Raw genomic sequence first — 112,903 nt, 5'->3', positions numbered from 1 at the left:
ACCCTGAATACTTCATTCTACAAATATTTACTGAGCGCCTTCTAGGTGCTGGGGCTTTTTCTGGGTGCTGGGGAATTGAGGAAGGCAGACAATGGTTGTATCTTTGTGTTTGGCCTGCCAGATATTCTGTCAGGAGAGGGAGGGAGGGAATTAATCTGCTTGCAGAGGCTCAACACTCTTGAAAGAATATCTTAGAAACATTTAGGTGTGTTCAGAGGAAGGGGGATTTAGAGATTATCTTGTGGAAATACCTAGAGGGGCCAGACAAATAATATGCATAAATGAAATGGGACAGGTGGGAACTGCCATTAAATGAAGAGCAGCAGCCAATTAAAAAAAAAAAATTTTAATGTTTATTATATTGTTGAGAGAGACAATGTGTGTGTGCAAGCAGGGGAGGGGCAGAGAGGAAGACACAGAATCTGAAGCAGGCTCCAGCCTCCGAGCTGTCAGCACAGAGCCCGATGCAGGACTCGAACCCATGAACTGTGAGATCATGACCTGAGCCAGAAATCAGACGCTCAACTGAATGAACCACCCAGGAGCCCCAAGCAGCGTCCAATTTAAAGGCCACTCCCTCCCAATTATCTCAGGCTAGAATTTTCTTCTCTCTCTCTCTCTCTCTCTCTCTCTCTCTCTCCATCAGCACACACACCCCTTTTCCTCAGGTCACCAAACAGAAAGCACTGCTCTCAGAAAAGTGGATTCAGAGAACCAGAGACAGGGCATCATCATCTTCAGGTGCTATTATCAGAGGAGGGATGAGGTGGGCAGCTGTGCCTTCCTCCGTGTCATTTGCGAATGTGAGAAGCTTGTGAGATGTGGGAGTCTCTGAGGCCAGAGTTTTCAAGGGAATTCAGATTTGGATTTTGCAAAAGAAACCAGAAATACGAAATTTCATGGGAAATCTCCCAACTTTAGAAGGTTGCCTGTGACTGAAATTTTTGTCAATGCTACGGAGGGCCAATCCAAGCTCAGCGGGGAGCTAAATTTGCCTCCTTGCCCCATAGTTTACTCTCTAACCTAATTCCATCCTCTAATTTCATGGACCAAAGAACAGACTCGGAGAGGGGTGCCTGGCTGGCTCAGCTGAAGAGCGTGAAATTCTTAATCTAGGGATTGTGAGTTTGAGCCACACGTTGGGTGTAGAGAGGACTTAAATAAAAAAAAATTGGGGGCACCTGGGTGGCTCTGTCGGTTAAGCGGCCTGCTCTTGATGGCAGCTTATGTCAGGATCTCATGGTTGGGAGATAGAACCCCATGATGGGCTCCGCGCTGGGCACAGAGCCTGCTAGAGATTCTCTCTCTCTCCTCTCTCTGGCTCTCGCTCTCGTTCTCTGCCTGTTCCCCCACTTACATGTGCATGCATGTACAAGCTTGCTCTCTCTCTCTCTCTCAAAAAAAAAAACAAAAAAACACTTAAATAGACTCAGAGAAGCGAATGACTTGCCCAACATCCATATTCTCTCCCTGTAGTAGGAAAATGGCTGGGAAAAGTGGAGGAGAGGTGTGACAGCTACCAGACGGCTCTTGTCAACTTTAAACACGCGGGGCTTGAAAGGGAGCCGTGCTGCTTGGCAACGTTGGTGTTGAGACAATTCAGAGTGCGCTTTATCCTAACAATGAACGTAGTGCCTAATGTGGAAGATGATGATTATCGCCGAGGGGCCAGGGAGGCAACAAAACGCGCTCCTCTCCGGGCTCCGTGGTGGTAAGCTGGAACACCACCGCCTGCGGGAGGCCAGCTGCGGGTTAAGGTCGGGAAATTCCGGGTAAGTCAGACATTGTATTATTTCACAAACCTAATAAGGGAAGCGCATGTTGACTATTAAGTGAAGAAAAAACACGGGAAACGCAGTGAGCTTGGGGGTGTGGAGGAGGAGCTCGCATGAACGAGGACACGAAGGCGGCTGGGGCTTCCAATTCTGGGGGCATTTCAAATGCGGGCCTTTCGTGGAAACGGGAACTAAAAATATTTTGGTACCATTTGAGAAAGTCCCATGTCCTCGATTGTCGACTCCACACGGCTGATTCTTGTGTCTTGACGTTCCGAGGGGAGAGCCAAGGGCTGACGTCAGCCTCCGGCTTCATGAAGTCTTGTTCACCTCCCATTTATTCTGTTGGGGCAGAGTGGGTGTCTACACGTTCACTGTCACATTCCCGGTGAGGCCTCAGGCACTCACAAGACCCTCCGTGACTGCGTGTTTCGTTGGGCTGAAGTGACTTCGCTGGAATGGAAAAGTGAGAAGCCATTGGAAGGGACCTTAGGGCTAGATCTCATCGTGTGCACCCACTCCCACCCCTGCGAGCGTGACAACGCTCCTTCCTGTCACACGGCCGCTCCCATCAGCGATGGGACACGCTATGTACTGTTGCCATGGCTGGCCAGCAGCCAGATCCAACTGCTCGAGACCCTCCCCAGATGATGACGCCTCACTCCAAACTAGATTGTCATGATGTTCTTGGCCAAAAGCCCATACTTTTATCATGAGACTTCATGTGATTCATGGGTTGTAATAAAACCGTAATAAGTATTAATAACACATGCCATCTAATCAATTGGCATTCTCCCACAAAGAGCTCAAACTCTTCTTATTTCTTACTGTGATATCTTTGTACTTACGGAGGCACGTCAATAAATCTCTCTACATAAGGGGAAAAACAAGAAGTTTCCAGGCAACAGTGTGAGTTAGCTCTGCTAGGTCAGAAGAGCAACGGGGCTTGGCAATTCTATTGTTTATTTTTATTTTTAATTTTATTTTTAAGTAAGTTCCGCCCACACCCAACGTGCGATTCAAGCTCATCGAGGGTCAACACAGTCTCCTGACTGAGCCCACCAGGCACCCTGTGATCTTGGAGCTTTTAGATCAATGGTCACTGAGATTACTCCAGAATGGAGTTTACTTTCTCAATGCATGCTCTCGCGCCATCCAAAAATGAAAGTTTCTGACCTAAGTCCGGGCCTTGCACACCTTGAACACTTTGGGTCCTTTTATCCATTCATCCAATAATTGAGTTCCTACCGTGCACCGGGCACCATGCAAGTTAACAGAGACACGGGATGAGCACCATGGACGTGATTCTTGTTTGCACTGAGCTGTTACTTCAGAGCCAAACAAAATGAAAACAAATGGCCTCGGAAGCCCTCGGGGAGATGACATTTAAGCTGAGGTCTTTGCAAAAAAAAAAAAAAAAGTTGCAGCGCTTTCCAGGCAGGAGGAAGGGACACTGTAATAGACCTCTGCCTCCTTGGCTTGGTGCTGAGAAGAAAACCCAGCCATGGCCACAGCTATAGCAAGCAGGAGATGGGGTGCCAGATGACGTAGAGGGGCGCGGCACTCTCGCCGGTCATGCTCAGAGGAGCCCAGATTTTGTTTTAGGGCGTTGGGAGCCACGGAAGAGTTTTCAGCTGCGAGGCAATGCGATCTACTTTAAGTTTTGAGAAAAATGTTCTTGGTGTTGTAATGGGAATGGACCGCAGGGGGCTGAGAGCAGACACAAGGACATGGATTAGGAGGACACTGTGGGAGAGAAGACCAGACGGCTGGCTGCATCAGGCTGTTGGCCCTGCAGATGGAAAAACAGTGAGGCAGATTTGGAGTTCTACTTTGATGAGGTAATTGACAGGACCTGCGGATGGATTGATGTGGGAGGTGAGGGATGAGTCAGGTTTCCGGCTTGATGAATGGAATGCATGGCATCCCAATCTAATAAGACCATAACTAGAGCTGGTCCACTTAAGGAGGAAGACAAGGAAAAGGAGCAGCTGGTCCTGTCTATTGGGGTGCCTTCCCCTTTTCCAACTGCCCTTGGGTCCCCCTCCAGTACTCATGCATGGCTCTCAATTTTTAGGGTGCTGAGACACTTGGAAAGTTTATTCAATACTGGTTTCTAGAATATTCTAGTACATAGAATATTACTAGAGCAAAGCACTTAGAGCAGATACAGAGCAGAATGGTGAATGTGGCCATGTCTGCTGATAAGAACTATGTATCCACTCCTTTCAACTAACCTGCAGAATGTTGGTTGGAAACACTTTTAAAGCAACTGGCAAGCAGTTTGCTGGTGGACTTATGGCTCCTTTTTGTATGCTTTTTCTTTTTTTAAAGGAGATTTTTTTGTTTGTTTTTCTTTTTACTTTATGTTTTTCTATTCTTCGTACTTCACTGAAATAGAGTAGAACCAATGACAATTATTCATATTCCTAGAAACTCTACCAGTGGTTCTTCCAGTGGTTGGGATGAATTGTACTTTTTTTTTTTTTTTAAGTAGGCTCCACACCCAGTATGGGGCTTGATTGAACTCATGACCCTGAGATCAAGAGTTGCATGCTCTACCAACAGAGCCAGCCAGACGTCCCTGAATTGTACTTTTTTTTAACGTTTACTTATTTATTTTGAGGGAGACAGAAAGTGCAAGTGGGGGAGGGACAGAGAATCCCAAGCAGGCTCCACGCTGTCAGCACAGAGCCTGGCGCACTGCTCGATCTCATAAACGATGAAATCATGACCTGGGCCAGAATAAAGAGTCAGATGCTTAACCAACTGAGCCACCCAGCTGCCCCTGAACTGTACTTCTGTAACTTAATGATGTTATCATAGCATCATCTCTAACCACAAGAACTAAGTAATATGGATGTGCAAATATGTGTCTCTGCTCAAAGCATTCATGTGCTTATGAATAAAAGTGAAGCAGAAATGTGCTAATTAATCCATTCAGAAGATCGACACAGAGGGTCAAAAGGGGGCAAATCAGCCCCAGACAAAGCTAGCTGGGTTTTCTTTTTCGTTGTGTGGCTTTTGTTTTTGCAAATAAGTGTCATCAGTCTCCTCTGTGTTTCTGTTGTTAGCAGGTGGCCTGTCCAGCCGGAACCATGCGTCCCTCCAAGTGACTTACAGAAGCTGGGTGGCCCTGCTATGAGCCACAGGGACAGTTTCCGCTCTGCCGCTCTGTCTCCCTTCTCTGAATGGTGATCACACTTCTGTGACCCCTCTGGCACGCACTACATCCTACTTAGCACTCAGCTCTGCCTCTTTCTTATCTGCCCTGCTAGACATTGCGGACATTCCCCGAGATCCAGGCCTTGCCCTTCTCCTCTGGTTTCATCTCGGCTTGCTTGCATTGAAGATTTTCAAGCCATATCTCTAACTTTTACCTTTCCCCTCGGCCCCTGACCTGAATTTCCAACAGCCTGCTGGGCATTTCACTCCCAGCGCAAGCTCCACGTGTCTAACATTGAAGAATTCACCAGCTGCCAGCTCTTCTCTCTCTGTTAATGATCACCATCCTCCTGGCTGGAGACACACAGGCTCCTCACGTGTCTTCCACTCCATATCTCATCAGGCACTTTGTCCTATTGATTTTTCTCTGTTCTCCTGAAAATGACTTATTTACTCTCTGCCAAATACACCTTGCACTTTCCCTCTGCTGATATTATAACCTGTAGTTGCACCTACCAAGACGGCCCTCCTACCTGCTTAGTGAAAGGCTCCAAGAAGGAGTTCCAGCCCCACGTGTAAAGTCCAGCCTTCACCTGGGCGGGTTGTCTGCCAAACATTCCACTTCGGCGCTCTCCTAGCAAGTGCTGACGTCCTTTTTCTGAACGATCAGGCGGTCATGCGTCTTGTCTTTGTGAGACTGTGAGGGTGTGGTGCAGGTGTTCTTGAAGTCTTTCATTGTTATTAAGCTTCTCTTGGTTCATGAATACTTACATTTCTTTTTTTTTTTTAATTTTTTAATGTTTATTTATTTGGGGAAGACAGAGAGACAGAGTGCAAGCAGGGGAGGGGCAGAGAGAGAGAGGGAGGCACAGAGTCTGAAGCAGGCTCCAGTCTCCAAGCTGTCAGCACAGAGCCCGACGTGGGGTTCAAACCCACGAAGCGTGGGATCATGACCTGGGACGAAGTCAGACGCTTAACCAACTGAGCCACCCAGGCACCCCTTTTTCTAGTATTTATTTATTTATTTACTTAATTTTTTTTTAATGTTTATTTATTTTTGAGACAGAGAGAGACAGAACATGAACAGGGGAGGGGCAGAGAGAGAGGGAGACACAGAATCTGAAACAGGCTCCAGGCTCCAAGCTGTCGGCACAGAGCCCGACGCGGGGCTCGAACTCACTGACCGCGAGATCATGCCCTGAGCCGAAGTCGGACGCTTAACCGACTGAGCCACCCAGGCGCCCCATAGTGTTATTTATTTTTGAGAGAGAGAGAGACAGAGCATGAGTATGGGAGGGGCAAAGAGAGGGAGACACAGAATCCGAAGCAGGCTCCAGGCTCTGAGCTGTCAGCACAGAGCCTGACACGGCTCGAACTCTTGAACTGTAAGATCATGACTTGAGCCGAAGTCGGATGCTCAACCAACTGAGCCACCCAGGCACCCCTACCTTTCAATTGCATTGTAAATTCCTTGAAGACAGGAACCTCATCTTAAAACACTTTGCACTGGGGGCCCCCGAGTGGCTCAGTTAGTTAAGTGTCCAACTTGGGCTCAGGTTATGATCTTGTGGTTAGTGAGTTTGAGCCCCACGTCAGGCTCTGCACTGACAGTGCGGAGCCTGCTTGGGATTCTCTCTCTCTCTCTCTCTCTCTCTCTCTCTCTCTCTCTCTCAAAATAAATAAACTTAAAAAAAGAACACTTTGCACTGTGCATAGTGTCTATACACACTCGACCCTCAAAACAACTGGCTGATGTGTTCGCACTGGATTTGTCTGATGATAGAAACAAAGGAGAAACACACTGTGGTTGAGTTTCCAATTTAGTTGTTCATTGAATAGGCCCATCAAACAAAAATAATTTCTAATATATTGCTCACGGTATGTTTCCCCCCCCTTGAGTAATTAAAGAGAACAAAATAGCATGATAAAAACCGGGGAGGGGCGCGGGGGAGAGAAAGACTTCTGATAGATATGTTTGTAAAAACGTATCCCTTCCTACAATTGTCGGGTACGTACAAGATCTGCGGGCATTGTGAATGTATACTTTCTCTTGGTAAAGTGATGCTGCACGATAAGCACGACACCCCAGTGGCTACAACAGTAAAGCTTTATTTTTGTGTATGCGTGAGTGGGTTGGCTGGGCAGGCCTGATCTGAGCTGTTCTCAGTGGGCTCCCTAGTGCACCTGCAGCCTGCCATGGGGATGGTAGCAGTTTCCCTGATCTTAGCTTGGCTCTCCCGGTGTCTGCGGCCTTGGCTGGGGTGGCCGAGCTGACTGGGCTCGGGCCCTGTGTTCTCCCATCTTCCTGCAGGCTAGCCCGGGCTTGTTCTTCCAGCGAGGCAGGGTTCTAAGAGACAGCCGGGTGGAGGCATGGCCCCTTAAGGCTCAGAAGTGGCTCGCCACTATTCGTCTTTCCCACTGGCTGAAATAACGAACAGACTGGCCCCGATTCAAGGGGTGAGGCAACAGGCCCCACTTCTTGATGGGAAGATACAAATTCACACCACAAAGGATATGGAAACCCAGGTGGAGAGAGTCCCAGCTGTTTTTGTATCCAGTCTACTCCAGATTTACACCAGGTTTCACATACCAACGGCGCTGTTACCTAGTTGCACAATGTTGCACAATTCGTTTCACCGCTCTGTAGGGGCCCAGGGCAGGCTGCCCCAAGATGAGTCGCTAGGGTGTAAAGATTATTTTGAGCTGAAGGCAGTTGAGAGCCTACAAGCTCAAGAGAAACTTTTGCCCCTCTGTTAACTACGTAGAAGAATCTAAACTGGAGGGGGGTGTCTATCCCAGAATAGGGGTTACTGGCAGAGGTAAATTTTATCTAAGTGACCATCTGCATGGCAGGGCAAACGTCTAAATGCCAAACATCTGTTCTTCTTATTTCCCTGTGAATCACATTCCTTTCCCCTTCTCCCTCGTTCAAGAAGACAAAGATACCTCAATTTGCCTGACTGGCTTCAGAATTTCCACGTCTGTGTGGATTCCCCACTAAGTATGTTATTAAATTTGATTTTCTCTTGTTAACCCGTCTCATGTCAATCTGAGTCTTAGTCCAGCCAGAAGGACTGAGCAGGAGGAGGGATTCCTGTTCCCCAAGAATTCTGAGCCACCTTCCTGCACTTGGAAAATGGGTGCTGTGAGAATGAACGAACTATATTTGTCTAGAACACTAGAGGAGTTCCGTAAATCCATCATGCTCACCCTCCAGCCATTCAGGGGTGGGAAAGAGGGGTACACCAGCTATGAACATGAACGGAAATTGAATAATTTTATTTAAGTTTAATTTGGAGAACCAAAATGCTAAAACCAACACATACTTCAGAAAAAAAAATGATATAGAAGTTTGAACACTAATTTACAAGATTTTTGAATAAATGAACTGGGAAACAAAGCTCAATGTTATTAAAATCAGTAGGGGCCAGAGTACCCGGGTGGCTCAGTTGGATCAGGTCACGATCTCACGATTCGTAGGTTCGAGCCCCGCGTCAGGCTCTGTGCTGACAGCTTGGAGCCTAGAGCCTGCTTCAGATTCTGTGTCTCCCTCTCTCTCTGCTCCTGCCTGCTTGTGCTCTGTCTTGCTCTCTCTCAAAAGAAATAAACATTTAAAAAAATTTTTTTTAAATCAGTAGGGCCTGTGTGCTACTTTAACGGGAGCAAGAAAGGGTAGGTCATGAAGTCTGTGGGTCAGGCCATGGTGAATTTCTCATCTCTTTTTTTCCATACTCCACTCTGGTTGGTTGCTAAAACCAGTAGCTTTTTCTCTCTGTCCCATTCTTCACGGAAATATGCATTTCCATTACAGATGTGTTCCCCAAAGGAGTTTTAGCTTGGTCAGAGAACTCTCAAAACTGCACACACAGTAGCTCAGAGCCGGGGAAACCATTGGCCTCAGGGAAAAAAGTACCTGGTTAGGTCTGAGGCTATCGTGATCCTGACCATGGTTGCTGACTTTGTTCGGAGTAAATGCTTCGTAAATAGTAATTGGATGAATCTACCAGAGGAACAAAAGCAGAGGTGAACAACCAAGGTGACATAGCTACAATCACTCATTCTGCAAAGATTTCTTAAAATTCCTGCTTTGTTAGCATTGGGAGAATTGCAAAGGAGACAGAGAGGGTCCCTGCCACCAAAGAGCTTATGCTTTATGTGGAAAAGGGAGGAGTGTTTGTATGTGATTTTCAGCTAACATTTATTTTAATTTTCCCCCCAGCTTTACTGAGATACGATTGACAAATAAAAACTGATCTAGGGTACACAATGTGATGATTTGATATATGCATACATTATGACATTATTACCATAATCAAGCTAAGAAAGCATCCATCACATCACGTAGTTACTTGTGTGTGTGGTGAGAGCACTTAAGGTCTACTCATTCAGCAAATTCCAATATATAATAGAGCACTATTAACTATAGTCATCACGCTGTACATTGGATTCCCAGAACCTACTCATAAGTAAAAGCTTATATCCTTTGGCCAACATTTGCCATTTCTTCCACCACCGAGAATGGCAACGGCCATACGACTCTCTGCTTCTGTGAGTTTGACTATTTTAGATTCTACGTGTAAGATTGTACAATAATTGTCTTTCTGTGTCTGGCTTATTTCACATAGCATAATGTCCTTCTGGTTCATCCACGTTGTTCCAAATGGCAGGATTTCCTTTTTTATGGCTGAATAATATTCCATTTTATAAAAAGGTACCACATTTTCTCTACCCGTTCTCATCAACAGATAGGTTGTTTCCATATCTTCTTATTGTAAATAATTCCACGAACATTTGCCAAATACTTACTATGTGTCAGCAACCGTGCCAGGCAATTCAGGAGTTACGTGTCTCACTTAACCCTCACAGCGGTCCTACAAGGAAGGTGTTGTTATATAATTTTATAGACGAAGAATCTGGAGTTTTGAGTTGTTATGGAACTTCCTCAAGGCCCCCCAGCCAGCGAAAGGTGGAGCTGGCTTTGAACTCAGATCTACCTAATAGCAGAGCCTGAATTCTTGATTACTCTGGGTTAGATGGAAAGGCTTTGATATGTTTGTTTTATCTTTTAAAATTTTTATCTCATTTATTTTTATTATGACCATTTTCAAACAGAAGAAGTTGACAAATTATACATACACTGCTCCTCGATTCTAGATTAACATTTTACTACATTGTTTTAGCACTGACTATCCATCTCTCCCTCCCTCCATCCAACCATCAACCTATTTTTTTTTCTTTTTTTGATGCCTTTCAAAGGAGGTTACAAACATCAGTAGAAGCTAGGATTTGAACTGAGCCTGGAAGGATGTTATCAAGTCTATAAAGCCAGAAGAGATAGAGGAAGCAAAAGTCCATGTATGGGGAAAAGTGTGGGTGAATGAACAGGGGCAGGAATGTGCATGATGACTTCATAGAACAAGAAGGAGGCAATGACAGAGGGTGACGGGGCGGGGGGGGACAATGATAATGAAGGATGGGTAGGAAGGCTGGGTGGAAGAGAACTTGGGCAAACGAACAGAGGAGTTCCACTTCAACGAGAGTAAATAGGGGAAACAGGAACAGCCAGAGTTTCCAGTAGGTCATAAGCAGTATCGGGAGGGGTCGGTGTCCAGAAGGGCAGGAGTAAGGGAACACTAACCTAATGGAAGGCTACTAGTTGTAGCAAACTACGCATAAGGGAACCTGAGTCTGGAGAGCAGTGGGAATAGATAGGGAGAGAACAAAAATCACCAAGAAAATGTAATATAAGAAATCTGTTTTATTGTTGCTTAAATTCAAAAGCAATATTTTCTAGGATAGAATAATGTAGAACAACACAATCTAAATTAATTTTTTCTAAAAATGTTTTTCAACTGTGATCTTTGGAAAACACGTCCATTGACAGAGCTCATGGGTGAGCGGATACCCACGTCCTCCAGATGTTGACCTAGTCAGGCTCTGTGCCGGCTGCTTCCTGTACATCGTCTCCTGGAATCCTCACAGACCCGCAGGGGAAGGCATTGACGCTCCTCCCAGAATTCCTCTAACCCCATGGTGCCAACAGGAGGCAATTTTGCCCGTGCCCAGGGGACATTTGGCAATGTCTGCAGACAATAGCAATGGTCATGACCAGGGAGGTTACTACCGGCATCTGATGGGTAGAGACCAGGGCTGCTTCCGAACATCCTTCAATGCACAGGGCAGCCTCGCAATGAAGAATTATCAGGTCCAAAATCTAATTAGTGTGGAGAGTGAGAGTCTAACCTAATTAGCACAGAGGTTAAGATAAGTAGCAGCTCAAGTCATAATTTTTGAAAGGTACTGTTGGTCTAATTTTGTTGATGAGAAACACAAGGCTTAAGAGGGTTAAGAAATTTCCTAAGTTCACACTGCCAATGGGTGGCAAAAACCAGGGTGTTTACTTAGGTCTTTTGATTCCAAATTCAATGTCTTTCAGTCATACCATGACTCCATGAAGAAGAAAAAGGGGTTAAAATCATTCCATGGCTTCAAGTCACGGGACATGAGAGAATTTTAGCGCCAAAGACCAGGGCGGTGACGTCAACGAGAAGAAAACAGAAAGTCTGGGGGCAACTAATGACAGAGTGTACCTAATAAGTCCAGTTGCTGACAGGTCAACGCTGGAAGTGACGGGGTGGGGAGAAGTTAAGTGACAACGTCCCCTGGGGATCTGGCAAGAAGACCCAGAGGTCAGAACCGGAAATTTACTGCCTTGAACAGGCAGCTGTTAGCTACAGGCATGACAAGAGGGGCTTGGGAGATGGGTTAAGTAAAGAGAGCAGAGGAATTGGGACTGAATTCTAAGACAATGCCGTAAGAAAAGAAGTGCAGGAAAAGGAACCAAGGAAGACAATAAAGAAAGTGGAATCCGAAAGCTGCCCACAGGATGTGATTTTATTAAAGAAGGCCCAAGAATAGGAGTTCGAGAAGGTGGTGTTTCTTGGTGTGCTGGGAAGAATTTCCCTGTATCCCATTCCATGTATAATTTGTATAACTAATTGGTATAACTGACAGCAGATAATACTTGTTTCTTTTTTATGCTGTTTGTAATTATTCTTAGAATCTGTGTTAGCCCTGAAAATAAACTTTCAACTTTCATTTAGGCAAAAGCCTCAGACTGCCAGCCCCAACCCCCAAGCTTCTGGTAGCTTCCAGTCTGACGTGGACACCCCAAATATTACTTATCTGGAGCCAATGTTCTCATTTCTCTCTGCTGAGTCCACACATCCTTGTTTGACCAAATAACAGGAACAAACAATTCTTTCCATAATGGATGTACCCTAAGGTGTCACGCTTCTGAGAATCTCCACTGAAAATTGATTCCCCTGAACTATGGCACGGTATGATTTTTGTTAACACACTTGTTACTTATTGGACACAAACGGTAGGGGTTGGAGCAAATATGCCGAGCCCCGGGGCTAGAATAGTACAGGTAGTGCCCAGCTCTGAGCAGGGGGGAAGAGGGGAGGGGAGGGGAGGGGAGGGGTTGGAGCGCAGCTATAAATGGTAGCCGTGGTACCAGAGCAGCTGACCACACCAGCAAAAAGTTATTGACTAATAAGGATGTAACTGTTGTACTATGTGCCCCCCCTGCAACAACTTTTTTTTTTTTTTTTACTGTAAAATGACTATTAATGCTTATACTGATTAAGATTTTTTTGCACGTTGGGGCGCCTGGGTGGCCCAGTCGGTTAAGCGTCCGACTTCAGCCAGGTCACGATCTCGCGGTCCGTGAGTTCGAGCCCCGCGTCAGGCTCTGGGCTGATGGCTCGGAGCCTGGAGCCTGTTTCCGATTCTGTGTCTCCCTCTCTCTCTGCCCCTCCCCCGTTCATGCTCTGTCTCTCTCTGTCCCAAAAATAAAAATTAAAAAAAAATGTTGAAAAAAAAAATTAAAAAAAAAAAAAGATTTTTTTGCACGTTTACTATATGCAGGAATTGTGTTCAGCACATCGTATGGATTACCCCATTGTGACCCTCACGAGGACTCAGTAATCTTGGTTTAATTATCAACCCCTCCACCCACCGTAGGCCAGATGAGGTTCTGACAAGGATTTGGGACAGCTGGAATACCGGGGCTCACTCCCTCCTCAAAATCCTGCTGCACACTGAAACTTTGTGTGCTGAGGAAAAGCTTGATATGCTGTCCGGTGTTCGTGTGGAGCGCTTGAAACTTGGTTAGTGCAACAGACTGACACTCAAACACAAGCACACACGCACGAGACCTCTGAATTTTAGCTAAAAATGTAATTACATTTTAATTACGTTTGTATTAATGCATTTCAATTACATTTTAATCAAAATTACGCAATGTGGTAAATAGCCACATTTCAGAGCCGTATGGACCGTGCAAATGCAGAACATTCCTACCCTGGAAGAACGTTCTATTAGGTAGCACTGTTTAGGAAAAAATGCTGCCTTTTTCCTTTCCTCCCTGGTTGGATTCCAGGGCAAGCACACAGGTCTTTCTCCTCCCCTTCCTTCCCCAGCTACTCCAAACCCCCAGCCTCTGAGAAAGGAGATTCCTTTCCTCTTTCCATCTTCCCTTCTTCCACACGGCCCATCTGCATGGCCTCAGCCCTGCGTAGGCAGATGGGCGTGACCTTTCCAAATCAGGCCCTGCGTGCAGCATTACCCTCCACCTCATCAACAATCTGCAATTACTCAACTTGCAAAAGACGGAAATCATTCTGCCAGAGCTACCATCGGGCAGACTTAATCTGAACATTCCAAGAATCAAAAACAAACCCAAACACACAGCATTTAATGAAATAAACAAAATACATGCTTTGGGCTTTGCTAGAGCCTCTCTGTAAGTGATGACTTTGGTTAGAGGGAAGCCTGTGAGGTTTGTTTCTATTCTCCAAAACTTTTTATAAGAACTGGTCGTCCTACATTACTTAAATGGAGAATGGGCCTTATTTGCCACTGAAAACAATGTTCTGAAATGCAAAAGCCCTCAAGCCTTGAACCTAAAGACCTTCACAGATCAGAGCTCAGGGCGCTCCAGCGCTCTACGTTTAGAAGTCCATTTTCAATGCTAATGAATTCTTTTACGAGCCATATTTTCTAATTCTTACCTGTGTTTTAGACATAGATTCGCTAATCATTACTTAGAAGAAACCCAGAGGTTTTTGCAGTGAAAATGGGACGTCAGTTCAGATTTATAAAGAGCAGGTGATTGCGGGAAGGAGAAGAAACAAAACAGCCAGAGGGGTAAAATGAGGAAGGACCTGACTTAGCCTGTTTTTTAAATATCCTAAAGTACCGTGTGGCTACTGCTCAGTAACTTTGCAGTCCCCTTCTCAAATTTTCCAAAAAGTCCAACTCTTTCTGAAACTTCCTGAAACCGACTAAATGACCTAGGGATGCTTGTGAAGATGGAGATTACGATTTAGAGGTGCCGGGGTTGGGCCGGAGATTTTGCATTTCTAGCAAGCTCCCAGATGACAACGATGTTGTTGAGTAGCAACGGTGTAGAGCCCAAGAAGCTGGAATCAGACTGGCAGCTGGAACCTGCTTCTGCCCGAGTGAGTTCCAGAAAGGTTAGCCTAGAATCTGCCTTACGTGGGGGTACCTCTGAGCAAGCTCGGGAAGCTGCTTCTTCAGGCCTTTGAGACGGCCGCCTTCAAGGCGAAGTTTGAGGACCTGGGCGAACCGCAACATAATCAACATCAGTAACGTCTACTGGGGACGAGTTACACACGGGGCACCTGCACCTCCTTCGTTCGGTCCTCTAGGCAAACACAGGAAGTGGACCCTATTATTATTATTCTGTTTCACAGGTGAAGAAACTTGAGGCTCAGAGACTTAAGTTAACTTGCGCAAGGTCACAAGCTTTTCAGGAGACTTGAATCCAGGTCCACGTAACTCCAAGAGACAAGGCCCCGAATGGCCTCAGTTTCCGGTGCTGTGAAATGGGAAGCGCTGGCCGGCAGAATACAGATCCGTGCCAGATGGTCTAAGGGAGCCCTCGATTTTCCCCTGGAGATCCTGCTCGCTGACGCTGCAGGGAAAAGTTCTGTTTGAGAACACCGGGCCCCCTCTGCTTGCCTAGGTCAGGGGCCCGCAAGGCTGCTAAGGGTCACGGCGGACCCCGGGGAGGGTAGGGCAGTCCTGGAGCGAGCTGGCTCGGAACACAGCGGGCCGACCCGTTACATAACCGCCAGGCGTCCCTCCGCCCCCGCGCCCCTCACCCCGCGCCAAGCCGCGGCGCGCAGAGCGGGTCGCAGTGATAAAACCCCTCTCGCCCGCCCGACAGAGTCCGCGGCGGAGCTGGCGCGGCGGGGGCTGAACCTGCCCGTGCGCTTCGGCACGCGGGCGCTGGGCTCTTCCCGGCCGCGCTCTCCTCCTCCCGCGCTGCCCGCGGGGCCCCCGGCCCCAGCCCCGCCGGCGCCTCCGCCCCGAGCACTCCCCGCCCCTCCTCGGAAGCGCGGACCGCGGCGGCTGGGGCCCGGGACGGGGGCCACGGCGCAGGGCCACGGCCGGGTGGGTGCGCCCCGGAGGCATGTCCGCGCGCCGCGGCCCGGGATACAGCGGTCCACGCGAGGTGAGGACGCGGCGGGGCCGGGCGGAAGGGGGTTCGCGCGCCCTGGGCGGGCTGCGGGGCGCCGGGGTCGGCCCCGCTGGGCTGCACCGGGCGCACCCTCCCGCCGGCGGCTCTGGCGCCCGGAGCCCCCTCGGCTCTTCTTCTCCCAGTTCCCCGGCGGCGCGGGGCTCAGTCGACCCAGGCATCCTGCGCGGCGGGGCTCTCGGGCTGCGCTTGGTGGAGCTGGCGGAGGGCGCTCCGTCGGCTGCCGCGGCCCCCCGCGCCCAGCCTCGCTCCGGGAGCCCCCACCCCAACCCGGGTCCCTCGGGACGCCTGCAGGGTTAGGAGACGGACGTGTGCCCGCTCGTCGTGTCGGTGTCGGTGTCGGGCCAGCGCTCCGGCAGTTTCTGGGCAGGTGGCTGGAGAGGAAGCGGCTTTGATCTCCATCTCCTGTGCTTTCCAAAGGCGGACTGCCCGATGTAGTAGAGACCGTTTTTCGGCTGGATTCGGTTTTCAGTGTCTTTTTTTAAATCTTCGTCTGCCCCGGGTAATAATATTTATTCCTCGTGGGCGGTGTACTAACAACACACCAGCCTCAGTTGATTGAATTTAATTTTTCAGCTGTTTCTTGTCCTCAAGGAAAGTAGTGCGGACTCAGGGTCAAGTGTTGGCAAGCACAATTTTAAAGCACGATCCCAGTAAAACCTGGGGCGATTTGGTTAGTCTTCTGTCTTCACAGCCCAGCTTTCTGACCATCTTATAACTTTTTTTTTTTTTAATGTTGAGACGGATGGAACCTACTAGAACACTGGTTAAACCATTCCATTCTGATGGGCTTCCATTTGTGCAACTTAACTTGTTTCTTGGCTGAGAGCGGGGTACTCTGAAGGCGCAGCCAGCTTAACCCAGGAAGAAAAGACTTCAGGCCTGACAAAGTTAGAAATACACTGTCTCCATAGGTATCTGAGGTCACTAGCTTTTAAAATCATCAACCGACCCTGCAGAGTTTGTCTCGCCCCTCCCCCCCCACAGTGTCACGCCCGACTGGGCTCATGGTGTCTGACCCTTCCAAGGTGCTCAATGTATGTTTGTTAAAGAAAACAAACGATTAAATAAGGAGTAATTAAGTGACTGGGATTTCCTCACCTAATCACAGGATCTTGGAAATTGCTAAGGGTTTTAGAGATCATCTCTTCAAACCCTTCTCCTTGCAGGCCAGGAAGCTCAGATTCTGGTGGTCAAGGATTGGCTAAACTCCTACTGGTAACTGGTGATGGAACCAAGCCCACAATCCAGGCCTTCTCCTTCCCAGTTCCTTCGACTTTCAAAGCGTATTGCCGCTAGGCATTTTGAACTACAATGATAATACCGGAATCACTTATGATCATATCATTTTCCTCTTCTTATTTATTTATTTAACTGGTGTGATTTTGAAATAAACGAGAGGTTGATTTAGTCAAATTGTATTTGGGGTACAATTTTAAAAAATGTGAACCCTTAATTTAAAATAATATTTACATTCTACCTGAACAGCGATGAATATGCAGATATGCCCTAGGTGAACATCCAGAAAAGAAAAGCAATCAAAACAGGTGGACTGAATTTACCATTTCTCCCTGGAACGTCTTCTGATTCTCAGCTCCTGATGGCGATGATTGGTTAGAGTAAAAGGTGTAACGTATGATATTGGAGCCAACTTGAGGATCATTTGTGTGTTATAAGGAACACCACGACCATATTGTAGAGCTGAGACGGGAACTTTAAGCTGACTTATTTAGCGTTTTATGCATTGCACATTTTTTTATGTTTTTCAGTTTAGTTGAATTTAACAGATATTTACCTGCTGCATTATATAATGCCTACTATGTGCCTGGTATATTCTGGGCATTTGGGATAGATCAGTGAACACAACAAAGAAAGTTGTTCCTGCGGAGCTCAAGTTACAATTCATTCATGAGAATTTTTTCCAGATTTTGTTTGGCAGCTAGAAGAGAATTTCAGGGGCACCTGGGTGGTTCAGTTGGTTGAGCGTCTGACCATTGATCTCAGCTCAGGTCTTGGTCTTGGTCTCCAGGTCGTTGGTTCAGGCCCTGCATTGTGCTGGGTGTGGAGCCTACTTGAAAAAAAAAAAAAAAAAAAAGAGAATTTCAGTTTTGCCTAAAGTAGGGAAATGGACATAAATGTTCCAGATTATCTTCCTTCCAGTCCTATGATTCTGCTGATTTTATAATCACTGAAAAGAAAGAAGCGAATTCAGTGAAGTTACTTGGACTTCTATAAACCGATACCCTCCTATACACTCACGAAGAGCAAGTCCCACTTTTGGTTATTTTATGGATGTTCATTCGGAGTCTCTTAAATTACATTATCTTTAGTGCAGGGATATCGCCGCCTTGGTGACATTAAACTTAAGCGTGGAAGGATTAGTTTTCTCAGTAGTGTGAGGGTACCCGTGTTAGGGTTACATACTGTAATTGTACTAGTTTGTAAGATGTAGCTTCTTATTTATTTATGAAGATGGTGTTCTGCTTTCATTTTTTTCTCACTTTACATTTGTCTCCCATCCCCCTGACTATCCCATAGGCCACACAGTGTTGTGACTTCTTGGTAAATCCGTTACCAGGGAAGTTTTTATTCAGACATTCCAGTTTTAAGCATTTTCTAATTCTCTCACTTGCTTTTTCTTCAAAACGGCATGGTTTGCAAGCTTAGGCATGTTTATTGTTTTTAACGAAGGCTTATCAAAATGAACTTGGCAGTTTTTCAGTCGTATACAGCCAAAAAAAGTATTCAGTGCAGCTTTTGGGGCTGTTTATACATTCCTTACCTAACCAACTGCTTTGCTTTTAAAAATCGCTAATTTGGAAGCTATTTGCTTATGAGAGAACCTTTGTCGTATATCTCAAAACTCACCCGTTAAAGGGGTATAATAATTGAATTGAGAAAAACCAAATCCACATTTGATGTTGGGAGATTCCGAGCACAAAGATGTTCTCTCTGTCTGTTTCTAATTTGTTCCACATCAAAGGACTTCGGGAAGTGTCATTATCTAACAATGTCCTATTTGAAAGTGGTCTCTGTGAAACACTTGGAGGAGAGTCACGGTTTCTGACAGCTGCTAGGCACCCAAGATGAGTTGATTTTCTTCGTCCGCTCGCCACTTCAGACACCCATCAGGTACCCGTCTCCTTTACCCCTTCTTTTACTCCACACTCATGAATGGGATGAATTGCTGTAGCCAGGTAGGAAGTTACACGCCATTAATTAATTATTTAATGTGCTCCTTCTTTGCTTAATGAGTAAGTAATAAACACTTATCATTTCTACCCCCTCTGCATGCCATCCCCTCCCCCCTCCCCCCCCCCCCCCCCCCCCCCGCCAGTACTCCTGGGTAATGGAGTACTGACCCACACTAAAACAACACATCGGGTTAGCCAGTGCCCTCCTTCCCTCTGAAACACCTATTGGTTGCTGCTCAGAGCACAGGGGCCACTCTGGCACATAGCTATCATCGCAAGAAACTGGTGTACTTTGCTTTTGTCAGCCCAGGTGTATGCTTACAGTGGCGTTTGCTCATAGTCCTGTTTATTCCAGCACCACTTGCTAGTGTAATTTTGCAATTTAATGAAGTGTCACAGAAAGTGAAGAGATGGGAATGCCGAAGAATGCCTTTTCTATAAAAACTAAATTGATTGGCGTATAGGCGCATAAAAGTAAGTCATTTTTTTTTAAGTTTATTTATTTATTTTTGAGAGAGAGAAAGTGCAGGTGGGGGGAGGAGCAGAGAGAGAGACAGGGAAAGAGAGAGAATCCCAAGCAGGCTCCACACTGACAGTGACAATGCAGGGCTCGGATCCATGCACTGTGAGATCGTGACCTGAGCCAGCGCTTCATCTGCTGAGCCACCCAGGTGTCCCAAAAGTAAGTTATTTTTAAAAACAGTGTCAACACATGCTACAACACGGTTGAACCATGAAAACATTATGCTAAATGAGAGAAGCCAGACACAAAAGACCACATGTTGTACGATACGCCCACAATAGGCAAATCCATAGAAACAAAAAGTAGATTCGTGGTTGCCGTGCTATGGGGGTGGGGAAAGTTGAGGGTGACTGGTGAGGGTTACATGGTTTCTTTTGAGGATGCTGGCTTTGTTCTAGAATTAGATAGTGGTGATGGCTTTGTAGTATGTGAGTGCACCGAACTGTAGCCTTTAAAATGATTAAAACAGTAAATTTTATCTCAACCTCCTCCCCCAAAGATAATGAAGCTAAATAGAGAAAGAAAAGTCAGCAAACAGGCTGCTACTATTTAGGCATGGAACCGACAGCTATAAATGATTGGAAAACTATAATAAAGCAAATCCAGAAAGATTTTGCACTCAGGTTTTTCCACAAGTGACTTTAAGGTACAAGTGCTTTTAAGAACCAGAAGCAGGAAATCTGGGTGTAGTTTCACCAAGAAGGCAACACAGAACTCCAGTCGTGACCTGATAGCTAAAGGTTAGTGAGTGATTTTGCTTGTATTTATGTGACTAATGTTGAAATACGATGTTTGAAATATGTCGTATCAACTTTTTGACTCTGCTTTTACTGACTTCTGACTGCCCCAGTTAAGAGAGGTCTTAATTTTTCAGTTTCTTAGAGTACCCGTGTATCTTGAAAATAGCTCATCCCTCTGCTGCTGGAGAGAAATTCCATGTTTATAAGCCTCTCTTATGGATGTAATGTTAGTTACTTCCTATTTATAAAGGGGACCTGAACCTAGTCTTCAAGCTTTAAATCCCCATAAAAGTCACCGTCTGTCTCCCCCCAAGAAATCTTATTACTACTATATGTAAACAGAGTAGCCACATAAAATCTTAACCAGCCCAATACTTAAACATTTGTTAACTTTATAATTTTTCAAATATTTCTGAGCACAATCCACCATTTTCTGGTTTATTTAGCACATTACAGATTAAAGCTGTAATTAATTATCTGGGAGGCCAAGGGGTGTTATTTTTGTAATTTTACTTTTTTGGATGAAATACTTTCCACGGGAGTAAGCTCATATTTACCTACTGAAACCAGTCGTGTTTCTTGAAATAGTAATTTCATGGTTCTAAACTTGTGACTTCAAAACACCTGCATTCATAGCCCATGAAGGAACTGCCCCCCCCCAAAAAAAAACCCCAAAAACAAACAAACAAAACCCAAACCCACGCTCACAACTAAGTTAGATCTGCTTGAAGGGAGAATAGAGTGCTATTTCTTCAGTCTGATGTTGGTCAACCAGACAACTAGCAAAAAGCAATCTTGACCATCATCATTAACGGGTCACGAATGCGGAAGCCCACTCACGGGCATCACTGCCATCAAAAAGAAGTTGTTTGTCCCAGGGGTACCTGGCTGGCTCAGTGGGTAGAGCACACGACTGTTGAACTTGGGGTCATGAGTTTGAGCCCCAAGTTGGGTGTAGAGATTACTTAAGGAAATTAAAAAGAAAAGTGGTTTGTCCAGGTTGAGGCCTGACTACTGAGTGATCAGTCACTTGATTCAAGACTGTATCAATGGTTCTCAGTGCTAGCTTCACATTAGAATCGCCTGGGAGGGAAAAACAGTATTTGTGCCAAGGACCCATCCTCAAAAATTCTGATTCACTAGGTCTGGGCTAGGGCCAGGGCACTGGTGGTTTTTCAGTCTCCCCTGGTGAACCTCCTGTGTAGGCAGGGTTGTGAACCTGATGTATACAATACTTTTTCAGAACAACTTTTATTGAAACAAAGTATGATTTCTTAACATACTTGATGAAAATATTAAACATGAGACTTTTTTCTTCTTTTTAATTAGTATTACAATTTCTCTATATGGTACTCACTCAGTATATGGGAAGCTTTCCCAATGGTCGAATGAATTTTCACTGATTTTCCTCCTGTGGGAGGAATTCACTGAGCTTATGTCTGTACAATGTCAGAATAACCAAATCAAGGGGTGCCTGGGTGGCCAAGTCAGTTAAGCATGCAACTCTTGATTTTGGCTCAGGTCATGATCCCAGGGTTGTGAGATTGAGCCCTGCCTAGGGCTCCTCGCTGAGCACGCAGCCTGCTTGAAATTTTCTCTCTCTTTCTCCTCTGCCCCTCCCCCCTGCTCACATGTGTCTGCGCACCCTCTCCCAAAAAAACATAAAAAAAAAAACAAAAAACAACCCAAAAACAAATCGACCAAGTTGGTGTTATTACAGTCAACCAACCAATAATTGATCAGTCACCCTACTTGTTTTATGTTTTGGTGATTGTTTTTCTTGAGGACAGTAATTTGGCCTTTTCTACAACAATCGGTTTCTTCTATAATAACTTAAAGATGTGTCCTTGTTTATTACGCATTTCCTCAAGTTGGTAGGAATCTTAATGTTCAAACTTGTTTCTGAATACTTTTTGTTTAACTGTATCAAAATAAATTTTGAAAATACATGGTTTCTATGTAAGAAATACCTAAGACTCGTAGAAGCAAGCAGCTTAAACCTTGCCTTATGTGACTTAAAAAAATAGTGTCTACTTTTAAGTTTTTCCTTACCACTAGGATTTACTGTCTTTGAGAAAATGTGATAAGGTGATAGACACTGTGAAAGACACTGATCTAGTGCACTTCTTAGAACTGACTTTATGTTTAATGACATTTGTTCTTATTTTACTTCTAATACTGTTGGGAATTCTCACCCACTGTTACCAGTTAGCTGTCCCCAAATGTGCTTTCCCTGTTGATTTTTGTATTAAAAGTAGCACCTTCATGGATGTTGGCCAGTCATTTTTGAACTGTGTTTTGCAGATTTCTGGGAGTTTCAAGGAGTCGCAGGGGCTGTTATGGGGCATGGGGACAATGAGGGGGAAGGATGTCCTGCATCCAGTTTGGGGTTCCCTTCGGTGGTCTCGACTGCAACCTGAGCAGGTGTGCTATTCTTGGTTTCACATTTTGGATTTCCAAGTCAGATTTTATCTGAACAAAGGCTTTCTTGGTGAAAACAAGTTTGTAAATGATTAGGCCACGTGTTTGCAAGTTTCTGCTTCTGCAACCCTGCCAAATTTGGTTTGTGTCATTCTGGAAGCTCCTTATTGTTTCTAACTGCTACTGTGCACCTGTGTTGAAAAAGCATGGGAAGACCTTGGTCTTACTAACTTTATATCCTCTGTGCCTGTGCAGACAGACAGCCAAATGAGCAGTTAGATATTCTGGGCAAGAAGCATAGATTGGGAGTTATCCACGTAGAGACTCAGTTTAAGTCCCGCATGTATGGAAGTAATCGCCCACGGAGAGCGTCTATAGAGAGACATGAGGAGAGTCAAAGATAAAATCCCGAGGAATGGCTGTTCTGGGTCAGGTACCCTCTGTAGTCACATTTTGGTCAATGGAGTTTCCTTTTTACTTTGCCATTTCCCCACGTATACTTGGGCATAACTGTCAAAAGAGTTGGAGTATGACTGTCTATGTGTGTGGGTGGGGGTAGGGGATGAGGTCAGAGCACATAGACTGTGGAAACCATCCAAGGATGTTTTCTGTTTCTTTGAATACCCTACATCCTAGAGGGCTTATTCTTTTTTTTTTTTTTTTTTAATTTTAGAGAGAGTACACGCATGTGCAAGCAGAGGAGAGGCGGCGGGGAGGGGAGAGAGAGAGAGAGAGAGAGAGAGAATATCTTAAGCTCCACACTCAGTGTGGATCCCAACGTGGGGCGTGATCCCACAACCCTGGGATCATGACCTGAGCCAAAATCAAGAGTTGGACACTCAAATGACTGAACCACCCAAGTGCCCCACCTAGAGGGCTCCTTCCGCGTGTGTGTTGATGAGCAGAACAAGAAGATAAACTTGAGTGATTGCCTCATGGATTTGGTAGTGAGAGAGCCATTGCAGTATTTTTGGCATACAATGATTTGTTAAGAAGCATTATGGTTTCTTGACTTCTAAAATCCAGACATTGCCTCTTCATTCTCCCCTCTGGAACGAGAGTGGTGACTGCTAGGCTCTGGGTAAGGTCCCACTGAAGCCCCAGGGTGAGTCTGCATTCCAAAGGGTCTGAAGCTTCATTCTGTTTCATTGACACAGACCCTGCCTTCAGTGCTGGCCAGCTGTTTGGCACATTTACTTACAAGTCTCAACAGGCAACAGTGTATTAACATAATTTATAAACTCATGAACCCTCTTAGAAAAAGCTCAAAGTACCATGGTAAAGAATAAATAAATGTTCATAAATAAGATACTGGCAAAAATATTTTGCTTAATAGTTAGGGGGTTCCAACAATAAGGAGATTGGTCGTTGTATCAAAAAAATTAAGCACCACACATTTATTTCCTCTCATTTCTACTTCTTTTGGTTGACTTCTTCCCCACTCAAAAAAGATAAAGTGCAGAAAACCATATATTCTAATTTTGTTAGAGGTGAAGGTCTAATTAACATTTCAAATGACACTGAATAACTGCTGCATCCAAATCAGCATCTTGGGATTGTTCTGGCACATTCTGCTTTCTTCATAAACTCTTGCATGATGGTATACCTAATGGGTGGCATATACAGGCAACGTTAAGGTAATACGTCAGTTTGGGTTTTTAAAATTTTAATAGTTTTTTATTTTTTTTTTATTTTTTATTTTAAATTTTTTTTTCAACGTTTTTTATTTATTTTTGGGACAGAGAGAGACAGAGCATGAACGGGGGAGGGGCAGAGAGAGAGGGAGACACAGAATCGGAAACAGGCTCCAGGCTCCGAGGCATCAGCCCAGAACCTGACGCGGGGCTCGAACTCACGGACCGCGAGATCGTGACCTGGCTGAAGTTGGACGCTTAACCGACTGCGCCACCCAGGCGCCCCTAAAATTTTAATAGTTTTTAAGCTGGGAAGAGACATTTGAATTAGATGAAATAGAATTCATTACTTTTAAAGCCCCTAATAAAAAACATATTGGGATTAAGTAATGTTAAAATAACTCGGTGAGTTTACCGCTTCCTCAGGCAAGTGTGTGCTGAGTACCCAGCACGTGCTAGGTACTTGTGTCAGGTGCTGAAGGCCCACAGAGAATAGAGAGGATTTTATCCAAAGGCTTACAATCTCCTAGGGGATCCGGATGTGTGGACAAATAGTCACGGCATTGTGAAGAGTCCCCTAAAGACCACCTGCTACCTGGTTCAGAGCCAGAGACACTTCATGCTGCCTAGGTTGATCAAAGCATTAAGGAAGGGTAGAAATTCATGAGGCAAACAACAGGTGCAGGCACAATACGTACAAAGGCACTGGGGTGGGAAAGTCACACTGTGGATGGGACTTCAGGGCGGTTAGGTATGGCGGACCTTCAGTGTATGCATATGGCTAGATGCTAGATAGGACCAGAAGAACTGGCAGGAGCCAGATCATTTAGGGTCTTTGTGTACCACACCACTGAGTTTCAGTTTTGCTTTAGCTGCTAAGAGTAGTCCTTGGAGGCCTTTAAACAGGGGGGTGGGGTGGGAATGGGGGTTGGGTGATAAAATTAGCTTGTGTTTCAAACATGTATGTCTGAATGAGGCTTGAAGAAAGGTCCCAGAGGGTGACAAACTGGGGGCCTGTTGAAATGGTACAGATGGGAAGTAAGGTTAATGCCTCATGTAAGACTTCTGCTTTATTCATATTTCTATTCTCCGTGCTTGCTGCCCTTATAGGGATGTGGTGGAGATGTCTGGTTAGGCAATTTGATAATCTGGGCAAGCAATCCAGAAGGTGGGCATCACCAGCCAATAGGCTCAGTTGAGCATGACAGGATTGGATGAACAAGACATAATTGAATGTAATTACCCGAGGAGCACGTAAAGAATGACGTGTGAAATGGGTCCAAAAATTGTGGAGGATAACTGGGGTGTGTTCGTTCGTGTTATACCCAGGGCACCTCTTGGTCATCGTGCCTTTCTTTTTCCACTCTAGTTACATGCTGATCTTTTTCACTAGCCCAACGGTGAGGGCAGAGACTATGTCTTCTTTACAGTGTCACTGCCATTGTTCACGGTTTAAGTCCTGTGTGTGGAAGTAAGCACCCAAGGAGAGTGGTTATAGAGAGACGTGAGATGGATCAAAGATAAAAATCCTTGCACAGTTCCAGAAAGTGCCACTCACGTGTCTGAGTAGTTGCGTCTCACGGTGAATAGTGCCTTCTGGACTTGTGCTTCAGCTGTGCCTGCCTTATTTGTCCCAGCAGCTGTCACAGTGCCTGAGACATGTAAGAGTTCAGTAGTGTTTGTTGGATGAATGAATAAATGACACACCATTGAATGAGTGGTCAGAGGAAGAAGGATCTAGCAAAAGAAAATAAGAAGCATGGGTATGTAGGGAAGAAGGATACACAGGGGGGACTCCTGTCACGGAAATTCAAGGAAGAAAGAGTTTCAACAACGACAGAGTGCCAAATGCTGCCGAGAGGTCAATGAATTACGGATGGCAGAGTTACCACTGGCAATTAGGAGTCATTGGTGACGATGTCTGACACGGTGTGAGCAGTATGTAGGGGAGGCAGAAGCCAAATTCTATTCCATTGAGGAGGGAGTGAGAAGAGGGATGAGGAGACAGTGCAGACAGATCATTAAGAGGCTGGGTTTGTGAAGGGGCAAAAGTCACTGGGGGCACCTGGGAAGGTGGCACGGTTGGAGGGGGGTTCCTTCCCTTGTCTTCTCTTCCCTTCTTTCCCCTCTCACATTTCTCCTTCCTGCTTTCAAGATGAGGCATACTTGAGTAAATGTGTAGGCTAAAGAGGATCCAGTATAAAAGTCTAGGTTCAAAATACAGAAACTAGAAGAGGGGATACTAACCTGAAAAATATAAAAGGACATGTCTTCCTTTTGAAAGGAACAAAAGGGATCAAGGATGTGTGTGGATAGGGATGAACTGGAGGAATAAGCTGAAGGGGAAAAATGGAGTAAAAGCAGCCCCCATTTTCCCTATAAAATAGTAACAGCATTTTTGGGACAGTTTATATGTTCTAAGCATTGTTACGGCTACCTTACACGTGTTAACTCTCTGAGTTCTTGCAACCATCACGTGAGGAGGGAGTTGTTATCCCAATTTTAAAAACAAGACAACTGAAGCCGGGAGGGGTTCAGCATCTTGCTGAGGTTGTACAGCTGCTAGGACACAGAACCAGGAAGCCCCTCAAGCTGTTTGCCATCCTGCTGAGGGGTACATGGAGTACTTAAGATTTTGAAGAACCATTGTGCAGTTGGAGCAGGTGCTGATAGTGTTGCTGAGTCACTTTGAGCACTTAGTTTACGTGTTGGAAATCATAACTGTGCCATTGAATTTGCAAGGGTGAGAGACTTCCTCTAGCGAAACTTGCCTTACCAGTTATAGGAACGGACAAGTTTGGATGGTCTGGATTGATTCAAAATTGGGCATTGGTGGTTTGGAAGGAGTGGGGGTGTCGGAAAAAGAGCAAGTGACATAACAGGGAATGAGCTCTAGCCTCTAAGGAGCGGGACAAGCTGAGGAAATGGGAGAAAATGGAGAAACCAGGGACGTGGGCGCTCAGGGAGGTTGGAAACTCGGTGCAGTAGGAGTTAGGGAATTGCTGTTGGATAGAAGCCTGGGGTTTGGGAGGGATACTGACATCTCACAACAACTGTAGATTCCAGAAGTGAGGATTAGCACAGGTGATGATTGATGACGTGGCTTGGGGAGTACACGGCTAAATTAAATGGAAGTGAATCTTGTTTTTTTAACTTTATCTTTTTTAATTTGCATCCAAGTTAGTTAGCCTATAGTGCAACAATGATTTCAGGAGTAGATTCCTTAATGCCCCTTACCCACTTAGCCCATCCCCCCTCCCACAACCCCTCCAGTAACCCTCTGTTCTCCATATTTCAGAATCTCTTATGTTTTGTTCCCCTCCCTGTTTTTATATTATTTTTGCTTCACTTCCCTTATGTTCATCTGTTTTGTCTCTTAAAGTCCTCATATGACCGAAGTCATATGATATTTGTCTTTCTCTGACTGGCTAATTTCGCATAGCATAACACCTCCGGTTCCATCCACGTAGTAATACTCCAGTACGGTAATACTGCCGAGAATACTCCACACCTTCTTTATCGGATGGAGGTGAATCTTAAGGGTTGTGATGAGCTCAAGGTTGAGGCTGAGATCAGCCAAGATGTTGGGGACATGTTGACTAGATCCTTTCTCTTGTTGGAAGATGGTGCCCACTAGCCCCGTGGACTGGTCTGGACTTTAGAAAGCTGTAAGACAAGTATGTTACAGTTCTAGGGAAAGATACAGAAGGTTGACTGATATCTGGCATGCAATAAATATCACTCGATCTCAATAGAACATTGTCAAAAGACAGTTGAATAGCTTCTATTTTGCACTGTCGTTTTTGAAAAACTAATTTGCAAGTACCGGTTGGCAAAACAACACATTTCACAAGTAACTTCTGATGCTTTTGCCAAATCGTCCTTATCAACCTGCCAAGAAAGGACTGCGTGCTCTCACGAAACCCCCTCTTCCTCTTCCTTCTCCCTCCTCTTCCTTTTCTCTGGTGGTGTGCAGTACAGCACTCTGTGGGCGGGGAAGCAACTGGGGATCATCAGGCTTCCAGCTGCCGAGCTTTGTTGTGATTTGTGGGGGTGGGGGTCATGGGAGAGGGGCCAGAAACTTGAGTGGGACTCAGTGTGGTGTCTTTGTTTCTATAGTTAGCCATGTGATGGGAACCAGCAATATGCATTCCCTTTGTACAGCTGTGCACACCACTGTCTGCTTTCCTCCTCTGCCCATTCAGGATTTTGGAAGTCAAAATTAGATCTGATGTAAGCTTAGAATACCCACATGTGAAGATCTGGGGCTACTGCACAGGGGACAGGACACGTGTGCTGGGCCCGATGTGTAAATGGCGTTTGTAGAGAGTATATCAGGTGGGCAGTTTGGGGGTATAAGAATGGAAACTCCAACCTGGCCTGGCTTCACTGGTAAGGAAAAGGATTCTTTGTGCGGTGGAAAGTCCAGGAGCAGAAATGTCTGGGCTCTGACTTTAGTTCTCTGTGATTCTCTTGGCTCTGCCCCTGCCATGGTCCTCAGATGGCTACGGTTGTTTGAAGGGCCACATGGAAGGGGAGCGACAGCATCTTTCATGTCTGCTCAGTAGTGATGAAATCTTTCCAAGAAGCTCCCGAAAGACTTTGTTGTCACTGGCAAAGTTTGGGTCACTGCCCTTTCCTGAAATCAGTCCATGACTGGCTGGCGGAACAGGATTGCTATAATTCTTGATTAACCACTTGGGATGGACTGGATGTTGGGAATCACGTCCATGATAGAGAGGAGGCTTGAGGCCATTATTATAAAATTCCAGCCTCCTCAAGGGGAAGGGGCCTTGGAGGACCGTCAAGTCCCCAAGTCAACATTTGCTGGCAGTAAGGACTTGGACAAATTATTCAGTGAGCTTCTGTTTTCTCTTACAGGATCACTGTGGGACTCGAAAACACTTTATTATAAACTTTAAGGAGCTATACAAATGCTAATTTTTCATTTAATAATAATGATGATGATAATAAGGATAACAGTTTCATTTACTGAGCACTTACATGTTCCAGGCACTTGCAGAAGGCATTTAATGCATTTTCTTTATTACTCACTAAACACAGATTGAGCAACCATTATACTCAAGGCATTCTCCTAAGTGCTTTATTTCTGATCTCTGTTAAGCTGAGATCTGGAACAGTAAGGCTAGGGACAGAGAAGGGGGGGTGCGGTGCTCCGTTTCATGTACGGATTTCAGTTTTTTGGACTGCGTGACTGAGAAGTGGCAGCTGGTTTGTGGTACCTCTGACCTCTGCTCTGTTTTCTGCCACTGATGGCCTTCGGCTAACTAGTGCAGGGCTCCCTGCACCGGGGATTTGCCACACACTGGTGTGCATGTGCTTTTGATGCTTTTCTTTTATAAGCGTTTGCATGTTTCTGCTCTTGAAATAGAGGGATTTATAAGTGTTTATTAGGTGCTTGTCTGTGCTGCCTCATCTGAGCCTCATGAGGTCAAGCCTTATTTTGTATTTGTACTGAGGCTTAGTGGTCATGAGATCCTCAGGTAATGAAGTCTGTAGGTGGTGGGGCATCGGTTTTTTGATGTTGCAAATTGCCCTGCTGTGAACATCATTGCAAAGTGAACTTTTTTCATATTTTGGTTTTGTGTCCTTCAGATAGTTTCCCTGAAGGAGAATCTGGGTCAGAGGGTCTGAACTTTTTATACAGATTGCGTGATTGGTTCACGGAAGGTTTTTGAATGGTGAAAATGGCACACTTGTAGTGTTTTGTTTTGTTTTTTAATGTTTGTTTATTTTTGAGAGAGTGAGAGCAAGTGAGGGAGGGGCAGAGAGAGAGGGGGACAGAGGATCCGAAGCAGACTCTGCACGGACAGCAGTGAACCTGATGCAGGGCTCGAACTCACGAACCGTGAGATCATGACCTGAGCCGAAGTCAGACGCTTAACGACGGACTGAGCCCCCCCAGGCGCCCCGGCACACTTGTAGTGTTACTTGGGGATCATGTGTTTTCTCATTCTACGGTGTTGTATATGCCCGGGATCATAAGGTATTTCCAGAAAATCTGAACTGTTCTAATACCATACAACTTACATTTTCCCAGGTCCCCCCTTGCAATTATAATAAAAACAGTGTTACTGTGGCTCAGCCCCTACTGGATTTTGAGGGGGTCCCGCCTATGTCAGTTCCTCCCCATTAGTTCCTAACGTCCTGGGGAGAAACTAAACTTCTCCATCTTGATTTATCCTTTCCTTAGTGTGTGAGTTGCTGCTCTTGAGGCTTCTTGATCTGCATGCAAATAGACTCCCTGCAGGGCTATCTTTGATGCACATCTGCTTTTTATTCGTAGTTCTGGCCCTCATGCTGGGAGCTCTGCTATACTCTTAGACAATATGTGAGCAAATTGATGGGGAAAATGAAGAGATATACTGTGATTTTTTGCTGATGCAGTATGAATATGGAAAATCTATTTTGGTGTTGTGGTGCAAATAGAACGACTTTCATTCGGATGACTTGACTTCCCCTGTAATTCTCTCAACGGTTCCTAAAATACTTCTCTCCCCAATTCTTCCTACCCCACCAGATCTATTGAGGAATGAAGCTACGTAGCCAATGGAAAGTCAGGGGAAGAAACCACTGCTATTCTTAAATGGATTTTTAAAAAATCATAATTGCAGCCATAGCCCATTTGTATGTGTATTTTGCTCTTTGTACATTTCCTCAGCTAGTTTTTCACACTAGTGTGTTGAGTGGGATAATAGGAAAAAGCAAAAGAGTGGGACCTTGCAGGGGACTCTCAACAGAGCACACAGTGTGACCAGGGCTGGAGGGGACACAGAGAGTGCCGTGGCAGCAACTAGGTGCCTGGTTTGAGGGAGGGCCCAGGACAACCCTATGTAGCCCGTAGGACACTGGAGCCCCAGGAGGCCACTCCTACCTGGTTGGTTACACAGCAAGTCAGTGGGAAAGCCTGGTCTTTCTACATTCAAACCAGGTCTTTCTACATTCAAATGGCACCTTCTTTATTTGCTTTTTTTGTTTTCTTTTTCCAGATTTGAATTTTCAAAACTACCTCTAAAATAATTCAGACTTCACAGAAGGGAACAAAAGGGCATACTGCTTCCCCCACCTTCTCTCATATCTGAGGCTTATGTTATTTTTTATTATTTTATTTCAATTCTAGTATAGTTAACATATAGTGCTTAGTTTCAGGTGTTCAGTATAGTGATTCAGCACTTCCATTATGTTACCAGTGTGGACAAGCACACTCCTTAATACCCCCAGCCCCACTCATCTCCCCTCTGGCAACCATCAGTGTGCTCTCTATAGTTAAGTATCTGTTTCTTGGGGTGCCTGAGTGGCTAAGTTGGTTAAGCGGTTAAGCGTCTGACTTCAGGTCACAGGTCATGATCTCACAGTTTGTGGGTTTGAGTCCCATGTCTGTGCTGATGGCTCAGAGCCTGGAGTCTGCTTTAGATTCTGTGTCTCCCTCTCTCTCTGCCCCTCCCCTCTTGTGTTTCTCTCTCTCTCTTTCTCTCTCTCTCTCTCAAAAATAAATAAATAAATGTTAAAAAAAAAAAAGGGGGGCACCTGGGTGGCTCAGTTGGTTGAATGCCAACTTCGGCTCAGGTCATGATCTCACAGTTCGTGAGTGTGAGCCCTGCATCAGACTCTGTGCTGTGACAGCTCAGAGCCTGGAGCCTGCTTCAGATTCTGTGTCTCCCTCTCTCTCTGCCCTTCCTCTGCTGATGCTCTGTCTCTCTCTCTCTCAAAAATAAATAAAGACTAAAAAAAAGAAAAAAAGAAATCTGTTCCTTGTCTTGTCTCCTACCCTGTCCCCCCTTGCTTGTTTGTTTCTTAAATTCTACATTGTGAGTGAATCAAGTTTACATTTTACATTTTCTAATCTCCCCCTTCCACCAGTAGGACTCAAGAAGCTATTTTCATTTTGAATTTTTAAAACATGGCTCTTGGAGCGCTTGGGTGGCTCAGTGGGTTGAATGTCCTACTTCGGTTCATGGTTCATGGTTCATGGTTCGTGAATTCGAGCCTCACTGGGCTTGCTGCTGAGGATGCAGAACCCACTTAGGATCTTCTGTCCCCCTGTATCTCCACCCCTCCCCCGCTCCCACTCTCTCAAAAATAAATAAATAGCATTAAATAAACCTTAAAAAGACTCTTAAACCCTTGAATTTTTCTCGAATTAGGCCTTGGCAAGAACTATTTGCCTATCATGGATTTAGGGGGTTCCTCACCCTTATTGGAAATATCAGTTGGCCCCCAAAGTCTCGTACCTTGGACAGAATGTTAACCCAAAAGAAGTGCTAAAATTCAAATGGGAAATTACAGTGCCACTTAGTTCCTGTGATTTGCCAATTAATAGGAGGGGATTAAAAACTATTACTCTCTTCCTGTCCCAGTGGAGTTCAGTTTGAGAACCTTCCAATAGTGAAGACTGGTAGACACTGAACTAAATTTCCCCTTCCAGCTTGATTCAACCAAGCTGCCCTAATTACAAGTTTGGAGGAGTTTATAATCTAGTAGGAAACAAGGTAGGCAGTCACCTTGCCAGGTAAAAAACAGGGTGCAGAGCAAATAACTCCTGGAAACAAGATCACAGAGAGAATACATCTATTCCAAAAGAAATCTTACCAGTTATTTACAGTATCCGTTCACAAGGAAATGGTCGGTCATGGCAGTTAAACCAGGGGTTGCAAAATCGCCCCTCTTTGGGAACTCAAGCGTGAAGTAGCTGAGTCTTGACCTAATAGGGAAGGAGCGGGCTGTCGCCAAATTGAGGAAAACATTCTTTCGCCATTGGACAGATCCTCAAGTTCTGTTCTTCGTGCCAGGGATATATCAGCCAACAAGGCTGACAGAAATCCCTGCCCTTCTGGAGTTTACATTCTAATTTGTCACTGCCTTGAAAAACAAATAACCAAGCCAGTTAGACTTCTCTCTAGAGTAAAAGTCAATGAGTCAGACACATTGGTGTGTTCCTGTAATCAAACTGCCCAGATCCCAGCTTTGTTTGCCTGGAGGCCCTTTTCACGTAGCTGATGTTTCTGGATAAGTGAGATTCTTGTAATTACAATAGACGTTGAGGTGGCTAATTTTTGGCATTCTGCTCATTCTGTTGCCTTAATTTGCCAAATAACCATAATTATAAAATACTTTTGGCTCTACAAGGCAGCCCCTGGTCTATTTCGTTCTAGTTTTGCTACTGAATTGAAAATAGAGCATTGGGAAAAAGGCCATCTGTCCTTGCATGGATTGTGTTAATTGGTGATGCCCTAGTGCCGTTGACAACCACCCCAGCTCCCTCGGGGCTCCCCTGCGCTGGGAGCTCCCCCCACCCCTATGCCCACCCACCGGGAGCCGTGTGACTCTGATGAGGTCACTAGAATAACACGCTTGAGAGATTGGACCTCAGAAACCATGTGCCTTTTCTTTGAGCTTCTTGTGGGAAAATGGGGATAAGGGGCATTTGTGACTGCTCTTATCTCATTTTTGCAGATGGAACTTCTGCTGGGTCTGCAAAGTGAGGCGAAATTGATAGTTTGGGAGAGAGAAAACGCTGGCCACTGGCAGGGTAATGAGTCCTCTGTTCTGTTCAGCCTTCAGTGCCTGGGAGATTGTCTTTAGCAATTTAATGGGTATTAAGGATGTGAACGGCTGTGGCCCGGATTCCTGTCTCAGGAACTTCTTGGCGTGTGTACCCAGGAGCTCCTGCTTGCCTTGCATGTGGGGGGTGCTGTGCTGAGCCCGGAGGCAGTGATTTTGCCACGCCAGTGTCTCAGCAGTCCCGACCTGGGGCATGTTCCACTGGGGGGACCTGAGAGTCCCGACATTGTATTACAGAAGTGGTCTTGGGTTGTTACCGCGAATCTGTGTGCCCTCAAGTAATCCCATCACCCACTGAAATGGCTGCCAAACGCCTCATGGGCATCTTTACATCTACACAAAGTCCAGTGGGCACTGTTGGGAGCCCAACGTTTGTGTCTCCCCTGCGTATGTCGAAGCCCCAACCCGCAATGGGGTGGTCTTAGAAGGTGGGGCCTTTAAGGTGTTAAGTTTAAGTGAAGTTGTGAAGGTGGAGCCCCATGATGAGATTAGTGTCCTTAGAAGAAGAGGAAGAACGGGGAGGGCTGAGGAGAGGCCATGTGAGCACACAGCCAGAATTTAGCCCACTGCCAACCCCAGGAGGAGAGCTCTCACCAGAGCCCCACCATGCTGGCACCCTGGCCTCCGACTTCCCGCCTCCACAACTGTGGTATATTGTTACGACAGCCCGAGTGGACTAGGACAGGCTCAAGTGCCTCTTTTTAGAGTCTTACCTGATCTGCCAGTAGGGTTGATAATGCTGTTCCTTTCTTCTTTGACCTCTGACCCCGTGCTCTCCTGGATTTATCTTTACCTTTCTCAATTTCCTTGCAACCTCTACTTCTCCTGACCCTCCTTGAGAGATTGAGATTCCTCAGAGTCCTGCTCTCTCTCTCTTTACTCTCTCTTCTCTTCCACCTACCGTCAGGACACCTCACTCCTCAAATTGGGGTCTGTGGACCAGCACATAGGCCTCACTTGTGAGTTTGTCAGAAATTCGGATCTCAGGCTCCACCTCAGACCTGCCGAATCTGAATCTGCCTTTAACAGGAGACACTCACAGAAGTCTGAAGGGCCTACTCTTTAACGTCTCAGTGACCAAGGGTGCTCCCCAGCACCTGTGTACATGTGGACACCAGACCTCTCCCCTGGGCCCTAGACCAGTCCCATAGGGATAGCAAATGTTCCCTGTCTAGAGCTTTGCTCCTCTTTTTCCAAATAAGCACCTATTCCTTTGGGCAACCAATAAAATACAGGGGCTCTTCAAAAACTTAAACAAAATTGTTTTTTAATGTTTTGTTGATTTGGGGGAGAGAGAGAATGCGAGTGGAGGAAGGACAGAGAGAGGGGGACAGCAGATCTGAAGTGGCTATGCACGGAGAGCAGCAAGCCCGATACGGGACCCAGGCTCACAAACTGCAAGATCATGCCCTGGGCCGATGTCAGACACTCAACCAACCCAGCCACCCAGGTGCCCGTCTTCAGAAACTTTTACTTTAGAACTTCCATTTAACCTCATACTCCTGGTTAAATGGTTCCTTTGGGGTTAAGAGAGCTAATCTAATAGGCAATATGCTCTGATCCGGCTGACCCCATTGTTCAGCTGGCCTCTCCTCTGAGTGATCCGTGCAGCTAACAGCCTTTGCTAAATATTTTGAATATTGCCCAGGGTATCATGTTCAATTCGTACCTTGTCTAACTTTTTCCCTCTGTAGTAAACTTGAAAGTATACAGGTACTTAATAAATATTTTTAATTAGTATTATTCATTATATTTGTTACTAACTGTAACATATTAAAGGTACTAGGACTTAATAAATATTTTTAATGGTGAGCAAACAGCAAGTTCTCTTGAGTGAAGTGCAAGCTTTCCAGAATATTTGTGAATGACCCTAGGTAGGGTTCCCTGGGAATGTAGTGTGACCTGATATGTCACATGATTGAATCATCCAACATCTTTTTGGGACAAGAAAAGTCAGAGGCAATGCAACTGTCTGACAACAGAGGATTGGTGACATTAATTATAGTAAATTCACACAAATACTTTGCAGCCATTACAATGATCAGAGTACATTTATTAACATTCATGATGTCAAACTAAATAAAAAGAACAAAGTACAGATAAAATGATTACAGTTTTGGATTTTTTTTTTTTTTTTGAGAAAGAGCAAGAACATAAGTGGGGAAGAGGTGCGGGGAGGGGGGGGAGAGAGAGAGAGAGAGAGAGAGAGAGAGAGAGAGAGAGAGAGAGAGAGAGAGAGAGAGAGAGAGAGAGAGAATCTTAAGCAAGCTCCATGCTCAGTGCAGGGCCCTACGCGGGGCTTGATGCTACCACCCTGGGATCGTGACCTGAGCAGAAATCAAGAGTCAGACACTCGACCAACTGAGCCACCCAGGCACCCCAGTTTTGGATTTTTTTTTGAGGTATGGTGAAATATATGTAATGTACAGTTTACCCTTTTAACCCTTTTAAGAGTACAATAACATTAAGTACATTCCTATTGTTAAGCAACCATCACCATCGTCTATCTGCAGAACATTTTTTTTTTAATCGCTTCAAACTGAAACTCCATACCCGTTAAACAATAACTTCCCATTCTTTGTCTCTCCAGCCCCTGATAACCACCATTCTTTGTGTTTCTATGAATTTGACTCACATAAGTGGAGTCATGTATTTGTCACTTTGTGGCTGGCTTCTTTCCCTTAGCATAATGTCGTCTGGGTTCGTCCGTGTTGCAACATGTGTCAGAACTTCCTTTTTAAGGCTGAGTAATATTCCATGATGTTCATAAACTTTATTTTGTTTGCCACTTGAGTTGCTTCTACCTCTTGGCCCTTACGAATAGTGCTGCTGTGAAGATAGCTGCACAGATACCTGTTCGAGCCCCTGCTTTCACTTCTTTTGGGCATATACCCAGCAGTGGAACTGGTCGGTCATAGGATAATTCTATTTTTAATATTTTGCAAAGCCACCAGTATTTTGCAAAGCCACCATGCAAAGCCAAAGAGGCTGCACCATTTTACATTCCCACCAGCAGTGCCCAAGGCTTCCAGTTTCCCTGTGTCCTTGCTAGCACCAGTTATTTTCGGGGTTTTGTTTTTGTTTTTTATAGTCGCCATTGTAATGGATGTGAAGTCTCAGTGTTGTTTTTAAAAAGATGTATTGAGGGGCGCCTGGGTGGCTTGGTCGGTTAAGCGTCTGACTTCGGCTCAGGTCATGATCTCACGGTCCGTGAGTTCGAGCCCCGCGTCGGGCTCTGTGCTGACAGCTCAGAGCCTGGAGCCTGTTTCAGATTCTGTGTCTCCCTCTCTCTCTGACCCTTCCCCGTTCATGTTCTGTCTCTCTCTGTCTCAAAAATAAATAAACGTTAAAAAAAAAAATTAAAAAAAAAAAAAGATGTATTGACAGGCATACATAATATAGAAAAAAAAATTCTCCAAAGGATTTACTCCAAATCAAAACAGTACCTATTGGGTGGCAGGATGTAGATGATTTTTGTCATCTTTGTAGATGATTGTTCTCCTTTTGCTCTATGCTCTCCTTTTTCTGCATTAAGGATGTATATAATACGTGTAATTAAAAATGCCTGAAACTCAGAGTCAAGGTTTATCAGTTCAGACGCTGGCAGCAACTTGTTTGCCTCTGGCTGTGCAGCGCTCACGTGGGTCCTCATACTTGCTGATTTTGGACTTGAGGCTGCCCCTGTCATGTTGCCACTCTTCACGTTGAGGCCATCCACGGATGCTCCAGTGCTTGGGGCCCGGCTGCTGCTCATTCCTCTGCCCAGTGAAGCAGAACCAGCTTTTTTTGGCATTGGATGAGATGCAGGAAACTATTATAACCAGGTGTCAGCCTATGGCTTTCTGGTGCCCCAGGCCACTTCCTCCCCCATTTGGATTTTTAGCACAAAGAAATCTCTTTTTTGGGGGTGTTTACTCAGCAAGGTTTGGGCCGGTCGTCTTAACTGATTGCAAATGGAAGGGAAAGTTACTTTCTTCCTATTCTGTGAATTATACGCTCTGTAATTTTCCAAAGAGTTTCAAGGCTCATACATCACACGATTGACTCTGTGTCGGCTTAAAAAGCAGTGAGGGTTGCATATGTACCAGTTCAGAAAGAACCAAAAGAAAAGCTTTCATGGAGCAAATTACTACCTTTATGAAAATAAGGGCTGTCCAGTTTACAGTAATATAATTTATTCCTTTTTTTTTGCTTACTGTATTTGTTGATGTGGTAGCTGAAAGGATGGCTTTCTGCTTGTTTTTTTTTAGGGGTGGAGAGGGAGCCAGGGACGGGTATAAGGAGAGGCTTCAGTTAAAGCTCTCTGTACTTGTAATTGGGTGTTTTAATCAATTACCAATGACCTTTTGTGGGGACCTTCTTTTGGTTGTTTTGCTTTGACGGGACGATTCTGGCTGCCGAGTTCGAGGGCCAAGATTTTGAAGCAAAGTCCAAGAGACTGTTGGAAGAGTCCAAACTTGAGCTGTTAGCACTTGTGCTGATCTTGTGCAGATAGGAGACGGACTGGTGAGATCCGACAACTGAGCCTGGGGCCTCATAGAGATGGAAGGAGTGGAAGCTGAGGACAAATTGTGGATCGGGGAGGCGCGAGAGCAATTCCACATCTTCATCACGTTACATCTGGATAAGGCATCGCTGTTGCTTTTATCTCCACATTTCTTCCCTGTGCTCAGATTTCTCACAGACCTCTCAAGAGAGAAGCCGTCGATAACTTTGGGTTTGGCTTTCTGCCACCTTCTCCTCTCACTTCCAGCTTCCTCCATGCCTGCCATTCCTTTCCGTCAGCATAGCCCCAGCCTGGTGCAGGCCTTGGCGGCCCAGATCGTTTGGAGGCAACTTCAGACTCCACTGTAGGCACCGTTCCTGCCCACAGCCCGACTGTGGGCTCATCTCTGGTTACTCTGGGCACACCCCCCCCCCGACCCAGCTGGCCCCGTGGTCTTTTTCAGGTCACTGCCTCTGACTCACCTGCTCGTGTCTCTTTCTCTAGGCACATCTAGAATCCATGTGCTCCAGCACCCGCCGCACCCTCCCTCCCCTCTCTCCCTACAGTGCGTCACCACTCGTTTTAGTCTGTTCACCATTATGCGCATCCGCACGGAAAAGGCAGGCAGCCGTTGAAAGAGGTCCTGCACAGGTTGATGGGGGAGGGTACAGGGACCTTTTATAATTCCAAGTGGGATCGGGATAACAACTATGGGTTAGATGGCGTTACATTAATTGTTCCTGAGTTTTCTTTTTACCAAAGTTAAGTCACCACCTCATTTTAAAACCTTTTTTAAATAAAACAAGGCCATGTTTACATGTTGAGGTTGACCAGGGACCTACCACTTAAGTAAGACATTTTTAATATAAAAAGAAAGTAATGAGAAAAAAGGTGGAAGCCAGTTACATGAGAAGTAAGCCATTTCGATGTATTTGTAATTTAATAACGTTTGTTATGCCAAGAGAGAGTTGCCCTGTCCTTTTTAAAGCCTGTTGTTGAATGATGTGGGGCTGCTTTTGAGAACATTCACTGGAGAGAAATGAACTGAGTGCTTGTCTGTCATTGACAAGGTACAAACAGGAACCCCCTGACCGTGACCTCAGATAGTAATTTTAATTGTGGGTAGAACACGCGTTTCCTATAAGCTTTGCCAGGCACTGTTGCTTCTCATTTGTTCAATTTCTGCTGAAGAGGTAAAAGAGAGACGACTGCTGGCTTCTTTGGACAGATGGAGGTCTAATGGATAGGAAGTCGGGGAATTCCTGATCCTTTGCCAAATTAATATTCGGAAGCGTCGTGTTGGTCTCAGTCTGAGGCAACCCGTGTGATTTGGCAGCTGGAAACTTTAGTGCATGCTCCTTATGGAATGGGTATTGACTTTATCGATGCCCGGCAGATGCAGAGCTAAAATGAGTGATGTTTATTTGCTTCTATAATCCCAAGGGCTCAGGGCACTTGACGCATTTTTGATAGCCCTCCAGAGTGTGGCTCCGAAACCCTGCAAACCCCTGGGCAAAACGCTGAATTCTCAGGAGCGTTGCTCGTCCGCTGGTGAACGCATGCAGGATCCAGTTCTCTGTCGTACCAGGAATATTTCGGTGGGCATCACTCCTGCCTGAATCCCGGCATCAGGTGGAGGTTGTGCAGGCTGTATACCGCCTCTGCTCCTCTTGTAAGCAGTTGTGAATCTGTGAGTAGCCAACGTACGTCACTGAAATGGAAAGCAACGCGGTGAGGATCAAATTGTCTTCTATTTAAGAGGCAATGAATCCTGCATTTTCAATAAATATTGGTTGGGGGTTTGCTGTATGTTAGGCTTGTTCTAGATGCTGGGAATCCAGCAGCATTTAAGTAAGATAGGCAAGATTCGCTCCTTCATGGGGCTTACAGTTTTGTAGTGAAGACAAACAGGAAACAAGTTAATGAATGAGACAACTTCAAATAGTGGTAGCTACATGAAAATGAAAAAGCCTAATTAGTGCAGAGTTACTAGGATTTGGGGGGGACAGGGAACGTCGTAAATTATTATGGTGGGGAGGGGCTATCTTAGAGGCATTTGACCTAAGATCTGAATGGTAAGAAGGGGCCATCTATGTGAAGATACGGCATGAGGGGGCTTGCTGGCATGAAGGGGCTTTCTAGGCATGAAGGAAAACATGCAAAGGTCATGAGACAGAAATGAATTTGAATTTGGCAAGTTCAGAGAACAGAAAGAAGGATACTGCTCCTCCCATGGTTGAGAGGAAGAGTTCTAGAAGGTGACGTTTGAAGATTGAAAAGGGTCGGATCATTCAAGGCCTTATGTTATAAGGATATTAGGTCATATTCTCAGGGCAAGGGAGAAACCATTAGAGAGTCTTAAGCAGGGTCTGATAAACAGTGCTTCTTTCTACCCAACTTGACAGTGATAGTCTATAGTCTTCCCTTTTTATATCCTGACTTTTTATTATATAATGTTCCAGATTTTTTTTAAATTTTTTAAAATGTTTTTATTTATTTTTGAGACAGGCAGAGACAGAGCATGAACAGGGAGGGTCAGAGAGAGGGAGACACAGAATCTGAAACAGGCTCCAGACTCTGAGCTGTCAGCACAGAGCCCGACGCGGGGCTCGAACTCACGGACCGCGAGATCATGACCTGAGCCGAAGTCGGCCGCCTAACCGACTGAGCCACCCAGGCGCCCCAATGTTCCAGATTTTTTATAAATACTTATATACATTTGATAAAAAAAAGAGATCATGCCTAGTTTCACAACTGAATTCATCCACGTATCTATATATCTGGAACAACTTCCCTGGTCAGTAATTACATGTTACAGTCCATCGTATATGCATCATAGCCAATGTCATTAACCCCAATCAACTGAACTAGTAAGGGTTACTGTCTTTGTTTTCTCTGGTTATAAAAGTAATACTTGTTCCTTGCTATATTTTTTGTTTTGTTTTTTGTTCTTATATTTTTAAGTAGTACAGAATTAGATAAAACAAAATTGTACCTATTTCTAACTTCATTTTATGTCGTCTGAGTGCCCAAGTTTACTATTTGGAGGGAATAATTACCTAGTTAACATATGTACCTAAAATATAGTTTTGACCTCAATAAGAAAATGTTAGTTTATATATTATTGAAAGGGTCTTTTTTTAATTAACAGAGACATGCTCTTAATGAAATAATTTTGGGTTTTCTTTTTCTGCCTGATGTCTATACCCTTCTAATTCCTTTTTTTTTTAACTACATTTTTTTAGTGTTTATTTTTTGACAGAGAGAGAGAGAGAGAGACAGAGTGCCACCGAGGGAGGGGAAGAGAGGGAGACACAGAATCTGAAACAGGCTCCAGGCTCCGAGCTGTCAGCACAGAGCTTGACACAGGGCTTGAACTCATGGAGTGAGAGATCATGGCCTGAGCTGAAGTTGGACGCTTAACCGACTGATCCACCTAGGCACCGCCCTCCCCGTACCCTTCTAACTCCTAAATCAGTAATTCACACAGGATAGCAATAGCATATAGTAGGATGTATGCTAGATTAGGAGTTAGGAGATCTGAATTTAGTTGCACTCTGCCTTTAACCAGCTGTGCATACGTAGACAGATTGGGGCTCCGAGCCCCTAACCCAGTGCTCTTTCCCCTGCACCATGAGGAATCCTCCCTTGTGCTTTTGCCAGGTACCCCTGTTGCACCATCGTGCTTTCCTACTGAAGCTGAAAAGACCTGGTCTTTGAGTTTTCAGAAATCGGATGCAAACAATGCAATATACAATAGTTTGATTTAAGAATGATATACATTTCTTATTGGCATAAATAGTAAATGTTCCCCTGAATTTCTTTGTTTCTACTTCTACTCTTTAAGAATACATAAATAAAACCAAAGAAGCTTGATACCCAAGGAGAACGCGTTGATCAATGCGGCACATGACCAAATGGATGGGTTCTGAGTGGACTCAGCATTTGCATACAGTAGTCCCCCCACCCCCTTATCCTCAGGGGATACGTTTTAAGATTCCCCAGAGGATGCCTGAAACCGAGGGTAGTACCGAACCCTATTTATACCATGTTTTTCCCTAAACATACATGCCCATGATAAAGTTTAATTTATGAGTTAGGCAAAGTAAGAGGATTAACGGCAATAATTATAAAATATAACCATTATAATAGTATACTGTAATAGAAGTTATATGAATGTGGTCTCTCTCTCTCTCTCTCTCTCAAACTATCACATTGTACTGCACCCATCTTCTCCTCATGATAGTATGAGATGGTAAAATGCCTACGTGCTGAGATGAAGCAAGGGGAATGATGTAAGTAAGCATGGTCTTCTTAAGGCTTAATTGTTTTGCTTTTCATATTTTAGTTGTATAGCACACCAGAAGTTGATGTTTGTGAATAGTGTGAGATGGGGGGCTGTGGGGTTTTGTGTTAAGATTTTTGCACACTCACATGTGGGGTATGTTTTCATCATATATTTTCTGTGTTTAGGGGACACCTATTGTGAACATTGGATCTCCTGAACTAATCCAATAATTTTCTTATGTCTCCACTCTAATATTCTGTGTCTTTGTGTTTTTGTCTGCTTTTTGGGTAGACAAAGCTTTACCTTCCAATTCTTCTATTACATTCTAAATTTCTTTTTTTTTTTTAATTTTTTTAATGTTTAGTTTTGAGAGAGAGAGAGAGAGAGAGAGAGAGCGAGCGTGTGAGCAGGGGAGGGGCAGAGAGAGAGAGGGAGACACAGAATCCAAAACAGGCTCCAAGCTCCAGGCTGTTAGCACAGAGCCCTATGTGGGGCTTGAACTCACGAACAGCTCATGACCTGAGCTGAAGTCAGATGTTTAACTGACTCAACCACCCATGCGCCCCTAAATTCCAACTTTCCACTATCAATATTTTTGATTCCAAGAGGGTTTTAGTTCCCAAATGTTTCCTTTTTAAAGACTCCTTTCATTGTTTCATTTATGCACTTTTTTGTGTGTCTGAGGATAGTAACTATAGTGGTTTTTAAGTTGAAGTTTTTTAAGTTTATTTAATTTTAAGTTATTTAAGCCTTTACGTTTATTTATTTATTTTTGAGATAGAGCACCCACAAGCAGAGAGAGAGGCAGAGAGAGGGAGAGAGAGAATCCCAGGCAGGCTCTGCACGCTCAGTGCAGAGCCGAATCCGGGCTCAAACCCCAAACTGTGAGATCATGACCTGGGCTGCAACCAAGAGTCGGACGAACAGTTAGCCGACTGAGCCATCCAGGCGCCCCATCCTTGCCTTTTTTCTTTTAAGCTCTGAATTGTCCTTATTTCCTCTGAGTTCATTCCCCACCCCCCTCCCCTTCTGAATCCTCCATCCCAGCTCTTATATTAGAGGCTTTTAATTATCTGGTGATCTTTGGTTGTCTGTTCATTTAGGAATGAGACACTAAGAAGCTGATCAGAAGGTCTTATGAATTGGCAGCTGCATTGTGAATGAGTTTTGTTGGATCTGGCAGTTTTGTTGGACTTAGTTCCTGCATCCCCCAAGTGACAGTGCCTTTTTTCTCAGCGTGGTCAGTCACTCCAAAGATAGAGCTCAGTCGTCTGCCTGGAGGTTCGAAGGCTGACTGCTAGTCAAATGGGGCCAGGGTGTTTCACCATTTAGCATGATTTCTATTTAATCCCCTGTGTTCCTGTGGTGCCTCGCCTCCCCGCTCTGTTCTCCTGTAGTCTGCTATCCCCAGTAGGTGTGCAGCCTATGCACAGAGTGAAATCTAGTTTTCTTCCAGGGAGGGGAAGGCTAATTGTCAAGGGGGCAAGAACTTTTAAAGACCTTCCATTAATCCTCCTATTTTTAACCCCATCCTGTTCTGGCTGCCTTTAGAAATCCTCCGTTCCTTCATGCCTGACACTTCCTGAGATTTTGCAGTTGGCTTACTTTTTATTGTATTCCTTCCCTGTTGGTTCAGTTCTCTGTCTTGCTACATTGTATATACCATCTGTTGGGTCACTCCCAGCTTCCCACAGGTGGTTCACCTCTTTTACCTGCTGTTCCCTTCTCTCCTTTCCCTGTATCTTTGTGGCTTCTTTCTTAATTTCTTTGCTATCAGTGGTGTTTTAGGAGAGAGCAGATATAAACATGTGTTTTCAATCTGCTGTATTAAATCAGAAGTTGTATGTACCCCAATTTATCCAACTGATTACCTGCTAATGGAAACTTATTCCGTTGTGTTTGCAGTTATAAATAATGCTAATGACGGGGCACCCGGGTGGCTCAGTCGGTTGAGCCTCCAACTTCAGCCCAGCTCACGACCCCTTGGTTTGTGAGTTTGAGCCCTGCGTCGGGCTCTGTGCTGACAGCTCAGGGCCTGGAACCTGCTTGGGATTCTGTGTCTCCCTCTCTGTCTGCCCCTCCCCCACCCTGTCTCTCTGTCTCCCCAAAATAAATAAACATTAAAATCTTTTTTTTTAAATAATGCTACTGTGCCTTTATACAAACATATCTGAGCCCACGGGGGAGCGTTACTCTATGACATTACAAAATGTAGAAGTCTTGGGTCTGAAGTTAAGTTTGTTTAAAGTTTTGACAGATACTGCCTAATATGACTCAAAAAAATTGAATCAACTAATACTCCTATCAAAGTGTGAGACAGAACACATGTTTTTATTCATGAACTAGCTATATGTCCTCCTTGATCCTTGACTGACAGATTTCTCTGTGGGGTTGAAAACATTCTATTTAATAATTTTGACAGATTTTCACATTAGGTAACCGAAAAATTCAATACTAAACATTATAGTTCTTCAAGACAAAAAATGATACCATGTGGATGATTAAATTACCAACAGGAATGGAGCCAGTATGATTGCTTGGATTTTCTTTATTTCTACTCTATTCTTGTGGCTCATAGTACTTCAGTTTCATAGGCTTCCAGAACTTTAAGTATTAAAGGAACTGATGATCGATTTGGTAATAGTCTGCTTTCACAAAATTGCTTTAGTGAACATCCTTCATTTGTCTGCTTCATGTCACAAACTCATTCTCCTGATCCTTCTGCTTCTGACATGGCTGCTGGCCTATCTGATTACGTGAGTGCTTATGCAAAAAGAGGTAAAAAATGCAGTTAGGCCTGTAAAACGCTGGTAGTATAAGTATGTGGGATGGAGAACCAGCTGAGAATTGGGAAGAGCCACAGACAGGGAGTTTGACAGCTTTGGGTTTGCATCCTGGCTCAGCCACAGATTATTGCATGATCTTGGAAAATCATGTAGGCTCTGAGCCATATTTATGTAAGACAAGAATAACAATGGTTACAAAAACTAGTAAGGATTTTTGGGTGCAGTGAAAGAAATCAAATTCAACATGACTAAAATCAAAAAACAAATTCATTTATTTACTTAACAGAGAACCCCAGGGATAGAATTTAGACATAGCCGAATTCAGATGTTTACACAATTCCACAAATATGTATTTCTTTACCTCTCGCTCCTTCTCTTTCCTGGGTTGGCTTCATTTTAGGTGGGGGTCTCTCAAAGTGGAGAGAAAAATGGCTTACCACGGGTGCCCGGGCAGCTCAGTTAGTTGGGCATCCGACTCTTGGTTTCGGCTCAGGTCATGATGTCACAGTTAAGGGGTTCGGGTCCCTCATCAGGCTCTGTGCTGACAGTGTGGAGCCTGCTTGAGATTCTCCCTTTCTCTCTGCCCCTCCCCTGCTTGTACTCTCTCTGTCTCCTAAAACAAATAAACGAACTTAAAACAAAATAAAACAAAAAATGGCTGCCAGCAGCTCTTTATATCCATTCTGGGTCTTGGGAAGCCCATGCAAAGAAAGCACTCTTTTCCAACTGTTTTGGCAAATGTCCCGCAGCTGACTCTTACTGCTCTAGCTTGGCTCATAAGTGTCTGGTCAGTCAGTGTCTCCAGCTGGCCAGGCCTCTCCAGGAGCGTGTAGGTTCTCAAGGCATGTGAACCGAGAATAGATAAGATGCCCAAGGAAAGCTGCTGCCGCCTCTAGGTAAGGACAGGATGCTGGGCAGAAAGAAAACAAGAGCTGTTTTTCTCACTGGATGGTCTCAGGCTTAAATACCGTAATATTTTGAATATAAGCTCCATAGCGTGTGTAACATAGTAAAGTATTCTTTTTGTCCCATTTTATGGATACTCAACCCACGTAAATTATTTGTAGTTAATTTTTGCAAGTTCTTTTAGGCCTGGAGGGCCTCATGCTTATTCCTAAACTACTCTTGTCCCATGCCACATGACCTGAAGGATAACTTTAAGAGAACATTAATAACCTTTAGTGGATAGTCTATGTGCATTTATCATCATCTTTATAGAGTCTTGTTTAAAATGCCTTGGTCAGGGACACCTGGGTGGCTCAGTCGGTTAAGTGTCTGACTTCAACTCAGGTCGTGATCTCATGGTTCGTGAGTTTGAGCCCCGTGTCAGGCTGTGTGCTGACAGCTTGGAGCCCGCTTCGGACTCTGTGTCTCCCTCTCTCTCTGCCCCTCCCCTGCTTGAGCTCTGCCTCTCTTTCTCTCTCAAAAAATAAATACACATTAAAAAAATATTTTTTTAATGCCTTGGTCAATGAGATAATGCTCATAATAGATTATTTTATCTTGGTATATAATGGTTATGGTCAATTAAGACATGCACAGTTTTAAAACATTGAAGTTGATCTTTTGTTTGCTTGTTAGTATGACACCGAAAACAGAAGAAGCCACTGGGAGGACATGGTTATCATATTAGTGCAAAGTATGACAGCATCTTCCAAATATTCCCTGTTTCTCTTGGCAGCCAATCTTGACATTATCCGTGAACTGATCTAAACTTTTCTTGAATCTACTTATACCTAAATTGGTATTGCCTCCAGAGATGAGAGCCATAAGTTTTTTGTGGGTCCTATCGATACACCTCATTTTGTGTGATGGTATGTTGAGTGAGTACTACTTACAGAATATAATAAGCTGCAACTGTATTTTTCATCTCCTGTTTTCCTTTAGAACGTGTTCCATAGGGAATAACCCTCTGCCATCTCTCTAAATAAAAACGTGGACAGGTCCCATGGCTCTCTGTTCATTCTTGGGTAGCAGGTGGCCCCATGGCCACCTCAAGTCCTGAACATGGTCTCGATTCAAACATTAGAATAGCTAACCCATGCAGGTAGTGGAAACATAGAATTGAATTTAATGTCAATCCTCACCTCCTCCCCCAGGCAAGGTCACTAAAATGTTGGCTGTTTGTAGTGGCAGAAGGAGGCATGATTCTTTCCCCTTCCCCAGCTTAATGTTTCTTCCTCACTAGCTTGCTGTAATTTTTTTTTAACTCCTTGGGACCTGGCTTAAGTAGGAGAGGGGATTAGGAGAATAGGGCACAATGTTACACTTGTCAACTCTTTATCTGGCAGGTGATGTTTGTTTGTTTTTAGTTCTTGTTTTTTGTTTTTGGGTTTTTGTTGTTTTTCAGCCCTTGGAGCACAGCACCTGTGAGGCACGTAGTACTTCTCATCTGGCTGCCTGCAACCCCCTTGGCTCCTGGTTCTCCAGGGATTATGGACCTTTGCTGTTAGAGAACCATCTCCCATCAGGAGGCCCTCCTGGGCAGAAGTGTAATGGCTCTAGACAGCTCTTTCCTCAGCAGGGTCTGTGCCTGGCCCAGGGGAAACTATGTGGCACCTGTTGAGTCACCTTGAGGAACGGGGGAGTTCTGTCTCCTTCATGCCAAGGTCAAACCCACGTATTAGCCACTCTTGGGATTCCCTGGGCCTGGACTCATATCTCCCTCCTCTGTTCTCAAATGCAGAGTCCAAGTAGCCCCCCCGCCAAAGTTTCACTGACACTTTACTTTTTCTAAACTTGAGGTAGGGTGGGGGTATCCCCTCATCTCTAAGGAAATTGTCTTTAAAAACTCCTATTTATTTATTTATTTATTTATTTATTTACTTATTTATTTAGATAGATAGATAGATAGATAGTGAATAGGGGAAGGGCGCCCAGTGTGGGGCTTGAACCCATAACCACAAATGAGATCATGACCTGAGCTGAAATCAAGAGTTGGACACTTAACCGACTGAGCCACCCAGGTGCCCCCCACAAAATCCTCTTTTTAATTTCTAACTCTCAGTTCTTTTGTATTTTCAAAGCTAGATGAGGAGCCCAAGAGTTGTGGAATGAGATTTTTGTGTGTAAGTTCCGAAGACAGTCATCTGGCCTGTCACAATAGAATTTCACATTGGGTGTTTCAGATAAGACTTTAACGTTAACAGACTTGCAGTATGATAAAAAAAAAAATTTTTTTTTTTCAGTCTCTGTCCCTGGCTCCTGGCACAGCACTCCTAAAACTCTTGGCATTTCCTGAGTGATAGGGGAATGTCTTTTGTTATTCATAAGGAACCACTTCTTGGCACACTGGAGTCTGCTAAGGAGGTGACGTAGGGTGGGGCTGGGTAGCCTCAGGATGGGGCTGGTCACCAGAATGACCATGTGATTTGGACTTTCAGCCATACTCACTAATTTCCTGGGAGCAGCAAGAAGTGGGGCTAGAGACTGGGCTCTGTAGTGAGTCAGGTGGGAGTTTGTTTTTTGGTTCTTGTTTTTTGTTTTTTGGTTTTTCGTTTTTGTCGCTCAACCCTTTGAACCCAGCACCTATGAGGCATTCAGTACTTCTCATCTGGCTGTTTGCAATTCAGAGAGCTTCCAGGTTGGTGAACACATCCACATGAATTCATCTGCCAGGAGGGTGGCCCGCTCCAAGTCCACAGACGGAAGCGCCCGACTTGGGACCCTTCGGGTCCTTGCCTTATGTACCTTTTCATCGGTTTCCTCTGTCTCCTTTATAATAAACCCGTATATGTAAGTAAAGTGTTTTCTTGAGCTCTGTAAGCTGTTCTAGCAAATTATCAAACCTGAGGAGAGGGGCGTAGGAACTCGAGTTTCTAGCTGGTCAGTCAGGAGTACAAGTGGCCCAGAATTTGAGATGGCGTCTGGAGCGGGGGCAGTCTTGTAGACGAGGCCTTTAACTTGTAAGTTCTGATGCTAACTCTGGGTTGATAGTGTCAGAATTGAATTGTGGACACGCCGTTGGTGTAGGATTGCTGGAAGACTTAAAAATCAGAGACTACTGTATTACATATAAGCCACTGCAGTCCCTTCTAGCCTTCCGGAATTGCTGGCAGGTTCTGAGATTTGTTGCAAGTCCAGATTCATCATACCTACTCGTCGTGATTTTTTAATCTTCAAGCCCATCAACCTTTGATCTATTTCTTTGCCTACTGAAGAAGAGCCCTACGTTTTCATTTCTCTTCCTATGAAGACCTTTGATGTCTTGAGACACTGTAGTCATCTTTCGTGGGCCCTTCTGAAATTGTTCTATTTTTCTTGATTTTCAAGTGAATGGAACTGAAGCATTATGGATGCTGATGTTTGATACAAGGGGAATTACATTTTTTTAGTTTGTCCCTATTTCCCCTTGATGATGGCCAGAAATTATATTGACTCTCTTGATCACAGAAGCACTTGAACTGATGATACCTTTAGGGACTATTCAGTAATAGATTTACACCTTTTTTTTCCATCATTTCTGAAATAACAAACATTATTATATGTTCACAGGTTTAGATACATGTAATACACTATTGACTCAAAAGGAAATATATATCCAAATGATATTATCCTCATAAAAGCAGCTACCGTAGGAATTTTTAAGGTCAGTCTATTGTTCACAATATTTTAGAACCTCATGTTTTGAAACTACTTTAAATCTTTAGCATATTCTTTTGAATGTCCTCAACAATGGCTATTCACTCCAAGAAAGTGACTATGATTTTTGGAAACATCAAAAATCATTGGAAACCACATCTTGAGTGTGATATTGATTATTCATTTGAGCAGTACTGTTAGGGTCAAAATAGTGTGTCTATAAAATGGTGGGCCTGGTTTCCTTATTTAAATGAAAACAATACCAAGAATAATTGTAAGGCTTTTTTGACAATGATAATACCATTGATATTGATATACCCACATTTTGTAGAGATAACTGTTTAAAAATGACAAGTATAATCACTCTTTCTTTCCTCATGAAAGACTCCTTCCATGAGGCTGTAAGATATCTAGTGCCGACAGGGAAGTGAGCCACTCTCTAGTCACTTTCCTGACATATCAGTTCTCATTTTGACTCTTGTCACATCAAAGCTTCTACTTATCCTGATACTGTGCAGAATGATCTCAACCAGACCTTGCCATGTCTGGCTATAGCCTGTATCTCAGTTCCCCTTGAGCTTTTTCCATCCTAGGACATATCCTTCCTCCTTATTTCTTTTATAAGTGGGAAGTGGTCCTTTGGGAATCCATACTGCTCAGAAAAGGAGCATCTGTAGATTTGTAAGGCATCATTTGGTGGAGAACTGTCATTGTAATTGGTTTGTTGCTGCTGGTATCCCAGGCGTACGTATTGCAAGGCCCAAATTAATTAAAGCTAGATTATTTTAAAAATTTTTTAAGTTTATTTATTTATTATGAGAGAGATGGGGAGAGAGACAGAGAGTATGGGGGAGGGGCAGAGAGCTAGGGAAATGGAGAGAATCCCAAGCAGGCTCCACATTGCCAGCGTGGAGCCTGATGTGGGGCTCGAACCCACAAACCTTGAGATCATGACCTAGGCTGAAACCGAGAGTTGGGTATGTAACCTACAGAGCCACCTAGGCGCCCCAAAGCGAGGTTATTTTCAAACCTCACTGACTCTCCCACAGTCTATTCGAGGGTGAGGGGGTTTGGTTGCCAAGCTCTCAGCACTTCTGGAGGCTTGGAATTAATTCAGAAAGGAAAGGGAAATTCTGCTACGCAAAATCAAGGTACCATGATGCCACCGACAGTGAGGAGCAGGTACTCAGATCCTCTTCTGAAAGACTATTGCGTATGTGACTCCCTGAGCACAGTGCCTCGCCTGTGGATCAGTGCTCACAAAATAGTAGCTTGTTGCTATTTTGATGATATTCATCTATAGAATTAAAATGCTGAGTTGTCTTTTGGCCACACCATCCTGGGTATTTCCTTTAAATACCCAATTAGTCAGTCAAATGTTATTCCCCCTTAGAGAAGCCTTGTTGCCTTGCCCAGGATGGCCATGCTCATCTGGAGGAATCTGACCCTTCGTACAGATCCCACAGAGCCTATGGCCTCCTTCCCAGCCAGCTGTGAAAGGGATTGATGGTGGCCCTCCAGCAGCTTTCTGGAGCACTGCCGCCGGGCAGTGAGAAGGTCTTCATTTCATCCCATACTTCCAAATTTCATCCTTGAACATCCAGATTTCATCCTTGAGCGTCTTTTGACCTGCAGGGGTCCATTCACCGCTAGGAAGCAACACAGATCTCTTCTGGAACACTGTGTATCTACTGCTTTCTGACCTAGGACCTTTGAACTGCCAACTGCAAAAGGAACTTTTCCTCAGAATTACATTATCCATACTAGAGGCTGAGTCGAGAAGAGGAGAAATAAGGGATCTAGGAGGCCTCTGTTTCTGTAACATTGGTTTCCTCTCCTCCCTCTGTTTCTACTTAGTACATGTCACGGTCACATAATTTACATATGTAAATTACAAATTACATTTGGCTCTGGTTTTTCGAATCTTTCTTCCCCGGAAAGATTTAATGATCCTTTTTTTGTTTGTTTGTTTTTAATCCTAAACCTCCTTCTTTGTCTGGGGTTGAGGGGATGTCCATTTCTCAGTCTTTGTGGACTTCTTGTTTGTTTCATAAACCACAGGAGGCTTTTCCATGTAACCCCAGATGCTCACCCATGCCAGGCAGTGAGCTTGCTGCCCACCAACCCTGCAAGGCACGCATCAGCTTCCCCTTCCATCTTCTGGGGACCAAGTAGCTCATTAAGAACTGTTTCAGCTAATTGCCACAAATGCTAGAGATTTCTGCCTCTGCTCTGGTTAATTTTACAAAATGACTCCAGGCTCTTGAATTTTTCTGGGTCTTTTCTTTTTTTATCTTTTTCTCTTTGTTTCTTTTATTCTAGGTTGTCTCTGTTGCTCTCAGACTGTCAACAGCGATCTCACACTTGGTTACAGATTTGTCTGTGATACCAATCCCCCCTCCCCAACACTATGACTACTGCTTACTGTTGGTGGGCCTGAAACCCATAACTTGTTCATGTAGAAGATACCGTGGAAACACACTGGCCTTTGGAACATAGACTTCAGCCATTCATCAGCCTTTTTTTTTTTAAGTTTATTTATTTATTTTGAAAGAGAGAAAGTGAATGGAGGAGGGGCAGGAAGAGGGAGAGAGAGAACCTCAAGCAGGCTTTGCACTGATCGTGGGATGATAGCCCCACTGCGGGACTGGATCCCATGAACTGTGAGATCATGACCTGAGCTGAAATCAAGAGTCGGATGCTTAACCAACTGAGGCACCCAGGCGCCCCCCCCCCATCAGCCTTTTTTGCTGTGTTCTTAATTAGTTGTGTTTTTGCGAAATGAGAACCAAGTAAATTAAATTTATATTATTCGACACTCTATTCTAAGTGAGGAATACCAGTTTAAGACATGAGTGATTAAGTACTGACAAAACTGTACTTCTCAATCTTATAGATGATTGTCTTGTAGAAATCAAAATGTTTATTTTCTTGGTTCAGGTTATTCTCATTCCAAGATCCTGCAAGTATCCAATATAACTCAAGCCTTTATTTATTCTTACTCTGAAGATGTTAAGTAACTCCTTCCCTTGCCCCCAGAGAAGACAATTCTGTCATTGTCCACATTCTTTCAAAACACAGGTCAAAGAAGACAGAATGAGATTCTTATGGGAGCCTAGAATGTCCTGAGCAAGAACGTCAGATTCTCATTCCATCCAGTGCAGTTGTTAAGGTGGACATTTTCATTCCCTGTTATTTACTCATCAAATATTGCATCACTGAGGTGTCTGGGTGGTTGTCGGTTAAGCATCCGACCTCAGCTCAGGTCATGATCTGGCAGTTTGTGGATTCAAGCACTGCATCAGGCTCTGTGCTGGCAGCACAGAACCTGCTTGGGAGTCTCTCTTTCCCTATCTCTGCCCTTCCCCTGCTTGCACACATGTGGGCGAGGGCTCTCTCTCTCTCTCTTCCCCCCCTCCCTCCCTCCTCCCTCTCTCAAAATAAATAAATAAACAACAACTATTGCATCACTTTGTAAGAGGAGAACAAACCTGGAAATTATAGTGAAAGACCATGCTGGAATAAATTTATTTTACATACACACACCACACCATACCACATACCCCACACCACACATACACATATATGAAAAGAAAAACCAACAATAAAAATTAAACTCTGCCAATTGAATTGTTTCCTTAGACAACCTTAAAATATGATCAGACAGCTTCTCTTTCCACAAATAGATTTCTTGTTTTCAGCCTGTTTGGAAGAAAAGAAGTGAGGGGTACCCTTTAATTCATGTACGAGAGAGTGATCCCAAAGCAAAGCCCTCTCAGGTATTACTGGATGGAGAAAGATCTTGACAAGTTTGAATAAAGACAGTAAACATAAGCGTGATAAACATAATAAATGGGAAATGTTATCTCTGTAAAATATATAAAAAAGCATATATAAATGTACGGAAAATGGAAAAACCCAGCTTACTTAAGTTACAACTGTGTAAAAATGGTTTTGTTACTGTTTGTAAGAAGGCTATGAGTATTATGAGAATTTCAAAAAATACAGGAAAAGACCATTCATCATCTTACTTTCCTCACACCATACTTTCTATTTTTGTACATTCCTTTCTCATTTTGTCTGTATGCATCTGTATTTTCTGTAGGTGTGCTCAGAGCACGCACATTTTGTGTTCTGACTTTGGGTTTGCCCAGCATAGGCGTGTTTTTGGTACTGCCCCAGTCCTCATGACCATCAGTGGGAAAGGCTTCATAATAATCCATGGCTTGGACGTGCCCTCCCTGTACGTCTTAGGAAAAGTCATTAAAAGGGAAGAGAATGTGGCTACGGATGTTTGGTATACAGGTAATGGCCTGCAAAGAATTGCTGTGTGCATTTCAAAAGGACCAACTAAATACTGCAAAGAAGTGAAAATTGGCTTACATGTTCAAAAGACATTGTATTTCTTGGATGTATTGTTTTCTCTTTCATTTTCTCTAGCACTCTCTCTCCATTATTTACTCTTTTGTATCGTCTCTGTAGCATAAGAGAAAGTTGACATAGCAACGTGAAGTCATTGGGTGGCTCCTTGGCTTTTTTCCTTTGGATACTCTAGCAAAAGAAACATGGGTACTTTCAGCTATAATGAAGATACTCATTGACTAATAATTTGCTAATCATGTCACTACTGGAACTAGTAACTGGTATGAGTTTAACTTAGGTAAGTATTTTGTGAGTGTGTACTGTGTTAATACGTGAATTTTTTGGTGGGTGCTAGGTGCTTTTACGTGTACTTCGCCCTTCAATCCTCATTAAAGCCCTATTAGAGAGGAACTATTAACTCCCACAGACACAGCGGTAGACTGTGATTCAGCAAGCTAAGTCCCGTGGTCAAGGCCACTCAGCCAGCAGTTGTCTGAGTTGGGTTTCTAAGCCGGAGATGTCTGGCCCCGCCCCAAGCGCACTGTTGTGCATGCTTAAAAATGTGATCCAGCGTTTGTATTTGTGGCAGTTTTAAAGGCATCAAGGTCAGTAGTAGAGGGAGGAGGGAACCCCTGGAATCCTTTAACGGGGGAGATCCTGTCAGAGAAATGTGGATTTCTTTTTCCTCTTAAAAATGTTTTTCTAGGGGCACCTGGGTGGCTCAGTCGGTTAAGCGGCCGACTTCGGCTCAGGTCATGATCTCACAGCTTGTGAGTTCAAGCCCCGAGTCCGGCTCTGTGCTGACAACAAAGAGCCTGGAACCTGCTTCGGACCCTGTGTCTCCCTCTCTCCCTGCCCCTCCCCTGCTCATGCTCTGTCTCTGTCTCTTTCTCTCAAAAATAAATAAACATTAAAAAATTTAAAAAATAAATAAAAATGTTTTTCTAGGGGCGCCTGATGGCTTTGTCGGTTAAGCATGACTTGACTTCAGCTCAGGTCATGATCTCACAGTCGTGAGATCGAGTCCCACGTTGGGCTCTGTGCCTGCTTAAGATTCTCTCTCTCCCTCTCTCTGCTCCTCTCCCTCACTCACGCTTTGTCTCAAAAAAAAAATTTTTTTTTAACCGTGTTATGTCACTATGTCCAGCTGCATCACGGCCTAAGAGCCTCTTGTAAGCCTCCTGCTCAGGGAACTGCTCTTTGAGGACATTTTTCACACGCAGCCTCAGAACACACATAGGTGCTCCAGTGTGAAGTCTCTGGAGAGGGGAGGATGATAGGTCTTCTTTTGCAGTTTTTGAGGTTCCACTTGATATAACTGTTATCCCCCCCACGCTATCTCAATATAAAAAATTATAATAATCAGGACACCTGGGTGGCTCTGTCGGATAAGCGTCCAACTGTGGCTCACGTCATGATCTCACGGTTTGTGAGTGTAAGCCCCACATAGGGCTCTGTGCTGACAGTCCTCTGTCTCCCTCTCTGCCCCTCCCCCCCTCTCAAAAATAAATAAACATTTAAAAAATTATCATAAAATATTGAAATCTTATCCCCCTCCTATGGCTCATGGAGGCAGCCTGTAACAATTAGAGTAGTAATAGCTAACATTTATTTGAACGCTTATGCTGTGGGGAGGGTCTATGCTTCGTGATATAATATGGGTTACTTATTTCATTTTCCAAATAACTCCACGAGGTAGGCATTGGGATTTGAAAGGATCAAGAAAAAACACTCATCTTTTCCCTAAATTCTGAACCAGTGTAGAGGTAGAAACAGATATCCAACAGAAGAAGATCAAAATGCCACCTCCAGTGCTAATGATTACCGATAATTGGGGAACGAGGCTTGGGACTACTAGCCAAGTAGGATTGCAATACTTTCCCCATAAACAATACAGATTTACCTAGTCGCAGTCCCTGCCAGCCCCGGACAACCACAGGCTTACTGGCAAGGGCACCTGCCCCTATCTCATTTATAGTGTGGAAGACCTGAGAAGGATGAGCACTGTCTACTAACAGGCAGATCCCAAGTGGAGGGGGGGGGGGGGCGGGGGAGACAAGGGTGAGAAAGGCGGAACTGAATATGTGCAACTGTGTCTGTTTCTCCCAAACTCACAAATCAGGTAACTGCTTTCCTCCTATGGAGAAAAGGAAGTGAGGAGGTTGAGCCAGGTTAAGGATGTCACATCTGCTGGAGTCCCTGACACATGGAATCAATCGAAAGAAGGCCTTTGTCCCCATTTGTAGGTATTGTACATGGATCTGTCCTACAGATATGGCAGCTGGGGCACTGAGACACTAAAGAGTTGCGATTAGTGAGTAGCAGAGAAATCTAAACGGGGTCACTCTGTAAGTGATGGATGGAGCCAGGAACACTGGGGTGGGCTTCAGCATGGCTCAGGTACAAGACAAAGGGAAGTTCAAAAGGGAGGGCAGATGTGAGAGGCACACAAGCAGAAGCCATGTGTTGCACTCGCTGGTTATGAGAGCTGGGGAGTTGTCAAGGGGACTCAGGGTGTTCTAGTATGCCTAGTTGGAAAATACTGAAAGCATTAAACGTGTGCGTGCGCGCGCGCGCGCACACACACACACACACACACACACACACACACACTGTGTTTCCAGGGGAGAATAGCCTGTGCTCTTTTGGACATGTGAGTTTGAGGTACCCCGGAGGCTATTGGAAGTTTGAGTCCACAAGTTGAGGAATGTCGGCAGCAGAGGCAGATTTGGGCATTGTCCCTTTAAGGGTGAGTGCTGGCTGAAACTAAGGGAGGACTAAAGTAAGAGCAGCAAAGGAGGAGGTCAGTTTCACAACTGAGTTTTGTATTTGAAATAAGCCAAAAGGTTGGAGTTGGTAACCTTGAGCGACTTGCTCTTGTCTCAAGGCAAGCCTGGCTGCGGTTCAGGAATTGACCTCATCTTTTAACCAGAGCCCTGGTGCATGACACAAGCTTACAGCCCACACTGGTGTGCCGGACGGCTTCCATTTGTCCAAGTTCACTGTTTATCCATTTCCACCCTGGGAGACTGACGTGTGGGCTGCATCAATTGGGTCTCCCTTGAGTCCAGCTACTGAGAGGACTTGGAAGGCATGTGGAGTGCGAGGCTGGTGCATTTGTGTCCTTGGCTCTTTTACTGTCTGATCCTTGTGGACTGGCTGCTTTCCTTTGCTCAGGATTTTCTATGGTGACTTTATAGAAGGTTCCAGTAACTGTCCTTCAGACCTAGAGGTGGTAATATCTTCCACTATTACTACCCCCTGGGGACTCTACTGACCTTTGTTAGAGTTTATGAACACAGCTCACATCTTTCTAAATGTCTTTGTGGAAGCCTCCCCAACTTCCTGGCCTTGGATAAAAAAGGACCTTGGATAAAAAAAACCAAACCAAACAAAACAAAAAAACACCTAGTAAACCAGAAGGAATTTATGGTCTCCAAGGCACCAACCCTACCCTTAATAGACAGAGAGGGGCTTCTAATTGGAGGGTCTCTGACCTGGAAGGAGACAAGAGAGTTAGTACAGGATATGCAAACCCACATGCACAGGCAGCATCCTTATCCATAAACAGAGTAACATCTTACACAGTTGCCAGGCTCTTTCAAATGTTTGTAAGTGCCTTAGTGATTTGTAAAATAAAATATATTTGAAAATACTGTGAGATTCATTTTAACTGTTGTCTTTATATATTTTCTTAATCAGTAAACATATTAAAAATATAACCATTGCTAGAGTGCCTGGGTGGCTCAGTCGGTTGAGCATCTGACTCTTTTTTTTTAACTGTTCTTTTTAATGTTTATTTATTTTATTTTTGAGAGAAAGAGAGCTTGTGGGGGGGGGTGGGTAGAGAGAGAGAGGGAGAGAGAGAAAGAGTCCAAAGCAAGATCCGTGCTGTCAGCACAGAGCTCGAAGGCAGGGCTTGAACCCATGAACCGTGAGATCATGACCTAAGCTGAAATCAAGAGCCGGGCATTTAGCTGACTGAGCCACCCAGGCACCCCAAGACATCGACTCTTGATTTTGGCTCAGGTCATGATTCCAGGGTCATGGGGTCAAGCCCCACATCGGCTCTGTGCTGAGCACGGGGCCTGCTTGGGATTCTCTCACTTAACCCTCTCCCCAACTCAGGCTCGGTTTCTCTCAAATAAATTAGCGCATATGTGTGTGTGTGGCCATGTTTGGCTAAGGAAATATTTTATTTATTTATTTTAGGAAATATTTTTAAACGTTTAGTGCAAACTCACACATGAAGAAGTTGGCAACTACTTCCAAGGCCTTTGCTGTTAAAATTCACCAGACTTTTCCTTGGGCCCCAAACTAGGAGAAAGTAGAATGAACTGGTTCCGTTCTAACTCGTTCTATCAGGATCGAGACAGAGGTGACCACCCACATCTTGAAAGAATTTTTGTAAAATCCTTTCCAAGTTTTTTTATTTCCAGAAAGAAACTCAGGTCCTCGGTCTTGAACCAAAAAGTACACCACATTCTCAGCCTTGGCAACACCTTGTCCTTTGCGTGACCTACTGTGGCTCAAGCAGTGAGCAGAGTCTGCGGAGCGCAAAAATAAACATCTCTAAGGGCCTGTGGAATTTGATGGCCTGTGCACTGTGTGAGGCAGACCGTGGGCTGAGTGCCAGGCCCTGTAGGTGAGCCCTCCAGCAACCCGTGTGCATTTTTAGCCTCTCTCTTGGTCGCCAGAAAGGCCAAGCCTTGATTAGAAGCGCGGGATTTTCAGCCTCACACCCACCTCTCTTTTTCAGAGAAGGGAGAGGGGCTGAAAATGGAGCTAATTGACCCTGTCTCTGCGAGGATGTCTCCATAAATTCCCAGTGGTGTGGGATTCGGGAAGCTTCTGGTTTGGCGAACGCATGTAGGTGCTGGGAGAGCGTCATGGCTGGAGACCGCGTGGAAGTCCCGCGGCCCTTCCCGCATACCTTGCCCTATGTGTCTCTTACATCTGGATGCTCATCTGTGTCCTTTATCATACCCTTTTACAGTAAACTGGTAAATGCGAGCAAGTGTTTCCCTGAGTTCAGTGAGCCGCCCTAGCAAAATAGTTGAACCCAAGGAAGAGGTCATTAGAACTGCCCGTCTACAGTGTGTTGGTCAGAAGTTCAGATGACATCCTAGGCTTGTGTCTGGTGTCTGGAGGTAAGGTGAGAGACAGACTTCTGGGCCCGAACCCTCGACCTGTGGGATCTGACACTCTCCCTGGGTTGACAGTATCAGAATTGAGTCGAATTCTTATTGGTGTGGGGGAAACCTCCACGTGTCTGGTGACCAGAAGTGACAGAAACGTGTTTTGTGTGGGAGGTTAAGGAGACTCACAGGAGAGAAACACCCAGAGGGAAGAACCAGGTTTTCCCTACTCAGGAAGGAAAAATCTGAGTTTTTATATTATACTAGCAGTGAAATTGTGTTTCCAGGTTGAGCCTGGTCGGGGGTCAGGATCTGGCCATGCTTGGTGTACTCAGTGAGATACATTCACTTAAGGCTCTGTTACCCAGATGCTGGGAAGGCTGGTCAACCTGGTTTGACAGTGGGTAAAAAGAACAAAGAATGATGGGTAATTTCTTACCCCCATTCCTCAAGCTCCCCTTCCCCCCTTCCCCATGCGATTTGAGAAAATGTCCAGAACGTGAGAATTGGGGATATTCATTCCCTAAGTATTTATTGAGTGCCAGTGTCCGAGCCATTGAAGCGTCAAGGGTCCCCACTCCCAGGGAGTTCACACTGTGCAGACTTCACTTCTGCCTGCAGTGGCTTTCAAATGGCCATTCTCCACGACCCTGTATGACCTGAGGGGTTAAGCTCTAGCCCACCAAAATAACGGACTGGTTGCCCCTCCCATTCCAACCACATGGCAGCAACAGCGATTACAGAGCGAAGAGAATGTTGTGGTATAGACGGGCAGCACTGTGCTCCGATAAAAGGCTCTCTGTCAGCTAACAGAAAGACCCTGTGAAATTCATCACAAGCCCCGAGGTTCTCCTCTGCAGCCAAGAAGCCTCTGATATAACATATTCTCACCTAATAACTCCATATGCCGTAAGAGTGCAAAATTAGACTCCGCAAGGCCACGGAGTTAGACTCCAGGATTTATTCACTGAACCACACAAATGTTGAACGCCAGCTTCATACCAGACACTGTCCCAGGCCCAGGCATCTCTGACTGCATAGTGTGTGTGTATGTGTGTGTGTGTGTGTGTGTGTGTGTGTGTGTGTGTATGTATACATACATGTATACACACATATTTTTATCAAAGAGGGCTACAGCTCAGGCCTGTCACTTCTTTTACATGCCCTTCCAAATAGGAGAGAAAAGAACTCCGTCACTGCAGAAGAAAACAGTAAGTGGGAGCAAGCTCCTGGTTATGAGTTGCACCATCAACAAACTATTAGACGCAGAAGTAAGCATTTTTCTGACGTTGCCTAGACTCAGCAGCTTCTGTGGGTTAGGAGCTGGCGGCGAGGGAAAGAATGTTGCTTTCTGCTCTCTGCGCCTTACGGGAATCACAAGTCGTACCTTTTTCTCCCTTGTGTAGACCAAATACCATATAAATTGCTCTGCTGTTTATTCTAGGTCTTCTGTAACGTATTCCTGTCCCCGAAGTCTCACACAAAGTAGGAACTTGAGCAGCTGCATTACCAGAAGTCAGGATTTCTCAGTTTAGTGCCCAAAGGTGCCCAAGAGACAGCCCCAGCTTTCTGGTCGAAGTCAGTAGTTTTACTCCCCTGTTACCAGGATCTGTTGGAGGACTAAGCAGAGAGAAGCAGAGAGGAGAGGGGGCAAAAGCGAATCACTAGTTTTTCTTTACTAAGAACAATATTTTTCATAGCACACATGTGATATCATTGAGCAACAAAAATAAATAAATCCATATGCGTTAGGAGTCATCCCTAAGACCCAGAGACTCCGATGGAAAAAATAGTTGGGTCCCTGAGCCAGAGACTGTGCAAACCCAAGCAGAGAGGACTTTCTTTAACTTCCCTCCACATTCAGTCCTTTTCAGAGCTTGTGTTTGGCCCAGGCTACAAGTCTGCAGGGTTACCAGCTGGAACGCTTTGCTCCACTGCTATAAAGGCTATAAATGCTGTGCAAAAAAGTGTTGGAATCCTCTCATGGCATACTTGGAAGATTGCCCTTCGGTGTACCTGGCGTCCTCTGTGATTCCTCGCCACTGAAAGTATCAGTCAACTTGGATAGATCTTGGCATCTTCCGTGGAATGAATGTGGTAGCTCTCTCTCTCTGTTAGGCATTTGTAAACCTCTCTCAGCACTGTTTTGGAGTTTTTAGTGTAAAAATAATGCAAATGTTATGTCAAGTTTGTTCCTGGACATTTCATGGTTTTTGATGCTACCATAAAGTAGTATTTTTACATTTTAATTTGTAATTTGTAATTGCCTATATATAGAAATACTATAATTGACTATACAAGAAAAAATAATAAATTCCAGTTCATCAAAAGTAATAGCTTCTGTTCTTCAAAATACACCACTAAGGAACGAATGGGCAAGCCACAGAATGGGAGAAAATATTTTTAACGCATGTGTTTACAAAGGACTTGTGTCTACAACATACAAAGAATTTTTATATCTCAGTAAAAAAACAACCCCCCCAAATGTGCATGATATTTGAATAGACAAAAGAAGATGTATGAGTAGTTAATAAGTACATGAAAAAACTGGTTAGTATCCTTAGTCATCAGGGAAGCACAAATTAAAACTAAAAGGTGTGGGGCATCTGGGTGGCTCAGTCGGTGAAGCGTCCAACTCTTGGTTTCAGCTCAGGTCATGATCTCATGGTTCGTCTGTTCGAGCCCTGCATCAGGCTCAGCACTGCTGGTGCGGAGCCTGCTTGGGATTCTCTCCCTCTCCCTCTCTCTCTGCCCCTCCCCTGCGCTCTCTCTCAAAAATAAATAAATAAACTTAGAAAGAAACTACAATGTGAATCCATTATACACTGGAACATCTGGACTTCTGATATATTACCAATAATATTGTACAGCCATTTTTGAAAAAAAGTTTGGCAGTTTCTTCTAAAGTTAAGTATATACTTACAACATGACTCGGCAATTTCATTCCTATGTATTTACCCAAGAGAATAAAAATAGATGTCCACACAAAGACTTGTATAGGCGATGTCACGGAAGCTTTGTTCATAATCGTCTAAAACTGGAAACATGTCCATCAACAGATGACTACATAAATAAATCGTAGTATATCCATTATATAGGTTACTATTCAATAGTAAAAAGGAATCTACAGATACACACAGCAACCTGGATGAATCTCAAAACATTATCATGAGTGAAAGAAGCTGGAAACAAAATAGTCCCTGTTGTGTGGTTCCATTTTTATGGAATTCTTGACTGGCAAAACTAATCTATGTTGGACAGAAAGCAAGTCAGTGGGGGCATGGTGCTGAGGTTGGTTGAGACTGACTTCAGAGGAGCACGAGGGAATATTTGGGGTGATGGAAATGTTCTATATCTTGGTTGTGGTGGTTGTGGTTATGTGAGTGTATACATCAACAAGTCATCAAAACAAAGACTTAAAAAAAATGGGTGTGTTTTATTGTGTATGAATTGCACCTCAATTTCAACACGTTTCTGGCAGCCTTTGCAAGTTGAAAGTACTCTCTTGCATCTTTGCTCAGTCTTCTGGGATCAATATTTAGCCAAATCCAAGGTTAATCTCTAAGTAAGTGTTGTTTCTCCTTTCTGTGGTGTTTATCCCTCCCTCTCCTCTATGCCTGTCTGGCTTCGGGGAGAACTCATGCGTAATGGTGGAGGAGGTGGTTGGCATGCAGGTCCCTGAGTTCGTACTAGCCTAGGCGCAGCTTTCCTTGGTGTTGGTGCCTGGGCGTCCTGCCGGCGACTCTAATCTGGCTGGCCTCTGGGTGTTGGCTTCTGTCCTCACTGTGTACCATGCTGACGCATGTGCTACTGGTGAAACTTACAGTCCGTACCGCCTTTATGGCCAGGACCTGGGGGGATTCCCCATCTTTCTTGTTGCAGATCCTCGTGTGAAGATCAGCCATGATTTCCGTTTGGCTCAGCCTGTTTCCCCTTTGCCACAGCCCTGCCTCTCATCGATAGATGTATTTCATGTCTCCACTGAGAATACGGAAGAGCATCTGGGCCACTTCTGTGTCACATGGGAGGTGAGGGACGGTCAGTAGGCACTGTCTTTGGCTTTCTCTCTGCCCTGACACATCACAGGCCAAGGGCACCCAATGAAGTTGGGTCTTTCCACAGTTACCCACAGGATCCATAGCACAAGCCTCCTTATTGCAACCCCCTGCCCCAAATACCCAGTTTAATTCTTCGCTATACCACTTACCTACCCCTGCTCAGGACTCGAGAGAATGGGAAAGGCAGCTCATCACTCTTCCTTTAAAAAAAAAAGGGGGGGCGCCTGGGTGGCTCAGCCGGTTGAGCATCCGACTTCGGCTCAGGTCATGATCTCGCGGTCCGTGAGTTCGAGCCCCGCGTCGGGCTCTGTGCTGACAGCTCAGAGCCTGGAGCCTGCTTCAGATTCTGTGTCTCCCTCTCTCTGACCCTCCCCCGTTCATGCTCTGTCTCTCTGTGTCTCAAAAATAAATAAACATTAAAAAAAAACCTTTCCCCTTCATCTCTGGGCAGGCTTCTACTTTCCCTTTGTGTGGTGGAAACTTCCCTTACAGCACAATCCTATGGTTCCTTATTTATGGATGAAGTTATTATGGACAGGACCCATCTTCTTGTTTCCTACAACAGTAAACTTCTGGGCTTAGCCTTAATGATAGAACGGGGTCAATGAGAGAAAACCAGCTTGCCAACCTAATATCAAGAGATATTTCCAAAAATCATCTGCAGTAGAGGAATATTTTAGAAATGCCAGAAAAAAAAAGACTGGCAAATTTCATGATTCTTAAGTAAAAACAAAGAGTAGAATCAATCCGAGTTTACTGAGAGTGTCTGGACTACCAGGTAACTCACCTATGGGGGAAGAGGTCCTTAATAATCAGTCACCTGGTTTGAAACATCAGTAATTCAACTCCCTGGTTTTATAGATCAGGAAATGGTAGCAGAGAGGAGGTGATTTGCACAGGGTCATTACTAAGTAGTATCAGCTGGACCCAATGGTCTTGATTCCTGCTCTTGATATCTTTCTCCCACACACCCTTATCTGTTTTGTGGCTGTAAAGCAATTAATAAAGAAGTGTACTTGATGAAGGTTAAGGCACTGGACATAGAAGGGAATGGAGGAAGGAAAGAATAATAGAAAGACCATGTTGGGAGCCTAACAAAATGAGTGGTTCCAGGACCACTGTGGACTTTTCTCTAGCAGTGTCCTGACTGTAAGAAATACGTAGGTCTTCTACTGACAGAGGCGATCACTTCAGGAAACTTTACTGAAGGCAACATGAAAGATTTGCCCCCAAAATGTAGTGCTATATTGGAAAGTTATGGACCATTGGCAAGAATTCTTTGCAAATGTCTAGATTTTTGAAAGCAAGGAGGATGAAGTGAAATTGAGCATATAGCCTAATTTGTACTGTGAAGGAGTAATCTTAGTGGGACATCATAATATGGAGCCTCTTTTGTTCCAAAAAGATTTTTCTGAAACCAGAATGAGATGCAGAATGCAATTATATTTCAGTGGTTGGACGTCAAAATGAAATAAATTAGAGGCTGATTAGTAAAATGACAAACTACGTGATGGTAACATGCTTCCTTTGCATACTGTTTTAGGTATACTGTTAACTCAGTAAAGGACTTTTTCATTATATTTGTGCCGTATCAGGCCAGTTAATTATTTATAAGAATGTGCAGACTAATACTGTAGGGGACCTGCAGGTTGCTCCAAAGTCTCTATGAAACTAGGTTAGCCTGGTCTAACTTGTGCTCTTCTGAAGGCATATAAATCTAGTAAGTGACCTGTTTTGAAAGAAACACGAGTTATTTTTTGGGCAGTATACCCTTGTGTTAACCTGTGGGCTCCCTCCCCTTTCTTTCGTCATGAGCACTCACACGAATGGGTGCTCAGCCTTCACCATTATTTGCACGGCTTGTTGAAAGAAATGCCCAATAGCCGCTCTGAAATCTGGAGGGTGGATGGGCAGGCGCACCGTCCAAAATCCGCCAGACCACACGTCTCCACCTGCATCTCCGCATAGCGCTGCCAGGTGAGTCCCTTCTCTTCTCTGGGCTTCAGCATCATCACGGTGAAGGGGAGAAGACGGTGCCCAGCTCTGAGGCTTGGGAGGCTCAAGTGTGCCTGCTCAAGAGGACTGATTAATCATAGGACTGCGCACCGATGCTTTCAGAGCTGTTTCTCCCCACCCTGGAACCCCGTGAGAATGTTCCTGGGTCTGTGGTGTTACCCAGGTTGACTTTAACTTAACAACAGACCTCTGTTCGCTGTGCCGTCGGCTCGGCGCTGCTTGGGAGGGTTACTCCCATCTTTAATTTGGATTCATGCAATTGTATCTTTTGAGCGATCCTCTCAAGTTGGTCCTTAACTCCTAGATTGTGGGAATGCCAGGGAGAAGCTGCTCGGCTGAAACAAACGGAGACCGCAGAGGCGAAGTAAAAGTTAATGATGCTTAATATTTTTGTAATGAAACAGAACATTTTCTTTTGCCAGGCCTTGTTACCTACATCATATCTTCTACTGAACAATCACCTGATTTTCATTGTGTTGCATCAATAAATGATACAGTTCTTTCTAGTCCTCGAGAAACTATACAAAGAATTTTCGTGCGCATGTCCACGGTGCAGGAGTGGATCTGAATTACCTAAGAAAACTATATATGAAATGGTATCAAATACAGTTTTGAAAATGAATCCTAACAGTCATACTGGCTGTATACTTTTCTGCATAGTCTTTGCAACTGCATTCCTTCTGGCACAGTCTTCCTACTCTTTGTGACAGTTACGAATATACAACTTTTACGTGAGTTTCATATCACTTCCTTCCCAATGCACACACAGTATTAGTGGCTGCTTTTTGCCTTACCGTTGCATCATAAATGTTTTCCCATACTACAATATTATCTTCTTGTTTATGGTTTTAAAGGGGTGGATACTGTTCCATTTGTTGCTTGTGTCATAGCTCTCGAACACTTCCCAGTTGTTGAGCACTTAAGTTGTTTCTGTTTTATATATTATTCATAATGCAACTATTATTTTCCACCTATAGTGTCCATCTTCTCTTAAATTGTTTTCTTAGGATAACTTCCCAGCAATGAGATGACTGTTCAAAGAATTTGAACAACTTTTTAATTCCTGATCTATCGCGCTGTATTATACTGCCTCCTTGGGCATTCTATTTTTTAAATTTTTAATGTTTATTTATTTTTGAGAGAGAGAGAGAGAGAGAGAAAGAGAGCAGGAGAGGGGCAGAGAGAGAGGGAGACACAGAATCCAAAACAGGCTCCAGGCTCTGAGCTGTCAGCACAGAGCCCAACATGGGGCTCGAACTCGAGAACAGTGAGATCATGACCTGAGCTGAAGTTGGATGCTCAACCTACTGAGTCACCCAAGCATCCCTGTTTGAGCATTTTTGAACAGCACTGGGCAGCACTGACTGGGGATGGTCCTTATGCTGGACATTTATGGGTTCGTGGATGTATGGTCTTAAATTGGAACACAGCTTACCCTTGGGGTTATTTTAATGGGAAAACCTATGAAGAGGCTAGGACCGAACCAAGGCAGAGGTTTCTGAGTTTGGCTTTTTGACTTGTACAACTGATTCTGTCCTTTCATGACACTTGCCACCCCATTATGTCTAAGCAGTGAGTTATTTCATTGTGCGTGTGCAGGTGTGGGCAGAACTTCAAATGCTAGTCCCATTAAAATTGTGAGAGAGAGACGTGCTGGACGAAAAGTATCCCATAAATGTGACTCACATGTGGCTGTTCAAGAAACTTGGAGTTATGGCAATGTGGTACAGGCAGACGTTCAAAATCTGCTTGCAGGAGCCTGTCTGGTGTCGTATACGAGTGAAACAGCAGGGCTGGGCGATACAGGAGGTCAGGGACAGGGTGACGTGGGGAACACGGGCCTTATCCAGGAATGTGCTGGTACTTGACTCCCTCTGATAGCTTCAACAAAGGAATGCCAGCTCGGTATCTTTAGCACTTCCAATTTTTCAAGAGAGTTTGGAAATCTAAAGTTTTAGGTGTCTTGGTCCATTTGGGTGACTGTAACAAAACTACCACAGACTGGGTGGTTGACAGACCTTTATTTCTCACAGTTCTGGAGGTGGGAGGTTCAAGATCAAGGTGCTGGCAGGATTGGTGTTGGGTGAGAGCCTGTCTCCTGGTTCCTAGACAGACTTCTTTAAGCTGTGTCCTCATATGGCAGAAGGGGTAAAGGAGCTCTCAGGGCCTCTTTTATAAGGGAACTGATCCCATTCACTGTGAACTCACAGGCCACCAGTTTGTTCGGGTGGCTTTAAAGAGGCACACTTGTAAGATTCTACCGTGAGCCGTTTCCTTCAAAAATTGTGGTTTTAAAGTAAAAGATATCTTATTAGTTTGATTTGTCCATCATTTACCAAGTGGTACATAGCCCGTGTTCCAAACAATGCGTGCTTCGCCATATTTGAAATGGTGTTGCATTGAATTAATATTATTTCAGATTTCTTCTGGTGACCGTGATACAATCGTACCGACCACTGAGTGATTTGCTCAGTCCAGTGGAAAATGTATCTGTCCTGTCAAAACTCTTATTTTCGTCTCTTAAATAATTCATCCCTAATGGTAATTTAAGAAGTCTGTTTAATATACTAAAAAATACCCTGAGAAACACCGTATGTCACCGTTCCTGTGAGGCCAGAATCCAGGACAGCTTAACGGGGTCCTCAGCTCAGGGTGTCACAGGCCGCAGTCAAAATGTCAGCCAGTCTGTGTTCTCAGCTAGAGGCTCACCAGGAAAAGAAGTCGGCTTCCAAGATCACTTAGGATGTTGGCAGAATCTGCTTCCTTTCTGTCGTAGTACTGAGAACTTCAGTTTTCTGCTGTCTCCTGGAGGCCGTCCTCAGCTCCCAGCAGGCTGGCCACAGTCCCCTCCACGTGGCCCTCTCCATAGGCAGTGTGCAGTGTAACAGCTTGCTCTTCAAGGCAAGCAGGAGAATGAGAGCATTCGTTTCTAGCATGACTGAGCCTTACACAGGATGCCATAATCATGGGATTCCTGTCCAGTCACCTGTGCCCTACTCTGGTTAGGAGCAAGTCACGGGTCCCACCCACACTCAAGGGGAGGGATTATACAAAGTCAAGAACACAGGAGGAGGGACCATAGGGGTACGGTAGAGTCTGCCATAGAATTTCCAGTGCCCTAAATACTGCCTGGCACATGGTAGACAGTAAGTGCTGGTAGTTGATTGAATTAATGTTGCAGCCATTCCTTTTTGAACCACGTATTGCTATTTTTTTCCCAAGTCTGTGGTTTATCATCTGGTTTTATTTATTACACGTTTTGATATGTAGGAAAGGTTAAATTTTAATTTAGACAAATCAACCAAATTTTCCCTTGGTTTGTTACGTTACTTTACATCTCAAGGTGCCCTTCTCCTATCTAGAGATCAGATAAATATTTGCCTCTATTTTCACCTAGATTTTTAATGATTTCTTTTTTCTTTTTTCTTTTTTTTACATTTAACTCTGACCTATCTAGTAGGTTAAGAACTAGAGGGAGAGTTGTAACATGATACAGTGAGTAATCCTCTCCACTAATCTTTGCTACCTTATTTAGCTATACTGAGTTATTATATACTTGCTGCTGGACTCTCTATACTGTTTCATTTATTTGCCATTCTCTTCTTGCTTTAATTACACACTTACAAAATACAGCATTGACAAAAAAATTTTCATTAAAAAATAAAAATTATAGCATCACCAGTCAGAAATGCCAAAGAAGTTACTATCAGACTCATTCAGTGTAATAATTAGGTACATGGTCTAAGCTGTTGTAACAGAGAGACTGAAAATACAGAGGCTCAAATAAAATTGAAGCGTTTTGGTATTTTGTGTAACTGTGCAAAGGTATGTGTAGTCCATAGCTAGAGAGGCAGCCCTTCTCCACCATCATCTAGGGACCCAGGCTCCTTCCACCCCATAGCTGTCCAGCCCCCAGGGCGCTGTCCTGGTGTGTGTGGGCATAGCTGTCTCATCCTTACATCCATGCTCCAGTCTATGGAAAGGGAGTGGTGGAAGTCCTGGGAAAGTGCCTTGGCCTTTGAGCTCATGAGCCAGAAATGGCATATTATTTTTCCTTGCATCCCTTTCATTTAGACTAAACCATGTTATAAAGAAGATGTGGTGTGTATGTATGTGTGTGTGTATATGTGTGTGTGTGTGTGTGTGTGTATGTGTATACACACACACACACAAACACAATGGAATATTACTCTGTGATAAAAAGGAATGAAATCTGCCATTTGCAATAATGTGGATGGAAATAGAGTGTATTAAGCTAAGCTAAATAAATCACAGAAAGACAAATATATGATTTCACTCTTGTGAAGTTAAAGAAACAAAACAGATGAACATAGGGGAAAGAAAGGAAAAATAAGATTAAAAACAGAGAGGGAGGCAAATTATAAGAGACTCTTAAATACAGAGAACAAACTGAAAGTGGCTGGAGGGGTATTGGGCAGGGATTGGGCTAAATGGGTGATGGGCATTAAGGAGGGCACTTCTTGGGATGAGCACTGAGCGTTACATGTAAGTGATAAATCACTAAATTCTACTCCTGAAATCATTAGTACACTGTATGTTAACTAACTTGCATTTAAATAAAATTTAAAAATTAAAAAAAAATAGGCTAAACCATGTTGCCACACCCACCTTCAAGAGAGGTTAGGAAATATGGTATCAAACTGGGCGGACATGGATTTGGCTAAAATTTAGGAGGATCTGTTATTAAACAGAAGGAGAAGGGGTATCAAGGACAGCTAATGGCCTTTGCCCCAGTCCAGGATCCATAGCTACAAATAACCGTATTTAACAGGAAAAGAATGATCATTTTTGTCAAGTGAAAAGTCAGCCTTTGGATATGACCATAAAATATAAATATGTCCTGGTTTTTGGTTTTAGATGGCCAGTAACCCGTGTGCCAGGTAGCATTCTGTGCCAGTCTTGAATGCCAACAGGAAGTCACTGGACAGCAAACCTCTTCCAGGATCACAACTGGGCTATTGAAGTAACTCGAAAAAGAGGAAAAAAAGAGCTGAGGCCATGGCAAAAAGAAACCGAGTTCGGTCTACCTCTCCTCCAGATGGAGGCTGGGGCTGGATGATTGTGGCTGGCTGTTTCCTTGTTACCATCTGTACTCGGGCAGTCACCAGGTAGGTGGGATTTTCTTCTAGATTTATTAAGATGATCTGGCTTGTCTTTTCTTCTAAGTCTGCTTCGTTCTATTTCTGAACCTCTCATTGTGAAAATATCTATGTATATGTACAGGGTGTGTGTGTGTGTGTGTGTGTGTGTGTGTGTGTGTGTGTGTATTTCTTTTGCTTAGATATCTTTTTCTTTGCGAGGAATGTGATTTTCTAATACCTGAAAGTCCTGGATAGTGGTGTCTTCTATAATATCTGGCACATACACCTGAAATGTGAGGACATTTTTAGACTAAATGTTGTGGCTATTCCAGCCGTTTGTTTTCGTAAACAGCTCATCCCAGAAAAGAAAAATACATAAGGTCAAAACAATCCTTGAAAACCTCTTGGCTCACCAGATACTGAGCTGTTGGAAAGCTTAATACCTAGAATTTAAATTCTTCTGCTTCCTTTTACATTTGGCTGGAGGCTAAGTTCTAGGTTGAAGGAAAGTAACAGCGTTAAGTACAGGCTTCTCTCATTCTTGTTCATTTCTCCTCGTTCTTTTATCCAAGGCCCTATTGTTGAATATGCTTAAGTTAAACCCATGTACATTGGGACTCATTCGTCTCACTTATATTTGGAGTAAATGTATGCTTGAGGTCTGCATGTGCTAGCTCTTCCCTCTACTTATGCCTTCATTGAAGTAGAACTCTTTATTCTTCTCTGGCAACACACCCTTAGCAGTGACCGAACGTAATTTGCCCTGAAAACTTTATTTGATGACATCATCAATAAAAGCATCAGTAACAAATATATAACGCAGGAAATAAGCAGGCTCTTTGTGTTTGGTAAAATAAGAGTCGGTTGATTATGTATCATAGAAACCTATAGATTTGTTTAACATAATATGGTATTGGGTCTGGTTTTTTTTGTTTTTTTTTTTTCCATCTCTATCATGGGTCTTGTGTTGTGGGTATGAGGAGTCATAGAGTTAAAAAGGAATCTTTTGGTTCTTACATGCAGAAGCTCCCATCATTTCCATCATGGAAAAGTTCTGGAAGTGACTTCAGTGCTTTATAAGGAGGTTGATATCTTTATAAGGAGGTAGTGGAGTCTTCATGACCCCTTGTATTTATTTATTTATTTATTTATTTATTTATTTATTTATTTATTTATTTAACGTTTATTTATTTTTGAGACAGAGAGAGAGCATGAACGGGGGAGGGTCAGAGAGAGAGAGGAAGACACAGAATCTGAAACAGGCTCCAGGCTCTGAGCCATCAGCACAGAGCCCGATGCGGGGCTTGAACTCACGAACCGTGAGATCATGACCTGAGCCGGACGCTTAACCGACTGAGCCACCCAGGCGCCCCTCATGACCCCTCTTAGATGGAATAGTTTTATATGTCCCCACGAATAGATTAGGACACTGGTGCTAACATAGGTTAAGTGACTTCCCTACAGTTTTGGTCTAGTGGGACAGAACTGGACCGGATTTCTAGCCTTTTTTACTTCTTGTCTTGTTTACTTGCCATTGCATGTGCACATGTAATCCACCAACTCTTTCCAACACAAACCAGATTATCTTCCTATCTCATTATTTCTCACACATGCACCGTATCTGCCCCATCTTCCATACACATGTATATATTCACACACATATCCTCTGTTAGTGCCTTTTCATTGTGAGGAGTGATTACTTCAGTCTTCACCTTTGTTCTGCTCTAAGATGTAGGCACTTTGAGGAAGTTCTGTGGCCAGTTCCTTGTCCCCTGAAACACTCTGCACCTTATCCTGTAGAACAGTGTGGTATCACCAGACGTAGGTTTTTTTAAAAATTGCCTTGGTGATGGAATCGTTGTCTTAAGATCTTACTTCCTAATCTCCATATGGTTGTCACACCAGTGATGAGAAGTCATGGTGCCAGGGGACAGCTGTTCCTAAATTCTTCTAACGGAGGCTCTCTACCCTCCTTGTCCTGTTGGCAATTAGTCATGTTAGTTGTCACCCCAATTCACGTACAAACAACTGCACATTAAGGCTTGGAGACATCTGGATTGTTTTTGAGTGTTGTACTCTGAAACTATGGAAGTGACTTGGGGCAGGTGTCTGTAGAAAATTGAGGACTTACCTCAAGGACACTGATTTCTTGATGGTCTTTTATGCTCATTGGCATCTTACATGGCTTGTCTTGTTTGGCAGGACAATGAATCTCATTTTTTTTTCTCAATCACAGTGGAATTGCTGTGGAACCCATGACTGTCACCCAAGGCTGAAAATCTTGCATATTTTTTTCGGTTGTATCCTTAAGTTTTCAACTTCAAGTTAATGGAAATCAAGTTCCCTAATATCTAGCTATACGTTCATTGAGGACAATGCTCTATCTAGGTGTTTTCCAAAAACACAGAGATGCTGGAACACCGCCTGGTAGGCTCGGGCACAAATAACTGAAATCCAAATCCAAATGGGCTAAGTATACATCGGATAAAAACAGCGTGTAAAATAACACTGGTGAGAGAGGGGTTAATTCTGATCTGGGAGTTCAGGACAGCTTTCAAGAGAAGTTGTCCCTGGAGTGAAGTCTTGAAGAGTGGATAGTATTTGGCCAGGAGGAAATGAGAGGGAGAGAGGTTTCAAGCTGCATTAGGTGCATGCACTTTATTTGCTTTCCTCACTTTGTGATAACAGTGGGCAGTCCCCCTTCCTGAACTGCTAAGGGTTTAGCCAGAAACCAGAAGAGCGTTGTGGCAGGTAGCAAAGACCTGTTCTCAGAGGTTAATGGGAGAGGCTGAGAGGGGCATAGCTGAGCCGAATTAAGTTTAGAGGAGAAAAGTGCAAAGGCACGGCCAGCATTGGAACTCAGTGTCGTGAACAGGCAGCAGCCAATAGGACTGGAGATAGGGCCAAGGAAAGCGGCCCCTAGGGTGATTTGTCAAGTCAGAGGATCAGTGCCTATTGTGCAATTAAGTCTTTTTTTCCCTGTTTAAACTGTATACTTAAAAATTAAACCATGGGGCACCTGGGTGGCTCAGTCGGTTAAGCTGCCGACTTCAGCTCAGGTCACGATCTTGCAGTCCGTGAGTTCGAGCCCCGCGTCGGGCTCTGGGCTGATGGCTCAGAGCCTGGAGCCTGTTTCAGATTCTGTGTCTCCCTCTCTCTGACCCTCCCCTGTTCATGCTCTATCTCTCCCTGTCTCAAAAATAAATAAAATGTTTAAAAAAAAATTAAACCATACTTCCAGGTGCTAAAAATTTGAACAATACAGAGATGCATAAAATAGTCTTTTTCTCATCGCTTCCTGAATGCCAGTTTCACTGCCCAAAGTTAACCTTGTTATTAGCTTCTTCAGGTGTGCCCCCCCCCAATTTAAGAACCTTATATCCATCTGTAAAGCATATTATTATTCTTTTCATTGACACCAATAGGATCATACTGCACACAGTTTTGAACTTATTATTATTATTATTATTTGCTTAATAATATCTCTTGGAAGTATTTCCATATTCAGCACATACAGCTCTACCTCACTGAAAACAGCTTAAGATTCCATCACAAGGATGTGTGCATAATTGATTTAACACATTTTGATTGAAGGACTTATATTGTTCCCTGGGTTTTGATTTACAAACAATGCTACATACAGTCATGATCCAGACCACTTTAAAATCAACTTTCAACTCTTGCCTTGTAACTGACGATGCTGCCTTACACGTAAAGTTTACATAAAGCTCGAAGTTGTCTGGGCTATTAAAGCCGTCATTCTCATTTATTTATACTCTCTGTTCATTAATGTGTGTTGAGTACTTATTTTTTGCCTCAGGATATCTGGATATCTTATTACCAAACACATTCTCTATTTCAAGAATCACATTTCATCGTGAAATTATGTGACATTCTGTTTGTAAACTGACCGCTTGAGTTGGAGTTGATGCTTGAAAAAGCAATACTTGATTTGAATGTTCAAAGAAAACCTCCAGCTGTAAGACCTAACTTTTCTCAGGGCACCTGGGTGGCTCAGTCAGTTGAGTGTCTGACTCTTGATTTCAGCTCAGGTCATGATCCCAGAGTTGTGGGATTGAGCCCTGTGTCAGATTCTGCACTGAGCTTGGAGACTGCTTAAGATTCTCTTTCTCTCTCTCCCTCTGCCCCTCTCCCCCACTCTCTCTCTCTCAAATTAAAATAATAATAAATAAAATAAAAAATAAAAGTAGTACATGCTCATCAAAAAAAAAAAAATCAGAAAGTAAAAGGAAAACAAAAGTTCTGTAAAAAAGAGCACCTGGCTGGCTCAGTTGGTTGAGTGTCTGACTCTTGATTTCAGCTCAGGCCATGATCTCATGGTTCGTGAGTTCGAGCCTCACATTGGGCTCTGTGCTGACAGAATGGAGTCTGCTTGGAATTCTTTCTCTCCCACTCTCTCTCTGCTCTCCCCCACTCTCAAATGAAATATTTTTAAAAAGTTATATTAAAAAAAGACCTATTTTTCTTGACATCTTTTGGATCCAAATTAACTTAGTTGCAGTAGATGTCTAGAGTCCTGTGGAATTGGGGAGCTCTTTTAACAATGGCTGAATTCCTGTAAATAGTAGCTAATGTTAGCTGAGTACTTGTTCTGTGCTGGTTAACATTGTTCCAAGCACTTTCATTTATTAAATCATTTAGTCCTTGAAACAACACACAGAGGTCGAATAATGTGTCCAGAGTCACAAGGGTAGTGAGTAGTACTGCTTTTAACTACTAGGCTACACTGGCCAGTGGATCACTTCCACATTGATGCACTGGATGACTTCATCAACTGGAGGACCGTCTTTCCCAAATACCAGATGTTGTCAACATCTAGCTCTATAGGAGCCAGAGAAGAAGTTTTATTTTTTAAGATTATTTTTTTCTTTAAAAAATTTTTTTTTAAAAATGTTTATTGATTTTTGACAGAGAGAGAGAGAGACAGAGCTCAAGTGGTGGGGTGGGGGGTGGGAGGTGGGCAGAGAGATAGGGAGACACAGAATCCCAGCAGGCTCCAGGCTCCGCACTGTCGGCACAGAGCCCGACACAGGGCTCAAACCCGTGGACCGTGAGGTCAAGACCTGAGCCTAAGTCGGATGCTCAACCGACTGAGCCACCCAGGCGCCCCAAGATTTTTCTTTCTTTTTAAGAAATCTCTACACCCGACAAGGGGCTCAAACCCACAACCCCGAGGTTAAGAGTCGCATGCTCCATCAACTGAGCCAGCCAGGTGCCTCGAGAAGAATTTTATAGCAGAGTGGCAAGATGGAGATACTAGGCATGTTGGCCCCTTGAGGGAGAGTATCTTTGAGAATGGTATTTCATACAGATGACACTTGCGTGATAATTTTGTTTCCTTATTCTTAGGAACAGAGCTTATCAACCACTGAAGGATGATACTTGCATGATAATTTTGTTTCCTTATTCTTAGGAACAGAGCCTATCAACCACTGAAGGATGTTAGGAGTTGTTTGCTACTGAGCATGATCTAATGAATGCATTATGACTGATCCAGTTATGCTTATCAAACTGCTTATTTCAGAAATGAGGAAAAGAGACTCTGAGAGATTAAGAAGCTTTATCCAAACTCTCAGTTACTCAGTGTGAGGATCAGCGATCAGGACCCAGCTTTCCTGACACATCAGATGCACAGATTTTCCAAAGGACAATAAAAATTATTTCTGGAGTGAGAAGCACGTGTGCTCCCGATAACATTTATTTTCTTTAAGGTCATGCCTGGGCTTAGAAGCCAGAAATTATGGAACTTTACCATTTGAAAAGTACTTTTTTCCCTTTTGAGAACAAGTAAGAAGTGATACTTGTTTTTTGAAAGTCGCAGTCAATCAGAAGCATGTTCATGGTTATTAAATTTTGCCTCTGGCAAGCCTATTCACATGGTTAGATAAGAATCTCGGGTATTATTTTTGAACTTTGCATGCCTAAAGTTTGACTGATATGACTAATCAGGTCAGTTAAGAAAACCATCAATCAGAAAACTGAACAGCAATAAAACGAGATAAAAAAGTCACAAGAGACAAACATAGTCGCACAAACATGAACTCCCTCAGAATGATTTAGTGAAGAGAAGAGACTGGCGTACCATCGCAAAATGTCTTCTCATCATCTGGGACCCTTTTTTCTTAGTCACCCCATGTTCTTTCCCATCTCTAGCTTCGGGATCTTCCTCCTACTGATAATTCATTCTGCCAGCTTATGAACTCAGATTCTTCACATCTCTACTTCACCTTATCTGGCTACACGTTCCTGGTCAGCCACCCTCTAGTCTTCCTCTTCCCTTTCTCATTCATGTCCTTGAAGTTGCCGTTCAACCTTTTTTACTTCCTTCACTTCTAGTCACTTCTTTACCAACGCTAATCCTTCCTTCCTTCTTTCTTTCCTCCCTGCGATACCTTGAACCTTGAACAATATTTAATGAACACCCAGGTAATGATATGAGATCCAGTGCGGACATGGTCTTTGCTGTGACAGAGCAACAGTCTAGTGGAGAATACAAACAAATGCAAAGGGAATCACCATATCCCTGTAGTGTGGTAGGTGTCCCGCACGTCATGTAAACACTTACGAGAGGTATTAAGCCCAGACTCAGGTTGTCAGGGAGGCCTTCCTGGAGGAGTTGACTATTAATGTTTATTTTTGAGAGAGAGACAGAGCATGAGCAGGTGAGGGCAGAGAGAGAGGGAGCCCCAGAATCTGAAGCAGGCTCCAGGCTCTGAGCTCTCAGCACAGAGCCCGATGCGGGGCTCAAGCTCCTGAACCGTGAGATCGTGACCTGAGCCAAAGTCTGACGTTTAATCGACTGAGCCACCCAGGTGCCCCTGGAGGAGTTGACTAATACCTTTAGACTACAAGAATGAGGGCAGCTGAGAGAGCAGCCTAGAAAAGAAGAAAACTCTTTAATGCTCAGAGGTGTGAAAACGTATGGGTGGTATGTTGAAAGTGATGGAAATAAGTTCAGTCTGGCTGAAATGAGGAATGCATGGTGTAGGTTAGGGGAAACACTGAGAAGGGTCAACTCCTGCGGGGTCTCAGAAGTCATGTTAAAGAGTTTGAAGCGTCAGGATCTCTTTTGTGTTCTAGTAAGGTCACTGACCATTGCATATAAAATGTACAGAAGGCAGCCAAGTGTGAATTCAGGGAGATGAGTTAGGAAGGTTTGGGCTGCAGTCCAGGAGAGAGGTATGGGCATGAATTATGAATGACAAGGGGAATGGAGAGCTGTGGAGGCATTTGAGAGCTATGTATAAGGTAGAATAAAACCTGACCATAGATTAGATCAGTGGTTCTCAACAGGCTGATTTTGACCTCCAGGGGACAGTGGGCAATGTTTGGAGACATTTGGGGGGATGGAGGCCAGGGATGCCACCAAACACTGTATGATACCCAGGACAACCCCTAAAACCAAGAGTTGTCTTTGTTAAAGATGATGGCCAAAATGTCAGTAGTACTTGGGTTGAGAAACCCAGGCTAACGATCACTTAACTATTTTGATAATGAGGCGATGTCTATGAAATTGTTATTCTCTTTTAAGTTTATTTATTTACTTTGAGAGAGAGAGAGAGGGAGAGAGCATGCATGTGCACACACGGGCAAGGGGCAAAGAGAGAGGGAGAGAGAGAATCCCAAGCGCTCTCTGCGCTGTGAGTGCAGAGCCCGAGGTGGGTCTCTATCTCACAGACTCACATAGTGAGGTCATGACCTGAGCTGAAATCAAGAGTCGGATGCTTAACCACCTGAGCGCCTCCAGGTGCCCCTTCATGGAGTTTTTAATTTGCTCTTCAGTGTTCTTACTAGCATGAGTTTACCATTCATCTTTACATCCCGCAATCCCAGTTCTGAACACAAACGTGAGCGTTGAACTCATATGCGGAATCACTGGAGCTCAGGCACGTGTATGTATTTCATTTTCACCAGAACAGGGGAAACCCTGCACCAAAAAACAAAACAAAACAAAACAACCTCTACCGTTTTCTCTTCGTTTCTTGATGCACTCACTTTCTGTCAACATTCTCTATCTTCCACTTCCTGATGAATAAGGGAAGACAGAGCAGGAAAGGGAAAGGAACGGTGGGTAGCCCTACCTTTCTTTTTTCCTCCACGTCATGATTTTCAGCGTAAGTGGTTGGCTAGTAAAATACAGAGACATAACCTGAGTCGGAAAGGATATGGGAATCCTCAGTGCTTTGTGTTTCCTAAAACACTGTTGCTTGCTTTCTGCATTTGAAACAAGTTCTGATTTGAAAGGAAAGCATGGCCTCTCTCAGGAGTGAGAGCCTTCCTCCCCCTACCCCCATGCTTACTCAGTTGTCCATGTAACATAACTTGCACACACTCTGAGTCTAACCCAACTCCCACACATTGTGAGTCTACCAGAGTTTGCGTGTCTAATACCACACGTGTCCATGGGAAGGCGGAGAGTCGCAAACACGTGGTGCGTGTATCTCCTCTGCTCGCGTGCATGCCCTGTCGTTCCTTTGGACTTTACGTACAAAACATGAATTCAGAGATGAACGTGTTAGAAATTTTAAGACCGTGACAGCTGAAATTCTATGCTTCTGAGTGCCAGATTCTGTGCGATTGCAGAGGATGCACGCTGGGAAAGCTGGCCCTGCCTGACACAGTTGTCCTGGTTCTACCTGATTCTCCTCCTTCTTCTTTTTTCTCCATCACCCGCCTTCACATCTAGCAGCAACTGGAAAGGGCTGGGGAGAGAAATAACAGGTTACTGCGGGCTGCTGAAGCATGATGGGTTAGACGGTAGCCCTATCCAGAGAGACGACCTCCTATCTCATCCTCACCAAGACCTGATCCTTCCCTGGCTGTAATCGAGTACTAAAAGCTCCTGCCCTGAATTGGGAAACTTGCTAATCTGTATGACATTCATTCCAACTTGCACAGTGATACAAATCATTGCTCTAAAATCACTTACATCATTTTTTCCTGAGTAATTAACAATTTTTCAGTGTAAAGTTTCTCTGTCTCTGTATGTCTGTCTGTCTGTCTGTCTCTCTCTCGTGATTATTTATAATTTCACCATTCACATATAATGACTGGGTACTTTTTGGTTTTTTCTCTATTTATATGAACTATGATTTTATCAAAATAAGCCTTTACTGTATAAACTACTTTGTTTTACTTAACATTGTATTGTGAATTTTTTCCCAAATCAATAAATACATATCAAATCATCATTTTTTAACACCTAAAAATATTTCATTTTATTGATGTCAAAATTTACTTAGCCAGTCCCTTATTGATGGGCAAATAGGTTGGTTACAATATTTGGCCTTTATAAATAGTTCTCTAAAATATATCCTTTTATGTGTATCTGTTATTACTATTATTATCATCATTTGATTATTACCTTTTGTTAAAACCTAGAACTGAAATTGCTGGGAGAGGAGATGTAGAACTCCTTTTTTTGAGAGAGAGAGAAAGAGAGAGAGCAGAGGATGGGCAGAAAGAATCCCAAGCTCCGACATGGGGCCCGATCCCATGAATTGTGAGATCGTGACGTGAGCCAAAATCAAGAGTGGAATGCTTAACTGGCTGAGCCACCCAGGCACCCTGAGAGATGTATAATTCTTAATTGTCAAATTGTAACTTGTGAAACTACCTCTTAGAAGTCACAGATGTTGGTGAAATATGAAGATAAGAAAGAACCCATATTTTTGACCTGCCATATTTCCCATAAAACCTTCCCTACAGCGGTGATCCTCATATCCACTTGGCTTCAGCAGCCCTTCTCGTGGATGAACATTCCTTCTCATCCTTTAGAGTGGCTCTGTGGCCGTTGGGCCATTCTGACTTCCTACTTACTATGGCCCAGCAATGTACCACTGAAAACCAATTAAACCAGCTGAACCAGAATTTGAACAGCTGAACCAGAATTTGAAGCTGTGGTTTTGATCCATGCTCATTCTTTTTTTTTTTTTTGTATAAAATTCTTGCACTGTATTTTTCAGATGTATTTCCATTTTTTTTGTGGAGTTCCAGACATACTTCACTCAGGATTATGCACAAACAGCTTGGATCCATTCCATTGTAGACTGTGTGACCATGCTCTGTGGTGAGTATCACCAGGGCTAGACAATTATTGGTTACTCTTGAACTGTACGTGACACTGGCCTTCCACTGCTTCTGTTTACCAGCTTTTTATGAATAGAAGGGCTTTGCTAAAAGTTGGCTAAGACTATATATAAAGAAAAGACTGATCCTACCTTCAGCCAAACCCAACCAGACCTGCCCTTGGAATTAATGGTCTTCACCGAGGGCAGATAGAACAGGTGGTTAATTAACACTCTCAAAAAGACATACTATTTGGTGCTCCCATATAGAGATAGGGTGCTGGACCTCACAGGACTCATCCTGATTTGGGAAACAGTTAACCATACAGTATATGCTTGACCTCTCTTTGCTAAATGGTATGGTCCCTCATTCTCCAGTCATGAAAACGGTCACTGGATCGCACTATGAGCCATTCCTATATGATCTCCTTAAGCAAATGCCAACGAAATCTTGTTCTTATTCTGTTCCCTTCCCAGAGGTTCAAAATGTGGCTCATGGATTTTGTTTTTCATGCGTAAACCTTCATTCTTAGAGAAGTATGAGGGAAGGATAGGATGATACAGTCATGTGATCAGCACGTTCACCGTCACTATAATTTCATTCAGGAAACCCCAAGGGGACTACAGAGGGCATATAGAGTCATCTCAAAATCCATGGAATCTCTCAATCCATCTATGTCGTAGAGGAATGCTAGTCTTGGGATTTTTCTTTTCGAACGTTTTAAACCAAAGTTCTTAAATGAATGTCTTAGAGAGTTTCTGAGATTGGGACAAGTTGGAATGATCTATTTGCAGTCTAGACCCATTTAATCATTTCATTTAAATGAGTCCTTAGTATTAAAAAAAAAACAACAACACTATTATCTCTTCAGGCCATGTCTTGTGGCAAAAAGGAAATCCCATATTATTTAATAACTTATAAATAACATCAACTGATTCCACTCTAGGTACTGATTCATACTTATTTTTAGAAAAAAAAAAGGACACACTCAGGAATCAGTTGAATTGTGCTGAAATGTATTTCCTTTGTTGGGAGGAATTTGAGAGCAGTTCTAGGACGAAGAGCAGGTTTCATGAGAAGGCTAAGTTGACTCTGTCTACTGATAACCCTGGAAGGTCTTAAGGGATCAGAAAATAATATCTTTGGGTTTTCTACCCTGTTTTCTTGTTTGTTTGTTTTGTTTGTTTTTTTAATCAGGAAGACTATCACTTGGTTTTCAGGGTCATGTTATGAGTCACAGCCTTTGTATGACCATGCCAAGTGAGCCATGTTTATCTTTCTCAGATGACACAGGTGACTCATTTCCCTCACTGTTATCTTTTGGAGAATATTTATAATCCCCAGAAGAGGACTAAATGGCCTTCGGTGACCAACAGGATCACAGTGACTGTGTGATAAAGCTGGGTCGTATTAGATGCAGCATTTTAAAATTCAAGGACTGGAGGCCATGCAAGGACTTGAGGCATGTTGGATCCAGTTTCCATGTACCAGTTTCCATGTTGCTCACCTGGCAACACTAGTTGAGGTCAGGAGATGGAGAAGAGGCTGCAGACACCCACTGGGGGCACTTTTCATTGAGTTTAGTGTAAGTTTTGTCACTTTCCAATAGCCATAGCGTCAGCAGCCTGGAGAATTAGATATATTCTCGGGAGTTTTGCTCTTTCCTGTTCTCCAGAGATTATATAGACACACAGCCACTGTTTTAACTAGGCAGGAGACATCAGGCTGACGGCTGGTTCTGTCACGTACATTTGAGTCGGGCCCCAGTTTCAACCTGACCAATACAAAATTATACTCCACAGATACCCGAAGAACTTGCTCTTCTGATCTTCGTACTAGGAATACTGCTCAGCATGAGTTGTTCCATAGAAAGAATTCTCATGCTTTCCCCATGTCTCCTCTGCCATCAGTCTGGGAGGCCCAAGGAGACAGAGTAACAGGGTGAAATAACCCTGAACTTGGTGTCAGGTGCCCTGAGCTATAGTTGTTGGTGATCTTGGACATGTCATAGTCCCCTGAACTTCAATTTCTCCTTGGTCTATTCCAGCTTAATTAATATTCTATAAACCTGAAAGCTGGCACAATTATAACACATTGTTAAACCACAAATAGAGTGAGGCCAACCCAAATGTCGCTACGGATGTGAGGCATTTTCCTAGATTTTCTGGGTTTTGATTTCTCATCCACAGGGTTTCCTAAAGCCCGAAAACAGTACCAGATTGTGGAATGGTCTTTTTCCTTGGCCTTTTCCTGCATAACACTAGTGGCCACACAGTGTTGCCACTTTCCTTCCCTACTAGTTAACTGTGATAATTATTGCTAATGATGCATGATTAATACTATGTGAAACATACAAGCCACATCCTTGTGTAAGTGGCATGTAATTTAAATAAGGAGCTGATTCGCTATTTTAAAAGCCCCCCGAGCCCTGGAATTATGACTATAATAGAATGGAGAAGCGGAGGGCGCACGGAAATGCAACTCAGCAGAACCGATCCTAATTCCAGCTTTGCTACTTGTTCTCCGTGTGACCATAGACAAGTCATTTCCTCTCTCCTCAGTTTCCAAATATGTGGAATGAGCGAGACGGGCTTGATGCCGTAAAGATCAACCATTCTCTGTTCTGTCAACGCAACACCACAGCCTTTCCACAGTGCCCTCAAAGCCTCTCTGCTGAACCTATTTATTATTGTTTTTGAAGCTCCACTTGGGAGTGTCGTCAGTAACCATTTATCCTGTCAAGTGGGAATCATGCTGGGTGGCTTGCTTGCGTCGACTGGTCTCATCCTGGGCTCATTTGCCACCAGTCTGAAGCATCTCTACCTCACTCTGGGAGTTCTCACAGGTAAGGGCTCTTTGTACCGCTTGTCTCCCCACCCCCTTCAGGTGTTGTCAGGCACATTAACAGAACTGTCTTCCGTAAAGTAGTCATCTTGTTAGATGCGTAATGTAAAATTTTTTTCATGTTTATTTATTTCTGAAGGGGAGAGAGAGAGAGCATGAGCAGGGGAGGGGCAGAGAGAGAGGGAGACGCAGAATCCAAAGCAGGCTCCGGGCTCTGAACTGTTAGTGCAGAGCCAGGGCTCGAACCCACAAGCCGTGAGATCATGACCTGAGCCGAAGTCAGACGCCCAACTGAGCCACCTGGGTGCCCCATAGTTGCATAATTTAGTTGACTTAGCTTATGTCTACCTACCTAGCAGTTAAAAGAGCTGGAAATGCAATTGATTGCACTCCTGGAATGAAAATGTATCACTCCTCCAATTCAGCCACATGATAGAAGTGATTTCCGGCTTCCCCTCTGGTATCAGTGGATGGCTGAGATTCTGTACTCAGAAGCAATGAGATGTTAGTCAGGGCACCATGAATTTTCAGCGGTCATCATTCTCCCAACATCTTTGCCGAGACTCCAAAACACTATCTGCGCTCGACCTGAGTTGCCCCTGCTTTATAGTGAGTGAGGAGCATCATCCAATAAATGGGGGTTTACAACTTAAAAAAGAAAGCCCCTTATTGTGAAGGTTTTTACATTATGCATTCTCTCTCAATGTGATGGAATTATGCTTTAGAGAATTATGACGGACCCTGCAAGAAGAGAAGTAATCTATGTGCATCCCATAAAGCATACCTAAGGGCACTGCATGGCATCAAGGTGGGGTCACTCGGTGGCACTGGAGTGGCATTTTGCCCCATCACTCAAAGGAATGTGGAATAGCACTAACTCAGTCTGGGCTGTAGGGGTAGCATGATCTGGTCAATGAAGGACATAATCTCATAGTGATTTTATAAATCTAGCTCTGTCAGCTTAAAAAAAAAAAAGGTATCTGTTCCATGTAACCCAAAAGTCCCAACCGCTAGGTGTCCAGTCATCCCAGTTTACCAAGGAGTGCCCTGGTCTTAGCACTGAACATCTCGTATCCCGGAAACCCATCGGTCCAGGCAAATCTGGATCATTGGTCACCCAGCACTGCAGATGGGAATAGGAGCCGAAGGTGGTTCTGTTTTTCCATTTAGATGCCATGAGTTCAAGGTTTTACACTCTTCAGATTTTCTTGACTTAAAAGGAATAGAAGCTGAAAATCCTTAAAAGGCTTTCTGCTGACTTTAAGGAATATGTTCAGGTTACTATGTGTACATGCTGTGTTCATACACAAAGTTGGCATGAAGTCTCCCCATTATGTGACATTATTCTGGAACTTTCATGGGGTCATATATGCTATTTAAACCCAAATTCCATGAGTGGTCCAGATGATCAGAGTTATGTTTTCATAGGCAGTGAAGAGTTGAAGTAATCCTCTGGATAATTTAAGATAAAGAGAGGTATTGGGTGGGGAGAATAAGTTTCTTGGCTCAGCATTATCTTCATTTTCTAGTTAATTCAAATTCAGTTCGTGTAGTGATTTTTTAAGCTCTTCCTTTCATTTTAATATTTCATATATTAAAATAGATTTCATTTCATATATCTATCTATATCTATATCTATATCTATATCTATATCTATATCTATATCTATATCTATATCTATATATATGACTTTCTTCTTTGGAAGCAAACCTTAAAAAAATATGGCAGATATAGATATAGATATCTGTACGGGGCGCCTGGGTGGCTCAGTCGGTTAAGCGGCCGACTTCGGCTCAGGTCATGATCTCGCGGTCCGTGAGTTCAAGCCCCGCGTCGGGCTCTGTGCTGACAGCTCAGAGCCTGGAGCCCGTTTCAGATTCTGTGTCTCCCTCTCTCTGACCCTCCCCCGTTCATGCTCTGTCTCTCTCTGTCTCAAAAATAAACGTTAAAAAAAAAATTAAAAAAAAATAGATATAGATATCTGTAGATATCTATCTATCCATCCATCCATCCATCCATCCACACACACTATACTTCCCAAACTGTGAAGGACTGGTCAGGGAGACTCCTCTTCAGCTTGGTGTAGAAAATAGTTTTAAAAGGGTTTGACAGAAGGCCAGATTCTCTTTAATCCAAATAAGTTTATCCTGAAATTTTGTTTCATCGGCTGCTCACGGTATACCAGAACTCATATACTTCTCTTCATCCTTAGGTCTCGGATTTGCACTTTGTTACTCTCCGGCTATTGCCATGGTTGGCAAATATTTCAGCAGACGGAAGGCCCTTGCTTACGGGATCGCTATGTCAGGAAGTGGCATTGGCACCTTCATACTGGCTCCGGTGGTTCAACTCCTTATTGAACAGTTTTCCTGGCGGGGAGCGTTACTCATTCTTGGGGGCTTCGTTTTGAATCTCTGTGTTTGCGGCGCCCTGATGCGGCCTATTACTCTGAAGGAGGACCATACAACTCCAGAGCAGGACCACATCTGTAGAACTCAGAAACAAGACTTTAAGCGAGTGTCTCCCTGTGCAACTTTGACTAAAAAATGGGTGCAGACCTGCCTCTGTTGCTCTTTGCAACAGGAATACAGTTTTTTACTGATGTCAGACTTCGTTGTGTTAGCCATCTCTGTTCTGTTTATGGCTTACGGCTGCAGCCCTCTCTTTGTGTACTTGGTACCTTATGCTCTGAGTGTCGGAGTGAGTCACCAGCAAGCTGCTTTCCTTATGTCCATACTCGGGGTGATTGACATTATTGGCAATATCACATTTGGATGGCTAACTGACAGAAGGTAAAATCCGTGAAACCGCAGTCGGCCCCCTACCAGGGGACTCCCAGCTTTGAGATCCCCCTCATCCCCTTACCCTGTACAAAACCTACATCTGAGTGACGTCAATGAGTTTTCAGTATCTGAGGGCAACCCCCCTGCTGGTTCTTCTAGGTAGAGGTTGGAAGCCTTTTCCCGTAAAGAGGTAGATAGCAAACGTTTTTGGCTCCGTGGGTCCTGTGATCACAAGTATTCAGTTCTGCTGTTGTAGCACAAAACAACTATAGACAATATGTGAAGAAATGAGAGTGGCTATGTTCCAGTAGGACTTTACTATGGATACTGAAATTTTTATTTCCCAGATGATTTTCACACGTTGAAATAGTATTGTTCTTTTGATTTTTTTGTTCCAACCACTCAAAAATAGAAAACGCTTCTTAGTTCACAGACAGTGCAAAAACAGGTGGTGATCTAGATTTGGCCATAGTTTGCCAACCTCTGTTCTAGACGGTTCAGGATGACGGGTATGTCTAAATTGCAGAAACCTGTGGTAACCACAAGTTCTGGTGACACATTTCATTCCATCCGAAGTCAAGTCAGTGCTCAGGCTGGGTGTTGTGGTTTTAGTTTAAAGACAGAACAAAACAAAACAAGCAAACAAACAAAAAACACAGAGGCTGGCTGGAAATGGAGAGAGGAACAGAATTGAGTCCAGGCAGGGAGATTAGGTGCAAAACTAACACATTATTTACAGCCACACGTTTGTGTTTGACCATGCGGATAGCAAATACTTTCAGTATGGTTTTAGGCTTAGAAACCCAAGTTATAACAAATCTACTAGGTAGTTTCTTAAGCTAATGCTTACTGCTTGGATTGAAGAAGAGTGAGATACTCAGATTCTCTTCACACTCGAGCTGTGACCTGGGAGAGCAATCATCATGTGGCTTCTCACATATTATGTCTTCGGTACTTACTCAGTGTCCAACAGCCATTCTCCAGTGCTATGAGTATAATATTTAAAGTTAATTCCAAATTTAATGGTTAAGGAAAAGCGGGAAGAGTTGGGGTCTCTATCTTGACCACTAACACCACAAGAAGCAGCCCCAGTGTAGGTTTGATAGAGGCATCTCTGCTCAGGGGCTATACCAGACCTAAGTTCTTCTGCTGGCTCTGCCCCTTACTATCCCTGTGACCTAGGGAAAATTAGTGACCCTCAGATCTTCAGGGGTCTTCATCTGTAAAACAGGCGAGTGCAATATTTTTCTGTTGACCTCTTAGCATTTTGTGAGGCTCAAATGAGACTGCGGGTTGAAGAACATTTGTAAAGCATAAATGGCCGGGGCTGATACTGTACCGAGTCTTTGAAATAATTGGTATCAATGATGAGTTTGGAGCTATAGGGGGAAAAGGTAACGGAAGTACCACTGGGGAGGTCTTGAAAATAACACTTAGTCCTGGTACAAGACTGACATCATCTCTGGCCAGTCATTTTAATGTCTTCATATTCTAGCTTCTCCCTTGTGTAACTTGGGTTATTGACCACATATGACGTAGCAGACACCAATGGGTGACGTACCTGAAAGCATCTAATATGGTAGACGGCTAGAAAATAGTCACCTGACACTCGACTTGTTATTTTACAACTATCCGTAGGGTGACCGTATGGGATAGGTAACCTTCCCATTATACAGCTTAAAGAAATGGAGATTAGAGTTAAGCAGTTCGTAGGTGACAGAACTGGATTCAGACTTCCGCCTTTCTAGTTTTAGAGCGTATTTTGTGCCACACCATGTTTCCTGGGAAGATGAAGTCTTGTGTTTTCCTATACCAAAAGAAAGATAGACGACATGGATAACGGGAAGCCTTCTCTATAAATAACTGCAGTGCTTATCACTGCATGGCCATGGTTCCAAAGCTCTTTGATAGAAGCTGTGCATTCTGCACTCATTCTTGGTCTTCAAATCCACAGGTGCCTGAAGAACTACCGGTATGTCTGCTACCTCTTTGCCGTGGGACTGGATGGGCTTTGCTATCTCTGCCTCCCAATGCTCCAGAGTCTTCCCCTGCTCGTGCCTTTCTCTTGTACCTTTGGCTACTTTGATGGTGCCTACGTGACTCTGATCCCAGTAGTGACTGCAGAAATAGTAGGGACCACGTCTTTGTCATCAGCCCTCGGTGTGGTGTACTTCCTTCATGCAGTGCCGTACTTGGTGAGCCCACCCATCGCAGGTAAGTTTCCAGAGAGATCCCCCCAGACACCTCTTCTGTTTGTCATACTGATGTGAAAACTGTCAACTCACACACAGACAATGGGGACTGGAAGTTAAGTTGGGAAGAGCGAAAGAGAAAGGGATTCAAGAGCCACCGAGGTATCATGGTCTCACTTGTATCCTTGTTTTATCGTTTTCTTCCAGCCAAGTGGAGACTTTAGCCTACTTGGAAAGAAAAAGTCCAAAATTAGGGTCTTGATTCCATTCCACACTAATGATGGGAGCGATGGAATGGAGCAGCTGTTCAGGCTTATAAATAAGTCAGGCACATTCAGAGGGAAGTCTGGAGGGAGTACAGGATTCCACTTGGGGAGAGTGGGCAGTGAGGCTGAAATGGTAAGTGGGTGTCATAGCGGAGGGTCTTGAGTGCCAGCCAAAGGAGCCAAAGGGGCCCTATATTCTTAAGAGACTACGGATAGTATTTTTATTTTATTTTTATTTTTTATTTTTTAAAATTTACATCCAAATTAGTTAGCGTATAGTGAAACTATAGAATGATTTCCGAACCCAGCCATTGCTAAAGCAGCCAACTAGGGGAAACTGTGGCTGTTTCACAGCTGCAGATAAAAATTCCTGGTCAGGGGTGCCTTGGTGGCTCAGTCAGTTAAGCCTCCGACTTCAGCTCAGGTCATGATCTCATGGTTCGTGGGTTCGAGCCCTGCATTGGGCTCTGTGCCAACATCTCGGAGTCTGGAGCCTGCTTCAGATTCTATATCTCCCTCTGTCTCTGCCCTTCCCCTGCTTATTCTCTGTCTGTCTCTCTCTCTCTCTCAACTAAATAAACATTAAAAAAATTTCCTGGTCAGTTTAAATTCTGTGATATAGGACCATCTTTTTAGTGCTTCATTTTTTGGAAACTGCCCCCAAAAGGTCCCCCCATCCTCCCTTGGTAGCCAATTTTTGTGTTTACCAACCTTGGAGGGAGCAGTGTAATTCAGTTAAAAAGTCATAGTGCATAAATGAAATTTGGATTCCTGGGTCCTTTTTTTGATCCATGGCCTTCATTTGGCAAATTAGACATTCTCGTTGCCAGGCATTGGAGGATTAGGGTGTAAGTTCTTACCGTAATACTTCTCTTATTTAATTACCGTTAAAATGACAACTCTCTACTCAGTCTCTTTTGTTTGGTGCTACAGAAATGCATAAGCAAATCACAGGATAACTAAAATATTCAAGAGTAGTTTGGATTACAGGAAACTTTGTGGGGCTTGTAACAATTTCTGCATACTGTTTTTGACTAATGAAGTGGGTGAAAGGAAAAATCATATACTTTTCCAGAGGATTTTCTTGGCATAGAAGTTTAGAGGAGTTTTTAAAAAACTTTAATCATAAAATAATTGTCTGCCAAGGTCTAATTTGATCCCATCGATTCTCTGATCATTGTGGCCCATATTTTGCATATCATATGCCCTGGTTCTCCTCAAAATTTAGAGCAGGAATTGATATTGGGATTAATTTGTTGCAAAAGGAGCTAAAGAAAAGAAGAAAAAAAAAAAAGCCATGATTGCAAAATGATATCTTGTGAAGTTTGTGTTGGCTGCATCTAAGATGGCCCAAAGTTCTGAATTTCACTGTATGGGGTACAATGACTGGGTCCAGCCGAAAATTTGGATTCTTCTATATCCAGGAGCATGTTAATGTCACTCAAGATAGACAGTATGTGGGTGTAGGGAATACTACCAGCATTTGGTACAATTATATTCTCTTAACACGAGAGATAAGTGATCCCAACATCAATAATTTGATGCTATTTTTATCTTTTCTACCATATTTTCTAGGATTAATGACAATATTTATTGTGCGATTACTAAGAATGGGACACTCTTCCAAGCACTTTACCTAGCAATGACAATACATTTAAGAACTTTTCCTAGAAAACAGAATGCATTTTCAGTTGCTGCACCATATTTTTAGATCTGCTTCTCATGTTAAAATTATAATGGTGGTGCTAGCAATCTGTTATTCTTATCCTTAGAAATGATTAGATTTGAGGCACCTGGGTGGCTCAGCTGGTTAAGTGTCCAACTTCGGTCCAGGTCATGATCTCACAGTTCGTGGGTTCGAGCCCCATGTCAGGCTCTGTGCCGACAGCTCAGAGCCTGTAGCCTGCTTCGGATTCTGTCTCCCTCTCTCTCTCTGCCCTCCCCTGCTCACACTCTGTCTCTCCCTCTCGCTCTTTCTCAAAATTAAACATTAAAAAAAAAAAAAAAGAAATGATTAGATTTGAGAGTAGGTAAATAATTGAATTGTCAACTCCACAATGTAATTTCGCTGTTGCTTATTACAGGATGGCTTGTGGATACGACGGGCAGCTACACTGCAGCCTTTCTGCTCTGTGGATTCTCAATGATATTTAGTTCTGTGTTGCTTGGCTTTGCTAGACTTGTAAAGAAGATGAAAAAAACCCAGCTGCAGTTCCTGGCCAAAGAGTCTGATCCGAAGCTGCAGCTATGGACCAATGGATCGGTGGCTTACTCTGTAGCAAAAGAATTAGATCACAAAGATGAGGAATCTGTCGCTGTCGCAGTGTCTGGTTACAACCCCACATGACCAGTGGCCCGGAGCCTGGGAATCTTCAGGGCTGAGAGAGGTGGGACCACCAGACCGTGTGTGTCTCTGAAGCATTTTATTTTGGCAGAAGCACTGCCGTCCGAGGAAATTATTATTGTTGTTTCATTAACGCGTTTATAGGGGAAAATAGCAAATAACAAAGCACGTTGGACTGGCTCAGAGTTTCCTCATTTGGGATTTGTACTCACAATTGAACTCACATCTTTCAGGCAATGAGCATCACTCCGTGGAGAATGTTAGGACATAGCTGAGGCAGTTAGTGGCAATTGGGGGTAATTTCAAGGCATGACCAAAGAAGATGACACTGGGAAGCTTTGTCTCCAACTCTCTGGCCCTCCATCTTCCTCAGTCAGAAGGTAAAGAGAAACAATGACGTGTAGGTGAGCTTACTTTATGCTTTTTTGGAGAAAGGGGTCTGTATGAATCACTGCCTTTTGAAGAATCTAAAGTATTCTTCAACGACTCTGTTTAAAGCCCTGATGAGAATCTCCACTGTGAGAAAGGGTTGGCATCTTCACCTCTCCACCTCCACTGAAAGCCTTCTTCCTAAGACTGAGCCCCTCATCTCTGACCCGGCCCTCACCTCTGTTCCTATCACATATAATACTGAGTTTAGCAGAATACGCCAAGTCACAAGGGTGATTCCTCAGTCTCACCTGAAATGTTAACACCAACACGTCTTTAGAAACAAAGCTTTTATTGAACTTGCACACACATTCCTGTTAGGAACTGAAAAATGTTGGCAGTATTCCAACTGGGCAGGAATTGAATTCTCAAATCAGCAGGTGTCTGATGGGAGTTTTCTTTTCAGACCAGACATTTAGGTTCATCATTACCCAAAAGGGAGGCTTGCCTGAAAAAGATTGTTCTAGAGATACTCCAGAGGTGAGATTCCTTTCTGCCTGTGTTAATTCTTGTTCCAATGTCCACTGCCCTTTATCTCTTGATGGATAATCGTTCGAAACTTCATGGGCCTCTCCAGATGAATGAGAAGGCGTCAGGGGTTAACCTCAGCATCCTAGCCCTCTCATTAATTAGAGCTTTGTTCAGGCGAGGGGAAGGAGAAGGTGAAGAAGGCTAGAGGTGTGGTATTTTACAGTTCATAGAACTCTTTCACATACCTTCACTCCTTGGATTAGAATAGTTTACTCATTCTCAAGTACTCTATTTTCCTATAGTTTGGGACAATTTCTGACTCTTCAGAGGGAGGGTATCAAAGAGAAGAGAAAGGCCAGAGCCTCCAGCTTGTCTCCAACCACTTTTAAATCCACAGAGTGATAGCCCTGAATCGCCAAATCGTGTCATACCCGTAAATTAGGAGAAAATTACACAATTGAAAAAGGATCTTAATTATAGAGAAATTTTAAATCTGAACCTCAAAGAAATATTTTTACCCTAAAGGCCATTTAATCCATTGTCCCTCAGGCGGTCTCACAAATGCCTGGTCGGCACTGAGGAGGATCCTAGGTTGACGAAGCGTGTTCACCAAGAGTCTTGGCCTATAACTGGATTATTTCATAAAATTGCATATTAATACATTGCTTTCAGAATGAAATACTGACTTGATTTAATGGAAGAAAACTCATATTTCACTGCTGCTTTCCAAAGATAAATCTGAATGTCGCCTGTTATCTTTTTACTTAGCTCAAGAATTAAGTTTTGAACCCACTTACTAGATCATTTGCAATCTACAAATAATACTTGGAAAATATCTGTAAAAAGTCAAAGTTATGATGAACTTATGTGTGTTTGGAATAGCACTTTATACTAGATATCATTTCTTGAATCTTCAAGCCTAAAGATTTTTTGAAATATAAATAGTTCTAAATATTCCTAGACATATTTTTTCCTAGCGGCCAGAGTAAAATTTTCTTTCTCCAGTTCTGCAATATGATTTCTCTGAAGTATGATAAGTGTTCCTGAAAAACGAGTATAGAAACCAGAGCTTTAAAAATTTTGTTTAAAGTATTTGGGATATTTTTAGTTTCTACACATGCATAAATTTGTATTTTACTTGCCCATTTGGAGCGCAGTTTTAGAAAACCAAGGAAAATGTAGATCTTAGACTCCACCATTGTATCTCCACAAAATTTTACTGTTAAGGTTCCATGTGCCTATACTGTTTTTTCCAAAAGGGAGAGATTCATAGGAATGATGTGTTTTGTGGAATCAAGTACAAAATTGTGGTAGGATGATTCTGCATCTTAAATATTTCTTCATATCACTGTGAGCTCTACTTTGAGTAGAAAAGCAAAGAAGCTAACTTCTATCGATACACTGTACCATTGGGCCTTTTTTTTTTTTTTCAGATTGTGATTTTACTAGTAGATCAGATATTTATGCTCATATTTTCTTACTTCAAAAGCGTAATAAAATGAATTTATATTTGTGTTTGGAAACACATTTTTCCCTGTACAAGGGGTTTGGATTGAATGGCGAGTGAGCTTGTGTGGATTATGCTAAAATGTAGCTGGCATATAAAGATGTGGTAAACAATCAAATAATTTATAAAAGCCAAACCCATTTATTGAGTGTTTTTTTTTTTTAACGTTTATTTATTTTTGAGACAGAGAGAGACAGAGCATGAACGGGGGAGGGGCAGAGAGAGGGAGACACAGAATCTGAAACAGGCTCCAGGCTCTGAGCTGTCCGCACAGAGCCTGACGCGGGGCTCGAACTCACGGACCGCAAGATCATGACCTGAGCCGAAGTCGGCCGCTTAACCGACTGAGCCACCCAGGCGCCCCAAGTGTTTTCAATGTATTAGCTACTGTGCTAAGCACTTCCTATGCATTGTATTATCTAATCCCCATAACCTCTATTATCACCACTTGATAGACGTGGAAACTGGGGTATCACGTGGCCACTGCACTTCCATTGCCTCCAGGGAAATCCGGTAAAGCCAGGAATCTATCTGATGCTGGACCCTGCCTCCTTCCCCTTGTGCCTATCTGGGTTATCTTATGTGTGTTGAAAAGCCATTTGGAAACAGGCCCTCCCTCGAGAAAAATTTTTTAAAAAACCTTTGGATTATTCTTCAATCTACCAATTCGTATAGGTAGGAAGATTCTAGAATGGAAATTTCCAAGAGTTTTCCCAAGAATCTGGTTCTAGCGAGACCACTACTTCCAGGCTAAGTGGCTTAATTTGCTGTCTATTGATCCAGGCCTCTCTTGGGGAGCATTTACGTGTGTGTAGCAGGGAGAAGGAGAAGGTTGGGAAACATACTTTGTCCCAAAAGAGAGTTCCACCTTCTGCATTACCAGAGTCATGCTTTCTCAGTCAACAGTTGAATTCTTTCTTAAGTGCCTGCACCATTGCCCCTTGATGACGAAGATGGTAATGTCTATCTGGCACTCACCTTCCTCGTCTCAGTGGGTCTAATTCTGAAATTGTTTACTGAGCTGAGATAGTATGAAACATCAAGGTAGATATCTGAGTTTCTCTTCCCATACTTCAAAGTTCGAGCCTTTATTTTTTTTTCTAAACCAAACAACAGATTTTTATACCTGTTGCCAGAGCAGCTACTAGTGAGAGACGACTGGGATTTTGTCCCATAACACAGAGAAATATTTGGTAGGGGGGAATGGGAAAATACTAAATCATGATCAAAAGACTGACATTTAAAGCAAAACATTTTATTATGGAACTTTTCAAACGTACAAAAAAAGAACAGTAAAATGAACTCGACATAACTACCACACAGCACCTACGATTATCTATCTTTCACCCTCCCCCTTGATGAACCTATTTGAAATACATTAACATGCTGACAGGGTATGTCTTCCTTCAGCTGCCAAGGAATAACTGAACCTGGCAAGAATAATTTATTCCTGCAAGCAGAGGGCATGGGTGGTTTAGTATCACCTATTAAGGGACCACGTCATTACAAAGCTGATTGGGTCCGCTTTCTTTCTGTGGACTTTGGGCATCCAAGTTACAGGTTAAAATTCTTCCTCTGTCTTTCCCCAGCCCCCACGTGATCTATCCACCTGAAGCTTAAGGAGGTATCATATAAGTGAAAGTGCTTTTGAATTCTGGAAAAAAGTGATGATTATTACTCTTAATTATTTTAAGTGTCAGCGACCTCTTTCAGGAGTAAAAGCACTATATGTATATACATACGTACGTACGTTTATTTATTTATTTATTCATTTATGTATTTATTTTTGGGAGAGTGCGAGTAGGTGAGGGGCAGAGAGAGGGGGACAGAGGGTCCAAAATCGGCTCTGCACTGATAGACTGACAGCAGTGACTCCGATGTGGGGCTCGAACTCACTAACAGTGAGATCTGACCTGAGTTGAAGTTGGATGCTGAACCGATTGAGCCCCTCAGGTGCCCCTATTTTTAAGGAATTAATTTACGGCCCACTTAAGATTTAGTTGACATTAAAAGGTATTAAAATTAACATTTTAGAAGATGACCCTTGGGGCACTTGGGTAGCTCAGTCGATTGAGCCTCTGACTTCTTCAGCTTGGTTCTTGAGTTCAAGCCCCACATCAGGCTTGCTGTTGTCAGTGCAGAGCCTGCTTTGAATCCTCTGCCCCCTCTCCTGGATGGCTCAGTCGGTTGAGCGTCCAACTTCAGCCCGGGTCATGATCTCGTGGTCCGTGGGTTCGAGCCCCGCATCGGACTCTGTGCTGACAGCTTGGAGCCCGGAGCCTGTTTCGGATTCTGTGTCTCCCTCTCTCTCTGCCCCTCCCCTGTTCATGCTCTCTCTCTGTCTCAAAAATAAATAAACATTAAAAAAAAAAAATTTGAATCCTCTGCCCCCTCTGTCTGCCCCTCCCCCTCTTGTGCTCTCTGGCATGCACGCACTCTCTCTCTCTCTCTCTCAAAAACAAAAATTAAAAAATAAAAAGGCAACCCTTTTAGTTTTCCCATAAAATTGTTTCGCTTGTGATGGCAAGTTAGGTGTTCTCTCACTAACACAATGACGGGAGAAAAAGAGAGGCCCCAGTGCTAGCCTTGCTGAAGACATATTCTTATTCCCAGATAACTTGTTTCTGCAACTGGCCCTGAGCAGAGTCTGGGTGTGGCTCAGGGTGGGGAAGGAGATGCGAGTGAGGGAAAGGGCCATGTGGTTACCTGAGATTCCATCAGACTCTGAAAGCCTCTGGGTCTAAAATTTGCTGATCCCTGCCCAAGCGGAGGTGGAAGAATTTGGACATCTGACTCTAGTTTTCAAAATTCAACAGGGGAGAGGAGACCCTGTTTTGGAATCACAAGTTATAGGCCTGGTGTGAGCACTGGGTACGCACACTGAAATAGGGCCTACGAGGTCGCGCGGGGTGTAGCTCCCGCCTAACTTCCAGACCCCAAGTTGGACTATACTCTCGCTGCTCATTCTACTGCAGGGCCCGGCTCTCCAGGTGCCCTAGGTCATTTCACGCATGTTGATCCTTCACTGTACTCACTTCTCAACTTTTGGGCCACAGTTTACATGTCACTTTCTAGACAACCCATCTTTAACCACTGCCCCATCTAAATTACATATCCGCACCATCACCACCCTCGTTACTCATTTTCATAACACTGTTCTTTTCCTTTAAAGAATAGAGTTTATAATTAATACTCATTTGTGCATTTAAAATGTCATCCCCACAAAACCACAAGCTTTCTGAAGATGGGGATCACAACGACTGACTATTCACCAGTCAGTCCAGTGCCTAAAATGTAGCAGGCACTCAATAGATACTTAGTGAATGAGTCAATGAATGGGGAAAAAAAAATCAGATGAAAACAAGAAGGAATGAAGAAGCTGTTCAAGAGAATTGTAACACAGCAGGGATGGGGCTGATTGAAGGATTGGGTTTGCTTGAAGTTGCTCCTGTACCCAAAACAGATAGGACATGTTAGATGTTCCCCATTCGGTTGGCCTCAGTAAGACACCAGTGAGAAGTGTCATATGAATAGTAGAGCTCCAGAGCACGGGGTATCATGGGGCAGGTTTGCGAAAGCAAATAAAGGTGGCAAAGAGCAGGGTTGGTAGATGTATATTAAATAACTAAACCTTTCGATTGAAGCCCGAAAGTAAAAATGATGTGATTGTGTTCAACCCAGACAGGCTTACTTGGAAAGCTCGGTTGTGTTCAAGTTGAGTGGAAGGCCCGGGGCTGGGGCAATCCACAAGGAGCCCTGGGACATTAGGAAAAGGTGGAGCACGTGTGCCTCATGCATGAGAAGAGGGGATTTCAGGAACAGGCACCACACAAGCCGCTTTTACTTTACTGGAAAATGACACCAGTATTTGGCCAGGAGCAGAAGTCTCCAATTAGTCTTTTGCACAGTCCCTATGGCTGGCCACTAACTCATAGGACATTACTGAAAATTAGCGTGCTGGCAAATATGTTTAAGAATTGGTGAGAGGAATTTAATCAACTAAGCTATGTATTAAGCGCCTCATCAGGATTTGATATTGTGTTTTTCTGGTGGGGAATTGCAAATACACGGAACACAGCCCCGTGAGTTCAAGTTAATTGCCTAATTGGTAAATTGAAACCATCACCATGAGAACAACACCATGAAGTTGTTAAATGCTGACCTGAGGCTCAGGGCACCGCAAGCAAAGGAGTTAGAAGAGGAAGAATTCATTAAGGGCTGGAGAAATTTAAGGCTGGTCCAAGCAACTCAGGTATAGGACCGAATGGGTTGGAATCGGCCTCTACTCTTTTTTTTTTTTAATTTTTTTTAAATGTTTATTTTTGAGAGACAGAGCATGAGCAGGGGAGGGGCAGAGAGAGAGGGAGACACAGAATCCAAAGCAGGCTCCAGGCTCTGAGCTATCAGCACAGAGTCCGACGTGGGGCTCTAACCTGTGAACCATGAGATCATGACCTGGGCCAAAGTCGGACGCTTAACCAACTGAGCCACCCAGGCGCCCGGCCTCTACTCTTTTTAAGGTAAGAAGCTGGGAGTAGGGGTAAGGGATGTGGGGCAGCTGCTTCATGTGGCTCCTTGAGGTTCTAGCAGATAGATATCCGAGGCCAATGCAGCACTAAGTTAACACTAACAAATGTTCTGATGAAGGGATCCATAACAGTGTCTGGGACTTTGCGGATTGCTGGGATTTGGGGTTGCATTTGGCATCTCTAATTTGAAAACGGGAATTTTCAGGGAATGGGGTTATATACTTCGATGTTCACTTCTCAACTCTGAATAGGAACCATTTAGGGGAGCCTGGCTGGCTCAGCAGAAGAGCATGTGACTCTTGATCTTGGGGTCATGAGTTCAAGCCCCACGTTGAGTGTAGAGATTACTTAAATAAATGAAAACTTAAATAAGTAAAAAGGAATCATTTTGTAAGTTTTCTATCTTAAAGGGTCCACAGCTTCCGGAAGTTTTTTGTTGGTTTGGTTTGGTTTTGTTTTGACATGTTATGCGGTACTGCCATCTGCTGGAATTATGAGACCACCTCCCAGAATTTGCTGACTCCTCCAATTATAGCTCAATTGGACAAGGACAGCCTTCAAATAAACATTGACGTTTATTATTGTTTCCTTCTCCTCCAGCCCCCAGTTCCCTGCTCATTACCCATCCCACGTGTATCTTGCAGCACACATAAATACAGGTATAAAGATGCTATGTTGTATTTTTCAGCGTTTTGATTGTCTAGGTCAGTTTTCTGTGTGGAATATCAAAGTTAATATGAACGATGGTTTTTGATTGATTTGACTAATGATAGCAATTGGTAAATGTAATGTAGAAGAACTGTTTTCTGAGTCTTCTTGTCTTCCTTAGGAATCCAGATTGCCATTCTGGGTCCCCTTGCCAGTCCCCTACTAATATGTTAACTGTTTTGATATGAGTTAATGAAGTGTTAGAGTGTGAGACACAGAATCTCAAACACCTATCAGAAGTCAAATTTTGAGAAATGCTGAAACCAAGTGATATAGAGGAATGTATTGTGTCAATTTGGAAACGCAAAACATCATGTTTATTGTATTGTACACAAATTACGAGATTCAGGGATTGGATTTCCTTAAAAATGTGTAATTCCTATGAAATTTTGAGGAGATGCTATTTGTGTATAACAACAATTGCTTTCAAAGGGAAGTATATTTCTGTTAAAGACCCTTTTATTGAACTAAGCAACTTGATGAGTTTGGCTACGTGTAAGTGGGTCTGTGGATGAGGATGAGTTAGAACTGAATTGCTGTTTAAGAACAATGGACGAATTGGTTCTTATTTCAGAGGGAGAAGAGAGAAAGGAAAGAGGTGAGGCCCAGAATCGTGGAAAGAGGCAGGGTCATCAAGAAATGGTTGAGGGTGTTTCCTTCTTCTCCCTGTCCCTCAATCCCTCTCACATTCCTTTCCTTACTTCTTTCTCTACCCTGTCCCTCTTTCCCTCCTTTCTGTCAAAAAAAGGGGGGATTATCTAATATTAAATTTTAAGTTGTAGATTCTTTCCTCCTGAACCCTCAATGAAGTGTTGTTTTTTTTTTTTATTTTTTTTTTTAACGTTTATTTATTTTTGAGACAGAGAGAGACACACCATGAACGGGGGAGGGGCAGAGAGAGAGGGAGACACAGAATCGGAAGCAGGCTCCAGGCTCCGAGCCATCAGCCCAGAGCCTGACGCAGGGCTCGAACTCACGGACCGCGAGATCGTGACCTGAGCTGAAGTCGGACGTTTAACCGACTGAGCCACCCAGGCGACCTCAATGAAGTGTTTTTATATACAAATGATATATAAGTGGTTTATATATTTTTTGGATTTGTTTTAGTTCTTATGTTGTTGTTTGTGTGTTTTGGTGAGATTGGCACATAAGGTTGCTGGAATTAATGTGATGTGAAGAAGGAAAGTCATGCGAAGCTACTCTTACACTAAATCAATGTTCAGTGGAATTAGGGCTCAGAGCCACTTTCCAAAATCCACAGCTTGGAGGCCCAAGGCAAACCCAGGCCATCTTAAAGGGGAGGTGGTCCTAGCCTACCTCTGGTTGTTACATTTTTACAGCACTCTCCTTCCCTGCCTTCTTGTGCTGCTCTCCGCACTGGGAGAAGGTTCTGACTCTGGTTGGTGTGGAAGACGTATCCTTTCTCCCAAGGACGAAGGACTGGGTGTCCTGGCTTCTAATTGTCTACTGGTTCTCCAGCCTTCCAAAGTAGGTTCATTCCAAATCTCTGTTTTCCAACATCCACCTGGAGATAGGTCTCTCCCTTAGATTGAGTTCCTTGATTTCTTAAGGCCATTCTTTGGAGTTTGAGAGCAGCTTTGAATCCCAGCATCAAAGGCAGCTAATGCGAACAACCAGTTCTTCTGTATTCATAATTCCATCCGGGGAGTTTTCGGACCCTATGTAAAACAGTGTTGGGTGACCTATGATTGTAGAATGTCTGACCTTGGTGTGATCCTCTGTAGCATTTTCCTACAGTCTCTGTAAAAATTGGTCCTATCTTCCCACATCCTTCATTACCAATTTTAAGACTATCTTGAAAACACTATACAGTGGTTAAGTGCTAGATTCTAGAACCAGACATTTAGGGTGTGAATCCCTTTTCCACCTCTTCTTAGCTGTGTGATCGTGGGCTAACTTAATTTCTCCAAATTTCAGTTTATTCACATGCAAAGGAAGGAATAAAAATGCTATCTGTAGGGATTTAGTGAGGATTTTATAAGTTTAATACATGTAATGTACTTAGAACAGCCCCTGGTACATAGTGTGTACTAAGTAAGAGTTAGCCGTGATTATTCATGAGTCACCAGCATCTACAGATGTGGCTAAACTGGCATTCCCTTTTTCTTAGGGCTTTGCTCCAGTCTGATGGTTAGTTAGGGACATGTATAGAAGGAACTCATCAGTAGGCTGACATCTGAACTTCTGCATTTCCTCTCTTTCTTTCTTTACCTTTACTCCCTTTTGCCCCGGGTGTAGGAGTGGAAGAAGCTTAGACAGAAACGGCTTTTCCTGAAGAAGAGGAAAGGCCAGTATGTTCAGTGTTTTCAGTATTCAATCCAAATGACACCAATCCATGCTTGTCCTTCGGAGTTTATCTGTGAGGCGTCTATGTCCTGTCATGAGATACGGCTTCCCCAAAACTTACACATCTCACCTTATTTCATTGCTTACTCTGCCTAGGTGCCAACATGAAAGGAGATATTGAGAATTCTAGTTCATCACTTATAAAGACCTCTAGGTTCAGAGCAGATATGGGAATACATACATGACATTTCTGTGCATGTTTCTAGTAATTAGATGCTGTTTTTTAATTCATTTGTAGTGAATGGCAACAAATGCTTGATGAACAAACTTATTTTAGGAAATATGAAACTTCCAGAGAAGGTGGTAGTTTTGTTTGGTGTAGGATGAGGGGTATGTGGCGTGATCACAGAGAAAGAGGAAGCTAAGGAGAAGAAACCACATCTCCAAGATGCAGAGAACCTTGGCTAAGAAGAGAATTGGAGAGGCACGAGAGCCTTGGTCCTGGGGGAGAAGTGGGGAAGAAGGGAGGAGGAAATGTCAGAGTAGAGAGGTAAGTGATAAGAGGTGTGGCCATTGAATATAAAATAACTCTGTTGTTCTGTGGGGAGGGAGAGAGGAAGGTCAGGTTTAGGGGAGGAGTCCATCCTAACCTACAGTGGGTGCCTGTGGTGGGCTTACAATGCTATTTCTTGATCTATTTAATGTAGACTTTATTGATTGTCTGCTATGTTAAGAGAGGACTTAATTATTGAATTTGAAGAACTCCTATTCCAATTCCTCACAGCTTTGAGACAGTTATGGCTCAATTCTTAGTTACTTTATCAATTAGTTTTATAATGTACAATAAAATATTTAAACCTTTATTTCTTCTGTCAGGTTGTAACTCAATGTCTTGACTTCCCTTTTTGCAAGATAAGGTCTTTTTTTTTTTTTTTTTTTTTGGTTTCTACCCTCCCCTAACCTCATTCCCCCTTTCTTTTCCAACTTAAAAATTACAAGGTTAGAAAGATTATGTTCTGTTCTTTTTTTTTTTAACGTTTATTTTATTTTTGAGACAGAGAGAGACAGAGCATGAATGGGGGAGGGTCAGAGAGAGGGAGACACAGAATCTGAAGCAGGCTCCAGGCTCTGAGCTGTCCGCACAGAGCCTGATGCGGGGCTCGAACTCACGGACCGCAAGATCATGACCTGAGCCGAAGTCGGCCGCTTAACCGACTGAGCCACCCAGGTGCCCCTATGTTCTGTTCTTTAACCATATTACTGATCCAAAAAGTTGAAAAGCATTTAATATTAGGTAAACATGATTTACTCGACAGCCAGTTAGAGTCATCTAATTGTATTTCTTTCAATAGGTGAGTTAATTTGACCTCCAAAAGCATAGGATGGAATACAAAACATAGGATTGAATACAAAATCCTAGGACTTTGAATACAAAACATAGGATTGAATACAAAAAATTCATTAGGGAAACACGTGTGAGAGAAAATGGACTGGAGCAAAGAGAGGCTGGAGAGCCATCTGACTGTGATTCATGTCTGTCTCCAAGTGTAGGAGAGAGAGAAGGAAGAAAAGTTGGGCAGAAGCATCTTAGAGTACAGTATAGGTTTGGTTTGTTTTGTTTCAAGATTTTATTTTTTAATCTCTACACCGAATGTGGGGCTCAAACTCACAACCCCGAGATCAAGAATCACATGCTCCACCACCTGAGCTAGCCAGGTGCCCCAGGGTACAGTAGAGTTTTAAGTAAAATTTGGCAAGGCTGATCGAGAATCCTTGAGCCGAAGTCATCTGTCAGAGGAGTTGTGCGTCTCCCAGGTCAGGGCCCGAGTTGGTGTCCCTGCCATGGCAGCAAGAATGGCCTCAGTGCAAATTCAATAATGGATGTCAGTGTATAGCAGATGGGACTCTCAGTCTCCATGTAGCTGGAGATCTTAGAGGTGCTTCTCATGGCCACCACACTAGGGTTACAATGTTATTGCCCCTGAACTATTCAGAGGAAACTATTCTAATTGTGAAGGCCAAATAGATTTTCATTTCTTATAATCCACCAATTATACAAAAGCATGCTACATTTTCATTTGTTTTACATTTCTTTCATGTTCTTTAATCTCATCAATAAACACATATCATAAAAGAACCATCCTTGGGCCTGCTTGTGTTGTGGTTGATATCATACAGGCATAGGCATATCATGGCCAAACTGTCAAAGTTTAATTGGTATAACAAATGTTACTGATTATAGGTAGAAACTGTCAAACAGTGAAGAGTGTTGCTGAACCAGGAGCAAGGAGAAGAAATCGTAGTCCATAACTTGTGAGATCTTAAGTGACATCACCAACTAGGATCCCAACTTTCTTATCAATATGTTTGGTTAGAGCAGGGTCCTCCTCGTTCCAAAGTTCTGTGGGTCTATGCAGTTTTTCTTGAACTGTGGTAATTTGCATCTTGGACTTTTAGAAAAGAATATTGCCTGGTTTTATTGTCATTGAAAGTCCAGCAGAGCGAATGTGATCAACTGCTAAAGTCAGCTCTGCACCCAGAGAGGACAGAAAATGTTTTGTTTTGTTTTTTAATGTTTACTTACTTTTGAGAGAGAGAGAGAGAGAGAGAGAGAGAGAGGCAGAGAGAGAGAGAGGGAGACAGAGGATCCAAAGTGGGCTCTGTGCTGTTAATGTGGGGCTCAAACTCAGGAACTGTGAGATCATGACCTGAGCCAAAGTCAGATCCTTGACCAACTGAGCCATCCAGGTGCCCCCAGAAAATGTTTAAAGCTCCATTACTCTGAAGCTGGTTTTCCTGCCAGCTGATTTGCCTGTTGAAAGGGTTTATCTCAGCTTTTGTGAGGCTTGTAGCATAGCTTTAGTGCTGAACAAAACAGCTTCCAAGAGCACCTTCCATCTCGGAGAGAAGCATTTCTGTCTTCCTGAAGGGGTAAATTACCTGAAATCAATTACAGTCACTTTCCTTGAGCATATTTTTTGGTTTGTCTAATAGGCAAAGAAATAAACTCAGGCCCGATAATTCTGGACTTTGTCAGGCCAAATGATGAGCTTATCTAACTAGTCTGATTTTAGACCCATTTCACAGGCTTTGAGTCAACTAGTAAGGCCAGCTTTCAGAGGTGGGGACAAAAACTATGGAATTCAATTTAGGCAACTTTTATTAGACCTATTATATACCAAGCACTGTGTTATATACTGAGAAATTCAAATAAAAGCAAGATACTTGAGGAAATCTAGGATCCCCAGAATTAAGTCTATTAGCCTAATTAATTTTATTCTCTGTTTATGTTTTCCATATTGTAGACCAGAGGCTCTCAAACTTTGCAGTACGATAATTTCACCCAGGGAACTTAAAAATCATACTGTCAATTTAGTCAGCCTCTGAGGTGGGACCCACACACCAATAGTTTGTTTAACTTCTCAGGTGATTCCAATGTGTAGCCAAATTTGACGAACAGTTTTGTACACTCCTACCTGACAGCAGTGTTGTTATTAGTTGGGAGCCTGCAGAATCTCAGACCCTCTGTGACATCTACAGAATCAGTATCTACCTAACAAAATGCCCAAGTTATTTGCAAGCACATTAAAGTTTGATAAGTGTTGCAGTAGGCCATGTTTCCCAAAGACTTCTGCGTATAAGGCAGCTCTTGTTTGCTGATTTCTAAAAACAAGTTAGATGAAATGAATACTCTTTTCTATGACTCACTGTCCCAATGGCCCCTGAATATGAGAGTTTTCTGAATTAGGTGGCAAATGTTGGAGTTACTATGTACTTTAAGGTAAAAGAACAGGATGGCTCCATAGTTCATACTGAGGTCCCAGAGAAAGGCCATGGGGAGGGGGAAAGAGAGAGCTGATCCTGAAAATCCAATTTCGCAGTGGAAAGGGCTAAGGTATATATGCACGTGAGACAGAAGGAGAGATGGAAACTTTTAGTGGGCAACTCTGATGGATTTTGAAGAGACTCTTCATATAATTGATGAGGCAGAATTTTGGGAAGAGATTCAAGGTAATCCTAGGTTATCTGATTCTACTTTAGCTGATGTGGCTCCAGAATTCTAAGTTAGGCTGACATTCTGAGGCAAGACCCTTCCCAAACCCGATTGATCATTATTCTTGCTTTTCCTTCAGTTATTTCCCCTAACCTCTTTATTTGGAGAGCTTGCACATAACAGGTTGAGAATTGTGTCTAAATTTGGACTGTTAACTTTCACCTAACACATATACAGTTGCCCTTAGGATTGCTAGTTGCAAATGAAATGCATAGGATATACAACAACAAGGCCACCCACCAGTGGTGTTGTAGGCTGTAATAGCCATTTCCCTACCTGGCTAATCCTCAGGATCACTTTGGGTGCTTTGTAAATTTGTAAACTTCCAGATCTCGCCCCTAGAGGTTCTAGTTTAGTAGTCTGTGGGGGGAACCTAGGAATTTTATTTTTAAAAAGCTTAATCAGTGACTCTAATTTAGGGTTAGGGTTGTGAACCACTGATACGATGGAGAGAGAGTAGACTACAAATTTAGGTTGGGTTTGGTTTTAAGTCCTAGTCTCATCACTTAGTAGCTTAGTAATATAGATAGATTAGATAGATAGATAGATAGATGATGGATAGAGAATATATTCTCTGTCCTTATTTTCCATATTTTAGGCCAGAGGCTCTCAAACTTTGCAGTACAATAATTTCACCTAGGGAACTTAAAAACCGTAATGCTAATTTAGTATATATCTCATGTATGTAATCTGTTTGGGCTTTGATGTCCAGATATTTCCATGCCCACTCTTATTCTCTACTTTTGTCACCTTGAATTTGAACTAGTCATGTTCAAGACCTGGAGACCTCACAGCAGCTGGTGAATAAGCTGGTGATGGCCCTTTCAAGGGCTGCTCAGCTTTACTGGATATAGTTTATTCAATTAACACAGTCCATAATGCCTCTGGTTGTTTTATTTTTTGAAGTTGTCTGAATTACAGTTGGTAGCCATCACTACAGTGTGAGTTTGACTTCTTCCTTTCCTCCATCTTCCATATACCACCCCCTTACCAGGCTGCCCCCTATGATGCCAAGGTGGAGTGCAGATCTGAAGGAATAAAAAAGAGGATTAGGAGAACCAGAATAAGGAGACACAGCACTTGGGATCCCATCAGAAAGTTTACCGGGGGCTTCAGTGATAAGAATGACTGTAACTCCTTTCCAAAATATTTTACTTGCTACCGAGAAATGTATGGAGTGGAGTTAGAAGGTATTAATTTGAATCTATATACCCATGGTGTTTTGGCTGTCAGTATCCACTACCAATTTTCCTGAAAATTTCACCCCTGCAGCTTGCAATCCATATGCTTCTAGGGGAGTCCATTTTCTCCCCATTCTTCGTTCAGGGTCAGCTATGTGTCTCAGGCCTAACTAATGAGCATAACTTCCTCCCTGGCCATGATGACTGATTTGAGAATGGCACATCACTTAAGGCAGTCCTATCAGAGAGCAAAACTAGACTTCTTAAGCGGCTGGGAGAGCAAATACACTCTTTTCCACTGCATTGGGATAAGAGTACATGCAGCAGCCATCTTAGGATCACAAAGATGGAGCTTTCTCAGAATGGAGCCAAATCTGATCAGAGCTGAGTAGAGTGATTATGTCTTGGTCACACCTCTTAAGATTAGGTCTTGCTTGAAAACAAGATTTATTTCTGCTACTATTTTAAAGACCAGTTAGGATTCCATTATCTGTTGTTATTTGCAATGACTAGCATTTTATATATACACTTCTCCTCAACTTTTTAAAGAGGTATGGGTTATCTGAATTGAAGTGCTGAATGCTACCAAGTGACATAAAGCACTTTTAAAAGCCAAATGCTCAGGTATAGGATATGAAAAACATACCTTTAAATGGCATGGGTAGAAAAACCTACACATGGGTAGATACCAAGGAGATATTTTGGTTGGGGCCACATTAATAGGAGTATAGTTCATAGAAAAAAGAAAGGATCATTCTACTATAGTCCTAAAACCTCAGTTTGGGTATTAAGTTAAACTTTGAGCACAAACCATTAGCAAAGGATAAAGACAATTTGGAGAGAACTAAAACTGACCATGATGGAGATGGGGGTGGGCTGAAAGAAAATAGCATGCTTAACTTAAAGAATTCTTAGGGGACAGAGAGCAATTGTCTTCAAATACTTTTAGACATATATAGTAGACACTTGGTTTTTGGCTACTCAGCATCACTTGACTTACAATAATAGCCACTGATATGTATTTGGTGACTCGTCCCCTCAAATTTATCTGAACCTAGTACTGCCCCTAGACTATTAAATTACAATAGCCATTACATTCCCATTTTTGCTTAGGTCAGTTTGAGCTAGGTTTTATGCCACCTGCAATCAAGAGTTTTGATACAAAATGTCACCTCTAAAAAGGATTAGATCTTTGAGGCCCCTAAAGACAGACCAAAATGTATATACTTCAGGCCAAAAGTATGCAGTTAAATGGAAGGAACAAATTTCTAAGATTAGGACTATCTGAAGATGAAATTATCATTTAGGAAGATAATTCAAGCTCCAAGTTTTGATGGTTAATTGGTAAAGGTGAATGAACTCTGAGGTCTTTTTAGAACCTAAGACTCTATGAAATTATCTCTACATAGTTTTAATTTTTAGGAAGGCAAGCCCAAAATTAGTGACAAAACTTACAGTTATTATAAGCATACTAATTTTAGTTCAGTGTTTTATAGAGTTGTATTTTTCATATACCAATTTTATACTTTCTTGGTGTTTATGACTTCTTATATGTTGGTATGTTATAATATCTAGTGAATTTTATTTATTTTTTTTAGAGAGTGAGCATGAGAGAGAGGGGCAGGGGGAGAGACAGAGAGAGAGAGAGAGAGAGGGAAAGAATCTTAAGCAGGCTCCACACTCAGTGTGGAGTCCCACGTGGGACTCTATCTCATGACCCTGGGATCCTGACCTGAGGCAAAATCAAGAGTCAGATGCTCAGCTGACTGAGCCACCCAAGCGCCCCTCTAGTGAATTTTAAAGTCACTTAATAGACTCTATTTAAGTATTTAAATAGAGGCTTATAGTTGTGTCGTTGTTTTGATATCATAACTGTATTACATTGTGTGCAAATTCCTTACTTGGGAATATAACCTTAATCACATTATTCCCAGTGGGGGAAAATGACTTGCTGCAAAATAAAATATTTGCTGCAGAGTGTAACACAAGCTTCTACTGATAGGTCAGGACTTCAGTCCCAAGTTTCTGAAATACTTAAGTAAAGATCATCCCCTTCCCATTCTTCTTTCTTGAATAAGCAAATGAGCAAAATAAACAAAAACAGCAGGGGCTTAAGTAAAACAAACATTTTTAAAAATTTAATTTATGAAATACATTGTAGTATGGATGTATGTTTGAATATGCATTGAAAAAATATCTGGAAGGATACATATTAAATTGTTAACAGATTACCATGGGGGCATAGAATTAGGGAAGGGTGAGGGGAGTGCTCTTATTTTAAATTCATATGCTTCTGCTGAGTTTGAAATTTTACAGTGAGAATTCATTACTTTTATAATAATCAAAACCATAACAGGAAAAAAAATTTAAAAAGTAACAAAAAGTAAAAAACACACAAGCATATATACAGTAGTTTTAAGAGCTACAGTAGAGGTATGGAGAATTAAATCACATGGCACACTTTCCCACTAATACTGTGGTGGTAAATATAATTGTGTAGTCCATAATCAAAGAAGCAACATTAGAGATGCTACTTTTAGCAATATCCCAATTAACAATGTCCCCTGGGGTAAGTGCCCTTAAGCAGTGACCCTTCAAGATGGATATTAAAACTGAAAGGATCTATAGGAAAACATGTCAATCTGAAAACTTTAGACAAAAGAAAAAGATTCACAGAAGTAACTTTAGAATACTAAAATAGTGAACCAAAGACCAGAAATTGGGGGTATGAGAATGATCCAGTCCAGACCGAAACCCAAATCACTGAAATCTTGGTAATCTAGGGATGTATGTTAGGGACATCTATTTTACCCATTTGTCTATCATTTCTCCCAATTTCCTAATTAGTCTGCTTTCAAGCTTAACGATTTTAACCTAAAAATTCTGCAATTTTAATGTGAAAGATTAAAATTAATTTCATCTAGATTAGTTTAAGTTCATTCTTCTAGTTAAAAGAACCAGAGAAACTTGAGATATGATTTTCCATTCATTTTTTTTCTCACAACTATTTCTAGCTACTTAATGAACATTCTGGGAGATAATGCTTGTGATTTCTCATGGGTCCCTTAGTTCTGTATTTAAAGAAATTTTTTTTCCTGTTCTAGATTTTTCTCCTTTTATTAAAGTCACCATAGATAACAAGTTTTTTATTATTATGAACATTTTTCTTTCACCCAAGAGGATTCTTTAGGTGACTATCAGGTTCTCAAAGTGAGAACATCTGTAACTGAAGGGTTCATCTTCTGCAAGCTACACAGTTAAAAGCTTAAATAATATAATTCTGCTGAAAGAATATTCCTGACCTAGGTGTCAAGCATTTATGCAGAATTATACTCACTGTGTGAATAATATGGGAAATTTGATAAAATTTAATAAAAACTTATTATAAATAACAAAGATAAAGGGTATAAAGTCATAATGACCAAACCATTTTTAAGAGTTATAAGAGCTGAAATGTTTCTGTTTCTCAAAGGATTATATGAATTTAAAAGAGAAGAAAACAGCAAAAAGATTCATCATTACGTATATAAAATAGTATTTAGCATAATGCTTAGTACATAATAATCATTCAAAAGAATTGGCTCTATAATGAACAATGGATTAAAATAATAAACAAAAAATACAACCCAAAATGGAGACAAAAGCTTATAACTAATCTCCTAGAGTATGTATTTAAATAGAAAGTCGAAGTTCACAGAGAGCGGTAATGAATTCTGCATTTTCTGGATCTACCTTTTGGGCCCTCTCATAGTACTCAGCAGCTTGCCTCTTTTCTCCTTCCAGCTTGTAAACAAACCCTAGGGCACTTAAACTCTGCACATCTGAAGCATTGTGACCAAGTCTCTTGATAGCTAATTTCTTCAGAGCACTTGTCAATTTGGTGCGTAAGGACGACCGGTCTTTGACCTTTAAGGCTTCTAAATAATGGTGGATAGCAGTACTTTCTGATTTGCGGTGAAATTCCTGAAAGCGGCCATAGTGATAGTGGATCTGATGTTTGTGATCATCAGTTATGTTCTCCAGACGAAGGGCTTTCTGGAAAATGTCTTCAGCATTGCTATACTGGCCTCCCTCAGCATACATATTGGCCAGATCCGTGTAGGCAAATGCAAACATAGAGTCTCTTTCCACAGCTGCTTTGAAATGAGATATAGCAGATGTAATTAGCTCATCAACTTTTAGTTTATCCTTTCCTTTAGGTCTGTTGCGCGTGGCCTTCTTGATTTGGATCATTTGTGCCCTATAGCAAAGTCCCATCTGGTGATGCAGGAAAGAAGAGGTTGGTGTCACCTCCAAGGCCTTTTTCAAAAGTTCAAGAGCTTTGTCCCAGGAATTTTTTCTCCTGTAGAATTTGGCTGCATAACGAAGGACATAAGGTTGGGATGATATTTGGTCCAGGATTTCTTCAATATACCTTTCCCCTTCAGCTTCTGCATGTACATCTTGAAGCTTTAGTGCCAGAAAAACTTTAATGTAGGAGTTATCTGGGTTCAGGGTAACAGCTTTCCTCAGAGGACCCAGAGAAAAGCTCTTTATAGACCCCTCTCTGTCAGAATCATCCAGCCGATACACCGTGATGGCATAGCCAATGTTAAATTCTGGATTGTCAGGTTCCACTTCCAAAGCCTTCTCAAAAGCTGCTTTAGCCTTTTGGTAATACTTTCCTCCAAATTTCAAGAGTGCCCACCCTTTTTCACAGTCAATCTCAGGACGCTCCAACTTGTAGTTAGAAGGACTAGACAATTTCTTACAAACGTTTGCTATCTTGTCTATATACTTCTGAGCTTCTTTGAGCTGGTCCATGTGATAATATACCCAGGCATAGTTCCCCCAAGTGACCAGACTTCGTATTTCCTCTTTGTCTGAATGTTCTCGCCGGATTATTTCTTCTGCTTGTTCCAAGCATTCTAGGGCATCTTGATTTTGGCCTTTTAGGTGTTTCACATAGGCCAATAGGTTATAAAGAGTGAGTCTGGATTTTGTGGTAAGAAATTCAAGCTGTTGCCCAATTGTATCTTCCACATCAAACAGGTCAATGTCTTCCTTAAGTAAATTCCATGTAAAGTGACATTCTAACTCCAACAGAAGGGCCTTCAAGGAGTCCTTAGGAATTTCACTGCAAAGATAAAATCCTTTTTAACTTTGAAGAAATAAAGGAAATAATCAATCTTTAAACCTTAAATACTGTTTTTTGTTTAACAACACTTCTATCTTTTATTTGATCTTACAGTTCAAGCACTAGTCCCCTACAACTTTATACTAATTTCCTTGGTGTAGAGTTAAAGTCTAGAAATATTCTCATTATTTATTGCAAAAGCAGCTCTGGAGAGATGTCAGGGTTTTCTATGTCACAGAATATATATTTCCTTTGGCAGTCACTAACCCACCAGTACCTCCAATTTTTACAAAAGGGAATTTAAAATGTTTTTATTTAATTGCTTTAAAAATTAAGAATAATAACTATATACACAGTCAATAATTAATATAAAAATTACATGTCTGTATTATGAGTAGGAAGGGGGAGAAGAGGAGGTGAGAAATAAGAAAAAGAGGCACACTGGAGGAGACACAGAAGCCATACCAATGCATCATTTTTGTGAAAGAAGGAAGGACGAGAAGGAGAGAGAGACGAAGGAAAGGAAGGAAACCCCCCAGAGAGAAAAGTCACAGAAACACACAGTAACTGGTATACCACAAGATGAGGAGAAGCATAAGTTTGAGACAGATAAAAGGAGAGTAACAGATATTTCCAAATAGATGGGGAAAAGGCAAAAGGAAATTTAGTAAGCTTAGTAAATTTGATATTAAGTGCTACATCCTTCTGAACTCTGGGGTTGTGGGCAACAATAGCTAATACTTATTATTACCTTATCATTGCCCCTAAAATTCACTTTACAATACTTGTTGAGCTCCCTTTGTGCAAGGCACAGTGGAATATCTGCAGGGCACACTGGAAACACTATCTCTGAAACTAGGAAGATGAAGGGGAAAGGAAGGACAAGGAAATATTTATTCATTACTGAGAACCTTTTATGTGTAAGATTTTCTAGATAACCCTTGGTATGTAGCTGCGAACAAGACACAGCCCTGCTTATACAGACCTTGTAAGTAGTCAATTACAACTCAGCATAAAGTTTCTTGCAAGTGACCCAGGAAACATACGTAATCCGATGCTGTGGACATCTGTGGTTTTTACTTGGTAAGGACGCCTCTTTTGGTTTCCATTTCTGGAACATCTCCCTCTACTCTCAGTCTATGTGATTTGAAATGGGCTGTCTACTGCTTAGTCTGGGAAGGCACATGATATTCTGGCCATCGCCTGGTCCCAGGGATTTATTCAGAGATAGTCCAATTAAAATACAATTGTGCTGAAATGGGACTTTGATAGAACTATCCACCTTCCTTCTAAAAATTTTAAGTTGGTAGAATATAAGCTTAGATTTGCCGGTGGACATCTTTCCAAACTCGGGGAGAGTCAGCCTGCTTGAGAAAGAATCTAACAGAGAGGAAAGCACAGCTTAGATGGGAAGAAAGAGAAATTGTTCATGACAGTAACTAGTTTCGCCTGGATCACCTCGTCTACTCTGGACTTCTATTTACTTAAGGAAATAACCTCTCTCTGTCTGCTTAAGCCACTCTGAATTAGGTTTCTACTGTCTGCAACTAATTAACATTTCTGGCTTTATTCATTTGTTTTGCTGATAGTGGTGGTGTGGCAGTCAGGAAAGACTTTCTAAATCTACTGTTAACTATAATTAAGAAATGTACAGAAAATAAA

The 112,903-nt window shown here is 43.2% G+C and overlaps 2 protein-coding genes across 2 annotated transcripts in view; one reads left to right on the top strand and one right to left on the bottom strand.

Annotated features, from left to right (window-relative positions):
• Positions 1 to 15,411: 15,411 nt before the first annotated feature.
• SLC16A12 (solute carrier family 16 member 12) lies at positions 15,412 to 93,477 on the top strand. Its single transcript, XM_042960898.1, is given in 8 exon segments — positions 15,412 to 15,486; positions 70,198 to 70,334; positions 70,337 to 70,448; positions 80,408 to 80,511; positions 83,212 to 83,355; positions 85,567 to 86,146; positions 88,092 to 88,351; positions 90,680 to 93,477. Coding segments are annotated over 7 exon segments (1,554 nt in total). The 5' UTR covers positions 15,412 to 15,486; positions 70,198 to 70,243; the 3' UTR covers positions 90,943 to 93,477.
• A 15,049-nt stretch (positions 93,478 to 108,526) lies between these two features.
• Positions 108,527 to 112,903, bottom strand: part of IFIT5 (interferon induced protein with tetratricopeptide repeats 5) — a 12,384-nt gene continuing 8,007 nt past the window's right edge. The window contains exon 2 of the mRNA XM_042960976.1: positions 108,527 to 111,241. Within this exon, the coding sequence (XP_042816910.1) occupies positions 109,798 to 111,241 (1,444 nt within the window). The 3' untranslated portion in view covers positions 108,527 to 109,797. The remainder of the gene's footprint in view (positions 111,242 to 112,903) is intronic.

The sequence above is a fragment of the Panthera tigris genome, chromosome D2, assembly GCF_018350195.1.
Source record: "Panthera tigris isolate Pti1 chromosome D2, P.tigris_Pti1_mat1.1, whole genome shotgun sequence".
Lineage (NCBI taxonomy): Eukaryota > Metazoa > Chordata > Mammalia > Carnivora > Felidae > Panthera > Panthera tigris.
The sequence above is the reverse complement of the archived record's forward strand: the minus strand, read 5'-3'. Positions and strand labels throughout refer to the sequence as shown.